The sequence below is a fragment of the Ranitomeya imitator genome, chromosome 2 (genome assembly GCF_032444005.1).
Source record: "Ranitomeya imitator isolate aRanImi1 chromosome 2, aRanImi1.pri, whole genome shotgun sequence".
Lineage (NCBI taxonomy): Eukaryota > Metazoa > Chordata > Amphibia > Anura > Dendrobatidae > Ranitomeya > Ranitomeya imitator.
This window is the reverse complement of record NC_091283.1, coordinates 6,891,716-7,035,894: the sequence shown is the minus strand read 5'-3', so window position 1 is coordinate 7,035,894 and position 144,179 is coordinate 6,891,716. Positions and strand designations below refer to the sequence as shown.

The window sequence follows — 144,179 nt, the reverse complement described above, 5'->3', positions numbered from 1 at the left end:
GGTTTATTTCAACCTACAACCACGAATGGGAGAGCATGCGCTCTATTCTTAGGAAACATTGGTCCGTTCTTCAAACGGAACCCTCACTGCGTGCCACCCTGGGCAGCCTTCCCCTCATGACCCCCAGAAGGTCCAAGAATCTGGGGGACATGTTGGTAAGGAGCCATTATGTCCCTGCTCCTACCAATGTTTTTGGTACCATTGGTCCTCGTCCTGGCTGTACACCGTGTGGGCACTGTCTTGCCTGCGCAAATGTCCTGCGCTGCTCTCAGTTCACCTCTAGTGACGGGTTAAAAGAATTTCAAATCAGGCAGTGCATAACCTGTGGGAGCACTAACGTCATCTATTATGCTACGTGCCCTTGCGCTAAGATATACGTGGGTCTCACTACCTGCGAACTTCGCGTTCGTGTGCGTGAGCATGTGCGGGACATTGGCGCGGCCAGGACGGTTTCCCCCACGGTGGAATTAAAAACCATTCCCCGTCATTTTAAGTTACATCATAACTGTGATGGGAGGTTACTCACAGTTAGGGGGATAGATGTACTTCATCTGGGTATTAGAGGCGGGGACAATAAAAACGCCTTGCCCAGATTGAAACCAAGTGGATCGTCCTCTTGGATACTTTGACCCCTCGTGGTCTTAACGAATCTTTGAGTTTCGCCCCGTACCTATGATTTGGTTATTTACTCCTTGGTCCCTTGTTTTTCTATCTCCACGTATCTCCTATTTGCTGCATACCGCCATGTCAGTCTGGATTTCTCTGTGCTTTTAATATTGTTTTTAATTTTTTGACTCTTTTCTCTCTCATCAGTAATGTCCTCTATTGGTCCTCCTCCTTCGTCCCGTTTGGACCCAGCTGATCTATCTATATGGTCCGAATTAATCGTCATTCTCACGTACCAAAGAAGCGCCGCCTGCATATTTATATTCATATATTTATATTGTCATATTCACATCTGTTTGTTGCTATATTATTTACTTCATGGCGGCATGTTGTGCTTCGTTTATGGGTCTTTTTTGTGCATGTATAATGATCCATGTGTAGGCGATATTATTTATTTGTCACATGTGTATGGTGCCCTTCTGTGTTATACTGCCCACTTTGCGGCAGTAGACTGGTCCCCCTGGAGGATATATATCCTTTCACTGCTGATTTATATGTTGGTGGGGTGGCTGCCGCTTTTTTGGGCAGTGTACTCGCGGTACTGGGCAATCATTGGTGGCAGTGCGCATCGCGCTGTGTACGTCCGGCTCTGGGGTGTGGGCGGGCGTCTCTATGGCTATGTGCGGCGGCTCCGGGATGCTTTCCCGGCGCCTGCGCGCTTGGTTTGACGCCCTGCCCCCACTCCCTGACCTGGCCGTCGCAGTGCGCATGCGCCGCACATACCATCGTCATTGGTCCATCTTGCACATGTGATCTGGGTCACGGGGGGGTTATATACAGGTCCTAGCCTGTTCATTGGAATATATATACTGTGATTTATTACTGATTTTTAATGTTTTTTATGTACTAATAAAGACTTAATATTATATATATTGTCCATGGTATGCTCCTTTTTCTCCTATTTTTGACATATGCTATGTGGAGCGGACTGTTTTGTCGGGGGGGTGTACTAATTTAGTACTCCCGTACCCTGACTATCACAATAGCTATGGGATTCTGTATATTACAATCATTGCTCGTTCATTTAGCCCCATAACTCGCCTACAATTATTCTGCGTGATGGCTGACAGTCGCTCAGTTTAAAAAGGGAGAAATCATGTGAATGATCGAGAGAGTTAAAGAGATTGTACAGACAGATAATACCAAGCACAATAAATATGTGGTAAACCCTCATTGATTGATCAGCCAAATTCAAAAGACGAGCTGCAAATGCATCCCGTAAATAATAAAGGGAGAAGTGACAAAGTATTTAGATGCGACAATGCGACACGAGATACATGCAAATGATTCGTGTAATCTGCAATAAATGGCATCAATTATGTTGTTAGGGAAAATCCTGAACTACACAATAAAACTACATGTAATCATCTCCCGGCATGCCACGGGGACACAACATAACCAGGAGCAAGGGCAACAAGAAAAGGGAAAAAAAAAGGCATCAAAATATCAGGAAGAAAAAACGTATTCTAAAGAACATACCGTAATAAGTAAAAAGAAAAATAAAGCTGAAATATAAATGGATTTATTGTGTCATGAACTAATGATGTCATAGAGTGATGTCATCTACAGGGATGAGAGAATCGGTGCTGATTTACAGGAATTCGTTTAGAATTTCCACATTTCCTAAAATGTGGGGATTTAGGAAAATTTTAACTTTTGGTGATTTGTTTCATGCAAATAAAGCAAAAAGGCAGCTTGTCGCTGATACGCTGGAAAATGAAGGCCAGGAAAGGGTTAAAAAAAATCCAAGCTTCTCAGTGACCAATTCCTTAAGATAATAATTGCGTCATGTAAAAAGTCCTAATGAGGAAGGCCGGGGTACCATGAGCATCACTAAGAGGCGCACGAGCCAGACGCATCTCTCACCGGCGTCTCCTGCAGACGTCTGCCGATGTCAAGAACTGGAGCAAGTTACTAACTGGCGTAACTTCTCCTGAACATGACGGGCGTCTTAGCCACACTTGGTGCCGGCCATTATCCGCCCTTTTTGATGTAGCCGGTCAGGACTCTACTGTACATGATGGGCGTCTTAGCCGCACTTGGTCCTCACCATTATCTGCCCTTTTTGATGTACCGGCCAGGACTCTACTGTACATGACGGGCGTCTTAGCCTCACCTGGTCCCAATCATTATCCGCCCTTATTGATGTAGCCGGTCAGGACTCTACTGTACATGACGGGCGTCTTAGCCTCACCTGTTCCTTACCATTATCTGCCCTTTTTGATGTACCGGCCAGGACTCTCCTGTACATGACGGGCGTCTTAGCCGCACTTGGTCCCGATCATTATCCGCCCTTATTGGTGTAGCCGGTCAGGACTCTACTGTACATGACGGGCGTCTTAGCCTCACCTGGTCCTTACCATTATCCGCCCTTATTGATGTACCGGTCAGGACTCTACTGTACAGGATGGGCGTCTTAGCCTCACCTGGTCCTTACCATTATCCGCCCTTATTGATGTACCGATCAGGACTCTCCTATACAGGATGGGCGTCTTAGCCTCACCTGGTCCTTACCATTATCCGCCCTTATTGATGTAGCCGGCCAGGACTCTCCTGTACATGACGGGTGTCTTAGCCTCACCTGGTCCTTACCATTATCTGCCCTTTTTGATGTACCGGCCAGGACTCTCCTGTACATGACGGGCGTCTTAGCCTCACCTGGTCCTTACCATTATCCGCCCTTTTTGATGTAGCCAGTCAGGACTCTACTGTACATGATGGGTGTCTTAGCCTCACCTGGTCCTTACCATTATCTGCCCTTTTTGATGTACCGGCCAGGACTCTCCTGTACATGATGGGCGTCTTAGCCGCACTTGGCCCCGGCCATTATCCGCCCTTTTTGATGTAGCTGGTCAGGACTCTACTGTACATGACGGGCGTCTTAGCCGCACTTGGTCCCGGCCATTATCCGCCCTTATTGATGTAGCCGGTCAGGACTCTACTGTACATGATGGGCATCTTAGTCACACTTTGTACTGGCCATTATCCACCCTTTTAGATGTACCGGCCAGGACTCTCCTGTACATGATGGGCGTCTTAGCCGCACTTGGCCCCGGCCATTATCCGCCCTTTTTGATGTAGCTGGTCAGGACTCTACTGTACATGACGGGCGTCTTAGCCGCACTTGGTCCCGGCCATTATCTGCCCTTATTGATGTAGCCGGTCAGGACTCTACTGTACATGATGGGCATCTTAGTCACACTTTGTACTGGCCATTATCCACCCTTTTTGATGTACCGGTCAGGACTCTCCTGTACATGATGGGCGTCTTAGCCGCACTTGGCCCCGGCCATTATCCGCCCTTTTTGATGTAGCTGGTCAGGACTCTACTGTACATGACGGGCGTCTTAGCCGCACTTGGTCCCGGCCATTATCCGCCCTTATTGATGTAGCCGGTCAGGACTCTACTGTACATGATGGGCATCTTAGTCACACTTTGTACTGGCCATTATCCACCCTTTTTGATGTACCGGCCAGGACTCTCCTGTACATGACGGGCGTCTTAGCCTCACCTGGTCCTTACCATTATCCGCCCTTTTTGATGTAGCCAGTCAGGACTCTACTGTACATGACGGGCGTCTTAGCCTCACCTGGTCCTTACCATTATCCGCCCTTTTTGATGTAGCCAGTCAGGACTCTCCTGTACATGATGGGCGTCTTAGCCTCACCTGGTCCTTACCATTATCTGCCCTTTTTGATGTACCGGCCAGGACTCTACTGTACATGATGGGAGTCTTAGCTGCACTTGGTCCCGGCCATTATGCGCCCTTTTTGATGTACTGGTCAGGACTCTTCTGTACATGATGGGCGTCTTAGCCACACTTAGTCCCGGCCATTATCCACCCTTTTTGATGTAGCCAGTCAGGACTCTTCTGTGCATGAAGTGCATCTTAGCCGCACTTTGTACTGGCCATTATCCGCCCTTTTTGATGTACCAATCAGGACTCTCCTGTACATGATGGGCATCTTAGCCACACTTGGTCTCGGCCATTATCCACCCTTTTTGATGTACCGGTCAGGACTCTCCTGTAAATGACGGGCGTCTTAGCCACACTTGGTCTCGGCCATCATCCGCCCTTTTAGATGTAGCCGGTCAGGACTGGTATGAAAACGCTATAAGGCACAATAATTTTTGCACAACTGCTGAGAATATTGGACTTATTTGGATATTCTACACCAGATTCTTACACCTGAAGGAGGCTATCCAGGACTCTCACTGCAGTCCTAAGAGCTGATAATTTCTATCCACCTGTCTGTTCTGGCTGCTGACGATCTCTGCCGACACAGAGGCCACAGGCAGCTCTAGATGGTGATTCTGCGTCTTCCGCTGACATCATGTTAACTGAGCAGAGGCGTCTCTTCCTTTCCACTCTTTTGATGTGAAGCAGTAAGTCGCCGGCAGGAGCGGTCTGTGACATCTCGGAGCAGCTGCTAGGTAGAACACACATGTAGTCCACAATTACCTGCATGTTAGTTCTTAGGCCTATAGCAAAAAAATAAAATAGTCCATGAAAATCCCTATAATGAATCCGCCCCTTGGATCTCCACTTCTCAGCCCTCCCCACACCGGTCCTGCAGCTCCAGCTCCCAGCATCATCCTCTGATCAGCTCCTCTTCTGCTCAAAGTCACTAAGAGAAGAACAGTTCCTACGAAGTCGCAGGAACTGTCCCTTAGAGATGCCTCTCTTTAGCGGAAAGGGGTGGTGGCTTTCCCATCTCAGTAAGCTATTAGTAGCTGTTGGTTTACGAAAAATTGTAGTACTGAGAGAGCCATCCATTGGTGGGAGGACACCTTTGTCTTTAGAGACGAGGATGAAACATGGAGCCCCAGGATTGTTTTCTGGGGACGTTTCATCTATGATATTCTTGTCCTATGGAGGGGTGATGCCTGTTCTTTTACTGGTTTCGTGAATTACCTTAATACCACCATTGAAGGTCTATTTTTCACCTACGAGATCGGGGGACAGAGCATTAATTTTTTGGATGTTCAAATCTGTAGACAAATGGATGGCTCTCTCAGTACTACAATTTTTCGTAAACCAACAGCTACTAATAGCTTACTGAGATGGGAAAGCCACCACCCCTTTCCGCTAAAGAGAGGCATCCCTAAGGGACAGTTCCTACGACTTCGTAGGAACTGTTCTTCTCTTAGTGACTTTGAGCATAAGTCACTTGAACTGCAAAACCGTTTCAGAGATAGGGGGTATCCGCAGGACGTGATTGACTCTGCTTATCTTGCAGCACGTAGGTCCAATAGAACATCGCTACTGATACCCAAGACCAGAACTGATGGATCAGCCATTACACGGTTAATTGGGACTTTTGATGACCAGTCTAGGAGGGTTTTCGAGATCTTTAAGCGACATTGGCAGATACTTAAATCGGACCCTGTTACGGGTAGTTTTGTGTCCCCACATCCGTCTATCACGTATAGGAGGGGAAGGTCTATTAAGGATAGTATTGTCCATAGTCATTTTGTCCCCCCGAAAAAACAAAGCACGTGGCTAACTAATAGAGCCACCGGTACTTTTAAATGTGGACATTGTTCCTTTTGTAAATACATTGGTGTGTCCAAAACCTTCAGTAGTCCAGCTACAGGTAGGATTTTTTCCAACAGACAGTTTGCGAATTGTAAAACTGTTGGTCTGGTGTATCTCTGTACATGTTCCTGTCCCAAGGATTATGTTGGAAAGACCAAACGTGAACTTCGGGTTCGCATTAGCGAACACCTTGGAGACATTAGACACGGAAGAGATACACCAGTAGCACGACACATCAACACTGAACATGGAGGTGACACTGGGTCTTTATCATTTAGAGTCATCGAAGTTATTACTCCCTCGGCTAGACTTGGGGATTTGGATAGGAGAATATTCCAACGTGAGTCCAGGTGGATTTACCTGCTCAAATCTATGAGTCCTGTAGGCCTGAATGAGCAGTTATCCTTTGCTAGCTTCATCAAGCTGTTTTTGGTGGTTTTCCTGCATTTGAATATGTGGCCATATATATTCATATAGTTCATAATGAGGGTCTATTAATTTGACTCTTTTTGTATTTTGCTATTTTATGACCTTGTATTTATCTCTGTTTTGTTCAAATAGCCACTTACCATTATAGTTGCTTCAGTAGTGGCTTTAATACAGTGTACCGCGTTCTAGTGTGTGCAATCTTGCTTACCGCTGTTATTTCTCGTCTGTAGTAGCACTTTAACCCCTTCATGACCCAGCCTATTTTGACCTTAAAGACCTTGCCGTTTTTTGCAATTCTGACCAGTGTCCCTTTATGAGGTAATAACTCAGGAACGCTTCAACGGATCCTAGCGGTTCTGAGATTGTTTTTTCGTGACATATTGGGCTTCATGTTAGTGGTAAATTGAGGTCAATAAATTATGTGTTTATTTGTGATAAAAACGGAAATTTGGCGAAAATTTCGCAATTTTCACATTTTGAATTTTTATTCTGTTAAACCAGAGAGTTATGTGACACAAAATAGTTAATAAATAACATTTCCCACATGTATACTTTACATCAGCACAATTTTGGAAACAAAATTTTTTTTTGCTAGGAAGTTATAAGGGTTAAAATTTGACCAGCGATTTCTCATTTTTACAACAAAATTTACAAAACCATTTTTTTTAGGGACCACCTCACATTTGAAGTCATTTTGAGGGGTCTATATGGCTGAAAATACCCAAATGTGACACCATTCTAAAAAATGCACCCCTCAAGGTGCACAAAACCACATTCAAGAAGTTTATTAACCCTTCAGGTGCTTCACAGCAGTAGAAGCAACATGGAAGGAAAAAATGAACATTTAACTTTTTAGTCACAAAAATTATCTTTTAGCAACAATTTTTTTATTTTCCCAATGGTAAAAGGAGAAACTGAACCACGAAAGTTGTTGTACAATTTGTCCTGAGTACGCTGATACCTCATATGTGGGGGTAAACCACTGTTTGGGCGCACGGCAGGGCTTGGAAGGGAAGGAGTGCCATTTGACTTTTTGAATGAAAAATTGGCTCCACTCTTTAGCGGACACCATGTCACGTTTGGAGAGCCCCCGCGTGACTAAAAATTGGAGCTCCCCCACAAGTGACCCCATTTTGGAAACTAGACGCCCCAAGGAACTTATCTAGATGCATAGTGAGCACTTTGAACCCCCAGGTGCTTCACAAATTGATCCGTGAAAATGAAAAAGTACTTTTTTTTCACAAAAAAATTCTTTTAGCCTCAATTTTTTCATTTTCACATGGGCAACAGGATAAAATGGATCTTAAAATTTGTTGGGCAATTTCTCCTGAATACACCAATACCTCACATGTGGGGGTAAACCACTGTTTGGGCACATGGTAAAGCTCGAAAGGGAAGGAGCGCCATTTGACTTTTTGAATGAAAAATTATCTCCATCGTTAGCGGACACCATGTCGCGTTTGGAGAGCCCCTGTGTGCCTAAACATTGGAGCTCCCCCACAAGTGATCCCATTTTGGAAACTAGACCCCCCAAGGAACTTATGTAGATGCCTAGTGAGCACTTTAAACCCTCAGGTGCTTCACAAATTGATCTGTAAAAATGAAAAAGTACTTTTTTTTTCACAAAAAAAATCTTTTCGCCTCAATTTTTTCATTTTCACATGGGAAACAGGATAAAATGGATCCTAAAATTTGTTGGGCAATTTCTCCCGAGTACGCCGATACCTCATATGTGGGGGTAAACCACTGTTTGGGCACACGGCAGGGCTCGGAAGGGAAGGCGCGCCATTTGACTTTTTGAATGGAAAATTAGCTCCAATTGTTAGCGGACACCATGTCGCGTTTGGAGAGCCCCTGTGTGCCTAAACATTGGAGCTCCCCCACAAGTGACCCCATTTTGGAAACTAGACCCCCCAAGGAACTTATCTAGATGCATATTGAGCACTTTAAACCCCCAGGTGCTTCACAGAAGTTTATAACGCAGAGCCATGAAAATAAAAAATAATTTTTCTTTCCTCAAAAATGATTTTTTAGCCTGGAATTTCCTATTTTGCCAAGGGTAATAGGAGATATTGGACCCCAAATGTTGTTGTTCAGTTTGTCCTGAGTACGCTGATACCCCATATGTGAGGGTAATCCACTGTTTGGGCGCACGGCAGGGCTCGGAAGGGAAGGCACGCCATTTGGCTTTTTAAATGGAACATTAGCTCCAATCATTAGCGGACACCATGTCAGGTTTGGAGAGCCCCTGTGTGCCTAAACATTGGAGATCCCCCTCAAATGACCCCATTTTGGAAACTAGACCCCCAAAGGAACTAATCTAGATGTGTGGTGAGGACTTTGAACCCCCAAGTGCTTCACAGAAGTTTATAACGCAGAGACGTGAAAATAATAAATACGTTTTCTTTCCTCAAAAATAATTATTTAGCCCAGAATTTTTTAATTTTCCCAAGGGTAACAGGAGAAATTTGACCCCAATATTTGTTGTCCAGTTTCTCGAGTACGGTGATACCCCATATGTGGGGGTAAACTACTGTTTGGGCACATGCCGGGGCTCGGAATTGAAGTAGTGGCGTTTTGAAATGCAGACTTTGATGGAATGCTCTGCGGGCGTCACGTTGCGTTTGCAGAGCCACTGATGTGGCTAAACAGTAGAAACCCCCCACAAGTGACCCCATTTTGGAAACTAGACCCCGAAAGGAACTTATCTAGATGTGTGGTGAGCACTTTGAACCCCCAAGTGCTTCATAGAAGTTTATAATGCAGAGCCGTGAAAATAATAAATACGTCTTCTTTCCTCAAAAATAATTATTTAGCCCAGAATTTTTTATTTTCCCAAGGGTTACTGGAGAAATTGGACCCCAACAGTTGTTGTCCAGTTTCTCCTGAGTACGCTGATACCCCATGTGTGGGGGTAAACCACTGTTTGGGCACAAGTCGGGGCTCAGAAGGGAAGTAGTGACTTTTGAAATGCAGACTTTGATGGAATGGTCTGCGGGCGTCACGTTGCGTTTGCAGAGCCCCTGGTGTGCCTAAACAGTAGAAACCCCCCACAAGTGACCCCATTTTAGAAACTAGACCCCCCAAGGAACTTATCTAGATATGTGGTGAGCACTTTGAACCCCCAAGTGCTTCACAGACGTTTACAATGCAGAGCCGTGAAAATAAAAAATCATTTTTCTTTCCTCAAAAATGATGTTTTAGCAAGCATTTTTTTATTTTCTCAAGGGTAACAGGAGAATTTGGACCCCAGTAATTGTTGCGCAGTTTATCCTGAGTATGCTGGTACCCCATATGTGGGGGTAAACCACTGTTTGGTCGCACGTCGGGGCTCGGAAGTGAGGGAGCACCATTTGACTTTTTGAATACAAGATTGGCTGGAATCAATGGTGGCGCCATGTTGCGTTTGGAGACCCCTGATGTGCCTAAACAGTGGAAACCCCTCAATTCTACCTCCAACATTAACGCCAACACACCCCTAACCCTAATCCCAACTGTAGCCATAACCCTAATTCCAACCCTAACCCCAACACACCCCTAACTACAACCCTAACCCCAACACACCCCTAACCCTAACCCTAAGGCTAAGTGCCCACGTTGCGGATTCGTGTGAGATTTTTCAGCATCATTTTTTAAAAATCCGCGGGTAAAAGGCACTGCGTTTTACCTGCGGATTTTCCGCGGATTTCCAGTGTTTTTTGTGCGGATTTCACCTGCGGATTCCTATAAAGGAACAGGTGTAAAATGCTGCGGAATCCGCACAAAGAATTGACATGCTGCGGAAAATACAACGCAGCGTTTCCGCGTGGTATTTTCCGCACCATGGGCACAGCGGATTTGGTTTTCCATAGGTTTACATGGAACTGTAAACCTGATGGAACACTGCTGCGAATCCGCAGCTGCCAATCCGCTGCGGATCCGCAGCCAAATCCGCACCGTGTGCACATAGCCTAATTCTAAAGGTATGTGCACACGCTGCGGAAAACGCTGCGGATCCGCAGCAGTTTCCCATGAGTTTACAGTTCAATGTAAACCTATGGGAAACAAAAATCGCTGTACACATGCAGCAGAAAAACTGCACGGAAACGCAGCGGTTTACATTCCGCAGCATGTCACTTCTTTCTGCGGATTCCGCAGCGGTTTTACAACTGCTCCAATAGAAAATCGCAGTTGTAAAACCGCAGTGAAATGCGCAGAAAAAACGCGGTAAATCCGCCATAAATCCGCAGCGGTTTAGCACTGCGGATTTATCAAATCCGCAGCGGAAAAATCCGCAGAGGACCAGAATACGTGTGCACATACCGAAACCCTAACCCTAGCCCTAACCCTAACCCTAGCCCTAACCCTAACCCTAACCCTAGCCCTAACCCTACCCCTAGCCCTAACCCTACCCCTAACCCTACCCCTAGCCCTAACCCTAGCCCTAACCCTAACCCTAACCCTACCCCTAACCCTAGCCCTACCCCTAACCCTACCCCTAACCCTACCCCTAACCCTACCCCTACCCCTAACCCTAACCCTAGCCCTAACCCTAACCCTAGCCCTAACCCTAACCCTAACCCTAGCCCTAACCCTAACCCTAACCCTACCCCTAACCCTATTCTAACATTAGTGTAAAAAAAAAATTCTTTATTTTTTTATTGTCCCTACCTATGGGGGTGACAAAGGAGGGGGGTCATTTATTTTTTTTTTTTATTTTGATCACTGTGATAGATTATATCTCAGTGATCAAAATGCACTTTGGAACGAATCTGCCGGCTGGCAGATTCGGCGGGCGTACTGCGCATGCGCCCGCCATTTTGGAAGATGGCGGCGCCCAGGGAGAAGACAGACGGACCCCGGCAGGATCGGTAAGTATGATGGGGTGGGGGGGAGCACGGGGGGGGGATCGGAGCATGGGGGGGTGGATCAGAGCGCGGGGGGGTGGAACAGAGCATGGGGGGTGGAACGGAGCACGGGGGGTTGAACGGAGCACGGGGGGGTGGAACGGAGCACGGGGGGGTGGATCGGAGTGCAGGGGGGGTGATTGGAGCACGGGGGGATGATTGGAGCATGGGGGGAGCAGACAAGAGCACGGGGGGAGCGGAGCACAGGACAGAGGGGAGCCGGAGCAGTGTACCGGACAGATCGGAGGGCTGGAGGGGGGGCGATCGGTGGGGTGGGGTGGGGGCACATTAGTGTTTCCAGCCATGGCCGATGATATTGCAGCATCGGCCATGGCTGGATTGTAATATTTCACCAGTTTTAATAGGTGAAATATTACAAATCGCTCTGATTGGCAGTTTCACTTTCAACAGCCAATCAGAGTGATCGTAGCCACGGGGGGGGTGAAGCCACACCCCCTGGGCTAAACTACCACTCCCCCTGTCCCTGCAGATCGGGTGAAATGGGAGTTAACCCTTTCACCCGATCTGCAGGGACGCGATCTTTCCATGACGCCTACGTGGCGTCATGGGTCGGGAAAGGGTTAAAAGGTATTGCTTAGCATCATCTGATGCTAGCAGTACGCATGTACGGCTGCAGCGGCCATTTTCTTGTAGCCGTATGGAGATGCGCTTCTATCCTTTATGAGCCCAGCGTTTGCTGGTGCCGTCAATGCGCATGCGCTGCTGTATCGGCCATTTCGATGTGGTCATAGTAGGCCGCTCCATCATGTAGTAGCCTTTTTTGGCTATTGTGAGACGCTATATTCGGGCGCCGCACGCTAGAACGTCATTTCCGGCTTAATCCATGTGGAGCCGGTATCGGCATTATCAGATCCGCTAGTGTATATAAAGATTGATATGGTGAGTGGCATACACCTCAACAGCTCCTTTATTTTGTGTGTGGCTGCCTACCCCTGATGAACCCCCGTCATTCCCTATGGGGGGGAAACGCGTTGGGCACTGCTTGGGGACAATATGACGACAGCTGATTTCGGCTATTTGTATGGAACCATCTGAAACTCTGGTAGCTGTGTGATCTACACCACGGGAGACTCCAGTGAATAGATAAGTACATTGGTGGCTATATATCCTGTTGCTTATCTAACTGTACTAATTGGATGATCGAGTCCTTTTTCTTTCATCAAATGTATACATTGAGGAGTCTCTCCACATATGTATTGGGTGTGATCCTTCTTTTTGCTACCTGGAATTTCCTGTTATCTAGTCCACTTTTTGTTTAATATCTAACACTGCTATATTAATATAGTGAGATAAGTGCGGACATTTGTCTGCTACTTTGATACTCCTGCTGTCCATTTTTTCATGGTTATTGACTAAGTATATTATATCTAATCTGGAGGACATGTAATAGTCCACGTTGTATTCTACATCTAACACTGACATATTAAGACAGTGAGATAAGTGTGGACGTTATTTAACAAGATATAGGAGTGTGTACAACGATATCTTATTGTTTATTATAGGCATTAATATGCTTTTTTATCCTATTTGGACAAAATATATATCTTTTCTGCCCTCCATGTACCCGTTGGTGGGTTGAATCATCTGACTGTACTCCATTAGGTGGGCATGGCTTTTTTAGTCATTGTGCTTTACAGTGCTCCTGCTCCTGTACTCAGATGAAATACATCTATCCATATTATTGTGAGGGAGGCGTTGCTTTGTAGATATTGCACTTTTCATTGCCCCCTCTGGTACATTGACAAATTACATATATATATATTTTTTGTGTGTTTTCCTTTTTTTGGGTTATTTTTTGCATTTTGTTTTGTTTTTTTCTCTCACGGGTATTGGAGTTGTATGTGGGACAAAGTCTTTTGTCTATCTCTTTATTTAGGGATTGTAAGGGACCCTAGGGTCAGCCGTCGTTGAGTGGGGGCGCCTACCGCAGTAAATTAGGGTGCCAACCTCCACTGTCAGGTAGTTGTTTATTTGCAGGTTCATATAGGGCTCACCAGCCTTTTTCCTCATTATAGGTATCTCTCAGGGCATGGTAGGGTGAGCCGTCGAGGAGTGGGGGCACCTACCGCGGTAAATTAGGGTGCCAACCTCCACTGCCAGGCAGGACTCATTGTAGTTTGACATAGGGTCTGAATAGGTACATTTAATACTATTTTATCTTATATTTTGATAAAGAATGGTCTTTTTAGATGTATTATTAAAAGTTATTTTTTAGGGATCCTTGTTTCTTTTTGGTTTATACTCTATAAAGGGAAGTCCGGCCTGTTTAGGATCTGCAAACATAAAGCCATGTGCTATGTATTCTTATGGACTGTGTGATGTAACACATTAAAGGAACGTTTTGTTTGAACTTGCTTGGGTCACTGCCATTTTCACTGCGTACGGTGATACCGCTGCATCACATATGGTGGAAAGAATTCGGGCCATGTGAACTAAGGCATACCCCAGAGAGTACTGCAGACCATTGTACAAGTCTGCTGGAGAAAGGGAGGAACTTTTGGAGCAGGTTGTGCTCAGTCAGCAAAGGATTCAGCAAGAGGTTGAGCAGCAGGAGATGCAGTTGCAGCAACAGCGGCAGCAGGACGTGCTGCAGTGGAAGCTAGCAGAGCATCAGCATGGTAAAAAGGAGACCTCTAAAGTGAGGGGCGAACAGAAGAGTCATGAAGAGACCCCTAATGTGAGGGGTGATCATTGGGTGTACCTGTGGTCCTATGTAGAGACTCGGCCCGCCAGGTCTCAGGCAAATGACTTATTGCAGTTGGTGGAGGAATGGCTCCAACCTGAGTTTTTTACCGCATTAGAGATGATGGAGAGAATCTTGGCTGACCGGATGGTGAGGGCTCTGCCGGCCGACATGCAGCATTAGGTTGGGCTGAGGGACCTAGGCACCCTGGAACTGCTGATAGAATTGACTGAGCAGTATACACCCACTCAGGATGTTGCACCAGAGCCCGGGCATAGGGCTAGTAACTGTTCGGTGACATCTAATCCCATGGACTGCGAGAACATTGGTCAGGAGTCTATGTGTGTCCAGCCAGTCTGTATCACAGCTACGGGCACAGCCGGCAGCAAACCACAATTGTCCCAGGTACTTGGGAATGGGTGCTGAACCGAGGCCCTCCTGGACAAGGGGAGTAAAGTGACTCTGGTGCATAGGTCCCTTGTTGCCGGGGACAACCCCAAAAGACCAATAATGGAGGTGATGGGTATTCACGGGGAAATCCGTGAGTACCCAACCACGGAGGTTAATTTTTCCACACCATGTGGGGACGTTAAGCTTGTAGTGGGAGTGACAAAGACCCTTCCATATGGGACTGTGTTGGGGAAAGATTTGCCCCTGCTTTGGTTCCTGTGGGAGACCAGGATCAACCCTCTCACGGACAAGGTTGTGCTGGGCGCAGAACCCCAAGATATTGAGATACCTGCCATAGGGGTTGCCAACCTAGGGACAGAGTGTAATCCCGATAAGCTTCCCCTAGAGGTAATGGCAGGAGAAATTGAAGATGTTGATTCGGTCGTAGAACCTGAAGATCGTAAGAGGTTTCAGCATAACATAGTCAGCGGGGCATGGGTAAGGGTATGGAGTAAACGGTACCAAGGGCCCAAAGGCAAGTACTTAGGTGACAGGATGACTAGTGTGGGTTAGTGAACCAAAAAAAACAAGGTCGAGACCACCTAAAACTGGCCCAAATCTATGGTTAATCAGAAAAGAAGGCTTGGCTTCTGCAATGGAGAATGGTGTGGGTGGTCCCATAATAAAATATGGAAGAGAAACGCAAAGGGGAGGGATGCATGTGCCGATTGATGGTTCCAGTCCCTACTTTGGTTTCTTAGTGTAGTGTCGAGAGGGGATGTCACAGGGGCATGCCGATGCCCTATCTCACGCCCATACAGGGTAACAACTGTTCAACCCCACAGGTATGAATGGGGGGGGATATGTCAGGCAGTGACCCCTGTTACTGCTAGGGGGCACTGTTTGTACGCTCTAGAATGTGCATGGAGGCGTAGTGAGGCCATGAGGGCGTACTGCAGACACAGGTGTAGCTGTGATTAGAATGGTGAAGCAGTGACTGATTAAAAGCACTGTAGTAAAGGGGGAGGTGTGTCAGTGTTGGTTTGGAAGCAGACAGAGCAACTGTCTGCAGAGCACTCCCTGTGTGAAGCAACACAGGGGCAAGACGAACCAAAGAGACTGACACCCCAGCCTCTCGGGCTGACTTTTATTTACCCAGCTGCGATCCGGAGGATACAGCGTGCTGTGCACTGCATGAGTAAAGCGACTTGGTCCTGGCTTGTGATCGCCCAGGAAAACTGGACAAAGGGAAGTCCAGCCTGTTTAGGGACTGCAAATATAAAGCCATGTACTATGTATTCTTATGGACTGTGTGAAGTAACGCATTAAAGGAATGTTTTGTTTGATCTTGCTTGGGTCACTGCCATTTTCACTGTGCACAGTGCTACCACTGCATCACACCGGACTAAAAAGGCCAAACTGAAGAGTCAGAAGAGGACAGACCTGGCTTGGTGCCTGCGTAAAAAGGCTGGCTTGGCATGTTATTGCTAAGAGGGAGTATGAAATTCATAGAGGGACCCACTATGGATGTTCACTATGGAGCCCACTATGGATGCCACTAAGGAGCCCACTATGGATATCGACTATGGAGCCCACTATAGAGCATACATAGTAACATAGTAACATAGTTAGTAAAGCCGAAAAAAGACATTTGTCCATCCAGTTCAGCCTATATTCCATCATAATAAATCCCCAGATCTACGTCCTTCTACAGAACCTAATAATTGTATGATACAATATTGTTCTGCTCCAGGAAGACATCCAGGCCTCTCTTGAACCCCTCGACTGAGTTCGCCATCACCACCTCCTCAGGATGGAGGAGCCCACTATGGACACCCTATGGAGCCCACTATGGACGCCCACTATGGAGCCCACAATGGATCCCATAATGGTGCCCACTATGGACGCTCACTATGGATGTCTACTACAGGGTCCACTATGGACACTCACTATGGAGCCCACAAGGGATATTGACTATAGAGCCCACTATGGAGCACACTAAGGAGCCCACTATGGATGCTCACTATGGAGCCCACTATGGATGCCACTAAGGACGTCAACTATGGATCCCACTATAGACACTCACTATGGAGCCCACTATGGATGCCACTATGGATGCCAACTATTGAACCCACTATGGATGCCACTAAGGATGTCAACTATGGAGCCCACTATGGATGCTCACTATGGAGCCCACTATGGATGCCACTAAGGATGTCAACTATGGAGCCCACTATGGATGCTCAATATGGAGCCCACTATAGATGCCACTATGGATGCCAAATATCGAGCCCACTATGGATGCTCACTATGGAGCCCATTATGGATGCCACTAAGGATGTCAACTATGGAGCCCTCTATGGACGCTTACTATGAAGCCCACTATGGATGCTACTGAGGACGTCAACTATGGAGCCTACTGTGGATGCCACTAAAGACGTCAACTATGGAGTCAACTATGGATGTCACTAAGGATGTCAACTATGGAGCCCACTATGGATGCTCACTATGGAGCCCACTATAGATGTCACTATGGATGCCAACTATGGAACCCACAATGGACGCTCACTATGGAGCCCACTATGAATGCCACTTTGAATGCCAACTACGGAGCCCACTATGGACGCTCACTATGAAGCCCACTATGGATGCCACTATGGATGCCAACTATGGAGCTTAATATGGACGCCCACTATGGACACTCACTACGGAGCCCACTATGGATGCCAACTATGGATGCCCACTATGGAGCCCAATATGGAAGCCCACGATGGAGCCCACTATGGACACCCACTATGGAACCCACAATGGAGCCCACTATGGATGCTCACTATGGAGCCCACTATAGATGCCAACTATAGAGCCCACTATAGACACCCACTATGGAGCCCACAATGGAGCCCACTATGGAGCCCACTATGGATACCTTCTCGTCACACTATTATCTCTCTTGTAGACTTGGTCTCTTCAGGCTTTACATTTTCACTCATTTAGCTGAACGGTGGCCATATAGCATGAGATTTCCTGCAGCTGAGCAGTGGGGGCTAGTGTGAGACCCCCATCATTTTGACTGATCCTGACTATATTAATCGCTGCATAAACCATCCCCTACCATGCGAACACTTCAGTATGATTCTCAATGTATCTCATCCTTAATATCAGAGCTTGCCCTTCCTCTGTGGAGGCCACGCTGGCCTGAACGCTGTTCACACTTTCTCCTTTCTGTCGTTGTCTGCTCGTCCATATCTGTTACCATTCAGATCATTTTCTTCTGGAGTTTGGCAGTGTTGGTTGTTATTGCATTTTTATTGACTCCTTCAAAGATTCCATTATAAAACATGAGTATGATAAGTGATTCCAAAGAGTAATCGAGTAGATCATCGAGCGACTGTGGGATTTTACTCTGAGTACAGTAGAACCGCATTGAATTGCATTGGATTTATTGCAGTGTTTCTCTTTTGGACATTTTATCCGATTATCTAAGCTTGTGCTATCATTTGTGTTTGGTTTTTTGATTTCCAGTCGCCTTTTCAGCTCCGGACAATGGAGTTTAATGAGACGTTCCACTGGTGTGAGACCCGACGGCACGGACACAGCTGTGCTTTTGTCAGAGCCTCTGTGCTTTCCATGTTCTTATTATTACCTTAGAATCGAATGTTGTAACTTGGAATATTTTGTTGTTGTCTTTTTGTATTTTTTTTTCCTGCAGAATGGACATTTTCACCAGGGGCCTTGTGGTCAACGACTGTGAGATGAACTTCAAGAACACATCACTTTTCGAAGCTGACATCATTTTTTGTAAATGTTTCAAAGGTTCCTTTTGTAAAGTATCTTTTTTTCTTCTCTTTTATTGTATCTTTTACCATCCTGGCTGATGTCATCCTGCAGACTTTTCACCATTTTTTTTACATTTTCCCAGCTTTCTCTTCTAACAAAGAAAGCAGCTGAGCAAATATTTACTGTCGAATTACCAGACTGTCTAATAAAACATTTATCTCTTGCAGGAGTTTTATTATGCATTGTTAACATATGCAGGATCAACATATCTTACAGCCTCCCCTGTATTGTAAAGATGCCTCCAAAGGCTTGTCGTCTGGATGTGCCTGTGATTCTCATCACTCCAGGTCTCCTTCCCACAGCGAGCTTCCTGCTAATGTACAAACTTGTGATTGTGACTTTTCATTCTGCAAATTAATTTATGTGCAGTTACCTCCAAAGATGACACCACTGAAACATTACATGGTGTCACTAACATGGGAAAGCTAGAAGAGGAGAAAGATACTGGGATGAAAAGCGCGCTGCCGAATATCCATAGATAGATGAGATAAAACGTACATCGGTGAAAGATATAAGTAGCAAAAAGCTGCAATTACCAGAATGTACAAGCCACACATTCCGGAGGTGAAATGTATCACTTTATTCGCATTGCTACGCCCAAATTAATGCAATTTCTGTAACGGCATTTTCTCCTCTTGCAAGAATTGGTGGTTGCTCTTTGACACCGTGGGGAGAATTTACCAATTCTGTGTAATTTTAGTGCAAACCTAAGCTGCGCTTACACCGAGCACCAGAAGCCACTAAACGACCACGGAGCGGCCACATGCCAGTGGTCAGAGGCCATTAGGAAGCCTATTTCTGTAGGATAAACGCACAAACCGGTGCACAGGATGATCAGTCACATGATCGTTATGTGCGTGTACAATGTAACAGTTCTCGGCAGCACACACTGGTTACACAGGACGATGTGCTGCCGAGACTGATTTATGAGCAGGTTTAAATGTCATTTCACAACAGGGACAATCGTTTTCCACATTTGTGATTGGCAGACAATACTTTGCTGAATTTGAGCAAAGAAAATTGATTAAAATTCAGATTTGCCCGAATCCAATAATCTTGGGAAATTAAAAACAAATTCCATTTGCTGAAAATTCAATTCTCTCTAAAATTAAATTTTTCCATAAATGGCTCTAAATAATACAGAGATTTATTAATGAAGGATATTAGTTTCTAATGAAAAGAAAGAGACTGGCGGCCTTATAATAGGGACTGGGGAAGTTATGGGAACTGGGAAAATAATCGGGACTGGGGAAATTATACAGACTGTGGAGATTATACGGACTGGGAAATTATGGGGACTGGGGAAAATATGGTGATGATGGAAATTATGGGGACAGGGGAAATAATGGAGGCTGGGGAAATTATGGAGACTGGGGAAATTATGGGGACTGGGGAAATTATGGGGACTGGGGAAATTATGGAGACTGGGGAAATTATGGGGACTGGGGAAATTATGGAGACTGGGGAAATTATACAGACTGTGGAGATTATACGGACTGGGAAATTATGGAGACTGGGGAAATTATGGGGACTGGGGAAATTATGGGGACTGGGGAAATTATGGAGACTGGGGAAATTATACAGACTGTGGAGATTATGGAGACTGGGGAAATTATACAGACTGTGGAGATTATACGGACTGGGAAATTATGGGGACTGGGGAAATTATGGGGACTGGGGAAATTATGGGGACTGGGGAAATTATCGGGACTGGGGAAATTATGGAGGCTGGGGAAATTATGGGGACTGGGGAAATTATGGGGACTGGGGAAATTATGGGGACAGGGGAAATAATGGAGGCTGGGGAAATTATGGGGACTGGGGAAATTATACAGACTGTGGAGATTATACAGACTGGGAAATTATGGGGACTGGGGAAATAATGGAGGCTGGGGAAATTATGGAGACTGGGGAAATTATGGGGACTGGGGAAATTATGGGCACTGGGGAAATTATGGGGACTGGGGAAATTATGGGGACTGGGGAAATTATGGAGGCTGGGGAAATTATGGAGGCTGGGGAAATTATGGGGACTGGGGAAATTATACAGACTGTGGAGATTATACAGACTGGGAAATTATGGGGATGGGGAAATAATGGAGGCTGGGGAAATTATGGGGACTGGGGAAATAATGGAGGCTGGGGAAATTATGGAGACTGGGGAAATTATGGGGACTGGGGAAATTATGGGGACTGGGGAAATTATGGAGGCTGGGGAAATTATGGAGACTGGGGAAATTATGGGGACTGGGGAAATTATGGGGACTGGGGAAATTATGGGGACTGGGGAAATTATGGAGACTGGGGAAATTATGGGGACTGGGGAAATTATGGGGACTGGGGAAATTATCGGGACTGGGGAAATTATGGAGGCTGGGGAAATTATGGTGATGATGGAAATTATGGGGACGGGGAAATAATGGAGACTCAGGACTTTATGGGGACTGGGGAAATTATGGGGATGGGGAAATTATGGGGATGGGGAAATTATGGGGACTGGGGAAATTATGGGGACTGGGGAAATTATGGGGACTGGGGAAATTATGGAGACTGGGGAAATTATACAGACTGTGGAGATTATACGGACTGGGAAATTATGGGGACTGGGGAAATTATGGGGACTGGGGAAATTATCGGGACTGGGGAAATTATGGAGGCTGGGGAAATTATGGGGACTGGGGAAATTATGGGGACTGGGGAAATTATGGGGACAGGGGAAATAATGGAGGCTGGGGAAATTATGGAGACTGGGGAAATTATGGGGACTGGGGAAATTATGGGGACTGGGGAAATTATGGGGACTGGGGAAATTATGGGGATGGGGAAATTATGGAGACTGGGGAAATTATGGGGACTGGGGAAATTATGGGGATGGGGAAATTATGGAGACTGGGGAAATTATCGGGACTGGGGAAATTATGGAGGCTGGGGAAATTATGGGGACTGGGGAAATTATGGGGACTGGGGAAATTATGGGGACTGGGGAAATTATGGAGACTGGGGAAATTATGGGGACTGGGGAAATTATCGGGACTGGGGAAATTATGGAGGCTGGGGAAATTATGGTGATGATGGAAATTATGGGGACGGGGAAATAATGGAGACTCGGGACTTTATGGGGACTGGGGAAATTATGGGGATGGGGAAATTATGGAGGCTGGGGAAATTATGGAGGCTGGGGAAATTATGGGGACTGGGGAAATTATGGGGATGGGGAAATAATGGAGACTGGGGAAATTATACAGACTGTGGAGATTATACGGACTGGGAAATTATGGGGACTGGGGAAATAATGGAGGCTGGGGAAATTATGGGGACTGGGGAAATTATGGGGACTGGGGAAATTATGGAGACTGGGGAAATTATGGGGACTGGGGAGATTATGGGGACTGGGGAAATTATGGGGACTGGGGAAATTATGGGGACTGGGGAGATTATGGTGATGATGGAAATTATGGTGACGGGAAAATAATGGAGACTGGGGACTTTATGGGGGCTGGGGAAAGTATGGAGACTGGGGAAATTATAGGGATTGGGAGAATTATAGGGACTGTAATTTTTATGGGGGCTCTGAAAATTACATGGACTATGGGAATTATAGAGACTGGAGAAATGATAGGGATGGTAGAAATTATGGGATAAGTGGAAATTATAGGGACTGTGGAAATTATGGGAGCTGGGAAAATGATGGGAACATGGGAAATGTTGGGGACAGTGGAAATTATGCGGAATGTGGAAATCATAGGGACGGTGAATATTATAAGGACTGGGCACACTTAGTGGAATACAGTATTTATTGGATTGGTGGAAATTATGAGAACTGTGGACCTTATAGGGAGTGGGGAATTTACAGTGGAATGTGAAAGTTGAGCAAAATGAAGATTAAATGATCTCTAAAAGTCCTAAAGTTAAATATGACACATTTCCTTTGTATTTTAGGCACACACACACTTTATCTAGTTAAAAGCCGTGGGTGGATTGCGATTCCACCTGCGGCTGTTGTGGGCACATGTCAGCTGCATAGATCAGTTGTTATGTGCCTGGAAAAGTGCGGGCTCAGCACCGGAGCCTGCACCAAACAGGAGGAGTCCGACATGTGCGTACTATTACGCCCAACGTCGGAAAGGGGTTCAAATATTCATGCATGGGAAAGTGTGGAGAATAGTAAGAAACCAACATAAAGGAGAAGATCAAAGAGAAGTATAAAGGAAAAAAAGGAAAGAAGGAAATTAAGTGAAAGGAAGAAGAAAGGAATTAATGAAAATAAAAAGTGCTAAGGAAGAAGTCAAATAAAAGAAGCATAGTAAAGGAGAAGAAATAAAGGAAGGAAATGGAGGCAAAGTGGAAAAGAAATGGAAATGAATACATTGGAAGAAAAAGAAAATAAAAAAAGTTAATGGGAGAAGAGATAAAAAGGAAAAAATACAGAGCGCGACTTCCACGCTGCGAATTCATTAAGATATGAAGATTATTTTTTGTCGAGTTTCCAGCTCCTCAGATTTCTTCTTCATTCCCTTTATTTGTCTAAGTATAAATGGAAAATTGAGCCCTGGGATAAGTTAAGTGTTAAATTAACGAAGATCAAAAGCTTGTGTGAAGGAAAGGGAAACCTTGAGCAATATTTGCCATCGCATGTCATTTTGTTGTTAAAGCAGCCTTTAAATCTACAAACACGAAAAGTCTGTAATTATCAGTGCAATTAATGGAAGCAAAAGGCAAAACGCGTCATGTCTAACAAATTAGCTCATTATGCAACCAGAAAAGTATATATGATTAACATCAACGCTTCTAAGTTAGAGAAAGAAAAGAAAACTGTAAAGAAGCTGCCGAGAAAAACAAAGTGACATGAAGTGGACTTAATAAGAAATATAGAAGGGCTGAACTGAAATAACCTCCAGTCAAGGCTCCTGCAAACCTAAAAAGGAGAAAGTGGCACTGACTTGAAGAAAAATGAATTTGTTTTATCTCTTCCATCTGTCAATCGACTAAGTCAGGGAAGCACAAAAAAGAATACATTATTTAAGAGACCAATTGTCCTCCTTAGCACTGGAGTAATCGCTCCAAAAATGTAACCTGTAGTCATGGTCAAGAATAATATAGTCTGGGTGAAATGCCATGTGCCCACACAAAAAGCAAAAAGTCTGTATAAAATGCTCAATGCACCCAGAAAAAGTTCAAAGTCTGCAAGAAATGCCCTGGGCAACCACAGAAAGTCCAAACTCTGCATAAAATGCCCTGTGCACCCACAACAAGTCCAAACTCTGCATAAAATGCCCTGTGCACCCACAACAAGTCCAAACTCTGCATAAAATGCCCTGTGCACCCACAACAAGTCCAAACTCTGCATAAAATGCCCTGTGCACCCACAACAAGTCCAAACTCTGCATGAAATGCCTTATGCATCCACAAAAAGTCTTCTTTACCAACCATAAACCCCCCAGTTCCACGTATACTCCCCATTCATCAGTTCAGCATGGTGTCTCAGTGCTTTGTTAGCACATTGAAGTGTCCGGGTCCTGGCATGAAATCCAGCATCTGCAGGGAGCTCATATGTCCTACACGTCCCTACACGTCCCTAGGGTTCTCCAGTCCACCGAGTTCCAATGAAATAGACCCTATTTGAAATAGGGAAGAGTAGACCACCTCTGTGCATGCCAGCAGAATATGATGGTCCTATACACGTAGGGGGTAATATGTATGGTCGCTTGTTGTTCCAGCATTTATCCACCAAGCTGGGCCAATAAAAAACAATAAAACCTAACATAGTGGGTAACATAAAAAAAACAAAATGAGCAAATACCCTGCAGTAAATAAATTAATAGCAACAGTGTATGGAAATAACACAGGGAACTTAGTGAACATAATATTGATAAAAAAACACGTAAAAGCCGTATCAAGGCGACCCTATTTGTGACGGCCCTATCCCTTAGAAATATAACCTTACCATGCGTCTAATTATATAAATGTGAATAGGGGTGAGCTGGACCAAGACCCCGACTAACAGACACCCAGCCATGGGGAGCCATACAGCTCTGGCAAAAATGAAGAAACCACTGCAGAGTTTTCTACAAATCCGCCTCTCTCCATGTCTGGCAGCCATTCCATTCCAGTGTCAGGTGAATTCCAACCAGAGTAATCCTCATTCTACTTAATGTGCTTCTGATTAGGTGATCACCTGAACCAAATCTTATTTAACGATGGAAAGTATAAAAACCCTGCTGTGGTGTTCACAATCCTCTTGCAATAGGACAAGCTGGATGGCAAAACAAGCCCAAAAGTAATAGGAATGAAAAAATATATTTTAACCATGCCAAAGGAGTGGAAAAGAAAAGTCTTGAGTGAGGAAAAGAAGGGCTCAATTCTGGCTTTTCTATCAGAGGGACACAGAGAGCGTCATGATGCCTCCATCCTTAAAATTTCTAAGACGGCAGTCCATTACAACAAGGTCAAGCAGCAGATATTGGGGACAACAAAGCTACAGACCGGCAGAGGGCAAAAACGACTCTCCACTGACCGGGATGACCGTCATCTTATGCGAATGTCATTTAGGATTACATCAAGTGACCTACAAAAGGAATGGCAAATGGCAGCTGGGGTGAAGTGCATGGCAAGAACATTTCGAAACAGGCTCCAAGAGGCAGGAGTCAAGTCATATAAAGCTAGAAAAAAAGCCTTTCCTCAATAAGAAGCAAAGGAGAGCCAGGCTGAAGATTGCCAAAGATCATAAGGATTGGACCATAGAGGACTGGAGTAAGGTAATCTTCTCTGATGAGTCTAATTTTCAGCTTTGCCCAACACCTGATCGTTTAATGATTAGACGGAGACCTGGAGAGGTGTACAAGCCACAGTGTCTTGCACCCATTGTGAAATTTGGTGGAGGATCTGTGATAATCTGGGGAGGCTTCAGCAAGGCTGGAATTGAGCAGATTGTTCTTTGTGAAGGACGTATGAATCAAGCCGCATACAAGGTTATCCTGGAAAAACAGCCGATTCCTTCTGCTCAGGTAATGTTCCCCAACTCTGAGAACTGCTTTTTCCAGCAGGACAATGCGCCATGCCACACAGCTAGGTCAATCAAGGTGTGGATGAACGACCACCACATCAAATCCCTGTCATGGCCGCCCAATCTCCAGACCTGAACCCCAGTGAAAACCTCTGGAATGTAATCAAGAGGAAGATGGATAGTCACAAGCCATCAAAGAAGAACTGCTGACATTATTTACCAGGAGTGGCATAAGGTCCTCCAAAAGCAGTGTGAAAGACTTGTGGAAAGCTGCCAAGACACAGGAAAGCTGTGATTAAAAATCATGGTTATTCCACAAAAAATTGATTTCTGAACGCGTCCTGAGTTAAAACATTAGTGTTGTTGTTTCTAAATGATTCTGAACTTATTTTTCTTGCATTATTTGAGGTCTGCAAGCAATGCATTTTTTTGTTATTTTGAGCCATTTCTCATCTTCAAAAAATAAATGCAAAATGTATTGCTTGGAACTTCGGAGACATGTTGTCAGAAGTTTATAGAATAAAAGAACAATTTACATTTTACTCAAAAACATAAAGAGAAAAATCAGACAAACTGAACATTTTGCAGCGGTCTCTTCATTTTTGACAAAGCTGTATATATGTAAAGTCCAGTTCTAAGAAAGGCAGGCCACGGCCTTGTGTGCAAAAACCTGAAACAAAAACCTAAAGAGATGACCGGGAACACACGTTGGTCTTAGCTTAGCCCATGACTGTGACGCATCTTCCACACCAGCTTCTGATTTTTCCCCGCTAGAATCATTTTATTGCTTTCAGTCAAAGACACTTTATAATCACAAAAAAAGAGAATCTCTAACATTTGATTGACAGGTGTAGACCAGGGGACATTAGAGAAGAAGGAGCAGTAGAAAGAAAAGTCACTACAATAATTTCACATGTCGGCTGGCATCCATTACAACGGTCACCGCGCTTATTACTTGCTGTCTCCTTTAAGAACTATTGCTGTAGGGTGGAAGTTGCTGATTTCCTCTGGTCGTTTGGCCCCAGGTTGGATACAATGCAGGCACTATGTTTGCTGTTAATCCTTCCTACAAGTTGCTCTCTGCACTTTTTCTTAAAAGGGTTATTCTCAACATTGTTGCTAAAATGGCAAAGTGTCTGATAAAAGAAATAACTCTGCACTCGATCTCCATTCCCAAGAAAGGAGAGATTTATCATTTTTTTGGACACTGCGCCTCTTGGAATAGGTTATTGCCCATCGCAGTCCAGCTTTAGTCTCCCAAGAAAGGAGTGCAGCGCATGCCAACTCTGCTGGAAAGCCTAAGTTCCAAGCTGAGTCCAGGCCACCGGGAAGCTACAGAGGCAACGTTACCTCTGCTGTTGGCATCAGACAGGGCACAGTTCAGACTAACTAATCAACCCTGCCCTAGTGTGAACTGTCAATCATCCCGAGCAAAACCTGACGATGAAACCATAAAGGACTACGAAGACCAATGTGATACAATATGGTAACATGTCCACAAAACCCGGGCCAGGCGGCAATCCACATCACAACCGCGGAGTGGCCACGTGGAGACACATACAGCACAAACGTCTCCCGGAAAAGGTTACACAAAGGGTTGTTTTCAGTGTTGTCATCTGACGCTTCTCATGTCAGGATATGTAAGTAACATAGTAACATAGTTAGTAAGAGTTAGTATGTGGAGTCTAGAAGAAAGGAATGAAGAATTGACAGTGTTGGGTGTAATATCCAGTGGAGATGTCCTTCCGTCCAGGGCAGTAGTAGGTGTCTGTCCACACCAGCTCTCTCCGACCAGTTACCGGACGCCCAGTAGTCGCTCCCATCCTCCTAACTGTAGTTCCCAGATTCTCATGCACAATTTCCCCGCCGCGTCCTACCAGGAGAATCTGGGCGACTTTCCTCCAACAAATCAGCGTAATTAACCTCCCTCGTATGTCGCCGGTAAATCCCTCACAGCTGAGCCATCTACCACTCATTTCTGAGCACAGTCCCGCTAATACAAGGAATATTACCCATTTCCCTTCCCTACAAAGCCCCTATGCAGCCCCCCGGGATGCACACGGTCCGTCTACTTTATCCAACGTGACCGCGCTGTGTGAATACATTCTTACTACAGAAGAGCAAACATGTTTGAGGAGAATAGAATTCCACTTGAACTTTAATAAATCTGCATTCATAACCGAGGAAAACAAATGTGTCAGAAATGATAAACATTATGGAGAAACAAAGCCTAAACTTCACATAGTCCCAGCAGTACGGACACCAATATTTATTACTTTCTAGGATTACCATTTTCAGTTTCTTAAATTTGCATTTACCAAACTGCAGATCTTTGGTCATTTGCTTCCAATTGGATTTAACATCACAGCTGCAATTTATCTGAACCGTTAAGGGCCATGAAAAGGTGAAAAACCACAAATTCTCTTAGACACCTTACAGCTCGCGACTCCGACCCATCCGCATCACCCGTCCAGTCATCTAATTACCGCCCCTAACACTGAGACCCCCGGACCTCCCACACTGACCTGGGGCTTCTGGGTCTGCACATGCGAGCTTAAGGTGGTTACATCGTGACATTGTGACCTTCAGTGCACTGGAGATGAACCCTCGCATGTCGTGACATCATGACATTGTGACCTTCAGTGCACTGGAGCTGAACCCTCAAATGTCGTGACATCATGACTTTGTGACTTTCAGTGCGCTGGAGATGAATCCTCGCATGTCGTGACATCGTGACATTGTGACCTTCAGTGCACTGGAGCTGAACCCTCGCATGTCGTGACATTGTGACCTTCAGTGCACTGGAGATGAACCCTCGCATGTCGTGACATCATGACATTGTGACCTTCAGTGCACTGGAGCTGAACCCTCAAATGTCGTGACATCATGACATTGTGACCTTCAGTGCGCTGGAGATGAATCCTCGCATGTCGTGACATCGTGACATTGTGACCTTCAGTGCACTGGAGCTGAACCCTCGCATGTCGTGACATCATGACATTGTGACCTTCAGTGCACTGGAGCTGAACCCTCGCATGTCGTGACATTGTGACCTTCAGTGCACTGGAGATGAACCCTTGCATGTCGTGACATCATGACATTGTGACCTTCAGTGCACTGGAGCTGAACCCTCAAATGTCGTGACATCATGACTTTGTGACTTTCAGTGCGCAGGAGCTGAATCCTCGCATGTCGTGACACTGTGACATTGTGACCTTCAGTGCGCAGGAGCTGAACCCTCGCATGTCGTGACATCATGACATTGTGACCTTCAGTGCACTGGAGCTGAACCCTCGCATGTCGTGACATCATGACATTGTGACCTTCAGTGCACTGGAGCTGAACCCTCAAATGTCGTGACATCATGACTTTGTGACTTTCAGTGCGCAGGAGCTGAATCCTCGCATGTCGTGACATCGTGACATTGTGACCTTCAGTGCGCAGGAGCTGAACCCTCAAATGTCGTGACACTGTGACATTGTGACCTTCAGTGCGCAGGAGCGGAATCCTCGCATGTCGTGACATCGTGACATTGTGACCTTCAGTGCACTGGAGCTGAACCCTCAAATGTCGTGACATCATGACATTGTGACCTTCAGTGCGCTGGAGATGAACCCTCGCATATTGTGACATCATGACTTTGTGACTTTCAGTGCGCAGGAGCTGAATCCTCGCATGTCGTGACATCGTGACATTGTGACCTTCAGTGCGCTGGAGATGAACCCTCGCATGTCGTGACATTGTGACCTTCAGTGCACTGGAGATGAACCCTCGCATGTTGTGACATCATGACTTTGTGACTTTCAGTGCACTGGAGATGAACCCTCGCATGTTGTGACATCGTGACATTGTGACCTTCAGTGCGCTGGAGATGAACCCTCGCATGTCGTGACATTGTGACCTTCAGTGCGCTGGAGCTGAACCCTCGCATGTTGTGGCATCATGATTTTGTGACTTTCAGTGCGCAGGAGCTGAACCCTCGCATATCGTGACATCATAACATTGTGACCTTCAGTGCGCTGGAGCTGCAACCTCGCATGTCGTGACATCATGACGTTGTGACCTTCAGTGCACTGGAGATGAACCCTTGCATGTCGTGACATCATAACATTGTGACCCTCAGTGCTCTGGAGCTGAACCCTCGCATGTCGTGACATCATGATATTGTGACCTTTAGTGTGCTGGAGCTGAACCCTCGCATATCGTGATATCATAACGTGTCTATCAGTGCACTGGAGCTGAAACCTAACATGTCGTGACATCATGACATTGTGTCCATCAGTCCACTGGAGATGAACCTTTGTATGTCATGACGCTGAAACCTTCAGTGCGCTGGAGATGAACCTTCGTATGTCGTAACATCATAACATTGAGTCCTTTAGTGCACTGGAGATGAACCCTTGGATGTCGTGACATCATGACATTGTGACCTTCAGTGCACTGGAGCTGAACCCTCGCATGTCGTGACATCATGACATTGTGACCTTCAGTGCACTGGAGCTGAACCCTCGCATGTCGTGACATTGTGACCTTCAGTGCACTGGAGATGAACCCTTGCATGTCGTGACATCATGACATTGTGACCTTCAGTGCACTGGAGCTGAACCCTCAAATGTCGTGACATCATGACTTTGTGACTTTCAGTGCGCAGGAGCTGAATCCTCGCATGTCGTGACACTGTGACATTGTGACCTTCAGTGCGCAGGAGCTGAACCCTCGCATGTCGTGACATCATGACATTGTGACCTTCAGTGCACTGGAGCTGAACCCTCGCATGTCGTGACATCATGACATTGTGACCTTCAGTGCACTGGAGCTGAACCCTCAAATGTCGTGACATCATGACTTTGTGACTTTCAGTGCGCAGGAGCTGAATCCTCGCATGTCGTGACATCGTGACATTGTGACCTTCAGTGCGCAGGAGCTGAACCCTCAAATGTCGTGACACTGTGACATTGTGACCTTCAGTGCGCAGGAGCGGAATCCTCGCATGTCGTGACATCGTGACATTGTGACCTTCAGTGCACTGGAGCTGAACCCTCAAATGTCGTGACATCATGACATTGTGACCTTCAGTGCGCTGGAGATGAACCCTCGCATATTGTGACATCATGACTTTGTGACTTTCAGTGCGCAGGAGCTGAATCCTCGCATGTCGTGACATCGTGACATTGTGACCTTCAGTGCGCTGGAGATGAACCCTCGCATGTCGTGACATTGTGACCTTCAGTGCACTGGAGATGAACCCTCGCATGTTGTGACATCATGACTTTGTGACTTTCAGTGCACTGGAGATGAACCCTCGCATGTTGTGACATCGTGACATTGTGACCTTCAGTGCGCTGGAGATGAACCCTCGCATGTCGTGACATTGTGACCTTCAGTGCGCTGGAGCTGAACCCTCGCATGTTGTGGCATCATGATTTTGTGACTTTCAGTGCGCAGGAGCTGAACCCTCGCATATCGTGACATCATAACATTGTGACCTTCAGTGCGCTGGAGCTGCAACCTCGCATGTCGTGACATCATGACGTTGTGACCTTAAGTGCACTGGAGATGAACCCTTGCATGTCGTGACATCATAACATTGTGACCCTCAGTGCTCTGGAGCTGAACCCTCGCATGTCGTGACATCATGATATTGTGACCTTTAGTGTGCTGGAGCTGAACCCTCGCATATCGTGATATCATAACGTGTCTATCAGTGCACTGGAGCTGAAACCTAACATGTCGTGACATCATGACATTGTGTCCATCAGTCCACTGGAGATGAACCTTTGTATGTCATGACGCTGAAACCTTCAGTGCGCTGGAGATGAACCTTCGTATGTCGTAACATCATAACATTGTGTCCTTCAGTGCACTGGAGATGAACCCTTGGATGTCGTGACATCACAACATTGTGACCTCCTGGGCCTCTCACACTGGGCAGGGGATTTCAGCACGAGCAGTGGAGATGAGAAGATGCGTTGAGGAGTGGTCAGGAGATGCAGATGGGCCGGAGAGGTGAGCGGTGATAATAATGTTACTGTTTTTAGTTTTATTTAGTTTATTAAGCTCGAGGGTCTGGAGAGACTCCACCCCATAATAAGGGGCATTAGAAATAACTTCTCTGCAAATCCCATTTCCCACCAAAATCTGCCCAAGCAGATGAAGACGAATCATGCCGGATCCGCTCATCTCTAATTGTTACTTTTCATTCTTTTTATTCGCTTCTAATTTAATAGGAAACCAGAACGCTGTTTATTGTAGAACAATCACGAGGAATATCGACAAGTGTGAGGTCCGCGGGTCTATTGGAAATGCATCTGTCATATGAATCTATAACGAGATAGAAAGATATTTTATGTTTCAGACGCTCAATTTGATTTTAGATTTCATTAAATGCTGCAATCTGATGTAATGTATCCAATGTATGCGAGAAAGAAACCACAAATGTCAATAAAAAGCATCTTCTTCTATCATCACAATTGATGGTTACCGTGGTTGGTTGATTGATCAGTTATGGCCGTAAACCAGACTCCAGTATATATTATATATTAACCTCCAAGAAGAAAGCATTATAAATATTAACAGAGGATGCTGAGAAAAGGGAAAGACACAGGCCGGGTCAGCGAGGGAATCCCCAGACTTCAGCCTGAACTATCGTCCTCCGTTACTGGATGAAAAAGATAATGGCGACTTTCATCCTCACCTTACACGGGAATGAATACGGCTTAATCTTTCCTTGTAAGAAGTTGCCCTCATTGTTACACAGAAGCTAGGAGTATACAGTATTTTTCCGTTGGCTGGCACCATACAGGGGACGTGCTGGAAGGAGGCAAAGGGTAATAGATGGAGACAGATGGACAGTGCTGCTGATTTCTCATAAGTTTTACCAAAATGTACTGCTGTATAAAAACTTCCAGGCTGCTGCTGCTTCTGGGGAGTGTTTCTCACTTACTGTAAGAGCTGTACTCCCCACTACACTGCTCAATACTTTTCTATAATAGCCTTCATGCTGAAGCTTTCTTGTAAATATTTTATCACACCCCAGAGCTGGATTCCTGGCAAAACTGATCTAAAACTGTTCTATAATGGCCTCCATGCAGAAGCTTTCTTATAAATGTTTTATCTCACTCCAGTGTAGGGTTCACAGTTACACTGCTCAATGCTACTCTATAATGGCCTCCATGCAGAAGCTATGTTATAAATGTTTTATCTCACTCCAGTCTAGGGTTAACAGTTACACTCCTCAATACTGTTCTATAATGGCCTCCATGCAGAAGCTATCTTATAAATGTTTTATCTCACTCCAGTGTAGGGTTCATAGTTGCACTGCTCAATACTGTTCTATAATGGCCTCCATGTAGAAGCTTTCTTATAAATGTTTTTTGTTTTATCTTGCTCCAGTGTAGGGTTCACAGTTACACTGCTCAATACTGTTCTATAATGGCCTCCATGCAGAAGCTATCTTATAAATCTTTTATCTCACTCCAGTCTAGGGTTAACAGTTACACTCCTCAATACTGTTCTATAATGGCCTCCATGCAGAAGCTTTCTTATAAATGTTTTTTGTTTTATCTTGCTCCAGTGTAGGGTTCACAGTTACACTGCTCAATGCTACTCTATAATGGCCTCCATGCAGAAGCTTTCTTATAAATGTTTTTTGTTTTATCTTGCTCCAGTGCAGGGTTCACAGTTACACTGATCAATACTGTTCTATAATGGCCTCCATGCAGAAGCTTTCTTATAAATGTTTTATCTTGCTCCAGTGTAGGGTTCACAGTTACACTGCTCAATGCTACTCTGTAATGGTCTCCATGCAGAAGCTTTCTTGTAAATGTTTTAACCTACCCAGTGTAAGATTTACAGCTACATTGCTCAATGCTTCTCTATAATGGCCTCCATGCAGAAGCTATCTTATAAATGTTTTATCTCACTCCAGTCTAGGGTTAACAGTTACACTCCTCAATACTGTTCTATAATGGCCTCCATGCAGAAGCTTTCTTATAAATGTTTTTTGTTTTATCTTGCTCCAGTGTAGGGTTCACAGTTACACTGCTCAATGCTACTCTATAATGGCCTCCATGCAGAAGCTTTCTTATAAATGTTTTTTGTTTTATCTTGCTCCAGTACAGGGTTCACAGTTACACTGATCAATACTGTTCTATAATGGCCTCCATGCAGAAGCGTTCTTATAAATGTTTTATCTTGCTCCAGTGTAGGGTTCACAGTTACACTGCTCAATGCTACTCTGTAATGGTCTCCATGCAGAAGCTTTCTTGTAAATGTTTTAACCTACCCAGTGTAAGATTTACAGCTACATTGCTCAATGCTTCTCTATAATGGCCTCCATGCAGAAGCTATCTTATAAATGTTTTATCTTACCCCAGTATAAGATTCACAGCTACATTGCTCAATATTACTCTACAATAGCCTCCATGCAGAAGCTTTCTTATAATTCTTTTTAATTTTTACCACTGCTGGAGTCACGATTACACTGCTCAGTATTGCAGTAATAAAGGCCTCCATGCTGAAGCTTTCTTATAAATGTTTTATCGTAAGAGCTGGAATCACAGCTACACTGCTTAATAATAATATATTATGGCCTCCATGTAGAAGAGTTCTTATAAATGTTTTATCTCACCCCAGCGTACTATTCATAGCTACACTGCCAGTACTACTGCATTATGTCCTTCATGCTGCTGCTGCTGCTTCTGCCTTTATGCCAAATAGAGACAAGAGAGTAGAAAATCCTGTCTACGCTCAGCTTATATTGAGCAGTCAGCTGACACCACGGCTATGCTGCACATGAATTCTAGACACCATTCACATACATACAGCAGAAGCCGGTAGTTTCCCTGATCCTCTAAATTATTCATCTGCAGTTACCGTAATAAATCCAGGTGATGGATCACAGGTAACAAACTCTAATGGCGATTATTACATCAATCAGAGTGGATCTCCCCCAGTTGTTTCCTGATCACCTCTATTTATAATGGTCACAAATTAATTAGACTTCAGTGTAAACTGCTCCCTGCAATTACTATCCTGAAATAAGTAGTCAGTCACGCCCTAACTAGATACATTGTAGCATTTTGAGTTCTTAAAGTGATTGTGCCATCAGCTTAACATGAACCTAGAAATAAAAGCAGACCGCAGACAACCTCGCCCCGTTATTTGTCAGTCTGTGCGTTTTCTGCTGAGAACACGGTAGATAATCTCCAGCTGATCTGTTATATGTTCCTCTGGGGAACAGCCGATAGAATTGGCTTCGCTAATGCTTGAGTCTTAATTATCTTTTTATATTATTACAGCGCAGAGGGGAGAGGCTCCTGCTGCAGAAAGCTGTATCATAGCCAGGTCCAGGACAGTGGGGAAGATCGGGGGTCTCCTGGGAGAACGTTCCTTCATATTTCTCTGCTCTAATTTCAATATAAAAACAAATAAGATCACATGAAATGAGGAGGTAAGTAATGATGTGATGCGCTTCATTTCATATTTTGCTTGCATTTCCTTTGTTGAGAAGAGACAAATTGAATGCAACCCAAATTTATCCCCCAAAATTCTGATTCACCAGATTTTGAAAGTTTAATGATTAAATTCACGCAAGCCCCAGAAAATGGTGACTGGCTGTCATTTTGCTGTTTTCAATTAGGACTAGAAGGGGTTAAAAATAATAAAACTCACATTTTCTTGGGTCACAAGGGTGATCTTTACTGGCGGCTTGCTCTGCCTTTGATATCTTTGGGGACTCCTGTCTGTGCTGATTATTTGTGACCTTATCTGCATGGAGGACACTGAAGATGGCCCAATGCCGACCACATCGGAGCCGAAACAGTTACCCAGGCCGAAGCAGAGCTGGGCGCCAGGAAAGTAACACTTTGGAATTATTTAATTGTTTTGCACATGTTTGCTACTATTTCAGCAATCTGCCAAATTCATATTTGATCACTATTGTTTAGTGTCCAGCCTGTATAATACACCGCTCGCTGTTTCCCCATTCACACATCCCCTCTTGCCGCATTATATTACATTGTGACTTTTTTCCTTCATTCCCTGCGTTACATTGTTTCGTCTTTTGGTGCCAGTCCCCTCACTTAACTTTCAGAAGAAGGTTATCCAATATGTGCTATAGTTTCTCGCTGGTGAGTGTCCTTCCTCCGCTACCTTTATATTGGAGGACACATTAAATATTTACAGCAAATTAAATAAATCTACTTTGTAAGGTGCAAAGCTGTTAACTACCCAATAAGAGAACACAATTCTGAAATTAGTAACTTAAACATTAATCACATTCAGAGTCAAATGAATATTTAAATAAGTATGCTGTCAGCAAAAGCTATTATTATATTCATAATATATTCATTATTGCCTCTCCCAGGATTTAGATAGGCTTCTGCTGTAAACAGTTTAACAGTGATGCAGGAGAATAATTTATATGTATTACACTTTAGGAACGAGCGGAGACTGATAGTTCTTATGTATTCTCTCTGATTGCAGATAACTTATTCAGTCGTTTTCACAAAAAAATGCAGCACACCAAGAGAAAAGGAGTAAAATAAACGTTACGAAAAGCTCCAAAAATTATGAAATATTGTAACAATAATTAAAAACTTCAAGAATGTTAGATTTCTTTTAATTGTTGGTAGTTGTGGGTGATGACATCCCAGAGACAGACCATTTCACTTTAATTTTTTGTGCGATTTATTGTGGACAAATCTGGTGAAATGTCTCCAGGTGAATTCTGGATTATAAAGGAACTAGCTATTGAACCCGTTCTACGCCCGGGTGGCGAGCATTGATATTGGTATATGGTCCCCATCCTGTCATGTGCTGCTCCATCCTGCGTCCCCACCCTGTCATGTGCTGCACCCATATTGCGCCCCCATTCTGTCATGTGCTGCTCCATCCTGCGTCCCCATCCTGTCATGAGCTGCTCCATCCTGCGCCCCCATTCTGTCATGTGCTGCTCCATCCTGCGTCCCCATCCTGTCTTGTGCTGCTCCCATCCTGCGCCCCATCCTGCCATGTGCTGCTCCATCCTACGCCCCCATTCTGTCATGTGCTGCTCCATCCTGCGTCCCCATCCTGTCATGAGCTGCTCCATCCTGCGTCCCCATCCTGTCATGTGCTGCTCCCATCCTGCGTCCCCATCCTGTCATGTGCTGCTCCCATCCTGCGACCCCATCCTGCCATGTGCTGCTCCATCCTGCGCCCCCATTCTGTCATGTGCTGCTCCATCCTGCGCCCCCATTCTGTCATGTGCTGCTCCCATCCTGCGTCCCCATCCTGTCATGTGCTGCTCCCATCCTGCGCCCCCATCCTGTCATGTGCTGCTCCATCCTGCGCCCCCATCCTGTCATGTGCTGCTCCATCCTGCGCCCCCATTCTGTCATGTGCTGCTCCCATCCTGCGTCCCCATCCTGTCATGTGCTGCTCCCATCCTGCGCCCCCATCCTGCCATGTGTTGCACCCATCTTGTGCCCCCATTCTGTCATGTGTTGCACCCATCCTGCACCTCCATTCTGTCATTTGCTGCTCCCATCCTGCGTCCCCATCCTGCCATGTGTTGCACCCATCTTGTGCCCCCATTCTGTCATATGTTGCACCCATCCTGCACCTCCATTCTGTAATTTGCTGCTTTCATCCTGCACCCCCGTTCTGTCATGTGCGGATCCTGTGCACACGCTACCTGATTCCTTTCCGCCACCATTTTCTTGATCCTCCTGCTGCCGGAATCGGCACCTGCGCAGTCCTCGCTTTCCAGCACCATTTTCTTGAAGACACACTGCAGTGTGTCTTCAAGAAAATGGCGCCGGAAAGCACGGACTGCGCAGGCGCCGATTCCGGCAGCAGGAGGACCAAGAAAATGGTGGCGGAAAGGAATCAGGTGGCGTAAGTAACAAATTGCTGTGGCATGAACTGCCACAGCATCATCAGGGCGCAATCATGTCCACGGTGTCCCCATGTCCGGGTTACGGATCATAAATGTCCCCCTGCTCCCGGCAGTCTGCGCTTTCCGGTGCCATTTTTTTTCTGACACTGGCTATAATGTAACGCTAGGAGCGTCGCGCCTGCGCAGTCCATAAAGGCTTTGGACAGAGTGACGCTCCCAGCGTTATATTATAGATGAGAAGGGGTGAAAAAAAATATTAACGTTGAGTCTTCTCATCCCTCCGTATAACTGTCCCTCCATTATTGTCTTCGGTTTTCCATCTTCTTCTGGACAAGTCTTCTGCTCAGTAGATCCCATAGCTTTACGTGGGGCACACATGACTGATGAAGATCTCACACCGCGTGACGTCCTGGGGCCTCGAAAAGAAAAGACCAACCACCTGGAATGAAGACCAAAGACAGAAGGCAGGAGAGCTGACCGGAGGAGCGGCAGCGGCGGGACAAGGCCAGAGAGGGCTGAGAAGAGGCGAGTACAACACATTGTTCAACCCTTTCCTGGCAGACATAATTGTTATTGATTTTAGTCAATTTCCTTCCCTAAATTGAACAATTCCGCCAGAATCACATTTTGAGACATTTTCATAACTCCTGGTGCCCAGCTCTTGTTGGTCATCCGTACGGCTGTTCCGGGAGGTTGGCCTTCGTACATGTAATTACCCTGTTAAATACTGTAGTTTGCAACTTTATCCCAAAAATACATTGACATGCAGATAAAAATGCTTCTTTTTACTTCATTTCTTCATAAATGAAAATCGCTCGTGATCTCCATGGTTCTCAATATGAAAAAAAAAAAGGGAAAATAAGATTTTTATCCTCATGCTGCATGCAGTATACTGGATTTTGCGGATTATAAGACTCATCAGATTATAAGACGCACCCCAGATTTTGGGGAGAAAAATAGGAAAAAAAAACGTTTTTAATAAAATGGTGGTGGTTTTTATAATCCATTGCTGACTGGGGGGTGACGGCTGCGGTGAAGCGGGGTCCCAGGGTCGCTGCTGGAGGAGGCAGGAGGGGAGCGTTGCTGCAGGCCGCAGGCTGGGGTGAGGGGGTGTTCGGATGTGCGCCTCTGCGGGTGTTCACTGAGATCTCATCTCCTGAGATCTTGGGGCCGAGATCTTCACTCCAGCAGTCATTTTCCACCGCGTAGAAAATCAAGTAAGTGTGGGGGCTCTGGGCTTTCACAAAATGTCAGCAGAGCCCCTGCACCACCAAACACCTGCAGCGGCCCCTCATCCCAGCCTGCGGCCTGCAGCAACGCTCCACTCTTGCCTCCTCCAGCAGCGACCCTGGGACCCTGCTCCACCACGGCCGGTAAAGTATATCCGCATATATGGGGAGAAAAAGTGCGTCTTATAATCCGAAAAATACAGTATATTTTTTTTTGTATTTGGTTGATTGCATCTTTGCCTCCTACCAACCAGGAGACCGATTGAGAGAGTGCGGATTGACCGAAATGATCATGGAAATACAAGAAGAGGCAGAGAAGAACCCACCAATATCTTCTGCCTGGGATTTGTAATCTTGTGCGCTAGTTGTAAGTTCAGAGCTTTGTCAAAGATGTGTTGATCGAAACGCGTCGCTCCTTCTGACTGTCTGTCACTTTGTATCCTGGAATCTTCCATGAAGTTTAAAGGGAACCTGTCACCCCGTTTTTTGAGATTGAGCTATAAATACTGTTAAATAGGGCCTGCGCTGTGTGTTCCTATAGTGTATGTAGTGTACCCCGATTCCCCATGTATGCTGAGAAATAACTTACCAAAGTCGCCGTTTTCGCCTGTCAATCAGGCTGGTCAGGTCGGGAGGGCGTGGTGACATCGCTGGTTCTTCCTCAGCTTTACGTTGGTGGCGTAGTGGCGTAGTGGTGAAGACACAGCGCGCGATCTGCGCTGTCATCCCTTTCGTCGGTGGGGGCGGCCATCTTCCTGGGGCCGCGCGTGCGCAGATCGAGTGCTCTGCTGCACGGGGCTTCAGGAAAATGGCCGCGGGATGCCGCGCGTGCGCATTAGAGATCGCGGCGGCCATTTTCCCAAAGCCGAGTTTGCATCTCGGCCTTGGGAAAATGGCCGCCGCAATCTCTAATGCGCACGCGCGGCATCCCGCGGCCATTTTCCTGAAGCCCCGTGCAGCAGAGCACTCGATCTGCGCACGCGCAGCCCCAGGAAGATGGCCGCCCCCACCGATGCAAGGGATTACAGCGCAGATCGCGCGCTGCTTGTTCACCACTACGCCACTACGCCACCAACGTAAAGCTGAGGAAGAACCACCGATGTCACCACGCCCTCCCGACCTGACCAGCCTGATTGACAGGCGAAAACGGCGACTTTGGTAAGTTATTTCTCAGCATACATGGGGAATCGGGGTACACTACATACACTATAGGAACACACAGCGCAGGCCCTATTTAACAGTATTTATAGCTCAATCTCAAAAAACGGGGTGACAGGTTCCCTTTAATGATTTTCAAATGAAAGAAAGTTTACATTTTTTACAAGGAGCTGGAAGATCTCTACATATTTTTTTTTAGCTTGAAGTTCAGTTTTATCCTTGTCCTCTGCCTCCTTTTCTCTACGGGTGCCATTTTTTGGGTCATGTTACTATGTTCTAGCTTTGCTGACTGTAATCGTTCAGATAAAACTTTTGCGTCCAAATATCCAACGTCATCCAGTTGTTGTGAGGCCAGCACTCTAAAAGACATCCCAATTTCTCCAGATGACGTCGCGGAGAGACGAATCGGCACGTTCAGTTTTGATACTTCATCCCTTTGTCCTCTTAGAAGATTTACCCTCTCTAGGAGTTCGGCACTGGTTTACTCCTCTCCCCCCACTGGAAACAAAAGCTAAAGTGAGAATCAGGAGAGAAAGCTGCCAGGGGAACAATGGTCTCTGACATGTATGAACACGAAGGGATAATATGAAGGAGAACAGAAAGCCATAACAGGACCACAATCCACATGTTCCTTCACTTTCTCTCAACTCAAGATGCAACAAGATGAGACATTCCGCTTCTCAGAAGTTACACCACATCCAATCTGGGGCTTTTAGATACATTTAAGGCACAAACACAAAGTAAAGATCCGGCTTTCTGCAGATCTCATGACTTAGTCTAGTCTCTAGTTTCTGCAGATCTCATGACTTAGTCTAGTCTCTAGTTTCTGCAGATCTCATGACTTAGTCTAGTCTCTAGTTTCTGCAGATCTCATGACTTAGTCTAGTCTCTAGTTTCTGCAGATCTCATGACTTAGTCTAGTCTCTAGTTTCTGCAGATCTCATGACTTAGTCTAGTCTCTAGTTTCTGCGGATCTCATGACTTAGTCTAGTCTCTAGTTTCTGCAGATCTCATGACTTAGTCTAGTCTCTAGTTTCTGCAGATCTCATGACTTAGTCTAGTCTCTAGTTTCTGCAGATCTCATGACTTAGTCTAGTCTCTAGTTTCTGCGGATCTCATGACTTAGTCTAGTCTCTAGTTTCTGCAGATCTCATGACTTAGTCTAGTCTCTAGTTTCTGCAGATCTCATGACTTAGTCTAGTCTCTAGTTTCTGCAGATCTCATGACTTAGTCTAGTCTCTAGTTTCTGCAGATCTCATGACTTTAGTCTAGTCTCTACTTTCTGCGGATCTCATGACTTTAGTCTAGTCTCTAGTTTCTGCGGATCTCATGACTTTAGTCTAGTCTCTAGTTTCTGCGGATCTCATGACTTAGTCTAGTCTCTAGTTTCTGCAGATCTCATGACTTTAGTCTAGTCTCTAGTTTCTGCGGATCTCATGACTTAGTCTAGTCTCTAGTTTCTGCGGATCTCATGACTTTAGTCTAGTCTCTAGTTTCTGCGGATCTCATGACTTTAGTCTAGTCTCTAGTTTCTGCAGATCTCATGACTTAGTCTAGTCTCTAGTTTCTGCAGATCTCATGACTTTAGTCTAGTCTCTAGTTTCTGCAGATCTCATTACTTAGTCTAGTCTCTAGTTTCTGCAGATCTCATGACTTAGTCTAGTCTCTAGTTTCTGCAGATCTCATGACTTAGTCTAGTCTCTAGTTTCTGCAGATCTCATGACTTTAGTCTAGTCTCTAGTTTCTGCGGATCTCATGACTTAGTCTAGTCTCTAGTTTCTGCGGATCTCATGACTTAGTCTAGTCTCTAGTTTCTGCAGATCTCATGACTTTAGTCTAGTCTCTAGTTTCTGCAGATCTCATTACTTAGTCTAGTCTCTAGTTTCTGCAGATCTCATTACTTAGTCTAGTCTCTAGTTTCTGCAGATCTCATGACTTAGTCTAGTCTCTAGTTTCTGCAGATCTCATGACTTAGTCTAGTCTCTAGTTTCTGCAGATCTCATGACTTAGTCTAGTCTCTAGTTTCTGCAGATCTCATGACTTAGTCTAGTCTCTAGTTTCTGCAGATCTCATGACTTAGTCTAGTCTCTAGTTTCTGCAGATCTCATGACTTAGTCTAGTCTCTAGTTTCTGCAGATCTCATGACTTAGTCTAGTCTCTAGTTTCTGCAGATCTCATGACTTAGTCTAGTCTCTAGTTTCTGCAGATCTCATGACTTAGTCTAGTCTCTAGTTTCTGCAGATCTCATGACTTAGTCTAGTCTCTAGTTTCTGCAGATCTCATGACTTAGTCTAGTCTCTAGTTTCTGCAGATCTCATGACTTAGTCTAGTCTCTAGTTTCTGCAGATCTCATGACTTAGTCTAGTCTCTAGTTTCTGCAGATCTCATGACTTTAGTCTAGTCTCTAGTTTCTGCAGATCTCATTACTTAGTCTAGTCTCTAGTTTCTGCAGATCTCATGACTTAGTCTAGTCTCTAGTTTCTGCAGATCTCATGACTTTAGTCTAGTCTCTAGTTTCTGCAGATCTCATGACTTAGTCTAGTCTCTAGTTTCTGCAGATCTCATTACTTAGTCTAGTCTCTAGTTTCTGCAGATCTCATGACTTAGTCTAGTCTCTAGTTTCTGCAGATCTCATGACTTAGTCTAGTCTCTAGTTTCTGCAGATCTCATGACTTTAGTCTAGTCTCTAGTTTCTGCAGATCTCATTACTTAGTCTAGTCTCTAGTTTCTGCAGATCTCATGACTTAGTCTAGTCTCTAGTTTCTGCAGATCTCATGACTTAGTCTAGTCTCTAGTTTCTGCAGATCTCATGACTTTAGTCTAGTCTCTAGTTTCTGCGGATCTCATGACTTAGTCTAGTCTCTAGTTTCTGCGGATCTCATGACTTAGTCTAGTCTCTAGTTTCTGCAGATCTCATGACTTTAGTCTAGTCTCTAGTTTCTGCAGATCTCATTACTTAGTCTAGTCTCTAGTTTCTGCAGATCTCATTACTTAGTCTAGTCTCTAGTTTCTGCAGATCTCATGACTTAGTCTAGTCTCTAGTTTCTGCAGATCTCATGACTTAGTCTAGTCTCTAGTTTCTGCAGATCTCATGACTTAGTCTAGTCTCTAGTTTCTGCAGATCTCATGACTTAGTCTAGTCTCTAGTTTCTGCAGATCTCATGACTTAGTCTAGTCTCTAGTTTCTGCAGATCTCATGACTTAGTCTAGTCTCTAGTTTCTGCAGATCTCATGACTTAGTCTAGTCTCTAGTTTCTGCAGATCTCATGACTTAGTCTAGTCTCTAGTTTCTGCAGATCTCATGACTTAGTCTAGTCTCTAGTTTCTGCAGATCTCATGACTTAGTCTAGTCTCTAGTTTCTGCAGATCTCATGACTTAGTCTAGTCTCTAGTTTCTGCAGATCTCATGACTTAGTCTAGTCTCTAGTTTCTGCAGATCTCATGACTTAGTCTAGTCTCTAGTTTCTGCAGATCTCATGACTTTAGTCTAGTCTCTAGTTTCTGCAGATCTCATTACTTAGTCTAGTCTCTAGTTTCTGCAGATCTCATGACTTAGTCTAGTCTCTAGTTTCTGCAGATCTCATGACTTTAGTCTAGTCTCTAGTTTCCGCAGATCTCATGACTTAGTCTTGGCTTATCGTTAAACAGGGAGTAGACGTAGATGCTCAGATTGCGATGGAGTAACCCAGGTAATGAAAAAGTCAACATGACATTGCATGGATATAGTCAAGGAAAGCGTAGGCTTGGGGTAATGTTATGTATCTCCATCCAGCTTTAGGTTACATGTTTTCATCAAGTCTTATCCGAGGAAACTAATACTTGTGCCCGCTCTTAGCCTCGGTCTTAAGATTCATTTCGAGCTCCAGTCCTGAAGGATAAATATAAAATTCCTGCGAATCTCTTGTTCTTCTTCTCAGGAATCGTAATTAGAGATTTTTTTTTTTCTAAAAGTGATAGAATCTCTGTAGGTTACAAAAAACAAAGAATGTGATATAAAGAGTTTAATGGCCTCCTGTAAATAGTACACGACTATAAATCTTGCTCCGAAGACGTCAATAAAGTACTAACAGTAAGTGCACAACTCAGAGGAGAATGGGAACGGTAAACCTTGTAAACATTAATGGATCTTGAGTCAGGAGCCGTGAACGCGGTTGTTACCCCCGCTGTATAGGAAGGAAGCCTCGTATTAGCCGGCCCGGCGGGGCCACGAATCCCTCACACTCTGCTGCCCCCCTAACTTCTCCTAGTACAAGGCTCCGTAGGATCCGGTGACCGCCATCTGATACTCCTGGCTATAACCAGGTGTTGGGCAGGGACAGGAGTAAAGGTACCTTCACACTAGACGATATCGCTAGCGATCTGTGACGTTGCAGCGTCCTGGCTAGCGATATCATTCAGTTTGACAGGTAGCAGCGATCTGGATCCTGCTGTGATGTCGTTGGTCGGAGCTAGAAGGCCAGCACTTTTTTTCGTCGCTGGATCACCCGCTGACATCGCTGAATCGGCGTGTGTGACGCCGATTCAGCGATGTGTTCACTGGTAACCAGGGTAAATATCGGGTTACTAAGCGCAGGGCCGCGCTTAGTAACCCGATGTTTACCCTGGTTACCAGCGTAAAAGTAAAAAAAAAAAAAACACTTCATACCTACCTTCCGCTGTCTGTCCCTCGGCGCTCTGCTTCTCTGCCCTGTGTAAGCACAGCGGCCGGAAAGCAGAGCGGTGACGTCACCGCTTACACAGGGCAGAGAAGCAGAGCGAAGAGGGACAGACAGCGGAAGGTAGGTATGAAGTGTTTTTTTTTGTTTTACTTTTACGCTGGTAACCAGGGTAAACATCGGGTTACTAAGCGCGGCCCTGCGCTTAGTAACCCGATGTTTACCCTGGTTACCGGCATCGTTGGTCGCTGGAGAGCGGTATGTGTGACAGCTCTCCAGCGACCAAACAGCGACGCTGCAGCGATCCGGATCGTTGTCGGTATCGCTGCAGCGTCGCTCAGTGTGAAGGTACATTAAGGTAAGTTTATCATGGAGGTAGTGAGCATTTCTGGACAGAGGACGGGCAGTGGTGGGCGACTAGTTCTCCATGAAGAAGCTGATCTTTATTAATTGTACACATCAGCCATCAGCACTGACAGTCATCTTCAAAAACAGTATGTGTATGTATGTGTGCAAGTGTGTATGTGTATGTATGTGTCTATGTGTGTGTATACGTTTATGTGTGTATATGTGCGCATGTGTATGTATGACTGTGTGTGTACGTGTGTGTCTATGTGTGTGTATACGTTTATGTGTGTATGTGTGTGTGTGCGCATGTGTATGTATGACTGTGTGTGTATGTGTGTGTCTATGTGTGTATACGTTTATGTGTGTATATGTGTATGTGTGCGCATGTGTATGTATGACTGTGTGTGTATGTATGTGTCTATGTGTGTGTATACGTTTATGTGTGTGTATGTGTGTGTGTGCGCATGTGTGTGCGCATGTGTATGTATGACTGTGTGTGTGTATGCGTGTGTCTATGTGTGTGTATACGTTTATGTGTGTATATGTGTATGTGTGCGCATGTGTATGTATGACTGTGTGTGTATGTATGTGTCTATGTGTGTGTACACATTCCAAAGACATACTGATAGGGAATCTAGATTGTGAGCCCCATCGGGGACAGTGATGATAATGTGTGCAAAACTGTAAAGCGCTGCGGAATATGTTAGCGCTATATAAAAATAAAGATTATTATTATTATTATTTATTATACGTTTATGTGTGTATGTGTGTGTGTCTATGTGTGTGGATACCTTTATGTGTGTATGTGTGTGTGTGTGCGCATGTGTATGTATGACTGTGTGTGTGTATGTGTGTGTTTATGTGTGTGTATACGTTTATGTGTGTATGTGTGTGTGTGCGCATGTGTATGTATGACTGTGTGTGTGTATGCGTGTGTCTATGTGTGTGTATACGTTTATGTGTGTGTATGTGTGTGTGTGTGCGCATGTGTATGTATGACTGTGTGTGTATGTGTGTGTCTATGTGTGTGTATACGTTTATGTGTATATGTTTATGTGTGTGTATGTGTATGTATGACTGTGTGTGTGTATATGTTTATGTGTGTGTATGTGTATGTATGACTGTGTGTGTGTATGTGTGTGTATATGCGTGTATGTGTGTGTGTATGCGCGTGTGTGTATATATGACTATGTGTGTGTATGCGTGTATGTGCATGTATGTACGCATGTGTATGTTATGTATGTGTCTATGTGTGTGGATACGTGTATGTGTGTATGTGTGTGTGTATATGCGTGTATGTGTATGTATGTGCGCATATGTATGTTATGTGTGTATGTGTGTGTGTATATGCGTGTATGTGTATGTATGTGCGCATATGTATGTATGTTATGTATGTGTGTATATGTGTGTATGAGTGTGTATGTGCGCATATGTATGTATGTTATGTGTGTATGTGTGTGTGCGTGTATATGCGTGTATGTGTATGTATGTGCGCATATGTATGTATGTTATGTATGTGTGTATATGTGTGTATGAGTGTGTATGTGTGAATGTGTGTGTATAAGTTTATGCGTGTATGTGTATGCATGTGCGCATGTGTATGTATGTTATGTGTGTATGTGTATGCATGTATGTGTGCATGCGTGTATATGTGTGTATGGTGTATGTGTGAATGTGTGTATATATGTATGTGCATATGTATATGAGTGTATGCGTATACGTTCGTATGTATGTATGTATACGTGTATGTGCGTATGTACTGTATGTAGGCACGTGTGTGTGTACTTCTATGACAATATACTTTTGAAGGTTATTTGCAACATAACAGAACCTCCTGTTTTGAAGCAGCGTTTTCATTGACAGTATTAATACTACAGTTACATCCCTGGTGAGCCATTGAGCACTGTATAGCAGTATTAATGTGAGACTGAATGTATCCACTGTGTAGCTCAGTTATTTGGTGCCATTATTATATATAGGGGCACAGGATTATTTTGCTTTTTGTGCGCCTGGTGGTAGATATTTTGGGGGAGCACAATAAAGACAATATTAGATTGGAGATGAGTCAACTCACAGCCCCCAAGGATGAATTCCAGCTGCAGCCTGTTCAGTATTTAGGCAGCTATATGTGTCTGCACGCTGTCTTATCTGTACTGAGCCTTGTAGTGTCCAGCTATGCAGAGTTATTTAGTACAGCTGTGAGTAGAAGGAATGCAGGTGTATAGCAGCGGAAATATGAAAGCGGATTTCTTGCTTCCATGAAAACCATGGCTCCTCCAAACAGCTGATTATCAATAGAACCGAGACCCCACTTATCAGATATTGATGCTGCGGACTCAAATCTAACTGGTTGTACACTCAAACCTGACTGGACGTAGACTCAAACCTGACTGATCGTAGACTCAAACCTGACTCGTCATAGACTCAAACCTGACTGGACATAGACTCAAACCTGACTGATCGTAGACTCAAACCTGACTGGTCATAGACTCAAACCTGACTGGACGTAGACTGAAACCTGACTGGTCATAGACTCAAACCTGACTGGACGTAGACTGAAACCTGACTGGTCATAGACTAAAACCTGACTGGACGTAGACTGAAACCTGACTGGTCATAGACTAAAACCTGACTGGACGTAGACTCAAACCTGACTGGTCGTAGACTCAAACCTGACTGGACGTAGACTGAAACCTGACTGGTCATAGACTAAAACCTGACTGGACGTAGACTGAAACCTGACTGGTCATAGACTAAAACCTGACTGGACGTAGACTCAAACCTGACTGGTCGTAGACTCAAACCTGACTGGACGTAGACTCAAACCTGACTGGTCGTAGACTCAAACCTGACTGGACGTAGACTGAAACCTGACTGGACATAGACTGAAACCTGACTGGTCATAGACTCAAACCTGACTGGACGTAGACCGAAACCTGACTGGACGTAGACTGAAACCTGAACAGGAACACATGGGCTACTTGCACAGTGAACAAGTCTGTATGATCATGTTCACACACCACCAAGAAACCTGAAGACACAAAAGAGAATAGTAAAACCAAAAACACTCAGTTTGAAAAAATGTTGCAGTAATCCGCAAGTGCTAGTAAAAGATGTAAAAAACAGGGTATTTGGTTGATACGTTTTTTGCAAAAAATGTATACTAAGCTGCTCTACCAATCTTCACGGTATACCCTTATCAGAGCAGACGTAGACTGAAACCTGACTGGTCATAGACTCAAACCTGACTGGTCGTAGACTCAAACCTGACTGAAAGTAGACTGAAACCTGACTGGTCATAGACTCAAACCTGACTGGACGTAGACTGAAACCTGACTGGTCGTAGACTGAAACCTGACTATATGTAGACTCAAACCTGACTGGACGTAGACTGAAACCTGACTGGGCGTAGACTCAAACCTGACTGGTCGTAGACTGAAACCTGACTGGATGTAGACTCAAACCTGACTGGACGTAGACTGAAACCTGACTGGGCGTAGACTCAAACCTGACTGGTCGTAGACTCAAACCTGACTGATCGTAGACTCAAACCTGACTGGACGAAGACTGAAACCTGACTGGACGTAGACTGAAACCTGACTGGTCATAGACTCAAACCTGACTGGACGTAGACTCAAACCTGACTGGTCGTAGACTCAAACCTGACTGGACGTAGACCGAAACCTGACTGGACGTAGACTGAAACCTGACTGGACGTAGGCTGAAACCTGACTGGACGTAGACTGAAACCTGACTGGACGTAGACTGAAACCTGACTGGTCATAGACTCAAACCTGACTGGTCGTAGACTCAAACCTGACTGGAAGTAGACTGAAACCTGACTGGTCATAGACTCAAACCTGACTGGACGTAGACTGAAACCTGACTGGTCGTAGACTGAAACCTGACTGGATGTAGACTCAAACCTGACTGGACGTAGACTGAAACCTGACTGGTCGTAGACTCAAACCTGACTGGATGTAGACTCAAACCTGACTGGACATAGACTGAAACCTGATTGGGCGTAGACTGAAACCTGACTGGACGTAGACTCAAACCTGACTGGATGTAGACTCAAACCTGACTGATTGTAGACTCAAACCTGACTGGGCGTAGACTCAAACCTGACTGGATGTAGACTCAAACCTGACTGATTGTAGACTTAAACCTGACTGGACTTAGACTCAAACCTGACTGGTCGTAGACTCAAACCTGACTGGACGTAGACTGAAACCTGACTGGTCTTAAATTCATACCTGACTGGTCGTAGGCTCAAACCTGGAAGACTAAGAACACAGCAGTTGTTCGAAACGCGTTCAGTTGTACATGGCTGCTCCCTAACTATTTTGCTGGTCATATGTAAGCCCTTGTTCTAATTTTTAAATGTTTGAATAAAGTATTTTTTGATATTTTACATCCTGGAGCTGGATTCCTATATTTTTCTTCTTCCGTAGACTCAAACCTGACTGGTCATAGATTCAAACCTGACTGGTCGTAGACTCAAACCTGACTGGTCGTAGACTCAAACCTGACTGGTCGTAGACTCAAACCTGACTGGTCATAGACTCAAACCTGACTGGTCGTAGATTGAAACCTGACTGGTCATAGACTCAAACCTAGCTAGTTTTAGACTCAAACCTGACTGGATGTAGAATCAAACTAGACTGGTCATAGACTCTAACTCGGCTGGATGTAGACTCAAACCTGACTGGTCGCAGAATCAAACCTGACTGGTCGTAGATTGAAACCTGACTGGATGTAGAATCAAACTAGACTGGTCATAGACTCTAACCCGGCTGGACGTAGACTCAAACCTGACTGGTCGCAGAATCAAACCTGACTAGATGTAGACTCAAATCTGACTGGTTGTAGACTCATAGCTGGATGGTTGTTAACTCAAACCTGGCTAGGCTTTGAAAGCACATCTTCTTCTCAGAGATCCCTGTTACTAAAGATGTAAACACGAAAACCTTTGAATAAATGTGCACAGAGTTATGCTCCCTTAAAATGTCCAGCCAAGTGTGAGTCTACTGTGCAGTCCTGCAGCAGCCGAACCCCCCAATTACCGTAGGCTGATTTACTTCTTAAGTCTGACCTGTATGATTGTGGCTATCAAAAACACCCCGTCCCCCAAGCGCCACTCCGTGAGTATTAAAATCACCGCTATAAGGAGCAGGAAATTGCTATATAACTTCCATGAAAGTGGATTGAGATTAAAATTGACTTTTGGCTTCTAGAAGAGCTCATTTGCACGCATTTACATTGCCCACATGTGTTTCTGCTCTGCTTTCATGAAATTTTGCTGGCCTGGCTGCAGATTATGGGATTAGAACAGAATGCGCATGAAAACATTCAACATTTTGTGCTGAATGTCGAAGCGCAGGGTAATTGCCAGTTTTTCTGTGTTTTTATCTTTTTTTGTGTGATTTTTCTCTCCTGGATGAGATGTCTGCAGATCCACAGAAGACTTCACAGCGCACAATTATGTTGATTGCATCATTGGATTATCAAATGATTGAATCCATTAGCATCTCCCCCATGTCTCCTGAAAAGCCACAATAACAATGCGCAGTGCCTCGCAGTAACAATTAGAAGGTAAGGCAATCAATGGAAATAACATATCAAACAGCACAAAAGTCGCTGACATAAAGGAAATTAAAAAGGAAGAAAACGCTCGGGGCAAAGTAAAATGGATGTAGCATATCTGCAGCGAGGATCATAAATAGTTATGTTGTGTGGCATAATTTATAAGGCTATTTACATCTGCTGATCAGTCAAATCAGCCGACGAGCCGCGTCCCATCTCCTCGCCCAACTTCAGCCCATACAAGGCTGGGAAGGGTTCTCATCGGTTCTGAGCCTCCTGGATTTATGTGGAATTATTAATGGAAAATTAGCAACAAAGGCTTGAAAACATTTGTCTTGTACTTACCGCCCTGGGCATTAATGGCTCCGTTCAATGAGCGGACCACCGAGAACAGTCTGTGGGGTAATACGGCTCCTCCGAGCGCTCACTGAGCCGCACTCAGATCTTATGGAAATCAGACGCAGTGCTGCAACACTATACTCTGCAGAGAGCACAATATGGCGGCACTACCGCACACAAGTACCGCACAGCCTCCATGAAAAGAAAAATAAACAAGAACAATATATTGAAAAGTTCAGAAATTAACCTTCAGTTTTTCATTAATCTGTAAGTCAGGCTTCTAGCGTAAAACTGTTGCAAACTTTTGTGCAAGTGACTTGGCAAAAATGTTGCAATTTGTTTCACTTTGGCAACAGCCTTGATCATTTTTTTAACTAGTGGTTGGGGCTTAGAGAATGAAGGCGCGGCCATCGATGGCAGGAGAAATTCACTCTAATTTCGGTAATAATGAAGGTACATGATCTTGTTATTCTCCATTTGCTCCTCGCGGGCCTAAATCTCATTTTCAGGTGCTCTGAAGAACTAAGGGTGCGAGTCTATGAAGAAACGGGCGCCTCTTTAGAAATTTTGCGCATCTTATTACCAAAATATAGAAAATACTAGTTTTTCCTCACAGCCCCACTGTCACGGGGCTACCGCGACAGAGAGGTTCCAGAGAACCGCAGCGCTCTGAGCCTCGTTCACACACGATGAACAGAAGCTCTTCTCCTGAATCCTGACCTGGCTGTCTTGTGCCAGCAGGGCAGGAGTTAAACCTAGTTACTGAAGTTACTGAGAGCTTGGTCTCTCAGCAGATTTGGTTTTGGTAGTCTGTGCTCCTGTATAGACTCAGCTTTGTCTACAATTGTTGTCAGTGATCAGTTCTGCTGCCTGGCTTGGAATGTGAAGGAGCGTGGTGTTTGGAGCTTGGAAGTTTATTACAGAGATTGGTGTCTGCTGTTTTGGTTGCATGTTAAACCTGTTTTCCTTCCTAGTTTTTTCCTTCTCTTCCCTTCTCTGTGTTTCCTCTGTGGTTGTGTGAGCATTTGGTGAGTTTGAGACTTTTAGTTAGCTTGTCTGCATACCCTGTTTAATTGTCATATTTATACACTGTTGCAGTCCACCTCCCTTGGGGGGAGAGGGGACCACTGATAGGGCCTGCACAGGAGACAAGGATACGCTGGCGGCTCAGGCCTCCTAACCATTATAGGTACCCCTGAGATAAGGGAAAGCCAGGGCCCCATTATAGTGGCAGGGACAGGTGCGGGCCCCAGTACGCCGTCCTGCCCCTTTATCGCTGTTAACAGCGTGACACCCACTGTCTTGTGCTGCGATTTGGTTCTCTGATTAGTGTCCGTGTTTTTCTTACTTTCATAGATTCAGCTTTCTCCGGGTGTGAGACTTTTTTTTTTCACTTTCTTATAGTCCATTAGAATGGTATAAAAACTGCAGGTTATAGATGTCGCTAAACAAAAATTAATTGGAGATAAATCCATAAAAATCACAATTCAAACAGCCTTCGGCTACGTCCACATCCTGGGAGGGCACATCGCGTACATGTTTATATCTCCTGACGGGGCCGATCACTATAATGCGGCAGATGGAGTCAGGTTAGGCTCCGCTAGGACACATAATAGCACTGTAGATTGTCCCTTTGTCCTACCTACAAATATGGAGCCAGGTGGAGCATATCGTGTCTCCATCCCATCAGGAGATTCCTGGGAATCAGCAGGAGTGCAGCCCAAGTGTGATGTACACTTACCCTGGCGTTATCCGACAGGTTTCTGCACGGGCGTGAGCTATTATTTATCTATTATTTTTGTTATTAAATATCATTACAATGAATTTGGCTGTTTTTCTTGCAAACTGAATGTCCACATCATCCTCAGCATTGTGAAAAAAAAAGGAGACATGTTCTACTGTGATCCGTGTTTTCAGATTCTTTGTGAAAAGAAAAAACAATAACAGGTGGACGTCATCCATGTAATGTCCATGTTTTACTATTTATGGGTGGGAGAAACTAAGATTTATTTTTTCATAGAGATGCAGGATTGTAAAAACTGACACATGAGGCAAAAATGGATCCAGCGCAGTGAAAATTATCCAGAGAAAAGACTGAGGTGTGAACGCGTCCCTAGTGCGATGTCAGCCCATGTATCCCCCCAGTATGGCCAATGATCGGCGCACACAGTAACATCTGGTGGCGCGTTGTCACATTTACTGCACAGATATTACACTTGACGTATACTTATGTGAATTTGAGTCGCCCCGCCTGGGCCGTGGGGTACTCGGTATCGGGTCCGGTGTTTCACAGGGGGATGTCACGGTGGTGACCCGGTCCGTGGCCCTGGGCGCCCATGTAAAAGGGAAAGGTCTTTAAAGGGAATAAAGTTTATGTTCGTGATGCCACCTGTGGTATTCGGTCAGTGGGGACCGATGCTGCTTTAAGGGGTCTACAGGGGTGATGTTATGGCAGCTAGATGGTATACCTTTCCGCAGGTGAAGTATATCCCCAGGGCTCCCAGTGTGTAGATGGAAGATGGTGAGAGGTGCAGTGAAGAACGAGGACACAGGATTCCAGTATCTTTACCTTGTTTACTGGTCTTCAGGCAGCCACAGTCCAGGGCACCAGATCACAGGGCAGCTAGGATCCGGCCGGCTTGGAGGCAAGTTAGGAGTCCCCTTACCCAGGTGGAAATCAACTGCTTAGGGCTTCAAGTAAGGTCCTCACAGGTGTTCTGTTCTTCTCTCTGTCCCCCATATAGGATAGCACACGACCTGTATGACTAGTGACTTGAGGCGGTTTATAGGGGCTCTAGCATGCCCCAGCCTCTAAGGGTGTCACCGTGGCTCCTGGGTACTAAGGCGGACAGGTAACGTGGAGTTCAGCTGTCCTGCCGGTCTCTGATGTAAGTTGTGGAGGGCCTTACAATCCTCGGTGTTCTGGCTACCGGTATCTGCGCCTCAGAAGGAGGCAGCCTGCTCGAGGTTGGTCTCCCCCTGGTATCCTCTCCTGTGCTTTGCTCTCCTGCACGTTCACTGCAATGTATTCAGCTTTCTGAATGTCTCTTTCTGGGAATTGCTGCACTGCGGCTGCACAGCTCCATAATCCCTCTTCTGCCTCAGACTGATCCAGTCTGTGTCCTGGCAAGAACTCACTCTCCTTTTCCTCTGTGTCTCTGTCAGGAACTAACTAACTTTCCCTTCAGACTACCATATATATATGGGGGAGTCACCTAGTAAATAGGATCAAAAGCTACCCCTGGTGCCCTGGAGTGTGAATATGTTGCATGCTTGTGTTACCAGGTTACAGTTATCCCTTCTTGCCTTCAAGCGTAACATCACTCTCCCCATGAGGAAAGCAATGCTACTGTAATGACCAGGACCCTGGGGCACCCCACTCCTCCCCCGTTAAATCCAGTACTCCTGGACAGGGAAAAGAATAGTAACAATATTTTAGCAAAAAGACATACAATTTTTAAAATGCTATGAACTTATAAAACAAGTTAATATTATAAAAAACTAGAGCTTCCCTTTATGGGAGGTGAGAACACTTGACAGTTACAAGAACTTATTTACATAGTATGCATACTTTTAGGAATAGAACAATTTAATAAAACAGTGTAACAATTAACTAACTATGAAAAGCTATTACCCGCTATGGGTATTCTATCTTAAGGCTTCAAGTGCAAAACAGACATTTTCTTTATTCAATGTGCAGAACTTTTCTAGCAACGGAGACTACCCCTACGGGCACACTACATCAAGTCCATTTGGTTCAAAAGTGTAACTTCACACATTTTCACTATTTTCTGCACACAACACTAACTACAAGTTTCAATTTTATATTTACTCAATATATATTAACTTACTAATATACTACTAGCTGGCATATGAAGTACAATTCTTACTATCTTTGGATATTGGTTCATCAAAGTGCAACAAATCAACATTCCCTTTAAGGGTACAAACAATATTCAAGCCTTTCAATACTGAGGTAGCGCAATTTAATACTCAAGTCAATCAATAACTTTATAACAGCAGCAACGAAGCGATGGACCCGTCATTAACCCCCAACGTTGGTCTTCGGCGGGCTGCAAGGTGTGTATCCAGACCTGGAATCCTGCCACGCCAAACGGGTTTTTCTTCAGGTCTCTGTAAAACAAAGCAACTTTCACAGCAAGATTAGAAGCAGTCGCTTTTTAAAGCTTCTTTGTAAAACCAGTAGGAAACACATTTAAAAAGGTGCAAACTATTTACAATGGAAAGTTTGTGAACCATTCACTGTCCATGATTCAAATGTCCTTGAAACAAAACAAAATAAATTAACTTTGTAAACAGAGGATCCCTTTAAACAAGGGACCCCTTTAATTGGAAACCTGTTCAGGTTTATTTAACTTTTAAACGGTAGCAGCAATGAGTAGTGTTGAGCGATACCTTCCGATATTTGAAAGTATCGGTATCGGATGGTATCGGCCGATACCGGCAAAATATCGGATCTCGCCGATACCGATACCCAATACCAATACAAGTCAATGGGACACAAATATCAGAATGTATCCTCGATGGTTCCCAGGGTCTGAAGGAGAGGAAACTCTCCTTCAGGCCCTGGGATCCATATTAATGTAAAAAATAAAGAATAAAAATAAAAAATATGGCTATACTCACCCCTCCGAAGGACCCTGGCTGTCACCGCTGCAAGCGTCGGCCTCCGTTCCTGAGAATTGCAGAGAGTGAAGGACCTTCGATGACGTCGAGGTTACCTGACCGCTCACATGACCGCTCACCTGACCGCGACGTCATCGAAGGTCCTTCACTCACTACATTCTCAGGAACGGAGGAGGACGCTTGCAGCGGTGACAGCCAGGGTTCTTCGGAGGGGTGAGTATAGCCATATTTTTTTTTTTATTCTTTATTTTTTACATTAATATGGATCCCAGGGCCTGAAGGAGAGGTTCCTCTCCTCCAGACCCTTGGAACCATACGCACCGCACACTCCGATACCGATTGCCGATATCACAAAAATATCGGAACTCGGTATCGGAATTCCGATACAACAAGTAACATAGTAACATAGTAACATAGTTAGTAAGGCCGAAAAAAGACATTTGTCCATCCAGTTCAGCCTATATTCCATCATAATAAATCCCCAGATCTACGTCCTTCTACAGAACCTAATTGTATGATACAATATTGTTCTGCTCCAGGAAGACATCCAGGCCTCTCTTGAACCCCCCGACTGAGTTCGCCATCACCACCTCCTCAGGCAAGCAATTCCAGATTCTCACTGCCCTAACAGTAAAGAATCCTCTTCTATGTTGGTGGAAAAACCTTCTCTCCTCCAGACGCAAAGAATGCCCCCTTGTGCCCGTCACCTTCCTTGGTATAAACAGATCCTCAGCGAGATATTTGTATTGTCCCCTTATATACTTATACATGGTTATTAGATCGCCCCTCAGTCGTCTTTTTTCTAGACTAAATAATCCTAATTTCGCTAATCTATCTGGGTATTGCAGTTCTCCCATCCCCTTTATTAATTTTGTTGCCCTCCTTTGTACTCTCTCTAGTTCCATTATATCCTTCCTGAGCACCGGTGCCCAAAACTGGACACAGTACTCCATGTGCGGTCTAACTAGGGATTTGTACAGAGGCAGTATAATGCTCTCATCATGTGTATCCAGACCTCTTTTAATGCACCCCATGATCCTGTTTGCCTTGGCAGCTGCTGCCTGGCACTGGCTGCTCCAGGTAAGTTTATCATTAACTAGGATCCCCTAGTATTGACCGATACCTGATACTTGCAGTATCGGAATGCTCAACACTAGCAATGAGGTAACTTTTAACTATTTACAGTTATTTTCAAATCTTTACTTATTTTAGTTGTGGCATTGTCTAAGGTAGCCCAGTGGATGTGGGCGGCTACCGAGTACCACATAAAGTGCATCCACGCCCCGGATTGGAGTCTGAGTGCCCACTGATTTTTGTTTGATGACAGTTTGCGTACATTTTGAGCACATGATGACGGGTGCTCTGTGGGAAGTAGATGCTGATGTCACCTTGCCAGGTGAGGGTGTTGGTAGGCAACGTGGGGCTCATGGTAGGCATGAGCTGGGGATTCCTTAATCTTTAGTACACACCGGGGTAGAGGTCCCTGTTTGGGTGTCCCTCTATTAGGTGAGCCTCCACATCCCGTCGGGTGACAAATACCTCTGGGTACAGGTCGGGTTTTTTAATAAACCCCCATCCAGATTAAAGGTGGAATGTCACCACAGTCCCACATCTCCGGAGGCCCTTGTCCTCGTGTCCCACTTTCCAGGCCCGAGCCTTGGCCTGTAAGTCTTTTTCCTTTGCGGCCTGGCATTGGCAATCCTGCTCCCTTTCATCCTGCTCTTGTTGGAGCGCCTGCTGTTGACGGTACTCCGTCTGACTGATGATCTCCACGTGCTCGCCTTCAGCTTTGGCTTCCCCAGGAAACCCGATCAGATCAGTACTGGAATGCATCCACCGGAAGGTCACCCACTCCCCTTGTACGGCTATGGCCTTCTTTGTCAGCTGCAGCAGGGCATCGGTGGTCGTTAAGGTTTCCCAGGGCCGTTCCCACTCTAGGCGGCTACACACCCGGCCTTGTGGTAGCGGTGGCGGGGAGTCTATAGGCACTAGCAGGGTGTCCTCAGCGACCGGGGCAGGTTTGGTTTGCTTACCTGCCGCCGTGGCATCTCCGGTGCCGGTCTCCTCTGCTGCAGACTTGGGTCTCAGGGATTGGCTGCGCTGCTGCTCCCGGACGTTTGCGGTTCCGCGGTACCAAGAGCACCGGAGCTGATGGCACAGCTCCTCCACCTCTGCGCCAAGAACCTCCAGGTGACGGTGGGGCCCTTTCTTCCTCCGATTGGTTGGAATAGCTGCGGGCTTCCTCCCCCTCCTCCGGGTGACCTCCGCTTGCCATCTTGCCAACCAGGTCCTCCTCGGCGTCTTCCTGTTCTGGGCGGTCTCTTCTCCTTCCCCCTTCATCCATGTGTTGCATGCTTGTTTTACCTGGTTACAGTTATCCCTTTTTGCCTTCAAGCATAACATCACTCTCCCCGTGAGGAAAGCAATGCTATTGTGACGACCAGGACCCTGGGGCGCCACAAATTGCACCAAGGACCAGGACGCCAGGAAGAGACGTCAGCAGAAACAAGAAGCAATCACTTCTATTAGATGCACAAATCGAAGGTGAATATTGCGTGCACAAACCCCACTCCTGCTCCAGCTGAATGTCACCCGGCATCGGCGTCTCTCTTGGACATGGACGTGGAACATGGCAGCGATGGGAAAGATTAGATAGGAGATGTCAGTCATGTCACAATAATGAGCATTCTTCAGGCCGTCGACACGCAATTGTGCAAATGGATCAACTCAGAGTCAATTTATCTTCACTTTGTGAGATTTGTGCACATGTGACACTCAAATATTCCCCCTATTCATTCACATCTCGAATCAGAAGGTCAGGATGGGCACGACGCGGATCAGCCTCTCAATGGCAAGGAAACCTCAGAAGGAATGAAATGTCCATGGTGCTGAGATACAAAACCCATCTGTGAATGTTACATCCTGCCGGACATTGCCAGGAATCTGCCAGCATCGCATCCAGTTACTGGGAAGCCTCTGATAATGCAGCATGGGAACTAAAATGCAAGTGTATGACGCCGCCATTTCTAATGCTACATTATGTCCCATGGTGCTATAGAGTGTCGGAGAGCAGTAGCTGTGGTCGAGCTGCTTCTCCATGTCGTCCTGGCGCTTCACAGAAATATCACATCCCAGTCCCCGTGTACTGTCAGCTGTGGGGTGCATCACAATCACTGGTCGGCCGCAGACCTCTGCTGTCTCCAGGCCTCTGCTGTCTCCAGGACTCTGCTGTCTCCTGGCCTCCTCGGTCTCCAGGCCTCCTCTGTCTCCAGGGCTCCACTGTCTCCAGGCCTCCTCTGTCTCTAGGACTCCGCTGTCTCCAGGCCTCCTCTGTCTCCAGGCCTCCGCTGTCTCTAGGACTCCGCTGTCTCCAGGCCTCTGCTGTCTCCAGGCCTCCTCTGTCTCCAGGCCTCCTCTGTCTCCAGGGCTCCACTGTCTCCAGGCCTCCTCTGTCTCTAGGACTCCGCTGTCTCCTGGCCTCCGCTGTCTCCAGGTCTCCGCTGTCTCCAGGCCTCCTCTGTCTCTAGGACTCCGCTGTCTCCAGGCCTCCTCTGTCTCCAGGCCTCCTCTGTTCCAAGGCCTCCTCTGTCTCCAGGCCTCCTGCCACAGATACCATGTCTCTTTGGCACACATTAACTCCTGACCACCACTGAAGCCCGTGGAGGACAGACATATTTATAGGTCGACTGTGCCCTAACCTGATTTCCACAGCAGGGACCCTTTACATGGAGCACATTAAGCCCCATGTGGCATCAGGACTGTGATCATATTATAGGAACATTCTATTCCAGTACTAAGACAGCAACCCAATAAGGTCTACCATATGCTATCTTGCTACAGTTATACCTCTTCTCTACACGTAAATTCTGAGAGGAGTGTCTCCTTTACCTTCATAAACATTTTGAGGAGCTCATTACGCCATTTCTGTGTATACAATTTTACACCATATTCTTTCTGTGGCAAGCAGTTGGACTGATGAAGGTCTAGATAAGACCGAAACGTTTACAGACTGCAAAAATGATAAAAAATTATTTTGCAATGACATACTAAGTTGAGTGCTAAGTTCTTTACTTTACTCCAGGCCTACACTGTCTCCAGGCCTCCACTATCTCCAGACCTCCACTGTCTCCAGGCCTATGCTGTCTCCAGACCTGTGCTGTGTCCAGGTCTCCTCTGTCTCCAGGACTCCTCTGTCTCCTGGCTTTCTCTGTCTCCAGGCCTCCTCTGTTTCCAGGCCTCCTCTGTTTCCAGGCCTCAGCTGTCTCCAGGCCTCCGCAGCCTCCTCTGTCTCCAGACCTATGCTGTCTCCAGGCCTGTGCTGTGTCCAGGTCTCCTCTGTCTCCAGGACTCCTCTGTCTCCTGGCTTTCTCTGTCTCCAGGCCTCCTCTGTTTCCAGGCCTCCTCTGTTTCCAGGCCTCAGCTGTCTCCAGGCCTCCGCAGCCTCCTCTGTCTCCAGACCTATGCTGTCTCCAGGCATGTGCTGTGTCCAGGTCTCCTCTGACTCCAGGCCTCCTCTGTCTCCACGCTTTCTCTGTCTCCAGGCCTCCTCTGTTTCCAGGCCTCCTCTGTTTCCAGGCCTCAGCTGTCTCCAGGCCTCCGCAGCCTCCTCTGTCTCCAGACCTATGCTGTCACCAGGTCTATGCTGTCTCCAGGCCTCCTCTGTCTCCAGGCCTCATCTGTCTCCAGGCATCCTTTGACTCCAGGCCTCCTCTAGCTAAAGGCCTCTGCTGCCTACAGGCCTCCTCTGTCACCGGGCCTCTTTTGTCTCCAGGCTTCCGCTGCCTCCTTTGTCTCCAGGTCTCCTCTGTCTCCAGGCCTCCACTGGCGTCAGGTCTCCTTTATCTCCAGGCCTGTGCTGTCTCCAGGCCTCCTCTGTCTCAAGGCCTCCTCTGTCTCCAGGCATCCTCTGACTCCAGGCCTCCTCTATCTCCAGGCCTGTGCTGTCTCCAGGCCTCCTCTGTCTCAAGGCCTCCTCTGTCTCCAGGCATCCTCTGACTCCAGGCCTCCTCTATCTCCAGGCCTCTGCTGTCTCCAGGCCTCCTCTGTCTCCAGGCCTTAGCTGTCTTCAGGCCTCCTCTGTCTCCAGGCCTCCTCTGTTTCCAGGCCTCAGCTGTCTCCAGGCCTCCGTGGCCTCCTCTGTCTCCAGGCCTATGCTGTCTCCAGGCCTATGCTGTCTCTAGGCCTCCTCTGTTTCCCGGCCTCCTCTGTCTCCAGGCATCCTTTGACTCCAGGCATCCTCTGACTCCAAGCCTCCTCTATCTCCAGGCCTGTGCTGTCTTCATGCCTCCTCTATCTCCAGGCCTCCTCTGTCTCCAGGCATCCTCTGACTCCAGGCCTCCTCTATCTTCAGGCCTCTGCTGTCTATAGGCCTCCTCTGTCTCCAGGCATCCTTTGACTCCAGGCATCCTCTGACTTCAAGCCTCCTCTATCTCCAGGCCTGTGCTGTCTTCATGCCTCCTCTATCTCCAGGCCTCCTCTGTCTCCAGGCATCCTCTGACTCCAGGCCTCCTCTATCTTCAGGCCTCTGCTGTCTATAGGCCTCCTCTGTCTCCAGGCCTTACCTGTCTCCAGGCCTCCTCTGTTACCGGGCCTCCTCTGTCTCCAGGCCTCCTCTGTCTCCATGCCTTAGCTGTCTCCAGGCCTCCACTGCCTTCAGGCCTCCTCTGTCTCCAGGCCTCTGTCTCCAGGCCTCCTCTGTTTCCAGGCCTCCTCTGTTTCCAGGCCTCAGCTGTCTCCAGGCCTCCGCAGCCTCCTCTGTCTCCAGACCTATGCTGTCACCAGGTCTATGCTGTCTCAAGGCCTCCTCTGTCTCCAGGCCTCATCTGTCTCCAGGCATCCTTTGACTCCAGGCCTCCTCTAGCTAAAGGCCTCTGCTGCCTACAGGCCTCCTCTGTCACCGGGCCTCTTTTGTCTCCAGGCCTCAGCTGTCTCCAGGCTTCCGCTGCCTCCTTTGTCTCCAGGTCTCCTCTGTCTCCAGGCCTCCACTGGCGTCAGGTATCCTTTATCTCCAGGCCTGTGCTGTCTCCAGGCCTCCTCTGTCTCAAGGCCTCCTCTGTCTCCAGGCATCCTCTGACTCCAGGCCTCCTCTATCTCCAGGCCTGTGCTGTCTCCAGGCCTCCTCTCTCTCAAGGCCTCCTCTGTCTCCAGGCATCCTCTGACTCCAGGCCTCCTCTATCTCCAGGCCTCTGCTGTCTCCAGGCCTCCTCTGTCTCCAGGCCTTAGCTGTCTTCAGGCCTCCTCTGTCTCCAGGCCTCCTCTGTTTCCAGGCCTCAGCTGTCTCCAGGCCTCCGTGGCCTCCTCTGTCTCCAGGCCTATGCTGTCTCCAGGCCTATGCTGTCTCTAGGCCTCCTCTGTTTCCCGGCCTCCTCTGTCTCCAGGCATCCTTTGACTCCAGGCCTCCTCTATCTTCAGGCCTCTGCTGTCTATAGGCCTCCTCTGTCTCCAGGCCTTACCTGTCTCCAGGCCTCCTCTGTTACCGGGCCTCCTCTGTCTCCAGGCCTCCTCTGTCTCCATGCCTTAGCTGTCTCCAGGCCTCCACTGCCTTCAGGCCTCCTCTGTCTCCAGGCCTCTGTCTCCAGGCCTCCTCTGTTTCCAGGCCTCCTCTGTTTCCAGGCCTCAGCTGTCTCCAGGCCTCCGCAGCCTCCTCTGTCTCCAGACCTATGCTGTCACCAGGTCTATGCTGTCTCAAGGCCTCCTCTGTCTCCAGGCCTCATCTGTCTCCAGGCATCCTTTGACTCCAGGCCTCCTCTAGCTAAAGGCCTCTGCTGCCTACAGGCCTCCTCTGTCACCGGGCCTCTTTTGTCTCCAGGCCTCAGCTGTCTCCAGGCTTCCGCTGCCTCCTTTGTCTCCAGGTCTCCTCTGTCTCCAGGCCTCCACTGGCGTCAGGTCTCCTTTATCTCCAGGCCTGTGCTGTCTCCAGGCCTCCTCTGTCTCAAGGCCTCCTCTGTCTCCAGGCATCCTCTGACTCCAGGCCTCCTCTATCTCCAGGCCTGTGCTGTCTCCAGGCCTCCTCTGTCTCAAGGCCTCCTCTGTCTCCAGGCATCCTCTGACTCCAGGCCTCCTCTATCTCCAGGCCTCTGCTGTCTCCAGGCCTCCTCTGTCTCCAGGCCTTAGCTGTCTTCAGGCCTCCTCTGTCTCCAGGCCTCCTCTGTTTCCAGGCCTCAGCTGTCTCCAGGCCTCCGTGGCCTCCTCTGTCTCCAGGCCTATGCTGTCTCCAGGCCTATGCTGTCTCTAGGCCTCCTCTGTTTCCCGGCCTCCTCTGTCTCCAGGCATCCTTTGACTCCAGGCATCCTCTGACTCCAAGCCTCCTCTATCTCCAGGCCTGTGCTGTCTTCATGCCTCCTCTATCTCCAGGCCTCCTCTGTCTCCAGGCATCCTCTGACTCCAGGCCTCCTCTATCTTCAGGCCTCTGCTGTCTATAGGCCTCCTCTGTCTCCAGGCCTTACCTGTCTCCAGGCCTCCTCTGTTACCGGGCCTCCTCTGTCTCCAGGCCTCCTCTGTCTCCATGCTTTAGCTGTCTCCAGGCCTCCACTGCCTTCAGGCCTCCTCTGTCTCCAGGCCTCTGTCTCCAGGCCTCCTCTGTCTCCAGGCTTCCACTGCCATCAGGCTTCCTCTGTGTCCAGGCCTCTTCTATCTCCAGGCCTTCTCTATCTCCAGGCCTCTGCTGTCTCCAGGCCTCCTCTGTTACTGGGCCTCCTCTGTCTCCAGGCCTCCTCTGTCTCTAGGACTCCGCTGTCTCCAGGACTCTGCTGTCTCCTGGCCTCCGCTGTCTCCAGGTCTCCGCTGTCTCCAGGCCTCCTCTGTCTCCAGGCCTCCCATGTCTCCAGGCCTTAGCTGTCTTCAGGTCTCCTCTGTCTCCAGGCCTCCTCTGTTTCCAGGCCTCAGCTGTCTCCAGGCCTCCGTGGCCTCCTCTGTCTCCAGGCCTATGCTGTGTCTAGGCCTCCTCTGTTTCCCGGCCTCCTTTGTCTCCAGGCATCCTCTGACTCCAAGCCTCCTCTATCTCCAGGCCTGTGATGTCTCCATGCCTCCTCTGTCTCCAGGCATCCTCTGTCTCCAGGCATCCTCTGACTCCAAGCCTCTGTCTCCAGGCCTCCTCTGTCTCCATGCCTTAGCTGTCTCCAGGCCTCCACTGCCTTCAGGCCTCCTCTGTCTCCAGGCCTCTGTCTCCAGGCTTCCACTGCCATCAGGCTTCCTCTGTCTCCAAGCCTCTTATGTCTCCAGGCCTCCGCTGTCTACAGGCCTCCTCTGTCTCCAGGTCTACATTGTCTCCAAGCCTCCACTGTCTCCAGGCCTCAGCTGTCTCCAGGCCTACTCTGTCTCCAGGTATCCTCTGACACAGGCCTCCTCTACCTCCAGGCCTCTGCTGTCTCCAGGCCTCCTCTGTTTCCAGGCCTCCGCTATCTCCAGGCCTCCACTGTCTCCAGGCATCAGCTGTCTCCAGGCCTACGCTGTCTCCAGGCCTCCTCTGTCTCCAGGCCTCCTCTGTTTCCAGGCCTCCACTATCTCCAGGCCTCCACTGTCTCCAGGCATCAGCTGTCTCCAGGCCTACGCTGTCTCCAGGCCTCCTCTGTCTCCAGGCATCCTCTGACTCCAGGCCTCCTCTGTCTCCAGACCTCTGCTGTCTCCAGGACTCCGCTGTCTCCAGGCCTCCGCTGTCTTCGGGCCTCCTCTATCTCCAGGCTTCTGCTGTCTCCGGGCCTCCTCTGTTTTCAAGTCTCCGCTGTCTCCAGGCCTCCCCAGCCTCCAGGCCTCCCCAGCCTCCAGGCCTCTGCTGTCTCTGGGCCTCCTCTGTTTCCAAGTCTCCGCTGTCTCCAGGCCTCCCCAGTCTCCAGGCCTCTGCTGTCTCCAGGCCTCCTTTGTTTCCAGACCTACTCTGTCTGGCTCTGTGTGCCCTAGAGATTTCCTGTCCAGTTCCACAGGATCCGGTACCTTCTCTTAACGCGGTTCCTTCTTCTGTACGTCAGGGGATAAGGCAATCTACGCAGTAATTAACCTTGAGCTCTGGATGTTGCAGGAATATCCACAAGAGTTTCCAGTAAGGCCTTTCACTGCCCCAAACGATAGATTCTCATCCATTGCAACTTGATCTTGACCTTGGTTATTGAGCTTCCCTATCTGCCTCCTTTCAGGAAGCAGCCACTTTTAACTGCAGCTTTTCCCTTCCACTGTGGGCTAGTCCCAAATTTTTAACTATGTCTTATCTTATTATCACTACCTTATGTGTTATTTCCTAGTCTGTGTTTATCCCAAGCATTAAACTATATCTTATCCTGCACTATACACTAAGCACTCTTGATACATTACTTATTATCAAACCGCAATACTATGAAAAGTATATACCTAAAACTTCACGACACTATGCACAATATAATACACATTCTTCTGTTACTGAGAAATCAGCATTTGAATTGATATGCAGTTGAGTCTGAAATGCTATGAAGCCTCTGTCACTCCAGCTCTATTCCCTACCCCGTGTCGCCTCCTCCTGCTTGACTGATGGGCTCTATACTGTATGACTTCAGGCAGGGCCGGTGTTAGGGGCAGACAGACCAGGCAGCTGCCTAGGACCCCGCTCCTACAGGGGCCCCCAGCTGAGCCAGTGGCGTTCCACTAACAGCGGCACTCCACATGGCCATTGAGGGACCTGGCACCGCCCCCCATTGCTGATTCAACTTATCAGCATCATAGACGCCGATACAGTTGAAAACAGTGATGGAGACCATGGAGTAGCAGAGCCTGGATCAGTGTGGGAAACGAGGAGGGGTGAGTATTGTCTGAGTGTGTTTGTATATATTATTGTGTGTGTATGAGAGTGCGGGGGCTGCATTGTAGTGTGTGTGTGTGCGTGTGTCTGCACTATACTGTGTGTTGGGATGGAGCTGCACTGTACTGTGTGTTGAGAGGAGCTGCACTGTATTGAGTGTTGTAGTGCAGCTGCACTATACTGTGTGTGGAGGAGCTGCACTACACTGTGTGGAGGGGGGCTGCATTGTACTGTGTGTGTGTAGCTGCAGTATAATCAGAGGTGGGCTGCAGTATGCTATGAGGGAGGCTGCAGTATACTCTATGAGGGGGCTACAGTATACTCTATGAGGGGGGCTGCAGTGTACTCTATAAGGGGGGCTGCAGTATACTCTATGAGGGGGGCTGCAGCGTACTCTATAAGGGGGCTGCAGTATACTCTGAGGGGAGACTGCATTATACTGTATGTGTGGGGCTGCAGTGTATTTTGTGTGTGAGGCTGTAGTGTACTTTGTGTTTGAGGCTGCAGTATGCTATGAGGGGGGCTGCAGCGCACTCTATAAGGGGGGCTGCAGTATACTCTATGAGGGGAGACTGCATTATACTGTGTGTGTAGCTGCAGTATAATCAGAGGTGGGCTGCTGTATGCTATGAGGGGGGCTGCAGTATACTCTATGAGGGGGCTGCAGTATACTCTATGAGGGGGCTGCAGTATACTTTATGAGGGGGCTGCAGTATTCTCTATGAGGGGGGCTGCAGTGTACTCTATAAAGGGGCTGCGGTATACTCTATGAAGGGGGCTGCAGCGTACTCTATAAGAGGGGCTGCGGTATACTCTATGAGGGGAGACTGCATTATACTGTGTGTGTGGGGCTGCAGTGTACTTTGTGTGTGAGGCTGCAGTATTCTCTATGATGGGGGTTGCATCGCAATTTAATCGGTTTTCTCAGTAACGGAAGAACGGACTGGGCATTAACAGGAATTGCTGGGTTTGTCTTTGAAAGGTTTACATGTGCAAATAAACATTTTGGGATGTTATATTTTACTGATAGATTTCCTTTAAAATTTGTTTAACATTTCACAAAATTCTGGTATTCAGGCAAATCTGAATATTTGACTGCTCAAAGTGCAGGAATCTAGCAAAATGGGGGTTGTCCTAAAAATCAGTTAACTCTTATACCGCAGCCGATCCCTGCCCAATCCTACGCTGTCTTTGTAAGGCGCCCAACCCACTCCAGCACAGGTCTCATCTTTACATTCGGCTCTGTCTCTGATACTAACATAGTAACATAGTTAGTAAGGCCGAAAAAAGACATTTGTCCATCCAGTTCAGCCTATATTCCATCATAATAAATCTCCAGATCTACGTCCTTCTACAGAACCTAATAATTGTATGATACAATATTGTTCTGCTCCAGGAAGACATCCAGGTCTCTCTTGAACCCCTCGACTGAGTTCGCCATCACCACCTCCTCAGGCAAGCAATTCCAGATTCTCACTGCCCTAACAGTAAAGAATCCTCTTCTATGTTGGTGGAAAAACCTTCTCTCCTCCAGACGCAAAGAATGCCCCCTTGTGCCCGTCACCTTCCTTGGTATAAACAGATCCTCAGCGAGATATTTGTATTGTCCCCTTATATACTTATACATGGTTATTAGATCGCCCCTCAGTCGTCTTTTTTCTAGACTAAATAATCCTAATTTCGCTAATCTATCTGGGTATTGTAGTTCTCCCATCCCCTTTATTAATTTTGTTGCCCTCCTTTGTACTCTCTCTAGTTCCATTATATCCTTCCTGAGCACCGGCGCCCAAAACTGGACACAGTACTCCATGTGCGGTCTAACTAGGGATTTGTACAGAGGCAGTATAATGCTCTCATCATGTGTATCCAGACCTCTTTTAACCCCTTCATGACCCAGCCTATTTTGACCTTAAAGACCTTGCCATTTTTTACAATTCTGACCAGTGTCCCTTTATGAGGTAATAACTCAGGAACGCTTCAACGGATCCTAGCGATTCTGAGATTGTTTTCTCGTGACATATTGGGCTTCGTGTTAGTGGTAAATTTAGGTCAATAAATTCTGTGTTTATTTGTGATAAAACCGGAAATTTGGCGAAAATTTTGAAAATTTTGCAATTTTCACATTTTGAATTTTTATTCTGTTAAACCAGAGAGTTATGTGACACAAAATAGTTAATAAATAACATTTCCCACACGTCTACTTTACATCAGCACAATTTTGGAAACAAAATTTTTTTTTGCTAGGAAGTTATAAGGTTTAAAATTTGACCAGCGATTTCTCATTTTTACAACGAAATTTACAAATCCATTTTTTTTAGGAACCACCTCACATTTGAAGTCAGTTTGAGGGGTCTATATGGCTGAAAATACCCAAAAGTGACACCATTCTAAAAACTGCACCCCTCAAGGTGCAAAAAACCACATTCCAGAAGTTTATTAACCCTTCAGGTGCTTCACAGCAGCAGAAGCAGCATGGAAAGAAAAAATGAACATTTAACTTTTAAGTCACAAAAATGATCTTTCAGCAACAATTTTTTTATTTTCCCAATGGTAAAAGGAGAAACTGAACCACGAAAGTTGTTGTCCAATTTGTCCTGAGTACGCTGATACCTCATATGTGGGGGTAAACTCCTGTTTGGGTGCACGGCAGGGCTTGGAAGGGAAGGAGCGCCATTTGACTTTTTGAATCAAAAATTGGCTGCACTCTTTAGCGGACACCATGTCACATTTGGAGAGCCCCCGTGTGCCTAAAAATTGGAGCTCCCCCACAAGTGACCCAATTTTGGAAATAGACACCCCAAGGAACTTATCTAGATGCATAGTGAGCACTTTAAACCCTCAGGTGCTTCACAAATTGATCCTTAAAAATGAAAAAGTACTTTTTTTTCACAAAAAAATTCTTTTAGCCTCAATTTTTTCATTTTCACATGGGCAACAAGATAAAATGGATCCAAAAATTTGTTGGCAATTTCTCCTGAGTACACTGATACCTCACATGTGGGGGTAAACCACTGTTTTGGCACATGGTAAGGCTCGGGAGGGAAGGAGCGCCATTTGACTTTTTGAATGAAAAATTATCTCCATCATTAGCGGACACCATGTCGCGTTTGGAGAGACCCTGTGTGCCTAAACATTGGAGCTCCCCCACAATTGACCCCATTTTGGAAACTGGACCCCCCAAGGAACTTATCTAGATGCCTAGTGAGCACTTTAAACCCTCAGGTGCTTCACAAATTGATCAGTAAAAATGAAAAAGTACTTTTTTCACAAAAAATTTCTTTTTGCATCAATTTTTTCATTTTCACATGGGCAATAGGATTAAATAGATCCTAAAATTTGTTGGGCAATTTCTCCCGAGTACGGTGATACCTCATATGTGGGGCTAAACCACTGTTTGGGCACACGGCAGGGCTCGGAAGGGAAGGCGCGCCTTTTGACTTTTTGAATGGAAAATTAGCTCCAATTGTTAGCGGACACCATGTCGCGTTTGGAGAGCCCCTGTGTGCCTATGCATTGGAGCTCCCCCACAAGTGACCCCATTTTGGAAACTAGACCCCCCAGGGAACTTATCTAGATGCATACTGAGCACTTTAAACCCCCAGGTGCTTCACAGAAGTTTATAACGCAGAGCCATGAAAATAAAAAATAATTTTTCTTTCCTCAAAAATGATTTTTTAGCCTGGAATTTCCTATTTTGCCAAGGGTAATAGGAGAAATTGGACCACAAATTTTGTTGTCCAGTTTGTCCTGAGTACGCAGATACCCCATATGTGGGGGTAAACCACTGTTTGGGCGCACGGCAGGGCTCAGAAGGGAAGGCACGCCATTTGGCTTTTTAAATGGAAAATTAGTTCCAATCATTAGCGGACACCATGTCGCGTTTGGAGAGCCCCTGTGTGCCTAAACATTGGAGATCCCCCACAAATGACCCCATTTTGGAAACTAGACCCCCAAAGGAACTAATCTAGATGTGTGGTGAGCACTTTGAACCCTCAAGTGCTTCACAGAAGTTTATAACGCAGAGCCATGAAAATAAAAAAAAAATTTTCATTTCTCAAAAATGATTTTTTAGCCCGCAATTTTTTATTTTCCCAAGGGTAACAGGAGAAATTTGACCCCAAAACTTGTTGTCCAGTTTCTCCTGAGTACGCTGATACCCCATATGTGGGGGTAAACCACTGTTTGGGCACATGCTGGGGCTCGGAAGTGAAGTAGTGACGTTTTGAAATGCAGACTTTGATGGAATGTTCTGCGGGCGTCACGTTGCGTTTGCAGAGCCCCTGATGTGGCTGAACAGTAGAAATCCCCCACAAGTGACCCCATTTTGGAAACTAGACCCCGAAAGTAACTTATCTAGATGTGAGGTGAGCACTTTGAACCCCCAAGTGTTTCACAGAAGTTTATAACACAGAGCAGTGAAAATAATAAATACGTTTTCTTTCCTCAAAAATAATTTTTTAGCCCAGAATTTTTTAATTTTCCCAAGGGTAACAGGAGAAATTTGACCACAATATTTGTTGTCCAGTTTCTCCTGAGTACGGTGATACCCCAAATGTGGGGGTAAACTACTGTTTGGGCACATGCCGGGGCTCGGAAGTGAAGTAGTGACGTTTTGAAATGCAGACTTTGATGGAATGCTCTACGGGCGTCACGTTGCGTTTGCAGAGCCCCTGATGTGGCTAAACAGTAGAAACCCCCCACAAGTGACCCCATTTTGGAAACTAGACCCCGAAAGGAACTTATCTAGATATGTGGTGAGCACTTTCAACCCCCAAGTGCTTCACAGAACTTTATAACGCAGAGCCGTGAAAATAATAAATACGTTTTCTTTCCTCAAAAATAATTTTTTAGCCAAGAATTTTTTATTTTCCCAAGGGTTACAGGAGAAATTGGACCCCACAAGTTGTTGTCCAGTTTCTCCTGAGTACGCTGATACCCCATGTGTGGGGGTAAACCACTGTTTGGGCACACGTCGGGGCTCAGAAGGGAAGTAGTGACTTTTGAAATGCAGACTTTGATGGAATGGTCTGCGGACATCACGTTGCGTTTGCAGAGCCCCTGGTGTGCCTAAACAGTAGAAACCCCCCACAAGTGACCCCATTTTGTAAACTAGACCCCCCAAGGAACTTATCTAGATATGTGGTGAGCACTTTGAACCCCCAAGTGCTTCACAGACGTTTACAACGCAGAGCCGTGAAAATAAAAAATCATTTTTCTTTCCTCAAAAATTATGTTTTAGCAAGCAATTTTTTATTTTCTCAAGGGTAACAGGAGAAATTGGACCCCAGTAATTGTTGCGCAGTTTGTCCTGAGTATGCTGGTACCCCATATGTGGGGGTAAACCACTGTTTGGGCACACGTCGGGGCTCGGAAGTTAGGGAGCACCATTTGACTTTTTGAATACAAGATTGGCTGGAATCAATGGTGGCGCCATGTTGCGTTTGGAGACCCCCTGATGTGCCTAAACAGTGGAAACCCCTCAATTCTAACTCCAACACACCCCTAACCCTTATCCCAACTGTAGCCGTAACCCTAATCACAACCCTAACCCCAACACACCCCTAACCACAACCCTAACCCCAACAAACCCCTAACCCTAACCACAACCCTAATTCCAACCCAACCCTAACGCTAAGGCTATGTGCCCACGTTGCGGATTCGTGTGAGATTTTTCAGCACCATTTTTGAAAAATCCGCGGGTAAAAGGCACTGCGTTTTACCTGCGGATTTACCGCGGATTGCCAGTGTTTTTTGTGCGGATTTCACCTGCGGATTCCTATTGAGGAACAGGTGTAAAACGCTGCGGAATCCGCACAAAGAATTGACATGCTGCGGAAAATACAACGCAGCGTTTCTGCGTGGTATTTTCCGCACCATGGGCACAGCGGATTTGGTTTTCCATATGTTTACATGGTACTGTAAACCTGATGGAACACTGCTGCGGATCCGCAGCCAAATCCGCACCGTGTGCACATAGCCTAATTCTAAAGGTATGTGAACACGATGCGGAAAATGCTGCGGATCCGCAGCGGTTTCCCATGAGTTTACAGTTCAATGTAAACCTATGGGAAACAAAAATCGCTGTACACATGCTGCGGAAAAACTGCACGGAAACGCAGTGGTTTACATTCCGCAGCATGTCACTTCTTTCTGCGGATTCCACAGCGGTTTTACAACCGCTCCAATAGAAAATCGCAGTTGTAAAACCGCAGTGAAATGCGCAGAAAAACCGCGGTAAATCCGCGCTAAATCCACAGCGGTTTAGCACTGCGGATTTATGAAATCCGCTAATGAAAAATCCGCAGAGGACCAGAATACGTGTGCACATTCCTAACCCTAACCCTAACCCTACCCCTAACCCTAACCCTAACCCTACCCCTACCCCTAACCCTAACCCTACCCCTAACCCTAACCCTAGTTCTAACTCCAACCTTAGTGGGGAAAAAAAAAAAATTCTTTATTTTATTATTGTCCCTACCTATGGGGGTGACAAAGGGGGGGGGGTCATTTACTGTTTTTTTTAATTTTGATCACTGTGAAGTTTTATCACAGTGATCAAAATTCACTCTGGAACGAATCTGCCGGCCGGCAGATTCAGCGGGCGCACTGCGCATGCGCCCGCCATTTTGGAAGATGGCGGCGCCCAGGAAAGAAGACGGACGGACCCCGGGAGGCTAGGTAAGTATAAGGGGGGGAGATCAGGGCACGGGGGGGCGTCGGAGCACGGGGGGTGGATCGGAGCATGGGGGGGATCGTAACACGGGGGGGTGGATCGGAGAACGGGGGGTGGATCGGAGTGCGGGGGGGTGGATCGCAGTGCGGGGGGGTGGATCGGAGTGCAGGGGGGTGGGATTGGAGCACGGAGGGTGGGATTGGAGCACGGGGGGAGCGGACAGGAGGACGGGGGAGCGGAGCACAGGACGGAGGGGAGCGGACCACAGATCGGAGGGCTGGGGGGGCGATCGGTGGGGTGGGGTGGGGGCACATTAGTGTTTCCAGCCATGGCCGATGATATTGCAGCATCGGCCATGGCTGGATTGTAATATTTCACCAGTTTTTTAGGTGAAATATTACAAATCGCTCTGATTGGCAGTTTCACTTTCAACAGCCAATCAGAGCGATCGTAGCCACGGGGGGGTGAACCCCCCCCTGGGCTAAAGTACAACTCCTCCTGTCCCTGCAGGCCGGGTGAAATTGGAGTTAACCCTTTCACCCGGCCTGCAGGAACGCGATTCCGCCATGACGCATACGCTGCGTAATGGGTCGGAATGGCACGGGTTTTCATGACGCAGCGTATGCGTCAAAGGTCGGGAAGGGTTAATGAACCCCATGATCCTGTTTGCCTTGGCAGCTGCTGCCTGGCACTGGCTGCTCCAGGTAAGTTTATCATTAACTAGGATCCCCAAGTCCTTCTCCCTGTCAGATTTACCCAGTGGTTTCCCGTTCAGTGTGTAATGGTGATATTGATTCCTTCTTCCCATGTGTATAACCTTACATTTATCATTGTTAAACCTCATCTGCCACCTTTCAGCCCAAGTTTCCAACTTATCCAGATCCATCTGTAGCAGAATACTATCTTCTCTTGTATTAACTGCTTTACATAGTTTTGTATCATCTGCAAATATCGATATTTTACTGTGTAAACCTTCTACCAGATCATTAATGAATATGTTGAAGAGAACAGGTCCCAATACTGACCCCTGCGGTACCCCACTGGTCACAGCGACCCAGTTAGAGACTATACCATTTATAACCACCCTCTGCTTTCTATCACTAAGCCAGTTACTAACCCATTTACACACATTTTCCCCCAGACCAAGCATTCTCATTTTGTGTACCAACCTCTTGTGCGGCACGGTATCAAACGCTTTGGAAAAATCGAGATATACCACGTCCAATGACTCACCGTGGTCCAGCCTATAGCTTACCTCTTCATAAAAACTGATTAGATTGGTTTGACAGGAGCGATTTCTCATAAACCCATGCTGATATGGAGTTAAACAGTTATTCTCATTGAGATAATCCAGAATAACATCCCTCAGAAACCCTTCAAATATTTTACCAACAATAGAGGTTAGACTTACTGGCCTATAATTTCCAGGTTCACTTTTAGAGCCCTTTTTGAATATTGGCACCACATTTGCTATGAGCCAGTCCTGCGGAACAGACCCTGTCGCTATAGAGTCCCTAAAAATAAGAAATAATGGTTTATCTATTACATTACTTAGTTCTCTTAGTACTCGTGGGTGTATGCCATCCGGACCCGGAGATTTATCTATTTTAATCTTATTTAGCCGGTTTCGCACCTCTTCTTGGGTTAGATTGGTGACCCTTAATATAGGGTTTTCATTGTTTCTTGGGATTTCACCTAGCATTTCATTTTCCACCGTGAATACCGTGGAGAAGAAGGTGTTTAATATGTTAGCTTTTTCCTCGTCATCTACAACCATTCTTTCCTCACTATTTTTTAAGGGGCCTACATTTTCAGTTTTTATTCTTTTACTATTGATATAGTTGAAGAACAGTTTGGGATTAGTTTTACTCTCCTTAGCAATGTGCTTCTCTGTTTCCTTTTTGGCAGCTTTAATTAGTTTTTTACATAAAGTATTTTTCTCCCTATAGTTTTTTAGAGCTTCAATGGTGCCATCCTGCTTTAGTAGTGCAAATGCTTTCTTTTTACTGTTAATTGCCTGTCTTACTTCTTTGTTTAGCCACATTGGGTTTTTCCTATTTCTAGTCCTTTTATTCCCACAAGGTATAAACCGCTTACACTGCCTATTTAGGATGTTCTTAAACATTTCCCATTTATTATCTGTATTCTTATTTCTGAGGATATTGTCCCAGTCTACCAGATTAAGGGCATCTCTAAGCTGGTCAAACTTTGCCTTCCTAAAGTTCAGTGTTTTTGTGACTCCCTGACAAGTCCCCCTAGTGAAAGACAGGTGAAACTGTACAATATTGTGGTCGCTATTTCCTAGATGCCCGACCACCTGCAGATTTGTTATCCTGTCAGGTGGTCGGCACCTGGACACTCATTCTGCATAGTGTTTAATGCTTAAAGGGGTTGTCCATAACACATACAGCCTCGTCTAGGTCCCTATGTAAAATATTAACCCTTTTCCTCACCTCCGGTGCTGGCGTCATTCCAGCGATGTGGGCACTGGTCTCCCAGGGATTGCGTAACATTATTATGTCACATGATCTCTATGGCCAATCACTCCATCTGTGAAATAACGGGGGCTGACGTAATCGGCCCTGACAGCAGGGGACAGGGGCACGTTGGCTTCTTGTAGATGCTGCGCTTTATCGGCATTGGTCATCACCAAAGACAAAAAGATGAGGTCACCGCAAACTTACAGGTCGTCTAATGTTCATTTTTACAAGTGTTTTTCTTGTCGGGCATTGAATACATTACACATAGGATATGAGGAGCCAATGTTTGTTTCCTGCGTCCTTATCTTTGTATTCGTGGCACTTCGCCATAATGCCAGTATGTCGTGTCTCCTGCCGCCACTGGTTATACGGGACAGTTAAGAACAAGTTTGGGTGAGGACAACCACCATTAATGGTAAATTTGTACGGCTTTGAGGAGGTGATTTTATTTATTTATTCATTCATCTATCAGAAATTGGATAGCCCATTTAATGACCCCTTTAAAGGCTATCAATGTCATAGTAACATAGTAACATAGTTAGTAAGGCCGAAAAAAGACATTTGTCCATCCAGTTCAGCCTATATTCCATCATAATAAATCCCCAGATCTACGTCCTTCTACAGAACCTAATAATTGTATGATACAATATTGTTCTGCTCCAGGAAGACATCCAGGCCTCTCTTGAACCCCTCGACTGAGTTCGCCATCACCACCTCCTCAGGCAAGCAATTCCAGATTCTCACTGCCCGAACAGTAAAGAATCCTCTTCTATGTTGGTGGAAAAACCTTCTCTCCTCCAGACGCAAAGAATGCCCCCTTGTGCCCGTCACCTTCCTTGGTATAAACAGATCCTCAGCGAGATATTTGTATTGTCCCCTTATATACTTATACATGGTTATTATGGTTATGTCCACATTATTATATAGTTTATTGTGGGTTTAAACGGAGTCTAAAAGTTTCCATTACCACCCCTCGCCCCAGTGATAGAGCCTCATTGAGAAAGTTGGATATAAATAGGAAATGACTTGGGGCATCTCAGTCGTGTCCTTAACTTAATTAATCTTAACGATGATTTTTTTTAAGCAAGTATTAACGATCAATCTTTCATAAAATGCAGCATCATAAATTACCACAAATATTAATTAGCTTTTCTGTATTAAGGAAAAGTTAATAGTCTGTTACAAATCCAAATGTACAACAAGTGCCGGAGCCGATGGGACGCCGAGCACAGATTGATGTCAGAAAATGCGAAAACATCGAGACAAACAACGGGGAGCAAACATTAAATAACAAGAGGAGGAGAAGTCATGTCAATCATGTATCTGCCGAGGTCTGAAGTCTGACCGTGTCCGGCTGCATGTATTTAGGTGGTCAGTGGAAGCTCTAGATGCCATACAGTAGACTGCCCCTCCATTCTGCACAGATCTGCTTTAAAACTTTTAAGGTGGCTTTAGGACACCTAGTGGATGGGAATTAAACCTGGAGAAATGCTTTAGCATATACAGGACTAAAAGGGGTTAATCGGCCATGACAGTTTGATTGTGAGCAGCTGAAGAGTTGGGGGAGACGGCTGCTCACCATATCACCACCACTGGTGTAGTTCAGTGTGTAACATGAGACCTGTTAGTCTCACACATGGCTGTGTGTCAGGAGGTGTGCAGATCTCCTGGACTGAGTGCCTTTGCTAAAGGACTAAGAAGCTGGACCCTAAGTCAGGCGGGATAACCAGCACTACAGTATTGTATGGAGGTTTTGCTTTATGTTTCACTTTGTGCCGGACAGGGGCTGTATTTGAGTTTCATGTGATGTGATTTTTGAGAACTGCAATAAACCAACCAGACTGTTAAACGGAAACGGTCCCTGTTATACCTCATATCGCTCCCAAGTGAGTAGCATTGTTACCGGCGTTATTAACACAATAGGAATATCCGCGACTCACCTCCGTCCAGGAGCTGATCTGGCACCAGTAGTGCTATACAACTGGCTCCCAAGAGTAACTGGGATGGGGACACTTCCAATGCCTATACCTCCTTCCCAGTATGGGCCAATGGATTGTGATAGCAGCTGGGCACCATGTTGCCACAGCCATGAAGCCCAGCATGCACCTGGAGATTGGTAGCTATGCAGTATTGTAATACATTATAGTGGTGGTCTAGGGATCTCATGTGCAAATACAGAAGTAATAGAAAATGTAAAAAAGTTAAAAATATATGAAAAAAGTTTCAATAAATCACCTTTTCTTGAGTGTACACATCGAAATCTAAAATATATAAAAAAAACCTTTATGTTTGGTGTTACAGAGTGTACAAAATGTAATATATCAGAGTAAGTAAGAAATACAGTCATGACCTGAAGTGTTCCAGAAAATGAAGTATTTTCCTCACAAAATGATTGCAGTTACATATGTATTGGAACAACACAAAAAAACAGAAAAAAAGGCAAATTGGACATAATTTTCAAGCAGAACTGCAAAAATGAGCAAGGCAAAATTGGTTGTACCTTTCCAAAATGATGATTTTAAGTGTGTGATGCTTGTACAATCTCACCTGTGGCAAGTAACAGGTGCGGGAAATAGGAAAATCACACCTGAAACCAGATAAAAAAGAGAAGCTGACTCCATCTTTGCATTGTATGTCTGTGTGTGCCACATCAAGTATGGAGAACAGAAAGAGGAAAAGAGAACAGTCTGAGGACCTGAGAATCAAAATGACTGAACAATATAAACAATCTGAAGGTTACAAGTCCATCTCCAGAGATCTTGACGTTCCTTTGTCCGTGGTGCGCAATATAATCAAGAAGTTTACAACCCATGGGACTGTAGCTAATCTCCCTGGACGTGGACGGCACAGAAAAATTGACGCAGGATAGTCCGGATGGTGGATAGGCACCTGTCAAGTTCCAAAGAAATCCAAGCTGTCCTGCATTCTCAGGGGGCATCAGTGTCAGCAACATTTCTCGTCCACATGTGAATGACATGAAACGTAATGATAGGAGACACATCTCTGTATCATGGCTCTGACAATAGGGCGACTGTAGACAACTCTTTTTGCAAGTTTATATTTTTTTTCTTAAATGGTGAAAAAAAAAATATTTACAAAATGTTGGTGTCACCATGGCCGTCCGACCTCTGGAACAAAATTATTTTTTAATCACAAAATGAAGGTTGTTACAAAAATAATGACAGAATAGAGATTTTTTTTAATCGTATTATATAAAGAAATGAATGTCTCAAAGGAGAAAGTAATGAATAAATAGCTGTCGCAAAAGAAAAAAATGTCCGCATCTCCAAAGAGTTATGTCAGGAATTATAGAAAAATATTTAGAATTGAGAGTCCTCAGTGGTTGATACCTTTTAATGGCGAACTGAAAAGATGGTAACAAATTGCAGCTTTCGAGACTACTCAGGTCTCTTCATCAGGCAAAGACTTTGCCTGACGAAGAGACCAGTAACATAGTAACATAGTAACATAGTTAGTAAGGCCGAAAAAAGACATTTATCCATCCAGTTCAGCCTATATTCCATCATAATAAATCCCCAGATCTACGTCCTTCTACAGAACCTAATAATTGTATGATACAATATTGTTCTGCTCCAGGAAGACATCCAGGCCTCTCTTGAACTCCTCGACTGAGTTCGCCATCACCACCTCCTCAGGCAAGCAATTCCAGATTCTCACTGCCCTAACAGTAAAGAATCCCCTTATATATTGGGGATTGTCCCCTTATATACTTATACATGGTTATTAGATCGCCGTCTTTTTTCTAGACTAAATAATCCTAATTTCACTAATCTATCTGGGTATTGTAGTTCTCCCATCCCCTTTATTAATTTTGTTGCCCTCCTTTGTACTCGCTCTAGTTCCATTATATCCTTCCTGAGCACCGGTGCCCAAAACTGGACACAGTACTCCATGTGCGGTCTAACTAGGGATTTGTACAGAGGCAGTATAATGCTCTCATCATGTGTATCCAGACCTCTTTTAATGCACCCCATGATCCTGTTTGCCTTGGCAGCTGCTGCCTGGCACTGGCTGCTCCAGGTAAGTTTATCATTAACTAGGATCCCCAAGTCCTTCTCCCTGTCAGATTTACCCAGTGGTTTCCTGTTCAGTGTAGTCTCGAAAGCTGCAATTTGTTACCATCTCTTCAGTTAGCCATTAAAAGGTATCAACCACTGAGGACTCTCAATTCTAAATATTTTTCTATCTACTGGCTAACACGGTACCAAGATATATATCTTTCCTGTATCAGGAATTATACAGCTTTAAGATCAAAGCAAATGAAACAAGGAGAAACCTGGGGAAACGGGAAACAATGGAAAGGAAGTTTTCTGTGCACTGGGGGAGGATGGAAGAAATACTCTGTAGCCAACGCAGGCTGCAAATTAATTGAATGGCAAAAAAATAGGAACCCTACCTACAAATAACATGTCACATATAATATAATAATAATAATAATTTTTATTTATATAGCGCCAACATCTTCCGCAGCGCTTTACGAATTATAGAGGGGACTTGTACAGACAATAGACATTACAGCATAACAGAAATACAGTTCAAAACAGATACCAGGAGGAGTGAGGGCCCTGCTCGCAAGCTACAAACTATGAGGAAAAGGGGAGACACGAGAGGTGGATGGTAACAATTGCTTTAGTTATTCGGACCAGCTATAGTGTAAGGCTCAGGTGTTCATGTAAAGCTGCATGAACCAGTATGTAGCAGTACAGACACAGAGGGCTAATACTGCATAAAGTGTATGAGAACATGATGCGAGGAACCTTTTTTTTTTTTTTTTATTATAAATAGGCCACACAGGGATCGTTAGGTTAATGCATTGAGGCGGTAGGCCAGTCTGAACAAATGAGTTTTTAGGGTACGCTTAAAACTGTGGGGATTGGGGATTAATCGTATTAACCTAGGTAGTGCATTCCAAAGAATCGGCGCAGCACGTGTAAAGTCTTGGAGACGGGAGTGGGAGGTTCTGATTATTGAGGATGCTAACCTGAGGTCATTAGCGGAGCGGAGGGCACGGGTAGGGTGGTACACTGATACCAGGGAGGAGATGTAGGGTGGTGTAGAGCCATGGAGTGCTTTGTGGATGAGGGTAGTAGTTTTGTACTGGATTCTGGAGTGGATGGGTAGCCAGTGTAATGACTGGCACAGGGTAGAGGCATCGGTGTAACGGTTGGTGAGGAATATGATCCTGGCTGCAGCATTCAGGACAGATTGGAGCGGGGAGAGTTTGGTAAGAGGGAGGCCGATTAGTAGAGAGTTACAATAGTCCAGACGAGAATGAATAAGTGAAACAGTCAGAGTTTTTGCAGAGTCGAAAGTAAGAAAAGGGCGAATTCTAGAAATGTTTTTGAGATGCAGGTAAGAAGAGCGAGCCAGTGATCGGATGTGGGGGGTGAATGAAAGGTCAGAATCAAGGATGACCCCAAGGCAGCGGGCATGTTGCTTTGGAGTAATGGTGGAACCGCACGCGGAGATGGCAATGTCAGGCAAAGGTAGGTTAGTAGAGGGAGAGAACACGAGGAGTTCAGTTTTTGACAGGTTTAGTTTCAGATAGAGGGAGGACATGATGTTAGAGACAGCGGTAAGACAATCACTGGTGTTTTCTAAAAAGGTCGGTGTGATATCAGGAGCAGAAGTGTATAATTGGGTGTCGTCAGCATAGAGATGGTACTGGAAACCAAATCTACTGATTGTTTGTCCAATAGGGGCAGTATACAACTGCAGTATACAAGTGGCAGATGAGGTTTAACAATGATAAATGTAAGGTTATACACATGGGAAGAAGGAATCAATATCACCATTACACACTGAATGGGAAACCACTGGGTAAATCTGACAGGGAGAAGGACTTGGGGATCCTAGTTAATGATAAACTTACCTGGAGCAGCCAGTGCCAGGCAGCAGCTGCCAAGGCAAACAGGATCATGGGGTGCATTAAAAGAGGTCTGGATACACATGATGAGAGCATTATACTGCCTCTGTACAAATCCCTAGTTAGACCGCACATGGAGTACTGTGTCCAGTTTTGGGCACCGGTGCTCAGGAAGGATATAATGGAACTAGAGAGAGTACAAAGGAGGGCAACAAAATTAATAAAGGGGATGGGAGAACTACAATACCCAGATAGATTAGCGAAATTAGGATTATTTAGTCTAGAAAAAAGACGACTGAGGGGCGATCTAATAACCATGTATAAGTATATAAGGGGACAATACAAATATCTCGCTGAGGATCTGTTTATACCAAGGAAGGTGACGGGCACAAGGGGGCATTCTTTGCGTCTGGAGGAGAGAAGGTTTTTCCACCAACATAGAAGAGGATTCTTTACTGTTAGGGCAGTGAGAATCTGGAATTGCTTGCCTGAGGAGGTGGTGATGGCGAACTCAGTCGAGGGGTTCAAGAGAGGCCTGGATGTCTTCCTGGAGCAGAACAATATTGTATCATACAATTATTAGGTTCTGTAGAAGGACGTAGATCTGGGTATTTATTATGATGGAATATAGGCTGAACTGGATGGACAAATGTCTTTTTTCGGCCTTACTAACTATGTTACTATGTTACAACGAGAAGAGGAGGGGGCCTAGGACTGATCCTTGAGGAACCCCAACAGTAAGGGGAAGGTGAGAGGAGGAGGAACCAGCAAAACATACAGTGAAGGATCGGTCAGAGAGATAGGAGGAGAACCAGGAGAGAACGGTGTCCTTGAGGCCGATGGAGCGGAGCATAGTGAGGAGGAGCTGATGATCCACAGTATCGAATGCTGCAGAAGCCAATCCCTGCTTACTCCATAGTGACATCACAGTGTCAGGCCCCAATTGCAAGAACCGCCAGAGCGGTGGCGCTGGAACACGGCTTGCATTGGCTCCCCCCACCGATCAGCTGCTATCGGGTGTGGATATTGTATATATATCAAAAGTAAAACGACAACTACACTGTAAGGCGATCTCAAGCGCTGCAGCCATAAAACAGACGCACAAAAGCCTCAAACTGCAGAGTTGAAGGACAGGAGATTGGAAACCCGGGGAACCTCCCTTGTATGAACAGCAGCCATGGCGGACGCCACCAGCTTCACCAGAGCCGATAAATAAGGACCCGTTAAGTAGATTATTAACGTCTTGACAGATGAGGACGACTCAAGGATATTTACGGGTGAAAATCTCTTTATGTGAATGTTATTGTAGGGCAATAAATCTGAGATGACCGAGTAAAGAAAGGCCGATACCATGACATAAGTCACCACCGTCACATCCCCGGGAGCAGCAGCCGCCTGGAATCATTCACAATGCTGTGAGAGTTTGACTAATATTTGCGGAGCCAATCACTATTAACATCATTATTCCAGTGCGCCGTTATCGTGGATGATGCATGCACCATGCTGTATGATGCTGGGAATTGCACATTGTGTACACATTCAGCAGGTGACGCCACTTTAATCGCTCCTCAAATTGCAAAGTTTAGAGCACAAATGTTTAGGCAGATGCTTGTAGGGAACCTGGCAGCCAAAGCTTGCAATATAAAATCTGCATCAAAGAGGCCGTTCATAGACGAGGACTAACACGGGTCAGGGGAGGCAAATGTCCCTGAGAGGCAGGACTGACACATCGGTGATGACTCACGAAGAATGGACTCTGTGGTCACATCAGAATCACCTCTCCAGCTTGATCAGAAAGTAATCTACAGCCGGATCAGAAAGGAATCTACAGCCGGATCAGAATGGAATTAACAGCTGGATCAGAAAGGAATCTACAGGTGGATCAGAAAGGAATCAACAGCCAGATCAGAATGGATCTACAGACGGATCAGAATGGAATCAACAGCCCGATCAGAAAGGAATCAACAGCCAGATCAGAATGGAATCTACAGACGGATCAGAAAGGAATCTACAGGAGGATCAGAAAGGAATCTACAGCCGGATCAGAATGGAATCAACAGCTGGATCAGAAAGGAATCTACAGGTGGATCAGAAAGGAATCTACAGCCAGATCAGAATGGAATCAACAGCTGGATCAGAAAGGAATCAACAGCCAGATCAGAATGGAATCTACAGCCGGATCAGAAAGGAATCTACAGCCAGATCAGAATGGAATCTACAGCAGGATCAGAAAGGAATCTACAGCCGGATCAGAATGGAATCTACAGCTGGATCAGAAAGGAATCAACAGCCGGATCAGAATGGAATCTACAGCTGGATCAGAAAGGAATCTACAGGTGGATCAGAAAGGAATCTACAGCCGGATCAGAATGGAATCAACAGCCCGATCAGAAAGGAATCAACAGCCAGACCAGAATGGAATCTACAGCCGGATCAGAAAGGAATCTACAGCCAGATCAGAATGGAATCTACAGCCGGATCAGAAAGGAATCTACAGCCAGATCAGAATGGAATCTACAGCAGGATCAGAAAGGAATCTACAGCCGGATCAGAATGGAATCAACAGCTGGATCAGAATGGAATCAACAGCCCGATCAGAAAGGAATCAACAGCCAGACCAGAATGGAATCTACAGCCGGATCAGAAAGGAATCTACAGCCAGATCAGAATGGAATCTACAGCAGGATCAGAAAGGAATCTACAGCCGGATCAGAATGGACTCTACAGCAGGATCAGAACGGAATCTACAGCAGGGTCAGAATGGAATCTACAGCAGGATCAGAATGGAATCTACAGCCAGATCAGAATGGAATCTACAGCCAGATCAGAATGGAATCTATAACAGGATCAGACTGGAATCTACAGCCGGATCAGAAAGGAATCTACAGCAGGATCAGAATGGACTCTACAGCAGGATCAGAAAGGAGTCTACAGCCGGATCAGAATGGACTCTACAGCAGGATCAGAACGGAATCTACAGCAGGATCAGAATGGAATCTACAGCAGGATCAGAATGGAATCTACAGCTGGATCAGAATGGAATCTACAACAGGATCAGACTGGAATCTACAGCCGGATCAGAAAGGAATCTACAGCAGGATCAGAATGGACTCTACAGCCGGATCAGAATGGACTCTACAGCAGGATCAGAACGGAATCTACAGCAGGATGAGAATGTAATCTACAGCAGGATCAGAATGGAATCTACAACAGGATCAGACTGGAATCTACAGCCGGATCAGAAAGGAATCTACAGCAGGATCAGAATGGACTCTACAGCAGGATCAGAAAGGTGTCTACAGCCGGATCAGAATGGACTCTACAGCAGGATCAGAACGGAATCTACAGCAGGATCAGAATGGAATCTACAGCAGGATCAGAATGGAATCTACAGCCGGATCAGAATGGAATCTACAACAGGATCAGACTGGAATCTACAGCCGGATCAGAAAGGAATCTACAGCAGGATCAGAAAGGAGTCTACAGCCGGATCAGAATGGACTCTACAGCAGGATCAGAACGGAATCTACAGCAGGATCAGAATGGAATCTACAGCAGGATCAGAATGGAATCTACTGCCGGATCAGAATGGAATCTACAACAGGATCAGACTGGAATCTACAGCCGGATAAGAAAGGAATCTACAGCCGGATCAGAATGGACTCTACAGCAGGATCAGAACGGAATCTACAGCAGGATCAGAATGGAATCTACAGCAGGATCAGAATGGAATCTACAGCCGGATCAGAATGGAATCTACAACAGGATCAGACTGGAATCTACAGCCGGATAAGAAAGGAATCTACAGCAGGATCAGAATGAACCCTACAGCAGGATCAGAAAGGAATCTACAGCAGGATCAGAATGGACTCTACAGCAGAATCAGAACGGAATCTACAGCAGGATCAGAAAGGAATCTACAGCAGGATCAGAATGGAATCTACAGCCGGATCAGAATGGAATCTACAACAGGATCAGAAAGGAATCTACAGCAGGATCAGAATGGAATCTACAGCACGATCAGAATGGAATCTACAACAGGATCAGAAAGGAATCTACAGCAGGATCAGAATGGAATCTACAGCAGGATCAGATTGGAATCTACAGCCGGATCAGAATGGAATCTACAACAGGATCAGACTGGAATCTACAGCCGGATCAGAAAGGAATCTACAGCAGGATCAGAAAGGAGTCTACAGCCGGATCAGAATGGACTCTACAGCAGGATCAGAATGGAATCTACAGCAGGATCAGAATGGAATCTACAGCAGGATCAGAATGGAATCTACTGCCGGATCAGAATGGATTCTACAACAGGATCAGACTGGAATCTACAGCCGGATAAGAAAGGAATCTACAGCCGGATCAGAATGGACTCTACAGCAGGATCAGAACGGAATCTACAGCAGGATCAGAATGGAATCTACAGCAGGATCAGAATGGAATCTACAGCCGGATCAGAATGGAATCTACAACAGGATCAGACTGGAATCTACAGCCGGATAAGAAAGGAATCTACAGCAGGATCAGAATGAACCCTACAGCAGGATCAGAAAGGAATCTACAGCAGGATCAGAACGGACTCTACAGCAGGATCAGAACGGAATCTACAGCAGGATCAGAAAGGAATCTACAGCAGGATCAGAATGGAATCTACAGCCGGATCAGAATGGAATCTACAACAGGATCAGAAAGGAATCTACAGCAGGATCAGAATGGAATCTACAGCACGATCAGAATGGAATCTACAACAGGATCAGAAAGGAATCTACAGCAGGATCAGAATGGAATCTACAGCAGGATCAGAATGGAATCTACAGCCGGATCAGAATGGAATCTACAGCAGGATCAGAAAGGAATCTACAGCAGGATCAGAATGGAATCTACAGCAGGATCAGAAAGGAATCTACAGCAGGATCAGAATGGATTCTACAGCCAGATCAGAAAGGAATCTACAGCCGGATCAGAATGGAATCTAGAGCCGGATCAGAATGGAATCTACAGCCGGATCAAAATGGAATCTACAGCCGGATCAGAATGGAATCTACAGCTGGATCAGAATGGATTCTACAGCCAGATCAGAATGGAGTCTGCAGCAGGATCAGAAAGGAATCTACAGCCGGATAAGAATGGAATCTACAGCCGGATCAGAATGGAATCTACAGCTGGATCAGAATGGAATCTACAGCCGGATCAGAATGGAATCTACAGCTGGATCAGAATGGAGTGTACAGCAGGATCAGAAAGGAATCTACAGCTGGATCAGAATGGAATCTACAGCCGGATCAAAATGGAATCTACAGCCGGATCAGAAAGGAATCTACAGCTGGATCAGAATGTATTCCACAGCCAGATCAGAATGGAGTCTACAGCCGGATCAGAAAGGAATCTACAGCCGGATCAGAATGGAATCTACAGCCGGATCAGAATGGAATCTACAGCCAGATCAGAATGGAGTCTATAGCAGGATCAGAATGGAATCTACAGCAGGATCAGAAAGGAATCTACAGCCGGATCAGAATGGACTCTACAGCAGGATCAGAACGGAATCTATAACAGGATCAGACTGGAATCTATAGCAGGATCAGAATGGAATCTACAGCAGGATCAGAAAGGAATCTACAGCAGGATCAGAATGGAATCTACAGCAGGATCAGAATGGAATCTATAACAGGATCAGACTGGAATCTACAGCCGGATCAGAAAGGAATCTACAGCAGGATCAGAATGGACTCTACAGCAGGATCAGAAAGGAGTCTACAGCCGGATCAGAATGGACTCTACAGCAGGATCAGAACGAAATCTACAGCAGGATCAGAATGGAATCTACAGCAGGATCAGAATGGAATCTACAGCTGGATCAGAATGGAATCTACAACAGGATCAGACTGGAATCTACAGCCGGATCAGAAAGGAATCTACAGCAGGATCAGAATGGACTCTACAGCCGGATCAGAATGGACTCTACAGCAGGATCAGAACGGAATCTACAGCCGGATCAGAAAGGAATCTTCAGCAGGATCAGAATGGACTCTACAGCAGGATCAGAAAGGAGTCTACAGCCGGATCAGAATGGACTCTACAGCAGGATCAGAACGGAATCTACAGCCGGAAAAGAAAGGAATCTACAGCCGGATCAGAATGGACTCTACAGCAGGATCAGAAAGGAGTCTACAGCCGGATCAGAATGGACTCTACAGCAGGATCAGAAAGGAGTCTACAGCCGGATCAGAATGGACTCTACAGCAGGATCAGACTGGAATTTACAGCCGGAAAAGAAAGGAATCTACAGCCGGATCAGAATGGACTCTACAGCAGGATCAGAACGGAATCTACAGCAGAATCAGAATGGAATCTACAGCAGGATCAGAATGGAATCTACAGCCGGATCAGAATGGAATCTACAACAGGATCAGACTGGAATCTACAGCCGGATAAGAATGGAATCTACAACAGGATCAGAAAGGAATCTACAGCAGGATCAGAATGGAATCTACAGCCGGATCAGAATGGAATCTACAACAGGATCAGACTGGAATCTACAGCCGGATAAGAATGGAATCTACAACAGGATCAGAAAGGAATCTACAGCAGGATCAGAATGAAATCTACAGCACGATCAGAATGGAATCTACAACAGGATCAGAAAGGAATCTACAGCAGGATCAGAAAGGAATCTACAGCAGGATCAGAATGGAATCTACAGCACGATCAGAATGGAATCTACAACAGGATCAGAAAGGAATCTACAGCAGGATCAGAATGGAATCTACAGCAGGATCAGAATGGAATCTACAGCCGGATCAGAATGGAATCTACAACAGGATCAGAAAGGAATCTACAGCAGGATCAGAATGGAATCTACAGCACGATCAGAATGGACTCTGCAGCCGGATCAGAAAAAACACCACAGAAAAACAGGCAAAGGTGCTTACCTGTCTAGGCCTCAAATCAAATGCACTCTCATGGTGCAGTGGGCCCAAGTAAAGATGGCGACTACACAGGTGTGATAATACCAGATAAGACAGACAGCCTACAATCAGGGAATGGCTGCTTGGCACACCAGTGCAAATAAATAATCTGCAGCAGTGTTCACACAGAGTATGCACAGCAACTGGATCCTAGCCTATTAGTAAGGCCATGTGGCGGGCTGACCAGCGCTAACTGTAATGCGTCTGTGCGAACAGAGGCCACAACTTACAAAGCCATCAGAGCCCAACTGCACCTCAAAAAGTAAAAGTAAATAAATTGCACAAGAACATATCAAAATACTAGAATAGTGGAGGTTTTTTCCTCCTTTTTTTCCTCCTGTTGTAGTTTTTGCTGTTAGACTAGGACTGGCAAGCGTGAGGACCCTTGACGTGGGTTGCCAGCTTATGTATTGTGGCCATAATATTAACTAATACCTTACATATTTTGATATGTTCTTGGGCACTTTTTTTACTTTTACTTTTTGAGGTGCAGTTGGGCTCTGATGGCTTTGTAAGTTGTGGCCTCTGTTCACACGGGACGCATTACAGTTAGCGCTGGTCAGCCCGCCACATGGCGTTACTAATAGGCTAGGATCCAGTTGCTGTGCATACTCTGTGTGAACACTGCTGCAGATTATTTATTTTCACTGGTGTGCCAAGCAGCCATTCCCTGATTGTAGGCTGGCTGTCTTAGGTAACGTTCACACTAGCGTTATGCTCGTTTGCGTCGGGCGACGCAGCGGCGACGCATGCGTCATGCGCCCCTATATTTAACATGGGGGACGCATGCGTTTTTTTTGTTGCGTTGTGCGACGCATGCGTCTTTTTTGCCGCTAGCGTCGGACCAAGAAAACACAACAAGTTGCATTTTTCTTGCGTCCAAATTTCGGCAAAAACCGACGCATGCGTCGCAAAACGCAGCGTTTTTGCTTGCGTTTTGCCGCGTTCTTGCGTGCGTTGTGCGTTGCGTCGCCGACGCAGCGGCACACAACGCTAGTGTGAACGTAGCCTTATCTGGTATTATCACACCTGTGTAGTCGCCATCTTTACTTGGGCCCACTGCACCATGAGAGTGCATTTGATTTGAGGCCTAGACAGGTAAGCACCTTTGCCTGTTTTTCTGTGGTGTTTTTTCTAGAATAGTGGAGGTTTTTTCTTCCTTTTTTTCCTCCTGTTGTAGTTTTTGCTGATAGACCAGATCAGAAAGGGATCTACAGCCGGATCAGAAAGGAATCTACAGCAGGATCAGAATGGATTCTACAGCCAGATCAGAAAGGAGTCTACAGCCGGATCAGAATGGAATCTAGAGCCGGATCAGAATGGAATCTACAGCCGGATCAAAATGGAATCTACAGCCGGATCAGAATGGAATCTACAGCCGGATCAGAATGGACTCTACAGCAGGATCAGAACGGAATCTACAGCAGGATGAGAATGTAATCTACAGCAGGATCAGAATGGAATCTACAACAGGATCAGACTGGAATCTACAGCCGGATCAGAAAGGAATCTACAGCAGGATCAGAATGGACTCTACAGCAGGATCAGAAAGGTGTCTACAGCCGGATCAGAATGGACTCTACAGCAGGATCAGAACGGAATCTACAGCAGGATCAGAATGGAATCTACAGCAGGATCAGAATGGAATCTACAGCCGGATCAGAATGGAATCTACAACAGGATCAGACTGGAATCTACAGCCGGATCAGAAAGGAATCTACAGCAGGATCAGAAAGGAGTCTACAGCCGGATCAGAATGGACTCTACAGCAGGATCAGAACGGAATCTACAGCAGGATCAGAATGGAATCTACAGCAGGATCAGAATGGAATCTACTGCCGGATCAGAATGGAATCTACAACAGGATCAGACTGGAATCTACAGCCGGATAAGAAAGGAATCTACAGCCGGATCAGAATGGACTCTACAGCAGGATCAGAACGGAATCTACAGCAGGATCAGAATGGAATCTACAGCAGGATCAGAATGGAATCTACAGCCGGATCAGAATGGAATCTACAACAGGATCAGACTGGAATCTACAGCCGGATAAGAAAGGAATCTACAGCAGGATCAGAATGAACCCTACAGCAGGATCAGAAAGGAATCTACAGCAGGATCAGAATGGACTCTACAGCAGAATCAGAACGGAATCTACAGCAGGATCAGAAAGGAATCTACAGCAGGATCAGAATGGAATCTACAGCCGGATCAGAATGGAATCTACAACAGGATCAGAAAGGAATCTACAGCAGGATCAGAATGGAATCTACAGCACGATCAGAATGGAATCTACAACAGGATCAGAAAGGAATCTACAGCAGGATCAGAATGGAATCTACAGCAGGATCAGATTGGAATCTACAGCCGGATCAGAATGGAATCTACAACAGGATCAGACTGGAATCTACAGCCGGATCAGAAAGGAATCTACAGCAGGATCAGAAAGGAGTCTACAGCCGGATCAGAATGGACTCTACAGCAGGATCAGAATGGAATCTACAGCAGGATCAGAATGGAATCTACAGCAGGATCAGAATGGAATCTACTGCCGGATCAGAATGGATTCTACAACAGGATCAGACTGGAATCTACAGCCGGATAAGAAAGGAATCTACAGCCGGATCAGAATGGACTCTACAGCAGGATCAGAACGGAATCTACAGCAGGATCAGAATGGAATCTACAGCAGGATCAGAATGGAATCTACAGCCGGATCAGAATGGAATCTACAACAGGATCAGACTGGAATCTACAGCCGGATAAGAAAGGAATCTACAGCAGGATCAGAATGAACCCTACAGCAGGATCAGAAAGGAATCTACAGCAGGATCAGAACGGACTCTACAGCAGGATCAGAACGGAATCTACAGCAGGATCAGAAAGGAATCTACAGCAGGATCAGAATGGAATCTACAGCCGGATCAGAATGGAATCTACAACAGGATCAGAAAGGAATCTACAGCAGGATCAGAATGGAATCTACAGCACGATCAGAATGGAATCTACAACAGGATCAGAAAGGAATCTACAGCAGGATCAGAATGGAATCTACAGCAGGATCAGAATGGAATCTACAGCCGGATCAGAATGGAATCTACAGCAGGATCAGAAAGGAATCTACAGCAGGATCAGAATGGAATCTACAGCAGGATCAGAAAGGAATCTACAGCAGGATCAGAATGGATTCTACAGCCAGATCAGAAAGGAATCTACAGCCGGATCAGAATGGAATCTAGAGCCGGATCAGAATGGAATCTACAGCCGGATCAAAATGGAATCTACAGCCGGATCAGAATGGAATCTACAGCTGGATCAGAATGGATTCTACAGCCAGATCAGAATGGAGTCTGCAGCAGGATCAGAAAGGAATCTACAGCCGGATAAGAATGGAATCTACAGCCGGATCAGAATGGAATCTACAGCTGGATCAGAATGGAATCTACAGCCGGATCAGAATGGAATCTACAGCTGGATCAGAATGGAGTGTACAGCAGGATCAGAAAGGAATCTACAGCTGGATCAGAATGGAATCTACAGCCGGATCAAAATGGAATCTACAGCCGGATCAGAAAGGAATCTACAGCTGGATCAGAATGTATTCCACAGCCAGATCAGAATGGAGTCTACAGCCGGATCAGAAAGGAATCTACAGCCGGATCAGAATGGAATCTACAGCCGGATCAGAATGGAATCTACAGCCAGATCAGAATGGAGTCTATAGCAGGATCAGAATGGAATCTACAGCAGGATCAGAAAGGAATCTACAGCCGGATCAGAATGGACTCTACAGCAGGATCAGAACGGAATCTATAACAGGATCAGACTGGAATCTATAGCAGGATCAGAATGGAATCTACAGCAGGATCAGAAAGGAATCTACAGCAGGATCAGAATGGAATCTACAGCAGGATCAGAATGGAATCTATAACAGGATCAGACTGGAATCTACAGCCGGATCAGAAAGGAATCTACAGCAGGATCAGAATGGACTCTACAGCAGGATCAGAAAGGAGTCTACAGCCGGATCAGAATGGACTCTACAGCAGGATCAGAACGAAATCTACAGCAGGATCAGAATGGAATCTACAGCAGGATCAGAATGGAATCTACAGCTGGATCAGAATGGAATCTACAACAGGATCAGACTGGAATCTACAGCCGGATCAGAAAGGAATCTACAGCAGGATCAGAATGGACTCTACAGCCGGATCAGAATGGACTCTACAGCAGGATCAGAACGGAATCTACAGCCGGATCAGAAAGGAATCTTCAGCAGGATCAGAATGGACTCTACAGCAGGATCAGAAAGGAGTCTACAGCCGGATCAGAATGGACTCTACAGCAGGATCAGAACGGAATCTACAGCCGGAAAAGAAAGGAATCTACAGCCGGATCAGAATGGACTCTACAGCAGGATCAGAAAGGAGTCTACAGCCGGATCAGAATGGACTCTACAGCAGGATCAGAAAGGAGTCTACAGCCGGATCAGAATGGACTCTACAGCAGGATCAGACTGGAATTTACAGCCGGAAAAGAAAGGAATCTACAGCCGGATCAGAATGGACTCTACAGCAGGATCAGAACGGAATCTACAGCAGAATCAGAATGGAATCTACAGCAGGATCAGAATGGAATCTACAGCCGGATCAGAATGGAATCTACAACAGGATCAGACTGGAATCTACAGCCGGATAAGAATGGAATCTACAACAGGATCAGAAAGGAATCTACAGCAGGATCAGAATGGAATCTACAGCCGGATCAGAATGGAATCTACAACAGGATCAGACTGGAATCTACAGCCGGATAAGAATGGAATCTACAACAGGATCAGAAAGGAATCTACAGCAGGATCAGAATGAAATCTACAGCACGATCAGAATGGAATCTACAACAGGATCAGAAAGGAATCTACAGCAGGATCAGAAAGGAATCTACAGCAGGATCAGAATGGAATCTACAGCACGATCAGAATGGAATCTACAACAGGATCAGAAAGGAATCTACAGCAGGATCAGAATGGAATCTACAGCAGGATCAGAATGGAATCTACAGCCGGATCAGAATGGAATCTACAACAGGATCAGAAAGGAATCTACAGCAGGATCAGAATGGAATCTACAGCACGATCAGAATGGACTCTGCAGCCGGATCAGAAAAAACACCACAGAAAAACAGGCAAAGGTGCTTACCTGTCTAGGCCTCAAATCAAATGCACTCTCATGGTGCAGTGGGCCCAAGTAAAGATGGCGACTACACAGGTGTGATAATACCAGATAAGACAGACAGCCTACAATCAGGGAATGGCTGCTTGGCACACCAGTGCAAATAAATAATCTGCAGCAGTGTTCACACAGAGTATGCACAGCAACTGGATCCTAGCCTATTAGTAAGGCCATGTGGCGGGCTGACCAGCGCTAACTGTAATGCGTCTGTGCGAACAGAGGCCACAACTTACAAAGCCATCAGAGCCCAACTGCACCTCAAAAAGTAAAAGTAAATAAATTGCACAAGAACATATCAAAATACTAGAATAGTGGAGGTTTTTTCCTCCTTTTTTTCCTCCTGTTGTAGTTTTTGCTGTTAGACTAGGACTGGCAAGCGTGAGGACCCTTGACGTGGGTTGCCAGCTTATGTATTGTGGCCATAATATTAACTAATACCTTACATATTTTGATATGTTCTTGGGCACTTTTTTTACTTTTACTTTTTGAGGTGCAGTTGGGCTCTGATGGCTTTGTAAGTTGTGGCCTCTGTTCACACGGGACGCATTACAGTTAGCGCTGGTCAGCCCGCCACATGGCGTTACTAATAGGCTAGGATCCAGTTGCTGTGCATACTCTGTGTGAACACTGCTGCAGATTATTTATTTTCACTGGTGTGCCAAGCAGCCATTCCCTGATTGTAGGCTGGCTGTCTTAGGTAACGTTCACACTAGCGTTATGCTCGTTTGCGTCGGGCGACGCAGCGGCGACGCATGCGTCATGCGCCCCTATATTTAACATGGGGGACGCATGCGTTTTTTTTGTTGCGTTGTGCGACGCATGCGTCTTTTTTGCCGCTAGCGTCGGACCAAGAAAACACAACAAGTTGCATTTTTCTTGCGTCCAAATTTCGGCAAAAACCGACGCATGCGTCGCAAAACGCAGCGTTTTTGCTTGCGTTTTGCCGCGTTCTTGCGTGCGTTGTGCGTTGCGTCGCCGACGCAGCGGCACACAACGCTAGTGTGAACGTAGCCTTATCTGGTATTATCACACCTGTGTAGTCGCCATCTTTACTTGGGCCCACTGCACCATGAGAGTGCATTTGATTTGAGGCCTAGACAGGTAAGCACCTTTGCCTGTTTTTCTGTGGTGTTTTTTCTAGAATAGTGGAGGTTTTTTCTTCCTTTTTTTCCTCCTGTTGTAGTTTTTGCTGATAGACCAGATCAGAAAGGGATCTACAGCCGGATCAGAAAGGAATCTACAGCAGGATCAGAATGGATTCTACAGCCAGATCAGAAAGGAGTCTACAGCCGGATCAGAATGGAATCTAGAGCCGGATCAGAATGGAATCTACAGCCGGATCAAAATGGAATCTACAGCCGGATCAGAATGGAATCTACAGCTGGATCAGAATGGATTCTACAGCCAGATCAGAATGGAGTCTACAGCAGGATCAGGAAGGAATCTACAGCCGGATCAGAATGGAATCTACAGCCAGATCAGAATGGAGTCTATAGCAGGATCAGAAAGGAATCTACAGCCGGATAAGAATGGAATCTACAGCCGGATCAGAATGGAATCTACAGCTGGATCAGAATGGAATCTACAGCCGGATCAGAATGGAATCTACAGCTGGATCAGAATGGAGTCTACAGCAGGATCAGAATGGAATCTACAGCCGGATCAGAATGGAATCTACAGCCGGATCAAAATGGAATCTACAGCCAGATCAGAAAGGAATCTACAGCTGCATCAGAATGTATTCCACAGCCAGATCAGAATGGAGTCTACAGCCGGATCAGAATGGAATCTACAGCCGGATCAAAATGGAATCTACAGCCGGATCAGAAAGGAATCTACAGCTGGATCAGAATGGATTCTACAGCCAGATCAGAATGGAGTCTACAGCAGGATCAGGAAGGAATCTACAGCTGGATCAGAATGGATTCTACAGCCAGATCAGAATGGAGTCTACAGCAGGATCAGGAAGGAATCTACAGCCGGATCAGAATGGAATCTACAGCCAGATCAGAATGGAGTCTATAGCAGGATCAGAAAGGAATCTACAGCTTGATCAGAATGGAATCTACAGCCGGATCAGAATGGAATCTACAGCTGAATCAAAGTGGACTCTACAGCCAGATCAGAATGAATCTATTGATGATTTAGAATGGACTCTGCAGCCGGTTCAGAATGGACTATATTGCTGGTACTTTACACCAATGCCAGCTTGTAGCGCTATGAAATTGTGAGATTTGATAAAGTAGCAGTGATCCTCTGAGCTCAGTGATCGGCTGCTGCAGCCAATCAGCACACAGAGAAGGGCTGTGCAGGTGACAATGTGCCGGATCCGGGGAGCTATAGATTGGTTTGTTTACCCTCTGTCTACATTCTAGATGCAGATAGATAAGGTTACAGCTTATGTGTTGCAGTAATGCACATACTGAGATGACGTTACTCTGTCATTACAATAAAAATCATATAATTTCTATAAAAATCTCTGCAAATCTTGCAACATAACAAGTGAGAAACTATAGATAAAGCAACAAACTTATACTAATGTTGATTTTGCATCACATTCCTTTATCATCTGTATTTGCATATGCAAAAATATAGAGATAAAGCCTTTGCTATTGCATCTTATGCCCATTTGGCTATCAAAGTATCTTCTGCACATTCTTCTTTTGATTGACGATGTGTGATCTCGTCTCCAGATTTGGACCCTCACCAGATACCAGCATTTGAAATCCTCTTCAATGTCACCGTGTCTGCTGTGAACAGTAACAGATCCAGAAGAGAAAGGTTCATCCACAGTGGGCAAAGCAAAGAGATGAGAGGAGCTTTCTGCCCGTGCCAGACCCAGCACGCCGAATATTGTATTCACTGTTTGGCTCATAGGCGCAAGGAAAAACACAAGAACAAAAAACATATGTTCAGCCCTGACCAGTAAAATATCTGAGGATGCGATGACTTACTGACAGACGTTCTCGGAAACTCGCAGCCTGAAATATTAAAAGGCTGTAAATTATTTAACGGAATTAAAAATAAATATCAAGAACCAAAGAAAAAAACAAAATGCTCAAGTTCTATTAAAATCGCTCATTGCTGTTACATTGTAGTTCTCAGTACTTCCTTTTACTATTTTTTAGTTCTATGTAGGTAAAATATTTGTAATTGTTTTATCCTTTATGTTTCATTTTTATTGATTGTATTATATTGTTACAGGGGCAGAGATCATCCTTTTTACACACTTGGGGTCATCAAAGAATGGAGCACCATGAAAGATGTGTAGTCGGCACTGTAAGCAGCGCGTACGCATGGGGGTCCGGCTCTTCAGCATGCAGAACATGGACATTACAGATGCTCCTTTCCTCTGTCCTGTCCTCTGTCATGTCCTCAGTCCAGTCATCTGTCCTGCCCTCTGCCAGTCCTCAGTTCAGTCCTCAGTCCAGTCCTCTGCCAGTCCTCAGTTCAGTCCTCAGTCCAGTCCTCTGCCAGTCCTCTGTCCAGTCATCAATCCAGTCCCCTGCTAGTGCTCTTTCCAGTCCTCTGCCAGTGCTCAATCCAGTACTCTGTCTAGTCCTCTGCCAGTCCTCAGTTCAGTCCTCAGCCCAGTCCTCAGTCCAGTCCTCAGCCCAGTCCTCTGCCAGTGCTCTGTCCAGTCCTCAGTTCAGTCCTCAATCCAGTCCTCAGTCCAGTCCTCAGCCCAGTCCTCTGCCAGTGCTCTGTCCAGTCCTCTGTCCAGTCCTCAGTTCAGTCCTCAATCCAGTCTTCAGTCCAGTCCTCAGCCCAGTCCTCTGCCAGTGCTCTGTCCAGTCATCAGTTCAGCCTTCAATCCAGTCCTCTTCCAGTGCCCTGTCCAGTTCTCAATCCAGTTCTCTGCCAGTCCTCTGTCCTCTGTCCAAACCTCTGCCAGTCCTCTGTCCAATCCTCTGTCCAGTCCTCTGTCCAGTCCTCTCCCAGTCCTCTGTCCAGCCCTTTTCCAGTCCTCTGTCCAGTCCTCTCCCAGTCCTCTGTCCAGCCCTTTTCCAGTCCTGTGTCCAGTCCTCTCCCAGTCCTCTGTCCAGCCCTTTTCCAGTGCTCTGTCCAGTCCTCTGTCCTCTGTCCAAACCTCTGCCAGTCCTCTGTCCAATCCTCTGTCCAGTCCTCTGTCCAGTCCTCTCCCAGTCCTCTGTCCAGCCCTTTTCCAGTGCTCTGTCCAGTCCTCTGCCAGTCTTCTGTTTAGTCCTCTGTCCAGTCCTCTGTCCTGTCTTCAGTCTACTTCTCTGCCAGTCTTCTGTTTAGTCCTCAGTCCAGTCCTCTGTCCAGTCCTCTGTCCGGACCTCAGTCCTTGTCTTTCCTGGGTCTGTTCTTGATTCAGTTCTGGCTGTCACCGAGAGCCCACCACTAGTGTTGAGCGATACCTTCCGATATCGGAAAGTATCGGTATCGGATTGGATCGGCCGATATTCAAAAAATATCGGATATCGCCGATACCGATACCCGATCCCAATGCAAGTCAATGGGACCAAAATATCGGAATTAAAATAAACCCTTTCATGCCTTGTAGGTTCATTCTACATGAAGGAAAACAACTAAGAATAATGCCGGATGTATTTGGGGAGGTGGCGGAGACATTAAAGTCATAGAGGTTTATCCCAAACAAATAGAATAGCATGTTTTTTGTTTTTTTTTAAGACGTTCGGAGTGACAAAGATATTGACTATGTAAATTTTTTTTTTTATTTTGTCAGATATTGATGTTTCACTATTCCACACCCTTCCCCTTCTTTTTTTTCTTTTTTTTTTTCTTTTCCCACACTTTCATCTTCATCATCATCAGCATCTTTGACATCAACTTCTTCTTCACCTTATTCATCTTCTTCTTCATCCTTTACCTTTTTTTTTTTTTTTGATTACATTCTTCATATTCATTTTATTCAACTATTATTATTCTTCCTATTCTACATATTCTTTTTATTCCACTGTTATTATTCTTCCTATTCTACTTCTTCATCATATTCTCATTTGTGACAGGCATTCCCGTAGTTGTTATCTATAAAAGTTGGAAGATTACACCTTCCGTTCTGCCAGTCACAAAAGTTACATTTGTCCGCGTTCAGTTTGGCCTGCAGCATCAGGCTTTATCCAGGGACACCACGAGGAGGAACGGACTCACCCCCATACACTGCTTAGTCTTCTTCTGCATATAATTTAGATAATATCTTTTGCTCTGATATTAAGTCTTATGCTTAATGTTCTTCTGCTCTTTGTTCTGCAGCCTCTTGTTCTTCTGCTTCTCGGTCTTCCATGTCGTCGTCTCCAGGGTCGTCGTCTCCAGTGTCGTCATCTCCGCCGTCGTCGTCTCAGCCGTCGTCGTCTCCGCCGTCGTCGTCTCCGCCGTCGTCGTCTCCGCCGTCGTCGTCGTCGTCATCGGGGTGGTCTTCCGGGTTGTCGTCATCGGCATCGGGGTGGTCTTCCGGGTCGTCGACTTTTGGGTCTTCAACTTGGAAATGTAGCAGAAGGTACAAGAAGGCTGAGAAAATGCCAAGAACCAGCTGATGGAACTGGAACTCGGATGGCTACCCAAAGGTTCAAGAGCCTATGGAACTACCGAGGACCAGCTGACGTTACTGGAACCCGGTTACTAAGCAGGAGGTACCCGTGCTAAAAAGCACTACCAAGGACCGCCTGACGTTGGCGGAACTCGGATACCCAGAAGGAGGCACCTAAGCCAAAGGCTCTGCCCGGAACCAGCTGACGGTACTGGAACCAGGATGGGGAGCAGAAGGTACAAGAGCAAAAGACACTGCCGAGAACCAGCTGACGGTGCTGGAACCAGGTGGTGGACCTGAAGGCCCACAGGAGAGGAGAGAACAGCTAGGCCGCGAGGCAGCCGCAGTTACCGAACCCCAACAGTCCTACAGGGGGAGCTGGGCCTACTGGCACTACAGAACCAGCCTTGACTACCAGTTCACGCAGCCCACATAGGAAGCTCCTAAACTGGAGGCACCCTGGAGTTGGCTAACCCGACCGCACCACGACGGGGCAAGCATAGGCGTCTCAGTGAGCTTGACACAACCCGGAAACAGCTGACGGTGCTGAAACCAGGCTTGGCACGAGGGAGTACCTGTGTCAAAAACACTGCCGAGAACCAGCTGGCGTTGCTGGAACCCAGATGCGTTGCCCCAGTGTGCAACAGCCAATGGCACGACCGAGGACCAGCTGACGGTGCTGGAACCCGGTTACTAAGCTGAAGGTGCCCGCGCTTAAAAGCACTACCAAGGACCGCCTGACGTTGGCGGAACTCGGATACCCAGGAGGAGGCACCTAAGCCAAAGGCTCGGCCTGGAACCAGCTGATGGTGCTGGAACCAGGAGGTGGACCCGAAGGCCCACAGGAGAGGAGAGAACAGCTAGGCCGCGAGGCAGCCGCAGTTACCGAACCCAAAAGTCCTACAGGGGGAGCTGGGCCTACTGGCACTAGAGAACCAGCCTTGACAACCAGTTCACGCAGCCCACATAGGAAGCTCCTAAACTGGAGGCACCCTGGAGTTGGCTAACCCGACCGCACCACGACGGGGCAAGCATAGGCGTCTCAGTGAACTTGACACAACCCGGAAACAGCTGACGGTGCTGAAACCAGGCTTGGCACGAGGGAGTACCTGTGTCAAAAACACTGCCGAGAACCAGCTGGCGTTGCTGGAACCCAGATGCGTTGCCCCAGTGTGCAAGAGCCAATGGCACGACCGAGGACCAGCTGACGGTGCTGGAACCCGGTTACTAAGCTGTAGGTGCCCGCGCTTAAAAGCACTACCAAGGACCGCCTGACGTTGGCGGAACTCGGATACCGAGGAGGAGGCACCTAAGCTAAAGGCTCGGCCTGGAACCAGCTGACGGTGCTGGAACCAGGTGGTGGACCCGAAGGCCCACAGGAGAGGAGAGAACAGCTAGGCCGCGAGGCAGCCGCAGTTACCGAACCCCAACAGTCCTACAGGGGGAGCTGGGCCTACTGGCACTACAGAACCAGCCTTGACTACCAGTTCACGCAGCCCACATAGGAAGCTCCTAAACTGGAGGCACACTGGAGTTGGCTAACCCGACCGCACCACGACGGGGCAAGCATAGGCGTCTCAGTGAGCTTGACACAACCCGGAAACAGCTGACGGTGCTGAAACCAGGCTTGGCACGAGGGTGTACCTGTGTCAAGAACACTGCCGAGAACCAGCTGGCGGTGCTGGAACCCAGATGCGTTGCCCCAGTGTGCAAGAGCCAATGGCACGACCGAGGACCAGCTGGCGGTGCTGGAACCCGGTTACTAAGCTGTAGGTGCCCGCGCTTAAAAGCACTACCAAGGACCGCCTGACGTTGGCGGAACTCGGATACCCAGGAGGAGGCACCTAAGCCAAAGGCTCGGCCTGGAACCAGCTGACGGTGCTGGAACCAGGTGGTGGACCCGAAGGCCCACAGGAGAGGAGAGAACAGCTAGGCCGCGAGGCAGCCGCAGTTACCGAACCCCAACAGTCCTACAGGGGGAGCTGGGCCTACTGGCACTACAGAACCAGCCTTGACTACCAGTTCACGCAGCCCACATAGGAAGCTCCTAAACTGGAGGCACCCTGGAGTTGGCTAACCCGACCGCACCACGACGGGGCAAGCATAGGCGTCTCAGTGAGCTTGACACAACCCGGAAACAGCTGACAGTGCTGAAACCAGGCTTGGCACGAGGGAGTACCTGTGACAAGAACACTGCCGAGAACCAGCTGGCGGTGCTGGAACCCAGATGCGTTGCCCCAGTGTGCAAGAGCCAATGGCACGACCGAGGACCAGCTGGCGGTGCTGGAACCCGGTTACTAAGCTGTAGGTGCCCGCGCTTAAAAGCACTACCAAGGACCGCCTGACGTTGGCGGAACTCGGATGCCCAGGAGGAGGCACCTAAGCCAAAGGCTCGGCCCGGAACCAGCTGACGGTGCTGGAACCAGGTGGTGGACCCGAAGGCCCACAGGAGAGGAGAGAACAGCTAGGCCGCGAGGCAGCCGCAGTTACCGAACCCCAACAGTCCTACAGGGGGAGCTGGGCCTACTGGCACTACAGAACCAGCCTTGACTACCAGTTCACGCAGCCCACATAGGAAGCTCCTAAACTGGAGGCACCCTGGAGTTGGCTAACCCGACCGCACCACGACGGGGCAAGCATAGGCGTCTCAGTGAGCTTGACACAACCCGGAAACAGCTGACGGTGCTGAAACCAGGCTTGGCACGAGGGAGTACCTGTGTCAAGAACACTGCCGAGAACCAGCTGGCGGTGCTGGAACCCAGATGCGTTGCCCCAGTGTGCAAGAGCCAATGGCACGACCGAGGACCAGCTGGCGGTGCTGGAACCCGGTTACTAAGCTGTAGGTGCCCGCGCTTAAAAGCACTACCAAGGACCGCCTGACATTGGCGGAACTCGGATACCCAGGAGGAGGCACCTAAGCCAAAGGCTCGGCCTGGAACCAGCTGACGGTGCTGGAACCAGGTGGTGGACCCGAAGGCCCACAGGAGAGGAGAGAACAGCTAGGCCGCGAGGCAGCCGCAGTTACCGAACCCCAACAGTCCTACAGGGGGAGCTGGGCCTACTGGCACTACAGAACCAGCCTTGACTACCAGTTCACGCAGCCCACATAGGAAGCTCCTAAACTGGAGGCACCCTGGAGTTGGCTAACCCGACCGCACCACGACGGGGCAAGCATAGGCGTCTCAGTGAGCTTGACACAACCCGGAAACAGCTGACGGTGCTGAAACCAGGCTTGGCACGAGGGAGTACCTGTGACAAGAACACTGCCGAGAACCAGCTGGCGGTGCTGGAACCCAGATGCGTTGCCCCAGTGTGCAAGAGCCAATGGCACGACCGAGGACCAGCTGGCGGTGCTGGAACCCGGTTACTAAGCTGTAGGTGCCCGCGCTTAAAAGCACTACCAAGGACCGCCTGACGTTGGCGGAACTCGGATACCCAGGAGGAGGCACCTAAGTCAAAGGCTCGGCCCGGAACCAGCTGACGGTGCTGGAACCAGGTGGTGGACCCGAAGGCCCACAGGAGAGGAGAGAACAGCTAGGCCGCGAGGCAGCCGCAGTTACCGAACCCCAACAGTCCTACAGGGGGAGCTGGGCCTACTGGCACTACAGAACCAGCCTTGACTACCAGTTCACGCAGCCCACATAGGAAGCTCCTAAACTGGAGGCACCATGGAGTTGGCTAACCCGACCGCACCATGACGGGGCAAGCATAGGCGTCTCAGTGAGCTTGACACAACCCGGAAACAGCTGACGGTGCTGAAACCAGGCTTGGCACGAGGGAGTACCTGTGTCAAGAACACTGCCAAGAACCAGCTGGCGGTGCTGGAACCCAGATGCGTTGCCTATTAAAGATTGTCTTCCTAGAGCCCCAACTAGCGGTGCTGGAGCAAAGGGTAAGCAGGGGGAGCAGAGTGTAGGCCGAAGCCTGCACTGGAGGCTGCTTTGTGTCAGCGTTGCGTTTGCAGGACACTTTGCCGGCTACACAGTGTGGGAACAGCTGGCGTTGCTGAACCCCACTAACACAATGGCGGGTGTTTTTCTCTGTGCAGCTAGCACTTGCGGGCAAAAACTAGCGATGTTAGAGCCCGTGGTGAAGCAGGAGGAGGAGGAGGAGAGGAGCAGAGTGTAGGCCGAAGCCTAGTTGAACCAATTTCAAAGGAATCCTTTAACCCCCCCCCTCAGGTGTTACAAAGTACAAGAGACACACCTTGTGCAGTATTAATGCTGCACAAGTGAAAGGTTGCTCTATTAATTTGTCTACTTGCACACGCTGAATGAAAGACGTACACAATTTTGCCCATTCTACAGTCAAACTGTAGTGGATGCGTGACTTAGCTTTTTAAGGAGACGCAGCACAGGTGTCCCAAATAACGCCTTGGTGCTTGGCGCAGCTTCCTGAGCGTTGTTATTTGCTGTACAGGAGTCAGCACTCTTGTGTTATCCCTTGGCAATGCCCTGTTAGAGCTGCCCGTCTTATGACCTCATTTCATGTTGGCCGGTGCGGTTAACGATGGCCATAAATCCCAGACCCACAGTGCCTTTTCCTAAAGTCACACTGCGGTGCTGGGATTCGTGGCCTTGTGCAGTAAATATGTTCGCCGCTCACACATGTCCTTACACCTGCTTCAGACTGGGCGGCCTCAGCTGATCCCTTATCGCATGCCGCGGCCATGAGGCCGCACAGTCAGAAGAAGGCGGAAGGAGGGGAGTGAAGACAGGGGAACATATGCACTGCTCGTGCCCATCAATCACACCCTCGCAGTCAAAACATATGAGACAACGAGGGGCGTTGTGTCGGGCAGGGCGGACGCACAGGCACAGCCAGCCAACCAATGATGTCAGAAGACGGGCAGCGCTAACAATGGGGGTGCTGCGTGTCATTAGAAAGGAAAGTCACACCTCAGGGACAGTGGAATGGTCTCTAATGAGACACATTTTGTACGTGTTGAGTTCCACGTGGGCAAGGAGAAAAAAGTCAGCCACCTTGTACAAATGCAGCAGTACTGCTGTACAAGGTGGCTGTTATAAATAGAAACACCTGGGGGTGGGGGGCAGGCTCCCTTCAATTTCAGTTCATGTGCCTGCGTGGCGTTTGCAGGACACGTTGCCAGCTGCACAGCAGGGGAACAGCTGGCGGTGCTGAACCCCACTAACACATTGGCTGGTGTTTTTCTCTGTGCAGCTAGCACTTCCGGGCAGAAACTGGAGGTGTTTGAGCCCAGGGTCAGCAGGAGGAGGAGAGGAGCAGAGTGTAGGCCGAAGCCTGCACTGGTGGCAGCTTTTGGTCAGTTGTGCCAGCGTGGCTTGTGCTGGACACGATGCCGACTACACAGCAGGGGAACAGCTGGCGGTGCTGAACCCCACTAACACATTGGCTGGTGTTTTTCTCTGTGCAGCTAGCACTTCCAGGCTACAACTGGCGGTGTTATAGCCCAGGGTCAGCAGGAGGAGGATAGGAGCAGAGTGTAGGCCGAAGCCTAGTTGAACCAATTTCAAAGGTAACCTTTAACCCCCCCTCAGGTATTGCAAGGTACAAGAGCCACACCTTGAACTGCATTAATGATGCACAAGTCAAAGGTTGCTCTCTTAATTTTGCTCCTTGCACACGCTGAATAAAACACGTACACTATTTAGCCCATTATACTGTCAAACAGTAGTGGAGGCGTGACTTGTCTTTTTAAGGAGATGCAGCACAGGTGTACAAATTTACACCTAGGTGCTGGGCGCAGATTCCTTACCGTTGTTATTTGCAGTACAGGAGTCTGCGCTCTTGTGTTATCCCTTGGCAATACCCTGTTAGTGCAGGCCGTCTCATGACCTCATTTCATGTTGGCCGGTGCGGTTAACGATGGCCATAAATCCCAGACCCACAGTGCCTTTTCCTAAAGTCACACTGCGGTGCTGGGATTCGTGGCCTTGTGCAGTAAATATGTTCGCCGCTCACACATGTCCTTACACCTGCTTCAGACTGGGCGGCCTCAGCTGATCCCTTATCGCATGCCGCGGCCATGAGGCCGCACAGTCAGAAGAAGGCGGAAGGAGAGGAGTGAAGACAGGGGAACATATGCACTGCTCGTGCCCATCAATCACACCCTCGCAGTCAAAATATATGAGACAACGAGGGGCGTTGTGTCGGGCAGGGCGGATGCACAGGCACAGCCAGCCAACCAATGATGTCAGAAGACGGGCAGCGCTAACAATGGGGGTGCTGCGTGTCATTAGAAAGGAAAGTCACACCTCAGGGACAGTGTAATGGTCTCTAATGAGACACATTTTGTACGTGTTGAGTTCCACGTGGGCAAGGAGAAAAAAGTCAGCCACCTTGTACAAATGCAGCAGTACTGCTGTACAAGGTGGCTGTTATACATAGAAACACCTGGGGGTGGGGGGCAGGCTCCCTTCAATTTCAGTTCATGTGCCTGCGTGGCGTTTGCAGGACACGTTGCCGGCTACACAGCAGGGGAACAGCTGGCGGTGCTGAACCCCACTAACACATTGGCTGGTGTTTTTCTCTGTGCAGCTAGCACTTCCGGGCAGAAACTGGAGGTGTTTGAGCCCAGGGTCAGCAGGAGGAGGAGAGGAGCAGAGTGTAGGCCGAAGCCTGCACTGGTGGCAGCTTTTGGTCGGTTGTGCCAGCGTGGCTTCTGCTGGACACGATGCCGGCTACACAGCAGGGGAACAGCTGGCGGTGCTGAACCCCACTAACACATTGGCTGGTGTTTTTCTCTGTGCAGCTAGCAGTTCCGGGCAAAAACTAGCGGTGTTTGAGCCCAGGGTCAGCAGGAGAGGAGAAGAGTGTAGGCCGAAGCCTAGTTGAACCAATTTCAAAGGTTACCTTTAACCCCCCCTCAGGTGTTGCAAGGTACAAGAGCCACACCTTGTGCAGCATTAATGCTGCACAAGTAAAAGGTTGCTCTATTTAATTTGCTCCTTGCACACGCTGAATAAAACACGTACACTATTTAGCCCACTATACTGTCAAACAGTAGTGGAGGCGTGACTTGTCTTTTTAAGGAGATGCAGCACAGGTGTCAAAATTTACACCTAGCTGCTGGGCGCAGATTCCTGAGCGTTGTTATTTGCTGTACAGGAGTCTGCGCTATTGTGATCCCTTGGCCATGCGCTGTGACTGAGCGCTTCCTGTCTTCTGACCTCATTTCATGTCGGCCATTGCGGTTAGCGATGGACATGAATCCCAGACCCACAGTGTGTTTTCAAAAAATCACACTGCGTGGCTGGGATTCGTGGCCTTGTGCAGTAAATAGGTTTGCCGCTCACACATGTCCTTACACCTGCTTCAGACTGGGCGGCCTCATCTGATCCCTTATCGCCTGCTGCGGCCATGAGGACACCCAGTCTGAAGAAGGCGGAAGGAGATGAGTGAACACAGGCAAACATATGCACTGCACATGCCCATCAATCACACCCTCGCTGTCCAAAAAAATAAGACACCGAGGGGCGTTGTTTCGAGCAGGGCAGACGCACAGGCGCAGCCAGCTAACCAATGATGTCAAAAGACGGGCAGCGCTATCAAGGGTGGTGCTGCGTATCATTAGAAAGGAAAGTCACACCTCAGGGACAGTGGAATGGTCTCAATGAGACACATTTTGTACGTGTTGAGTTCCACGTGGGCAAGGAGAAAAAGTCAGCCACCTTGTACAAATGCAGCAGTACTGCTGTACAAGGTGGCTGTTATACATAGAAACACCTGGGGGTGGGGGGCAGGCTCCCCTCAATTTCAGTTCATGTGCCTGCGTGGCGTTTGCAGGTCACGTTGCAAGCTACACAGCAGGGGAACAGCTGGCGTTGCTGAACCCCACTGACACATTGACTGGTGTTTTTCTCTGTGCAGCTCGCATGTCCGGGCAAAAACTGGCGGTGTTAGAGCCCAGGGTCAGCAGGAGGAGGAGAGGAGCAGAGTGTAGGCCGAAGCCTGCACTGGTGGCAGCTTTTGGTCGGTTGTGCCAGCGTGGCTTGTGCTGGACACGATGCAAGCTACACAGCAGGGGAACAGCTGGCGGTGCTGAACCCCACTGACACATTGGCTGGTGTTTTTCTCTGTGCAGCTAGCACTTCCGGGCAGAAACTGGAGGTGTTTGAGCCCAGGGTCAGCAGGAGGAGGAGAGGAGCAGAGTGTAGGCCGAAGCCTGCACTGGTGGCAGCTTTTGGTCAGTTGTGCCAGCGTGGCTTGTGCTGGACACGATGCCGGCTACACAGCGGGGGAACAGCTGGCGGTGCTGAACCCCACTGACACAATGGTGGGTGTTTTTCTCTGTGCAGCTAGCATGTCCGGGCAGAAACTGGCGGTGTTTGAGCCCAGGGTCAGCAGGAGGAGGAGAGGAGCAGAGTGTAGGCCGAAGCCTGCACTGGTGGCAGCTTTTGGTCAGTTGTGCCAGCGTGGCTTGTGCTGGACACGATGCCGACTACACAGCAGGGGAACAGCTGGCGGTGCTGAACCCCACTACCACATTGACTGGTATTTTTCTCTGTGCAGCTAGCAGTTCCGGGCAAAAACTAGCGGTGTTTGAGCCCAGGGTCAGCAGGAGAGGAGCAGAGTGTAGGCCGAAGCCTAGTTGAACCAATTTCAAAGGTTACCTTTAACCCCCCCTCAGGTGTTGCAAGGTACAAGAGCCACACCTTGTGCAGCATTAATGCTGCACAAGTAAAAGGTTGCTCTACTTAATTTGCTCCTTGAACACGCTGAATAAAACACGTACACTATTTAGCCCACTATACTGTCAAACAGTAGTGGAGGCGTGACTTGTCTTTTTAAGGAGATGCAGCACAGGTGTCAAAATTTACACCTAGCTGCTGGGCGCAGATTCCTGAGCGTTGTTATTTGCTGTACAGGAGTCTGCGCTATTGTGATCCCTTGGCCATGCGCTGTGAGCGCTTCCTGTCTTCTGACCTCATTTCATGTCGGCCGTTGCGGTTAGCGATGGACATGAATCCCAGATCCACAGTGTGTTTTCAAAAAATCACACTGCGTGGCTGGGATTCGTGGCCTTGTGCAGTAAATAGGTTTGCCGCTCACACATGTCCTTACACCTGCTTCAGACTGGGCGGCCTCAGCTGATCCCTTATCGCCTACCACGGCCAGGAGGCCGCACAGTCTGAAGAAGGCGGAAGGAGATGAGTTAAGACAGGCGAACATATGCACTGCTCGTGCCCATAAACCACACCCTCGCTGACAAAATAAATATGACAATGAGGGGCGTTGTTTATAACAGGGCGGATGCACAGGCGCAGCCAGCTAACCATGATGACAAAAGACAGGAAATGCTACCAAGGGGGGTGCTGCGTATCATTAGAAAGGAAAGTCACACCTCAGGGACAGTGGAATGGTCTCAATGAGACACATTTTGTACGTGTTGAGTTCAACGTGGGCAAGGAGAAAAAGTCAGCCACCTTGTACAAATGCAGCAGTACTGCTGTACTAGGTGGCTGTTATACATAGAAACACCTGGGGGGGGTGGGGCCAGGTTCCCTTTAATTTCAGTTCATGTGCCTGCGTGGCGTTTGCAGGTCACGTTGCCGGCTACACAGCAGGGGAACAGCTGGCGGTGCTGAACCCCACTAACACATTGGCTGGTGTTTTTCTCTGTGCAGCTAGCACTTCCGGGCAGAAACTGGAGGTGTTTGAGCCCAGGGTCAGCAGGAGGAGGAGAGGAGCAGAGTGTAGGCCGAAGCCTGCACTGGTGGCAGCTTTTGGTCGGTTGTGCCAGCGTGGCTTCTGCTGGACACGATGCCGGCTACACAGCAGGGGAACAGCTGGCGGTGCTGAACCCCACTAACACATTGGCTGGTGTTTTTCTCTGTGCAGCTAGCAGTTCCGGGCAAAAACTAGCGGTGTTTGAGCCCAGGGTCAGCAGGAGAGGAGAAGAGTGTAGGCCGAAGCCTAGTTGAACCAATTTCAAAGGTTACCTTTAACCCCCCCTCAGGTGTTGCAAGGTACAAGAGCCACACCTTGTGCAGCATTAATGCTGCACAAGTAAAAGGTTGCTCTATTTAATTTGCTCCTTGCACACGCTGAATAAAACACGTACACTATTTAGCCCACTATACTGTCAAACAGTAGTGGAGGCGTGACTTGTCTTTTTAAGGAGATGCAGCACAGGTGTCAAAATTTACACCTAGCTGCTGGGCGCAGATTCCTGAGCGTTGTTATTTGCTGTACAGGAGTCTGCGCTATTGTGATCCCTTGGCCATGCGCTGTGACTGAGCGCTTCCTGTCTTCTGACCTCATTTCATGTCGGCCATTGCGGTTAGCGATGGACATGAATCCCAGACCCACAGTGTGTTTTCAAAAAATCACACTGCGTGGCTGGGATTCGTGGCCTTGTGCAGTAAATAGGTTTGCCGCTCACACATGTCCTTACACCTGCTTCAGACTGGGCGGCCTCATCTGATCCCTTATCGCCTGCTGCGGCCATGAGGACACCCAGTCTGAAGAAGGCGGAAGGAGATGAGTGAACACAGGCAAACATATGCACTGCACATGCCCATCAATCACACCCTCGCTGTCCAAAAAAATAAGACACCGAGGGGCGTTGTTTCGAGCAGGGCAGACGCACAGGCGCAGCCAGCTAACCAATGATGTCAAAAGACGGGCAGCGCTATCAAGGGTGGTGCTGCGTATCATTAGAAAGGAAAGTCACACCTCAGGGACAGTGGAATGGTCTCAATGAGACACATTTTGTACGTGTTGAGTTCCACGTGGGCAAGGAGAAAAAGTCAGCCACCTTGTACAAATGCAGCAGTACTGCTGTACAAGGTGGCTGTTATACATAGAAACACCTGGGGGTGGGGGGCAGGCTCCCCTCAATTTCAGTTCATGTGCCTGCGTGGCGTTTGCAGGTCACGTTGCAAGCTACACAGCAGGGGAACAGCTGGCGTTGCTGAACCCCACTGACACATTGACTGGTGTTTTTCTCTGTGCAGCTCGCATGTCCGGGCAAAAACTGGCGGTGTTAGAGCCCAGGGTCAGCAGGAGGAGGAGAGGAGCAGAGTGTAGGCCGAAGCCTGCACTGGTGGCAGCTTTTGGTCGGTTGTGCCAGCGTGGCTTGTGCTGGACACGATGCAAGCTACACAGCAGGGGAACAGCTGGCGGTGCTGAACCCCACTGACACATTGGCTGGTGTTTTTCTCTGTGCAGCTAGCACTTCCGGGCAGAAACTGGAGGTGTTTGAGCCCAGGGTCAGCAGGAGGAGGAGAGGAGCAGAGTGTAGGCCGAAGCCTGCACTGGTGGCAGCTTTTGGTCAGTTGTGCCAGCGTGGCTTGTGCTGGACACGATGCCGGCTACACAGCGGGGGAACAGCTGGCGGTGCTGAACCCCACTGACACAATGGTGGGTGTTTTTCTCTGTGCAGCTAGCATGTCCGGGCAGAAACTGGCGGTGTTTGAGCCCAGGGTCAGCAGGAGGAGGAGAGGAGCAGAGTGTAGGCCGAAGCCTGCACTGGTGGCAGCTTTTGGTCAGTTGTGCCAGCGTGGCTTGTGCTGGACACGATGCCGACTACACAGCAGGGGAACAGCTGGCGGTGCTGAACCCCACTACCACATTGACTGGTATTTTTCTCTGTGCAGCTAGCAGTTCCGGGCAAAAACTAGCGGTGTTTGAGCCCAGGGTCAGCAGGAGAGGAGCAGAGTGTAGGCCGAAGCCTAGTTGAACCAATTTCAAAGGTTACCTTTAACCCCCCCTCAGGTGTTGCAAGGTACAAGAGCCACACCTTGTGCAGCATTAATGCTGCACAAGTAAAAGGTTGCTCTACTTAATTTGCTCCTTGAACACGCTGAATAAAACACGTACACTATTTAGCCCACTATACTGTCAAACAGTAGTGGAGGCGTGACTTGTCTTTTTAAGGAGATGCAGCACAGGTGTCAAAATTTACACCTAGCTGCTGGGCGCAGATTCCTGAGCGTTGTTATTTGCTGTACAGGAGTCTGCGCTATTGTGATCCCTTGGCCATGCGCTGTGAGCGCTTCCTGTCTTCTGACCTCATTTCATGTCGGCCGTTGCGGTTAGCGATGGACATGAATCCCAGATCCACAGTGTGTTTTCAAAAAATCACACTGCGTGGCTGGGATTCGTGGCCTTGTGCAGTAAATAGGTTTGCCGCTCACACATGTCCTTACACCTGCTTCAGACTGGGCGGCCTCAGCTGATCCCTTATCGCCTACCACGGCCAGGAGGCCGCACAGTCTGAAGAAGGCGGAAGGAGATGAGTTAAGACAGGCGAACATATGCACTGCTCGTGCCCATAAACCACACCCTCGCTGACAAAATAAATATGACAACGAGGGGCGTTGTTTATAACAGGGCGGATGCACAGGCGCAGCCAGCTAACCATGATGACAAAAGACAGGAAATGCTACCAAGGGGGGTGCTGCGTATCATTAGAAAGGAAAGTCACACCTCAGGGACAGTGGAATGGTCTCAATGAGACACATTTTGTACGTGTTGAGTTCAACGTGGGCAAGGAGAAAAAGTCAGCCACCTTGTACAAATGCAGCAGTACTGCTGTACTAGGTGGCTGTTATACATAGAAACACCTGGGGGGGGTGGGGCCAGGTTCCCTTTAATTTCAGTTCATGTGCCTGCGTGGCGTTTGCAGGTCACGTTGCCGGCTACACAGCAGGGGAACAGCTGGCGTTGCTGAACCCCACTAACACATTGGCTGGTGTTTTTCTCTGTGCAGCTAGCACTTCCGGGCAAAAACTAGCGGTGTTTGAGCCCAGGGTCAGCAGGAGGAGGAGAGGAGCAGAGTGTAGGCCGAAGCCTGCACTGGTGGCAGCTTTTGTTCTATTGTGCCAGCGTGGCTTGTGCTGGACACGTTGCCGACTACACAGCAGGGGAACAGCTGGCGGTGCTGAACCCCACTGACACATCACCTAGTGTTTTTTCTGTGTAGACAACACTTCCAGGTGGCAACTGACAGTGTTGAAACCCAGGGAATCAAAGAGGAGCAGAGTGTAGGCCGAAGCCTGCAGTGGAGCAAGTTGAAAGGGAACCTTTAACCCCCCCCCCCCAGGCATTTGTTGCTGAAAGAGCCATCTTGTACAGCAGTAATACTGCACATGGAAAATGGTGGCTCCGAAAATTATGCTCCTTGCAAACGCTGAAGTACACACTCATATAATGTGTCCACCCACACCGTCAAACCATCCCGGAAGTATGACTTTCCTTTGTAATGTGACACAGCACAGCCGTCATTCCAACCCCCTTGGTGCCGTGCGCTACCTCCTCAACGTTGTTTGGTTCTGTCACGGAGCCCGCGCTGTAATGTTATCCCTTGGCCATGCACAGTTAGCGGTGGCCGTCTTCTGACATCATGTAGGTGTCAGGCTGGCAGTGCCTGTGCGTCCAAGCTGCCCGAGATCAAACCTTGCAGTGTCATCTAATGTAGTCCCACTGCGGGCCAGGGATCCATGGGCATGCGCAGTGCATATCATCGCCTCTCACTCACCTCCTTCCTGCTTCTTCAGACTGTGCGGCGTCACGGCCGTGGCATGCTATTAGGGATCAGCTGACGCCGCCTAGTCTGAAGAAGCGTGAAGAAGGGGAGTGAGAGGCTAGTAGATGCACTGCGCATGGCCATGGATACCAGGCCCACTGTGGGATCACATTAGACGACACTGCGAGGTGTGATTTCGGGCAGCGTGGACGCACAGGCGCAGCCAGGACGACAACAAATGATGTCAGAGGACGGGCAGCGCAAACTGTGCATGGCCAAGGGATAACATAACAGCGCAGGGTCCATGACGGAATCAAACAACGCTAAGGAGGCAGCGCACGGTGCCAAGGGGGTAGCAATGACGGCTGTGCTGCGTCACATTACAAAGGAAAGTCCCACCTCCGGGACGGTTGGACGGTGTGAGGGGACACATTACATGAGTGTGTAGTTCAGCGTTTGCAAGGAGCATAATTTCAAGAGCGACCTTTCCCTTGTGCAGTATTAGTGCTGCACATGGTGGCTCTTTCAGTAACAAACGCCTAGGGGGGGGGGGACAGGTCCCCTTACATTTTAGTTGTGCCAGCGTGGCGGTCGCATGACACGTTGCCAGATACACAGCTGGGGATCAGCTGACGTTACTGAACCCCAAAAACAGAGGAGCGACTGTTGACTGTGCACACAGCACTTCCAGGCACCAACTGGCGGTGTTAGAGCCCAGGGACAGTAGGAGGAGCAGAGGAACAGAGTGTAGGCCGAAGCCTGATTGTAGCAAGTTGAAAGGGAACCTTTACCCCCCTCCCCAAGACGTTTGTAGCTGAAAGAGCCATCTTGTGCATCACTAACGATGCAAAAGGAAAAGGTGGTTCTTTTAATTATGCTCCTTGCAAACACCGAAGTAAACACTAAAAATGTGTCCCCTTATACCGTTAAACTGTCCCGGAGGTGCGAATTTCCTTCGTAATGGGACACAGCACAGCTGACATTCCTATCCCCTTGGTGCCGTGCGCTGCCTCCTCAGCGTTGTTTAAAGCTGTCACGGAGCCTGCGCTGTTCTGTTAGCCCTTGGCCATGCCCAATTAGCGCTGCCTGTCTTCTGACATAATTTGGTGTCAGGCTGTTACTGCCTGTGCGTCCACGCTGCTCCAGATCCCACCTCGCAGTCTCGTCCAACGTAATCCCACTGCGGGCCTTGGAACCATGGACATACACAGTGCATATCCTCGACTCTCACTCCCCTCCTTCCCTCTTCTTCAGACTGTGCGGTGTCACGGCCGTGGCATGCTATTAGGGATCAGCTGACGGCGCACAGTCTAAAGAAGGCGGAGGGAAATGAGCGAGAGCCCGAGGGGAAGATATGCACTGCGCATGCCCATGGATCCCAGGCCCGCAGTGTGACTCAATCAGAAGACACAGCGAGGCGGGATCTCGGGCAGCGCGGCCGCACAGGCGCAGCCAGCCTGACACCAAATTATGTCAGAAGACAGGCAGTGCAAATAGGGCATGCCCAAGGGATAACAGAACAGCGCAGGCTCCGTGACAGCTTAAAACAACGCTGAGGAGGCAGCGCATGGCACCAAGGGGGTAGGAATGACGGCTGTGCTGCGTCACATTGCGAAGGAAAGTCCCAGCTCCGGGACAGTATAACGGTATCAGTGAATACATTTTATAAGTGTTAAGTTCTGCGTGTGCAAGGAGCTAAAAAAAAGAGCTACCTTTTCCTTGTGCAGCATTACTGCTGCACAAGATGGCTCTTTCAGTAACAAACGACGGGGGGGGGGGGACAGGTTCCCTTACATTTAGGTTGTTGTGCCAGCGTGGCGGTCGCAGGACACATTGCCGGCTACACAGCTGGGGATCAGCTGACGTTACTGAAACCCAATAACACTGGGTCGTATGTTTTTACTGTGCAGCCTGCACTTCTGAGCCGCAACTGGCGGTGTTGGAGCCCAGGAATAGCAGTTCAGGTGGTAGAAAGATGAACACAGCAGGAGACCTGGATGACACCCAATTACTTAATCAGGCAGAGGAGTGGCAAATTCCTGCGAGATCCAGGCCTGGTTCATTTTCAGGAAAGTAAGCCGGTCAACGTTATCGGAGGATAGTCGCATGCGACGGTCTGTTAGTACACCACCTGCGGCACTAAAGACACGTTCCGATAAGACACTAGCCGCAGGGCAAGCCAGCACCTCCAATGCATACTGGCTTAGCTCTGGCCATTAGGGTTGAGCGAAACGGGTCGAACATTTTCAAAAGTCGCCAACTTTTGGCGAAGTCGAGTTTCATGAAACCCGATCCGACCCCTGTGCGTGGTCGGCCATGCGGTACGCGACTTTCGCGCCAAAGTCGCGTTTCAATGACGCGAAAAGCGCCATTTCTCAGCCAATGAAGGTAAACGCAGAGTGTGGGCAGCGTGATGACATAGGTCCTGGTCCCCACCATCTTAGAGAAGGGCATTGCAGTGATTGGCTTGCTGTCTGCGGCGTCACAGGGGCTATAAAGGGGAGTTCCCGCCGACCGCCATGTTACTGCTGCTGATCTGAGCTTAGGGAGAGGTTGCTGCCGCTTCGTCAGAAGCAGGGATAGCGTTAGGCAGGGTCCATTAACCACAAAACCGCTTGTGCTGTAGCGATTTCCACTGCCCAACACCACCTTCGGTGTGCAGGGACAGTGGAAGCTCCTTTTTTTTTTTTTTCTCAGCGCTGTAGCTCATTGGGCTGCCCTAGAAGGCTCCCTGATAGCTGCATTGCTGTGTGTACGCCGCTGTGCAAACCAACTGCTTTTTTCAAAGCACAAATCCTCTTGTTCCTTCCTTTCTGCACAGCTATCTTGTTTGTTTGTCCACACTTTTTATTTAATTTGTGCATCAGTCCACTCCTTATTGCTGCCTGCCATACCTGGCTGAGATTACTGCAGGGAGATAGTAATTGAAGGACAGTTCCTTTTTTTTTTTTTTTTTTTTTTGGTGGGAGATTAAGATTGACATTTCTGCTAGAGTGCCATCTCTGTCTGTGTCATCTCTCACTCAGTGGGCCATAGAAAGCCTATTTATTATTATTTTTTTTATTGGGTTTATAAATTTTCCCTGGAAAAAAAAAAAAGTGGGAGATTAATATTGGCCTCTGGGCTTGTGTGCCAGTCCTGAGCGTGCCATCTCTCTCACAAATAGTGGGCCATAGAAAGCCTATTTATTTTTTGGGTTGATTTGGGTTCCTAATTCTACCTGAAAAAATCAATCAATCAATCAGTGGGAGAAAAATATTGGCCTCAGGGCTTGTGTGCCACTCCTTACTCCTGTGTGTGCCATCTCTCACTCAGTGGGCCATAGAAAGCCTATTAATTTTTTTGCTTGATTTGGGTTCTAAATTCTACCTGAAAAAATCATTAAATCAATCAGTGGGAGATTAATATTGGGCTTTGGGCTTGTGTGCCAGTCCTAAGCGTGCCATCTCTCTCTCTCAGATAGTGGGCCATAGAAAGCCTATTTATTATTATTTATTTTATTGGGTTTATAAATTTTCCCTGGAAAAAAAAAAAATGGGAGATTAATATTGGCCTCTGGGCTTGTGTGCCAGTCCTGAGCGTGCCATCTCTCTCACAAATAGTGGGCCATAGAAAGCCTATTAATTTTTTTGCTTGATTTGGGTTCCAAAATCTACCTGAAAAAAATCACTAAATCAATCAGTGGGAGATTAATATTGGCCTCTGGGCTTGTGTGCCACTCCTGACTCCTGTGTGCGTCATCTGTCACTCAGTGGGCCCTAGAAAGCCTATTTTTTGTTTTATTTGTTTTCTAAATTCTCCCTGAAACAATCATTTTATTTTCTTTGGTTTCCAAATTATTCCTGAAAAAAATCATTTTTTTGGTATTTTTTTTTCTCTCAAGTCTCCCTGAAAAAAAAAAAAAAAAAAAAAATCTGTGGGAGATTCATATTGCCCCTTCTGCTTGTGTGCCAGTCTTGACTCCTGGGTGTGCCATCTCTCTCTCTCTCCCCAATTGTGGGCCATAGAAAGCCTATTAATTTTTTTGCTTGATTTGGGTTCCAAAATCTACCAAAAAAAATAACTAAATCAATCGGTGGGAGATTAATATTGGCCTCTGGGCTTGTGTGCCACTCCTGACTCCTGTGTGCGTCCTCTCTCACTCAGTGGGCCCTACAAAGCCTTTTTTTTTTTTTTTCCTAAATTCTCCCTGAAACAATCATTTCATTTTATTTGTTTTATAAATTCTTCTGTAAAAAATAATTTTTTTTAAATTTTTTTTTTTCTGAAGTCTCCCTTTTAAAAAAAACAAACACAAATCAGTGGGAGATAAATATTTACATTTGCGCTTCAGTGACAGTCCTGCGTGTGTGCCATCTCATTTGTTGCCAACAACAACAGAGTGTGTAACATTGTGGCTGATTTTCGTTGTGGTCTCACTCACCTGTAAAGGGGTAGCTAAATCATACTGAAGTTATAGCTCACCGTGTAAGTTGTGTGACAGCAACAAATACCGTTCGTTTGTTAACGTTTTTAAAACAATGAGGAAATCTGGTGGAAGAGGTCGTGGCCGGGGGCGTTCATTGTCAGCTGGTAATGAGGGTAGTGGTAGTGGTGGAGCATCAGGTGGTCGTGGGAAAAAAAATATTGCACCTAAGTCTGGAGCTGTGGAGCCAGGTTCGTCGTCTGGCTACACAAGGCCTCGAACGCTCCCTTTTCTGGGAGTAGGAAAACCGCTTTTAAAGCCGGAGCAGCAAGAGCAAGTTTTGGCTTATCTTGCTGACTCAGCCTCTAGCTCTTTTGCCTCCTCTCGTGAAACTGGTAAATGTCAAAGCAGCACGTCGTTAGTGGATGTTCACGGTCAGGGACAAGTCGCTTCCTTGTCCTCTTCAGCAAAAACAACAACAGAGAAGAATGCAGCAGGCGACACAACGGGTTAGGCTGGTTTCACACTAGCGTTTTTGAACGCATGCGTTTTTACAAAAAAAAACGCATGCGTTTTTTTCCCTATATTTAACATTAAAAACGCGTGCGTTTTTTGATGTCCGCGTTTGTCCGCGTTTTTGAACGCATGCGTTTTTTAACTGCATGCGTTCACTTTCTAAAATGCAACATGTAGTATTTTGCAAAGCGTTTTTTTTTTCCAAAAAAACGCATGCGTTCACATGCGTTTTTTTTTGGAAAAAAATTGCATTGGAGTCAATGGAGACGCATGCGTTTTTTTGGACATGCGTTTGCATGCGTTTTTTTTGACGCATGCGTTTTTTTGAAGCATGCGTTTTTTTTGGCACCATAGTTAAGATAAGGTTGTCTAGACACTGATAAGGCTCCCCCATAGCTGAAGGGTTATAAAAGGAAGGCTGGGGGAAGTTTCTGGTCACTTCTCATCAGACTCCAAGGAAGACAGCACCCTGCCCGGACGCATTGTTGGACAAGACACAGAGCAATGTGAGTATATCCTTGCCAATGCATTATTCTTCAATTTTTTGGATCTACATGTCCTAATTTTTTCAATGTTTTTCTTTCAACACGCATCAGAATGTCTTCTCCGGTTTCTTCGTCTGATGATGAATTCCAGCCACGGCAATCAGAAGTGGATCACGTGAGCGAGGTAATTTTTTGTTCCGTCAGCTTGGTAAGTATTGACTGTCACATCGACACGAGGCAATTATATTTTTTTTATTCTATAGAGCACTTCAACTGAGGGACAGAGAGGTACGGAAAAGCGGAGTCAAGGTCCAGGTGGAAGACGGCAGCGGGTATGTATACCAGGCAGACTGTCCTTATTTAAGTTGTCTTTCATATTTCTGCCCTTTCTCATTTTTTTTTTTTTTTTTTTTAAATGTGGTTGAGCAAACTTAATTTTTTTTAATTAAATTTTAGGTTTCACAACGGGACGATGACCACATCGATAATGACCTGCTAATCACTCTGGTACAGGAGCGAGTCCCGTTGTGGGACAGCCGGGATCAACAGCACTCCGTCAATAGTGTTATCCGTCGTTTGTGGAGTGAGGTGGCCCAAGCGTTGTGGGATGGCTGGGAGAATTCAACGCCACGGGTCCGTAATGCATTTGGTAAGTATTGCACGATAGTGTGAAGAAACAGACCTTGGCCATGCTCTCTTGACTGTGTGTGATGACAGAAACTTTTCGTAGTTTCTGTCATCACACACAGTCACGAGAGCATGGCCAAAAGTCCTGATTCTGACCATTATATTTTATTGTTATTTCACAGTGGACAAAGTAAGAACACGTTGGCGTTCCATGAAGGACCGCTTCAACAAGGACCTGCGTGCAGAGAAGAGTGCAGCTAGTGGTTCCGGAGCAAGGCACCGGCTGTACAAGTACCACCGTGTGCTGGCCTTCCTGAGACCGGTCCTTCTCTTGAGAACGTAAGTATTTGTCACATGCCTCCGGTTGTATTGGATTGACATAATCTGTCATTTTTAATTCCATAGGATGTACCGTCTTGTTATCGTTTGGTATTAATTTTCTGTTTTATTTTTTCACAGCACACACTGCACGACTGTCGCCACAGGTTCTGGAGCGGTCCTTCAGCCGACAGCCACGGACCCGTCCCAGCCATCCAGCAGCGCAGCACCAGGTGGGTCTTCCACAGTCACTGGAGACCAGGGAGCTGGCCCATCAGGTCTTCCCCTTTCGCAGTCCTCTTTCACTGCACCCATTTTTGCGGGCTCATCCCGGCAGCGACAGAGGGCTTCAGATAGGTCCCTCATGCCCGAGTTTTTGCACTTGAGCTCGGTTTTACACGAAGCTATCAAGGCTTTAAGTGACAAAATGGATGTGTCCCATAACCTGTTACAGTGCCGCATCCAGGATGTCGCTAAAAGCCTTGATCAAGTTAAAGCCGACCTCCAGAAGCCAGCTCATCATTTTTTTAATAAAATCCACCAGAGCATGTCGGAACACCTTAGCCCTGATCTCCAGCTGAGTGTGATGCAGGCCTGCAATGTTGCTTTGGGGCAGGCTATGCAGCAGAGTCAGAGTCGTAATGTGGCGGCATATCCAACTGTGCCGTCACTGTCCGAAGTAAACACCATTCCTACCTCTGCTGCATACCACTGCACGGCCACCTCTATTCCCTCAACAGGTGTTCTCCAGTACAGCGCCAACACGATGACGAGTGCTGTTGGACATCCCACCGCCACCACCGTGACGACCGCTGCTCCGGCTTGGACCTCCTCCGCTGACACCTCTATGACGCAGGACCCTGGCGTGGCTTATCGGCCCGGCAACCTCCCGATGCAGCAGGACCAATCCATGCAATATCGGACCGGCCCACCCCCGATGCAGCAGGACCCATCCATGCAATATCGGACCGGCCCACCCCCGATGCAGCAGGACAGAGGCCTGGCATATCTGACCGGACCCACCCCGATGCAGGAGGACCGAGGCCTGGCATATCGGACCGGACCAACCCCGATGCAGCAGGACCGAGGCGTTGCTTTCCGGGCAGGAAACCCCCCGATGCAGCAGGACACATCCATGGCGTATCGCACCGGGCACCCCATGATGCATGACCAAGCCATACGTTTCCGGGCAGGACCCACCCCGATGCACCAAGAACCATCCATGGCTTTATGTTCCCCCCCACCAGCAATGCAGCAGGACGCTGGTATGGGATTTGTTTCCCCCACCCCAACGATGCCCCAGGACCCTGGGAGGGTGTTAATTTCCCCCCCCCCCCAACGAGGCACCAGGATCCTGGGAGGGTTTTTGTTTCCCCCCCCCCCCCCCAACGAGGCACCAGGACCCAGGCGGGACTTTATCTTTCCCCCCATTGGACTCAGAGATTGCCGAGCGCTCCACAATGGAGACTGACTGTGAAATTGTGGAGCCGGGTCCTGACGTGTCTCCCACCCAAAGTTTACACCCTAGCCCCAAAAGACTTCCCCCAACCCGGAAAACACAGAAAACTGGCAAAACCCATAAGAAACAGAAAACTTTGTTTATTCCTCCCCCATCACCTTCCGATGTGTCTCAACCGTGCAGTTTGTCTCAAGCCCCTCATGTTTTAAGCCCCATCCCCGAACTTCCAGACCCTTCAAGTTTTGTTGCCCATTCTCCTGCAACCTCTGCCTCCTCCACGGTGAGCCAGGCTTCAGTTCTAAATACCCCCCAGTTACGGCACTCAACCCCAAGCCGGCGTGGTTCAACCCGGCGCGGTAAAAAAAAATAAATTTGTGTTTTTCCCCAATAAAAAAAAGTTTATTTTCAACAATTATGTTTGGTTTATTGTGTCTTTCACCGCTCTAAATACACACCAATAAACTGCGTTTACACACTTTTATTCTTTTGGCCTACACATATCTCCAGTAGTATAAAATACCAGACAACATCTATATGTGTTTCTTTAGTATACAGATATGAGTTGGCCAAAAAAATAGTAGTTATTTCCATACTCTTATTTTTAATTTTTAACTGGTGTAGTGTCACTGTACAAAGAGAAAATGGTGTAAATCAAGTTCAGAACTCAACTGAACCGGTCAGATGTCAAAATAGACACCTGACCTGTTTAGTTGATTACTGACTTGTATATTCACCATATTCTATATAGCACATTATGTGACAATGTTTGTCAAACTGATGGGACAATGGTTGGCACACGCTAACTATCTATCCTCACCTGGGCAGGTGTAAGAAATTTTGAATTCATGATCATGTTTATGTTCATCATGAATTCATTATTTCTTACACTTGACTTGACGGGAATAGAGAGCGTGCCAGTCGTGACGCAATGACGTCAAGAAGATTACCAATAAAGAAATTTAAATCTGGTTACATTATAAGTATGCGTGTTTATATCATTGTTTGTAAACCAAAATAGGGAGTGCAACAGAGGTCAATTATGATTAAAAAAATCAAATTATTACCTCATCAACTATCACCCACTCCTTGTTTTGGATTACAAATTATGATATACTACTACTGCCCATCTTTGTTCAACCTTTAGAGAGGAAAAAGACAGGAGACCTGGTGAACACAAAAAAGTTTATTAATTTGAAAAATTGGTATCAGTATTTAATATTTGGTAAACATTAACATACAACAGGACATTTAAACAACATTGTCCTGCCATGAAACCCGTCCAATATCGGACACAAAATAGGCCGCAAATTGGTCACGCATAAGACCAACGGCTGCAGTTGACCTCATCGGGTGATGATGAAAATCGGGCAATGGGTGTGAAATTGGTTCATCAAGTTCAATGTGGGGTCGCTCCTTAGCCATTATATAATTGTGTAGAACCACACAGGCTTTGACCACCTCGTCCACTGTTTCCACTTTTAGATTGATGGCTGTTGCGAGAATGCGCCATTTTGCAACCAGAATGCCAAAGCTGCACTCTACGGTTCTTCTTGCCCTTGTCAGTCTGTAGTTGAATATTCTGCGAGTATGGTCCAAGTCCCTACTAGAATATGGCTTCAGGAGATTTTCACACATCTGGAAGGCCTCATCCCCAACCATAACAAATGGCAGCGGTGACCCTTGAGTGTTGGGGAGAGGCTGTGGAGGTGGGAAATTAAAATTGTTGCCATACACACGGCGGCCCATATCAGAGCTCTTGAAGGTCTGGGAATCATTGCCACGGCCAAAAGCTCCAACGTCCACGGCGATGAAGCGACACTCCGCATCCGCTATTGCCATGAGCACTATCGAAAAATATTTTTTATAATTAAAAAACTCAGATCCGGTTCTTGCAGGTTTAACAATGCGGATGTGCTTCCCATCCACCGCCCCTAAACAGTTTGGAAAATCACACACGTTCAAAAATGTTTTTGATATTTCCCGCCACATGTCCACGGTGGGTACGGGTATAAACTCCTCACGGAGTACATTCCATAACGCACGACAGGTGTCCACAACAATTCCGGACAGGGTTGAGATTCCAAGGCGGTATTGGAAGTGCAGGGAAGATAAACTCTCTCCTGTGGCCAGAAATCTAGAAGGAAAAGAAACCAAAAAAAACATTATAAAACGGCTCTTATTTTATGTTGTTTTTCAATAAGAAAAATTTTAAAAAAACAACCCAAAATACATGTCATAACCCCAAAATTTGACTATCATTGGTTTATTTTTGGAACGTACCGTAATGTCACCAACAGACGTTCCTCGGGTGGAATTGCTCTACGGAGCCGTGTGTCCTGTCGCCGTATGGAACCTTCGACACGAGACAGTAATTCACGAAAAGAATCTTGCGACATTCTGGTGTAATCCTGGAATTTCTCCGGGTTGGCATTCAGCTCCGCATACAGGGTGTGATATGCTCCGCGGGTCTCACGCACTTCAATGATGGGGTGCCTCCAAAAACGCCGACGCTGTCTCCTTCTCCATCTTTGGCGGTTTCGGTCTTGCTCCCAAGCAAAAACACAGGCAAGGAAAATCTTGAAGCTGAACTCCAGTTGGAAATTAAAGTTCGCTATTGAAAGATCCATCGTGACACCGGAAACAGTAGCAAGCTCTGAAACTTTATGTACCCCTAGGGTCTATATATTGAGTCCCAATCATGTACGCCCTCTCTAGCCCACTCTATTCTCATTGGTTGGTTATTGTAACCTTTTTTTTTTTTTTTCCCAAAAATGCACAAAAAACGCAAACGCATGCAAAAACGCATGTAAACGCGTGTAAACGCTGCGTTTTTTTGACGCACGCGTTTAACGCGTGCGTCAAAAAAACGCAGCGTTTACACGCGTTTACATGCGTTTTTGTACCATGCGTTTTTTTAAAAAAACGCATGCGTTCAAAAACGCTAGTGTGAAACCAGCCTAACTCCATGGAGCTCTTTACACATACCGTCCCTGGCTTAGAAAGTGAAGCAGTTAACAGTCCATGCCCATTACAAGTTGAATCTGACATGGAGTGCACTGATGCACAGCCACAGCCAGACTACTATCCTGGTCCTTTGACTCAGACCACAACATTGCCATCGCAGGGTGCTGATCAAGAATCAGACCCTGATGAGACTATGTTGCCCCATCACGAACGCTATACCACCGACCGCCACGGTGACACAGACGAAGTTGCACACGAGCTACAAGAAGAGGTAATAGATGACCCAGTTCTTGACCCCGATTGGCAGCCATTGGGGGAACAGGGTGCAGGCGGCAGCAGTTCTGAAGCGGAGGAGGAGGGGCCGCAGCAGGCATCAACATCGCAACAGGTTCCATCTGCCGGGCCCGTATCTTGCCCAAAACGGGTGGCAAAGCTAAAACCTGTTGGAAGACAGCGTGGCCATCCGGTTAAAGCTCAGTCTGCAATGCCTGAAAAGGTATCCGATGCTAGAAAGAGTGCAGTCTGGCATTTTTTTAAACAACATCCAATTGATCAGCGCAAAGTCATCTGTCAAAAATGTTCAACTACCTTAAGCAGAGGACAGAATCTGAAAAGTCTCAATACAAGTTGCATGCATAGACATTTAACCACCATGCATTTGCAAGCCTGGACTAACTACCAAACGTCCCTTAAGGTTGTAGCACCCTCGGCCAATGAAGCTAGTCAGCAACGCAACATCCCTTCCGGCAGTGTAGGGCCACCATTTTCCGCACCACCTGCAGTATCTGTGCAGGTTTCTTTGCCAGGCCAAAGCCGTCAGGGTCAGGGAATCACCAGTTTCGTAGTAGGAAACACTGCATCTAGGGCACCGGTGGCAACAATACCATCTCCCACCGTCTCTCAGTCTGCCATGTCCACCGGCACCCCCGCTAGTTCCACAATCTCCAGCTCTCCAGTCCAGCTCACCCTACATGAGACTATGGTTAGAAAAAGGAAGTACTTAGCCTCGCATCCGCGTACACAGGGTTTGAACGCACACATAGCTAGACTAATCTCGTTAGAGATGATGCCCTACCGGTTAGTTGAAAGCGAAGCTTTCAAAGCCCTGATGGACTACGCTGTACCACGCTACGAGCTACCCAGTCGACACTTTTTTTCCAGAAAAGCCATCCCAGCCCTCCACCAGCATGTTAAAGAGCGCATCGTCCATGTACTCAGGCAATCTGTGAGCACAAAGGTGCACCTGACAACAGATGCATGGACCAGTAGGCATGGCCAGGGACGTTACGTGTCCATCACGGCACACTGGTTAAATGTGGTGGATGCAGGGTCCACAGGGGACAGCAAGTTTGGGACAGTTCTGCCTAGCCCACGGTCTAGGAAACAATTGGCTGTAGCCGTTCGCACCCCCTCCTCCTCCTCTTCGTCCTCCTGCAGAAGCGAGAGCTCGTCCACAGACCGCAGTCGCACAACCACTCCATCCGCAGCTGCCACTGTTGCACACCAGGTCTCCTATTATGGGGCAGCTACTGGCAAACATCAGCAGGCTGTATTGGCTATGAAGTGTTTGGGCGACAACAGACACACCGCGGAAGTTCTGTCCGAGTTCTTGCAGAAAGAAACGCAGTCGTGGCTGGGCACTGTAGATCTTGAGGCAGGCAAGGTAGTGAGTGATAACGGAAGGAATTTCATGGCTGCCATCTCCCTTTCCCAACTGAAACACATTCCTTGCCTGGCTCACACCTTAAACCTGGTGGTGCAGTGCTTCCTGAAAAGTTATCCGGGGTTATCCGACCTGCTCCTCAAAGTGCGTGGACTTTGCGCACATATCCGCCGTTCGCCTGTACACTCCAGCCGTATGCAGACCTATCAGCGTTCTTTGAACCTTCCCCAGCATCGCCTAATCATAGACGTTGTTACAAGGTGGAACTCAACACTGCACATGCTTCAGAGACTGTGCGAACAGAGGCGGGCTGTTATGTTTTTGTGGGAGGATACACATACACGGACAGGCAGTAGGATGGCAGACATGGAGTTGTCAGGTGTGCAGTGGTCGAAGATTCAAGACATGTGTCAAGTCCTTCAGTGTTTTGAGGAATGCACACGGCTGGTTAGTGCAGACAACGCCATAATAAGCATGAGCATCCCCCTAATGCGTCTGCTGATGCAAAGTTTGACGCACATAAAGGATCAGGCGTCTGCAGCTGAGGAAGAGGAAAGCCTTGATGACAGTCAGCCATTGTCTGGCCAGGGCAGTGTACAGGACGAGGTAGCGGGCGAAGAGGAGGAGGAGGACGAGGAGGATGATGGGGATGATTATATTTTTAATGAGGAAGCTTTTCCGGGGCCACTGGAAATTGTTGGCGCGGCAAGGCCGGGTTCTGGTTTTTTGAGGGACACAAGTGACGTGGATTTGCCTGAAACTGCCCCTCAACCAAGCACAACCGCAGATTTGAGAACTGGAACTTTGGCCCACATGGCGGATTATGCCTTACGTATCCTCAAAAGGGACACACGCATTACTAAAATGATGAATGATGACGATTACTGGTTGGCCTGCCTCCTTGATCCTCGCTATAAAGGCAAATTGCAAAATATAATGCCACATGAGAACTTGGAACTAATATTAGCAACCAAACAATCAACTCTTGTTGACCGTTTGCTTCTGGCATTCCCTGCACACAGCGCCCGTGATCGTTCTCACACGAGCTGCAGGGGCCAGCAGACCAGAGGAGTTAGAGGGGCAGAAATCAGAAGTGGCGTTGGCCAGAGGGGTTTTCTGACCAGGTTGTGGAGTGATTTTGCTATGACCGCAGACAGGACAGGTACTGCAGCATCAATTCAAAGTGACAGGAGACAACATTTGTCCAGTATGGTTACTAACTATTTTTCATCCCTTATCGACGTTCTCCCTCAACCGTCATTCCCATTTGATTACTGGGCATCCAAATTAGACACCTGGCCAGAATTGGCAGAATATGCATTGCAGGAGCTTGCTTGCCCGGCAGCTAGTGTCCTATCAGAAAGAGTATTCAGTGCTGCAGGTTCAATACTAACAGAAAAAAGGACTCGTCTGGCTACCCAAAATGTAGATGATCTAACCTTCATTAAAATGAACCACAACTGGATTTCGAAATCTTTTGCCACACCTTGCCCGGCTGACACCTAGCTTTCCTATGAAAAGGTCTTGCCTGTGGACTATTCTGAATGCCTTTTCCAATCTCGTAATTTTCAGCACCTGATTGTCCAGCATACGACATGTTTACACCTCACTAAATGGCCAAACTCCCCACACGGGGCCGTGGTATCGACACTTGGCGACAGCACCCGTGAGAGTGCTGTTTGTCTGAAGAGGTGGGTGAGCCCGCTTTTGGTCGACGGCACTGCCACTGGGTCCCTCCTAGTACAATAAAGTGTCTCTGGCGGTGGTGGTGCGCACCCAACGTCAGACACACCGTTGTAATATGAGGGGCCCTGGGCCTGTACCGCCGGCCACAAGACAGTTTCCCCCCACCCCAGCTCAAACAGTGCTCTACCACTTGCAAAATTATCTCACAGCTCCACCAATGTTTAGTCTATGTGCTGACATCCTTCAATGCCTGCCACTGACAATACCATTGTATTGACATTTTTGTTATGTTAGGCCTTCGATGCCTGTCTGTGGTCACTCCTTCCACTAGGCCTCCACTGACCACACCACTGCTGCCCGTGTACCCCTGGAACCAATTTAAAATTGCCTACAGCCAGCCCAATTTTTTTATTTTAGGCCTTCGATGCCTGTCTGCGGTCCATTCTTTCAACTACTACTACACTGACCAGGTCACTGCTGCCCGTGTACCCCTGGAACCAATTTAAAATTGCCTACAGCCATGTGTTATTATTTTAGGCCTTCGATGCCTGTCTGCGGTCACTCCTTCCACTAGGCCTCCACTGACCACACCACTGCTGCCCGTGTACCCCTGGAACCAATTTAAAATTGCCTACAGCCAGCCCAATTTTTTTATTTTAGGCCTTCGATGCCTGTCTGCGGTCCATTCTTTCAACTACTACTACACTGACCAGGGCACTGCTGCCCGTGTACCCCTGGAACCAACATCAGAAAATATAAAAATAAGTATTTTGCTTACAAAAAAGAAAATACTGGAGAGATATCAAATGCAGACATTTTAACATTAAAAACAAACACACAACTAAAATCTGGTACAGTACTAAAAATGGCCACCAGCTACAATTACTTTCTCCTGCAAGTAGTTAACTGAAAGGTTTTTTCAATTGAAAACACACATATGGCATCCACCGAGTGTTGTCCTGTCGCGTCTTCTTTATATTATTGCCGAGAAGATGCAAAACAATGAAAATAATAAAATCATTAATTACCAAAATAATAGAGAAAGTCAACACCACATTGCAAATAAACATTCATTCCAAATAAAGAAGCAGGGCGCGTCCGAGGGTGAGTATATACCTAATAAGAATATAATCACCCTCGGACGCGCAATGCTTATTTCCAACAGCCTTCCTTCCTAAGAATCAGCCCTTCCATGGTGTAGAGAGACGTTGTGTTACACTCCAAGGTGTTCCCCAGGTTGTCTTTCCTGAGCTTCGATCTTCCGGCTCTCGTTTAGTAGTTCTTGGAAACTACACTGCATTAGGCCTTCAAATTGGGTATGGGGTGTAGAGAGATGGTTTGTTACACTCCAAGGTGTTCCCCAGGTTGCCTTTCCTGAGCTTCGATCTTCCGGCTCTCGTTTAGTAGTTCTTGGAAACTACACTGCATTAGGCCTACAAATTGGGTATGGGGTGGAGAGAGATGGTGTGTTACACTCCAAGGTGTTCCCCAGGTTTCCTTGCCATTGCTTCGGTCTTCCGACTCTCGTTTAGTAGTTGTAGAAAAGTACACTGCATTAGGCCTACAAAATGGGTATGGGGTGGAGAGAGAGGGTGTGTTACACTCCAAGGTGTTCCCCAGGTTGCCTTTCCTGAGCTTCTATCTTCAGGCTCTCATTAAATTGTGGTTAAATGGAACAACTGCATTTGGCGTACTAGTTGGTTTGGGGCCTACTATCGGTGTCTGCCACTCCTTGCTGTTCTCCTGGTTTCCTGTCCTGAAATTCCATTTTCAGGCTCTCGTTAAGTAGTTGTTAATGTTAGACTGCATTTGGCCTACTAGTTGGGTTGGGGCCTACTATCGGTGTCTGCCACTCCTTGCTGTTCTCCTCCACTGAACAAAGCTGTGCCGCCTGTTTACTACGGTTGCCAATTTTGAACTGCATTTCGACTACTTACTGATTTGGCCCTACTCTCTGTGTCAGCCTCTCATTCCAGTTGTCCTCCACTGCAATGCCCCCTGGTTATTCCTGTGTTACCAATTTTGAACTGCATTTAGCCCACTTTATTCTTTGGGCCTATATCTGTGTTTCCACTTCATCGTGCCCATTGCCCAGCCAGTGATAGATGAGTCTGCTGGTACATTGACCCATAACGCAACATTCCCCGTGCATGCTACACAACAACATTGTGACCCTGCTGAAAGTCAGGTTGCTCTTCCCGCATACCATACCACCTTACACGGGGACAAAGAGGAAGGTGCAGATGAAAGTGCAGGTTCCTTCATCAGGTGGGGGGAGGAATACTAGTTGGCGACGTCACTGGCACAGGGCCTCTCATAGTATGCAAAAGTGTTGCTGCCGGTGGGAGGCGCCCCCGCCGTGCAAACACACCGCTGTACTTTGAGGGGCCCTGTGCCAGTGCCAATGCCAACAAGTGGGCCCCCCCTGCTTGCTCAGGATCACAGCACTTGCAAAGTTGAAATACTTACCTCTCCCTGCTCCACTGCCGTGACGTGGTCCAGATTTCCTGGGCCCACTAATTACTTGAACCAGCCCTACCCCACACAACTTTAGCCAAATGACCCCCAATTTCAAATGCCTTCCAATTATTATAAGGTAAATTACGCTTGACAAGCTTCATTAAGAAGAATGGATGGTTTTGACATTAAAATGGGCACTCTAGGTGTTTTCCTGGCCCCCACTCACTGCCGACTATGCTGCCCCATTGACTTGCATTGGGTTTCGTGTTTCGGTCGATCCCGACTTTACGTCATAATCGGCCGATTTCACTCGACCCGACTTTTGAGATAGTCGGGTTTCGCGAGGATAGTCGGGTTTCTCGCTGAGGATCTGTTTATACCAAGGAAGGTGACGGGCACAAGGGGGCATTCTTTGCGTCTGGAGGGGAGAAGGTTTTTCCACCAACATAGAAGAGGATTCTTTACTGTTAGGGCAGTGAGAATCTGGAATTGCTTGCCTGAGGAGGTGGTGATGGCGAACTCAGTCGAGGGGTTCAAGAGAGGCCTGGATGTCTTCCTGGAGCAGAACAATATTGTATCATACAATTATTAGGTTCTGTAGAAGGACGTAGATCTGGGGATTTATTATGATGGAATATAGGCTGAACTGGATGGACAAATGTCGTTTTTCGGCCTTACTAACTATGTTACTATGTTACTATGACTCTAAAAAGGTCAAGGTCGCTCAACTCTACTGGCCATGTATCCAGCTTAGAGACCCAAAACTTGAACGGGGAAGAGCCGTCTGGGAGTACAGTAAGAGGGCAAGCCATGTAGTCTGTCACCATCTGACGGAACCGTTGCCTCCTGCTGACTGGAGCCGCCGGTGATGGTGTAGACATTTGGGGCGGGCACACAAAAGTGTGCCAGAGTTGTGCCATACTGGGCTTGCCTTGGGCAGAGGCACTGCTTCTGCTCCCTCTTTGGGCAGAGCCTCCCCCACTGCCTCGACGCACTGAGCTGCTTTGTAAAGCACTAGCAGCACTCCTCTCAGTTGGACAGGAGAAGATGATGGAATTCACCAGTGTGTCGTGGTACTCCCGCAATTTACGCTCCCGGGTCAACGCAGGGATGAGGTTTTGGACGTTGTCCCGGTAGCGAGGATCGAGGAGGGTGAACACCCAATAATCAGGCATGTTGAGAATGTGGTCGATGCGGCGGTCGTTTCTCAGGCACTGCAGCATGAAATCCACCATGTGCTGCAGAGTGCCAACTGGCCCAGAAACGCTGTCCCCTGCTTGAGACATGATCTCTGCCCGCTCGTCATCACCCCACCCTCGCTGTACACACTGACCACTGGACAATTGTGTCGCTCCCTCCTCTGGACGGAGCTCTTCCTCCTCCATTGACTCCTCCTCAACCTCCTCACAAATTGGCCCCTGCTTACCCCTTTGTGAGGAACCACGTGGCGCTGACTCTCCAGAAGCTGATGGAAAAGGTGACTCCTCATCCTCCACCTCTTCCACAACATCATCCCTTAACCCTTGCAAAGTTTGCTGAAGCAGGCAGATAAGGGGGACAGTCATGCTGACTAGTGCATCATCTGCACTTGCCATCCGCGTGGAATAATCAAAAGGACGCAAAACCTGGCAGACGTCCTTCATAGTGGCCCACTCTGTGGTTGTGAAGTCTGATCGGCGCTGACTGCGACTTCTTTGCGCCTGATGCAGCTGGTACTCCATAACTGCTTGCTGCTGCTCACACAACCGCTCCAACATATGTAACGTGGAATTCCACCGGGTAGGTAGGTCACATATGATGCGGTGTTCCGGAAGGCGGAATCTGCGCTGCAGAGCAGCAATGCGGGATCTGGCCAAGCTGGAACGCCGCAAGTGAGCACACTCTAGGCGGACCTTGTGCAGCAGTGCATCAAGATCCGGATAGTCCCTCAGAAAACTCTGCACAACCAAATTGAGCACATGTGCCAGACATGGGATGTGAGTGAGGTTGCCAAGGGCCAAAGCTGCCACCAGATTTCGGCCATTGTCACACACTACCATGCCTGGCTGGAGATTCGCTGGCAGTATCCACACATCGCTCTCCTGCTTGATGGCATTCCAGAGCTCCTGCGCTGTGTGGCTTCGATGCGCCAATGAAACTAGCTTCAAGACGGCCTGCTGACGTTTGGCCATGGCTGTGCTCATGTCGGTCATAGGTAAACGTTCACGGGTCCATGTGGAGGTGGACTGTGACGGATCCTGCAGAGAGGAATCTGAGGAACTGGTGTAAGAGGAGGAGTCGATGCGTACAGACTGGATTCCTGCAATCCTTGGAGTGGGCAGGACACGTCCTGCGCCACTCGCACGATCTGTACCTGGCTCAACAACATTAACCCAATGTGCAGTGAGGGAAACATATCGCCCCTGTCCATGCTGACTGGTCCACGCATCGGTGGTGAGGTGGACCTTGCTACTGACGGCGTTCAGTAGCGCATGTTTCATTTGTCCCTCCACATGCTTGTGCAGGGCAGTGACAGCTTGCCTGCTGAAGTAAAAGCGGCTGGGCACCTTGTACTGTGGGACTGCCAATGCCATCAAGTCACGGAATCTGTCAGTCTCCACCAGCCTGAACGAGAGCATTTCCAGGGACAACAGTTTGGCAATGCCTGCATTCAGAGCCTGTGCTCGGGGGTGGTTGGCCGAGAATGCCCGCCTTTTCTCCCATGCCTGTACTACCGATGGCTGTAGAGTAGACTGGGAGTGTGAGGATGACTGGGAAGGTGGTGCTGTGGGTGGAATTACACAAGGTCTCTGGACAACAGTGCCAGAGGTTCTTCCATGGCGATCCTGGGAGGAAGCCAAACCAGCTGTGCGTGAGCTGGAGGAAGAGGCAACACGAGCTGAAGAGGTGCTAGCTGCCGCTGTTGGTTGGCCTACATCTTCAGTCTGTTTCTGTAACTCCACCGCGTGCCTGGTCCGCACATGTTTACACATATTTGTGGTATTGAGGTTGCTGACATTTTACCCTCTTTTTACCTTCTGATGACACAGCTTGCATTTGACAAAACAAATGTCATCGGCAACTGTGTCAAAAAAGGACCAGGCACTGCAAGTCTTGGGAGCGCCCTTTTTGGCTTTGGAAAGAGACAGGCTCCTAACGTGTGCCAAAGTGGAGGCTACAGGCTCCGCAGTCTTCCCCCTCCCTCTCCCTCTTTGGCCCGTAAGGGGAAGCTCTTCCTCAGAGCTGCTCCCACCACCTTCCTGTTCCTCACGCCACGATGGGTCAAGGACCTCATCATCTCCACTACCCTCTGCCACCAACTGCTCCTCCTGGGTAGTCTCGGCAGCACAGTACGCACCAGAAAGCGGCACCTGAGTTTCATCATCAGATGCGTACTGCGCTGTGGTCACCGGAGGCACTGGCCCACCCGCCTCTTCAGAGTCAGAGAGACAAAGCTGTTGGGCATCACTGCACACTGCCTCTTCTTCCATTTCTCCAATGCTGCTTGGCTGGCCCCCTGTTTCCAAGCCAAGAGATTCAGAGAACAGAAGTAGAGACGGCTCCTGTCCTGGGCTCTCTGACTGCCTGGCCAATTTGGCAGGTGGTGAAGAGACAGATGGCTGCTCTCCAGTGGTCTGTGCCTGAGAGGATGTGGCACTAACTGAAGTCGATGCCGAGGCGTTAGCTGCCATCCACCCGACAACGGCTTCAATTTGGTCTTCACGCAGCAGCGGTGCACGGCGCTCTCCGACAAAGCTGCGCATGAAGGACTGTTCCCTGCTGAAACTGAGTGACGACGAGTCACCGGCGCCCGCAGCAGGCACAGAATCACCACGTCCTCTCCCTGCTCCTCTCCCTGCTCCGCGCCCACGCCCACGTGCCTTACTCCCTGCCCTCTTCATCTTGGTTGACAGATAAAGATAAGCAGAAAAGTACTAAGGCCTTAGTGTGCTTATTCCTGTAATGCTCCTCCTAACAGGTGTAAGAAACACTAATGTTGTAAATTGTGGACTAAACTTTATTATTTTTCAAATGTGGCCTACACAAGTGTTAAGTTGTGTTTGGTGAACTTTACTTTTTTTTTTGTGCAGATCGGGCTACAGAGCTAGTTTAAATCACACGGAGACCGTGCAGACAGCCGTAAACGGCGCTGCAAGGCCAAAAAACCCTCCTCTAGGTTATCCTATGTAGTGTTTTTCCACTATTTAGCTGGAGACGGGTGGAAAGACACTAATAGGAATTTTTTTTTTTTAATTTTAAACAGGCTGCACTATTTGAAAAAAAGGAAATTGTTTTTCAAGGTATGAGGCAGTAACGCACCCTGAGCTGAATCCAACCGGCTATGGCTGCACACAGACTACAGGGCGAGCTGCGCTCACACAGAGACCGTGCAGACAGCCGTAAACGGCGCTGCAAGGCCAAAAAACCCTCCTCTAGGTTATCCTATGTAGTGTTTTTCCACTATTTAGCTGGAGACGGGTGGAAAGACACTAATAGGATTTTTTTTTAAAAAATTTTAAACAGGCTGCACTATTTGAAAAAAAAGGAAATTGTTTTTCAAGGTATGAGGCAGTAACGCACCCTGAGCTGAATCCAACCGGCTAGAGCTGCACACAGACTACAGGGCGAGCTGCGCTCACACAGAGACCGTGCAGACAGCCGTAAACGGCGCTGCAAGGCCCAATAAACCCCCTCTAGGTTATCCTATGTAGTGTTTTTCCACTATTTAGCTGGAGACGGGTGGAAAAACACTAATAGGGAATTTTTTTAAAATTTTTAAACAGGCTGCACTATTTGAAAAAAAGGAAAATTTTTCTCAAGGTATGAGCCAGTAACGAACCCTGAGCTGAATCCAACCGGCTATGGCTGCACACAGACTACAGGGCGAGCTGGGCTCACACGGAGACCGTGCAGACAGCCGTAAACGGCGCTGCAAGGCCCAAAAACCCCCCTCTAGGTTATCCTATGTAGTGTTTTTCCACAATTTAGCTGGAGACGGGTGGAAAAACACTAATAGGAAATTTGAGAAAAAATGTGCAGCAGGCTGCACTATGAGCAAAAAAGGACAATGGATAGAACTGTGTGAGGCAGTGTGAACCCCCCCTGAGCTGAATACAACCGGGTATATGGCTGCACACAGACTACAGAGTGAGCTGCACACACACACACACACAGAGACCTTGCAGAACGCTGTTAAAACAGCGCTGCAAGGCAAGAGCAAGGTGAACAGTGAAGAACACACAGCGTTTTGCTAAATTAGCCTTTGGAAAGGAAAATAAAGCAATTAGCTAGCTCAACTGGCCCTCAGTTAGAACACAGCGTCCTGTCCCTAACTGAAATCACAGCAGAGTGAGCGCAAAATGGCGGCAGCGTTTTTTATAGTGCAGAGTGACATCATTTCAGCAGCCAATCCAAGCCTTGCCAGTACTTACATGCCCACCATGCTAAACAGGATGTGCCCACACTTCCATTCATTCCTCATTGGCTGCTGCGTGCAGTTTGAATTCTGGGAACTTCCGATTCCGGTATCCGATACGCGGGAAGTATCGGAATTCGGTATCGGAATTCCGATACCGCAAATATCGGCCGATACCCGATACTTGCGGTATCGGAATGCTCAACACTACCCACCACATTGGCTTCCCCTCGGCTGCGGCTCCTGTTATTATCTTGCTACTTTTCAGACTTTGTGTTTTTAGTAGGAGGTTTACTATAAGCCAGTCTTGAGGCTGGTGGCAGATTTGTGGTTTTCTTATTTCATGTATCTAATCCAGGCAATCACATTCAGATGGATAGATATCAGCTGCTGCACCAGATCTGCGGTGTGTGAATGTTTCCTTATAAGACACACTTATAGTAACCTGCGTAAAAACAAGGGTTGCCTCTAGTGACTTGTCACGTTCTGAGCTATCGACTCGTCACTTATTGCATGATTCTACTTTCTCTACTTTTCATTTCAGATTTCAATATTACCAAAGCATAAGAAGATATTTAGGGGAATCTTTACTAAAAACTCAGAATGAAGGAGTAAAGACACATTATGCTGAATCTGCCTCTTCGGAGAACGCTGAAGAAAGCCTCAAAGCTGATTCCTTTCATTTGTACCAATCTGGCCGAGATTCTAGTGAATTCAACAAGGGGCCGAATTTCCATGCAGGAATGGATCCTACAAAAATATGTGACTTTACCACACTAGAGAAATGGCGCATGGCCTTTTTATAAATGTCCCCATAGGCCTTACACATGTTCAGCCTCGTTTTCTTTTACAGTATATGTAAAACAGCATAACAGGGATTTACAGGAAGTGACTAAATATAAGAGGAAAGTAGAAAACAAATCATTGACTTGCATTGGAGAGAGTTGTGGGCATGCTCAGTCACAGGTGCAGAGGTGATGAGGCAGAGAGCGAGGGCAGAGAGAGAGCGAGGGCAAAGAGAGAGAGCGAGGTCAGAGAGAGAGCGAGGTCAGAGATAGAGCGAGGGCAGAGAGAGAGCGAGAGCAGAGAGAGAGCAGAGAGCGAGGGCAGAGAGCGAGCGAGAGCAGAGAGAGAGCACAGAGCGAGGGCAGAGAGCGAGGGCAAAGAAAGAGAGCGAGGTCAGAGAGAGAGCGAGGTCAGAGAGAGAGCAAGAGCAGAGAGATAGCACAGAGCAAGGGCAGAGAGCGAGGGCAAAGAGAGAGAGCGAGGTCAGAGAGAGCGAGGGCAGAGAGAGCAGAGAGTGAGGGCAGAGAGAGAGCAAGGGCAGAGAGCGAGGGCAAAGAGAGAGCGAGGTCAGAGAGAGAGCGAGGTCAGAGAGAGAGCGATGTCAGAGAGAGAGCAGAGAGTGAGGGCAGAGAGAGAGCAAGGGCAGAGAGCGAGGGCAGGGAGAGAGAGCGAGGGCAGAGAGAGACCGAGGGCTGAGAGTGAGGGCAGAGAGCGAGTGCAGAGAGTGAGGGCAGAGAAAGTGAGGACAGAGAGCAGAGAGAGAGCAAATCAAGCAAAAAGGAATTTTCTGCTCATCTGTCAGATTTGTCCTCAGATTTGTTCGTGGATCCCCCCTCTTCATCACAGATCAGGTTACAGTGTCTACAACTGGCACCAACTTGGGACCTACCTTGGGCACCTACCATGGGTAACATATCATGGGAGCCAACCACAAGGGTCTACCATGGGTGCCTAACACGGTCACCTATCACAGTGTCTAGCACAGGCACCTACCATGGGGCCTAACACGGTTGCTTACCATGGCGCCTACCATGGGTGCATACCACAGGGCCTATCACGGGTGCCTACCACGGGGCCTACCACAGTCGCCTAGCATGGGCGTCTACCACGGAGCCTACTATGGTAACCAAACACGGGTGCCTTCCACGGGGCCTACCACAGTCGCCTAGCATGGGGCCAACCACGGGCACCTAACATGGGGCCAACCACAGTCGCCTACCATGGGCACTGTTATGACCTGGTGGTTAGGAGCACCCGGACTGACCTGATAGTTAAACCTCATACAGGACGAGCTCTGGGATGTGGGAGCTCTGCTGACCGCAAGCCCTAATCCTATCACACACACTAGAAATAGCCGTGGAGCGCTCCTGACCAGACCTAGGCACCTCGTCACAGCCTAAGAACTATTTAGCCCTAGAGAAAGAAAATAAAGCCTACCTTGCCTCAGAGAAATTCCCCAAATGGTAAAGGAAGCCCCCCACATATATTGACTGTGAGTAAAGATGAAAGTCACAAACGCAGAAATGAAACAGGTTTCAGCAAAGGGAGGCCAGACTTACTAAATAGACAGAGGATAGGAAAGGTAACTTTGCGATCAGCACAAAAACCTACAAAAGACCACACAGAGTGTGCAAAAAAGACCTCCGCACCGACTCACGGTGCGGAGGGGCCACTCTGCATCCCAGAGCTTCCAGCTAGCAAGACAAAATCATGAAAACCAGCTGGACAAGAAAAACAGTGAACAAATAATGACTATCAGGAACTTAGCTTCTGCAGGAGAAGGCAGGTCACCAGGGAGATCCAGGAGCGAACTGAACAAATGCAAAAACATTGACAGCTGGCATGGAGTAACGATCTGAGAGGAGTTAAATAGAGCAGCCAACCAAAGGATAAACCACGTCACCTGTGTAAGGAACCTCAGAAGCAGCAGCTTCACTCATAGCCACCAGAGGGAGTCCATAGACAGAACTCGCCGAAGTACCATTCACGACCACAGGAGGGAGTTCGACAACAGAATTCACAACAGGGAACTTACCATGGGCACCTACCATGGGGCCTAGCACGAGTGCCTAGCATGGGTGCCTACCATGAGGCCTACCACTGTCGCCTGCCAAGAGCCTACCATGCTTGCCTACCATGGGGCCTACCACGGTCACCAAGCACAGGCGTCTATCACGGGGCTTACCACAGTCACCTAACTCAGGCGCCTACCACTGGGTCTACCATTGTTGCCTATCACAGACATCTACCATGAGGCCTACCATTATCGCCTAGCACTGTTGCCTATCTACAGCCAACCACAGGTGCCTATCACAGGCCTGTGAAGAAAGAGAATGGTCTGCACTCTGTCCTAAGTTGAGGTGCTGGTGTAATGGGCCAGATGACCCTGAGTCTATAAAGTAGAAAGTAGAAATTCACCGCACACTCTGAAGATTTTCAAGTGATGCAAGAAAAAAATGTTTATTGGTGAGAGCAAAAAAATAGTAGAAAGTGGCAGAGCGCAGAAAAAAGGTCTTATTCAATATGTCATCAATGTTGTCTTGAGGGTGGATGTACACTGTATAGGGAAGCCTCCCTGGTTGTGGTGATGTGTACAATGGGCTGTATAGTCCTCAGAGAGAAAGCGATATGCTTTAAGGTTGTGGTAGCAGCACTCCTGCGCCTTGCCTCGTGCCTGCTGCTGGTGTGATCACGGGCCTATCACAGTCGCCTAGCATGGGCATCTAGCATGGGGATTACCACAGTTGCCTAGCACAGGCACCCACCACGGGACCTACCACAGTCACTTAGCACATGCCATGAGTAATACCTGAAACGCGTTGGCTTCAGACCACTAGGGACCCCATTGTCATCATGTCTTTCCAATTTTGATGTTGGATTTTTTAATTTGTTATCAATAAAACCTTGAACTTTTTACTGAAATGGAGTTTCATGCTGGAGATTTCTTTTCCTGCATTTGCTACAGATAACGCCCCTGATCAGGGTCTCTCCGTGCGAGACTGGTGATCTGACTTTGTTCCCCCTTTTACCTTTTTCCTCCATATACAGTCACTTAGCAAAGGCGCCTACCATGGAGTCTAACACGTGCGCCTACCATGAGGCCTACTACTGTTGCCTAGCCCTGTAGCCCAGGGTCTACCATGGTTATCTATCACAGGTGCCTACCACAGGCGCCTACCAAGAGCCTACCATGAGGCCTACCTTGGGCGCCTACGACGAGGCCTACCACAGTCGCCTAGCACAGGCACCTTCCATGGGTGCCTATCATGAGGCCTATCAAGGTCATCTACCAAGAGCCTACCATAGGGCCTACCAGTCGCCGAGCACGGGCATCTACCATGGGGCCTACCATGGTAAACTAACATGGGCTCCGACCATGGGCGCTTATCACGAGCACCTACCATGAAGCCTACCATGGTCGCCTAGCACTGGCGCCTACCTAGAGCCTACAACGGGGGCCTACCGTGGGGCCTACCACAGTCGCCTAGGAAAGGCATCTACCACAGGGCCTATAACGGTCACCTAACACAGCGCCTACCATGGGCCCTACCATGGTCGCCTAGCACTGGCCCTTACCAAGAGCCTACCATGGATGCCTACCACAGGGCTTACCACAGTCACCTAGCATGGGTGTCTACCATGGGCCCAGTATGAGCGCCTACCAAGAGCCTACCACGAGGTCTACCACAGGGCCTACCATGGTTATCTATCACGGGTGCCTACCACGGGCGCTTACCAAGAGCCTACAATGAGGCCTACCATGGGCGCCTGCGACGGGGCCTACCACAGTCACCTAGCACAGGAACCTTCCATGGGTGCCTATCATGAGGCCTACCATGGACATCTACCACAAGTGCCTACCATGGAGCCCACCACCACACCTACCACGGGCGCCTACCACTGGGTATATCACTGGGCCTACCACTGGGCATAAGCCCATGGGGCCTACCACAGTCACCTACCATGGGATCTACCACCGCGCCTACCACGGAGCCTACTGTGGGCGCCTACCAGGGGTGCACAGAGATTATCTAACACCATTGTTCTTGACTTGCTGTAAAGCAGGCAAGGAGCCCAATGAGGGGAAAGATTGATGGAGCGCATGAGAGGCATAACCTCCGAGTGTGAATCCCCCGCACCTTGTACTTGTGGCTTTGGATGCTCGGGGTTATTACTTTCTGCACTTAGTGAGCAGAGTTTGGGAAATAACGATGTGGAGGTCGTTTGCATTCATTAACCTTTCCAGCTCCACATGGTAGAATAGAAACACTGGGCGAGTTGCTGCTTTCCAGAGCGCGGCTTCATATTGTAATGCGGAGTATAACCCTCACACTCCGTCCCTTCCTGTTAATATTGCTCATGATGCATTTTCTTAACAAGAACATCAATAGCTGCCTGTTACAGCAGAGATTAACAAGATGCATGCTTGTGCTAAAAGGTCACGCAAAATGGGCTCCTTCTGCAGACGGATGGGAGCAACCTTGCAGAAAAAGAGATGAGGCTGCAATAGTTACACAACAAGGAGCCTGAAGAAATATGCAGAAATTCATTAATTTTTTTTCACTTATAGTAATGCATTCTCACTTTTAATGTATATTTTTCAATAAATTAACACTTATGTCTCCATATTATGTAATTAAAACTATGCTGCTGTTTGGAAACCATCAACAAGTAGGTTAGATGCTACTGATGGGTTTCATTATGGCGTCAGCTTTAATTATGGCCCATAATGAAATAATGAAATGCTCAGTATTTAGCCATAGAGAGTTTTTTGGGGGGAAACATATATTTTTTAGGCCAATTACAATTTTTACACTTGGGTTACATGGAAGGTTTGCATTATTTGCATTTTACGGGCTTTTTGTTTCCCTGCACATTGCTGGCTGCAGAATGAGTTAACTGAGAAGCCATCAGTGAGATTGTTTCCACAAGACAAGTTGTAACTCTTTCGTCTGTCTTGTTTCACATTCTGACTGCATCAAATTTGAACTGAACTTTCACGTGGTCATAAATCATCGGAAAGGAGCTCAGAAAAAGACAAATAAAAAAAGTGACAACCTGTCCAATGAAAATGAGCTCACTGATGGCTTCTCAGGTAACTCATTCTGCAGCCGGCAATGTGCGGGGAAACCAAAAATCTGCAGAAGAGAAACGGTGCAATGTTTTTAATGAAACACAATTGCAAATATTACTTTTAGACCCCAAAACATGCAGATCAGGTAAAGTAAATCACATACTTTCAGGTGTTCTTGCCTCCTTGATCCTCCCGAAGTCGCAGCCATCAGATTGGGCCATATGGGTGTCACGATGGAACACAACCTTTAGTTCAGTCCCAGCCCACAGGACGGACCCACATGTCACCCACAGAGACAAATGAAGGAGAATTAAGACCCAAATATCTGCAAGTGATTGGAATTCATAGAAAATACCCAAAGAGCAACAAAAGCTGCTAATCATAAAATCAGGACAAAACATTGACAGCAATACAAACACAGAGCGCAGCAGTGGCTCTGATGCAGATACATGCCTTGGGGGAGGTAGTGTATACACTGCAAAGTGTTCAGTTTGTCTGATTTTTCTCTTTATATTTTTGAGTAAAATGTAAATTGTTATTTTATTCTATAAACTTCTGACAACATGTCTCCGAAATTCCAAGCAATAAATTTTGTATTTATTTTCTGAAAATGAGAAATGGTCAAAATAACAAAAAAAAACCCCAGTAATTGCAGACCTCAAATATTGCAGAAAAATAAGTTCATAATCATTTACAAACAACAATGCTAATGTTTTACCTCAGGAAGAGTTCAGGAATCAATATTGTGTGGAATAACCATGATTGTTACTCCCAGCTTTCCTGCGTCTTGGCAGCTTTCCTCCAGTCTCTCACACGGCTCCTGGGTGACCTAATACAACTCCTGGTACAATAATGTCAGAAGTTCTTCTTTCTTTGATGGCTTGTGACTATCCATCATCCTCCTGATTACATTCCAGAGGTTTTCACTGGGGTTCAGGTCTGGAGATTGGGCGGCCATGACAGGGATTTGATGTGGTGGTCGTTCATCCACACCTTGATTGACCTAGCTGTGTGGCACGGCGCATTGTCCTGCCGGAAACACCAGTCCTCAGAGTTGGGGAACATTACCTGAGCAGAAGGAATCAGCTGTTTTTCCAGGATAACCTTGTATGCGGCTTGATTCATACGTCCTTCACAAAGATCAATCTGCCCAATTTCAGCCTTGCTGAAGCCTCCCCAGATCATCACCGATCCTCCACCAAAATATCACAGTGGGTGTGAGACATTGTGGCTTGTACGCCTCTCCAGGTCTCCGTCTAACCATTAGACGACCAGGTGTTGGGCAAAGCTGAAAATTAGACTCCTCAGAGAAGATTACCTTACTCCAGTCCTCTATGGTCCAATCCTTATGGTCTTTGGCAATCTTCAGCCTGGCTCTCCTTTACTTCTCATGGATGAAAGGCTTTTTTCTAGCTTTACATGACTTGAGTCCTGCCTCTAGGAGCCTGTTACGAAAAGTTCTTGCTGGGCACTTCACCCCAGCTTCCATTTGCCATTCCTTTTGTAGGTCACCTGATGTCATCCTGCGGTTGATGAGTGACATTCAAATAAAATGACGGTCATCCCGGTCAGTGGAGAGACGTTTTCACCCTCTGCCGGTCTGTAGCTTTGTTGTCCCCAATATCTGCTGCTTAACCTTGTTGTAATGGACTGCCTTCTTAGAAATTTTAAGGATGGAGGCATCATGACGCTCTCTGTGTCCCTCTGATAGAAAAGCCAGAATTGAACTTCTTTTCCTCACTCAAGACTTTTCAACTCCTTTTCAATGGTTAAAAGTTATTTTTTCATTCCTATTACTTTTGGGATATTCCTAGCACTTGTTTTGCCATCCAGCTTGTCCTATTGCAGGAGGATTGTGAACACCACAGCAGGGTTTTTATACTTTCCTTCATTAAATAAGATTTGGTTCAGGTGATCACCTAATCAGAAGCACATTAAGTAGAATGAGGTTTGCTCTGGTTGGAATTCACCTGACACTGGAATGGAATGGCTCAGACATGGAGAGAGGCGGATTTTTCTACAACTGTGCAGTGGGCTCTTCATTTTGCCAGAGCTGTATGTATAGGGTCATGAATCATTTATCAATTTATAGCAAATTTTCACAAATATGAACCAGCAAGCAGGAAATATTTATAACGATCGCTATGATAGCCACAAAGCTGTCTATAGACCTCATACCACAGTAGGACCACATGGATCATTTCATAATGAAAAAGTCTCTGCAGATGCTGATAATTATTTATCCGGAAATAAGTAATTACTTGTGGCCATTGTGGAGAAGAACTGACCAGTTACACAACACCTCGACGCGCGTTTCACCGCCGCCCGCAGTTTACTCAGGACGTACCTGTCACCTATATCTCATGACGAGCTTTGATTCTGGTAGGCATGGCCATCAGCTCTGGGACCATCTAGAAGTTGAGCGGGTGACTTACATATTTGGTTGCAATAACAATTTCTGCTGTTTGTAATAAACCAACAAAATAAGAGCAAGATAAATAGCTGGATTAAACTAATATAACAAGTGATTTAGCCAAGCTCACCACAAAAAAGTAAATTTTACTGATTGTTGCAGTCTCAGGATTATTCCCCCTTCATGACCAGCGTCTTTAGTACCAAGTAGAGTCTTTCTGGCTGTTATAACCTGCTGCAGACATGATGCTTGCGGCCTCTGGCAGTGATCCAGAGCAATCTTAGCCCAATTCTCATCTAGCTTTCCATTCTCAGGCTATAACATCTCACATACAGACAGCGTACAAATCATTTGATACATGAAAAACATATATCTTTGTACTGTATTAACTAGCAAACAGAAACATATTATATGTAAGAGTCCTCAGAGGTTGATGCTTTTAATGGCGAACTGAAAAGATAGTAACAAATTGCAGATTTCAAGACTCCTCAGGTCTCTTCTATGCCTGATGAAGAGACATGAGTAGTAACTAAAGCTTGCAATTTGTCACCATCTTTTCACTAAAGGTATCAACTAGTGATGAGCAAATACATTCGGCACTATTCGTTACTCGCACTAATAACGATATTCGGGCTATTCTTATGAAGGGAGTAATTTGGCATTCACCTCGGTATATTCGAGTGACCCGCCCATCATGTTTGGCGCTTTATTTGCAACCAATGAACATGCCGGACTGGCTTGTCAATCACAGTAATGCCGGCGCTATCTTTGGTGGGATATTACTGTGATTGGCTGGTCTTACAGCGTCATAGGGGATATTTCATGGCTGCCGGCGCCATCTTGTGCACATTGCAGCTGGAAATAGCGTAGTGTGAGTGTACGGAGAGTGATAGGAGTGTATAGGGAACATTTGTGATTACAAAAAGCTCTTTTAAGAGCTCATAAGGGTGAAGCTTAGTCCTCTGTTGGGTGGAGAGAGTATAGGGAGAGATTTAATAAAAGTGAGAGTGAAAGGCGGCAGCTGGGTGTTATCAATCATCATTGCAAGTACATGCTGCAGATCTCTGCTAGTTTACATTGTGTTGTATAGTTTAGGATTATAAACAGACTGTGGGATTATGGAGAGATAGGCAGGGTTTCATCCACTATCATAATATACAACGCAGTTCTTTTTAGAGCCAAATAATATTCCTCGTTACCAGCCAGGGCCGGACTGGGACAAAAATTCAGCCCTGGCATTTGAAGGCACACAGGCCCACTTGTCGTATGGTGGTTACACACTAAGGCTAAGTGCGCACGTTCAAGATTTTTTACATTTTTTTTTTCATTTTTTTTCGCTATAAAAACGCAAAAAAACGCTTACGTTAAGCATCCTATTAATTAGAATGCATACCGCAATTCTTGTGCACATGCTGCGTTTTTTCCGGAGCGGAAAAGTATTGTGGAAAAGTATGCAGCATCTTCATTATTTTACAGGAATCTAGGGGATTCCGCACACCTAGGAGTACATTGATCTGCTTACTTTCTGCATGGGGCTATGTCCACCATGTGGGAAGTAAGCGGATCATGTGCTGTTGGTACCTAGGGTGGAGGAGAGGAGACTCTCCTCCACGGACTGGGCACCATATCCCTGTAAAAAAAAAAGAATTAAAATAAAAAATATTGATATACTTACCTTCCGATGGCCACCGGAGTCCTCCCGCCTCTCAATGGTGCACGCGGCGCCTTCCGTTCCCAGGGATGCTGTGTGCGAAGGACCTGGGATGACGTCGCGGAGGTGTCAGTGCACGCTTAGTGGAGATGGGATTTCATAAAATCCCATCCACTATGCTGTAACATCTGGCCGCTGCGGATAGGACACTGCATTAAATCCACAGCAAATCCGCCGAGTGGAAACATACCCTCAGCCATCACATTTCCTTTAACCCCTTCATGACCCAGCCTATTTTGACCTTAATGACCTGGCCGTTTTTTGCAATTCTGACCAGTGTCCCTTTATGAGGTAATAACTCAGGAACGCTTCAATGGATCCTAGCGGTTCTGAGATTGTTTTTTCGTGACATATTGGGCTTCATGTTAGTGGTAAATTTAGGTCAATAAATTCTGTGTTTATTTGTGATAAAAACGGAAATTTGGCGAAAATTTTGAAAATTTCGCAATTTTCACATTTTGAATTTTCATTCTGTTAAACCAGAGAGTTATGTGACACAAAATAGTTAATAAATAACATTTCCCACATGTCTACTTTACATCAGCACAATTTTGGAAACAATTTTTTTTTTTGCTAGGAAGTTATAAGGGTTAAAATTTGACCAGCGATTTCTCATTATTACAACGAAATTTACAAAACCATTTTTTTTAGGGACCACCTCACATTTGAAGTCAGTTTGAGGGGTCTATATGGCTGAAAATACCCAAAAGTGACACCATTCTAAAAACTGCACCCCTCAAGGTGCACAAAACCACATTCAAGAAGTTTATTAACCCTTCAGGTGCTTCACAGCAGCAGAAGCAAAATGGAAGGAAAAAATGAACATTTAACTTTTTAGTCACAAAAATGATTTTTCAGCAACAATTTTTTTATTTTCCCAATGGTAAAAGGAGAAACTGAACCACGAAAGTTGTTGTCCAATTTCTCCTGAGTACGCTGATACCTCATATGT

At 47.1% G+C, this 144,179-nt stretch overlaps 1 protein-coding gene across 1 annotated transcript; it reads left to right on the top strand.

Annotated features, from left to right (window-relative positions):
* Window positions 1-19,743: 19,743 nt before the first annotated feature.
* Window positions 19,744-21,924, top strand: LOC138661405 (uncharacterized PE-PGRS family protein PE_PGRS20-like). The gene has a single exon (XM_069746065.1). It carries the CDS (start codon window positions 19,744-19,746, stop codon window positions 21,922-21,924), a length of 2,181 nt encoding a protein of 726 aa, XP_069602166.1.
* Window positions 21,925-144,179: the final 122,255 nt, after the last annotated feature.

Coding starts and splice junctions, on each gene's coding strand:
- LOC138661405 (XM_069746065.1), top strand. CDS start 19,744: ATGGGGACTGGGGAAAATATGGTGATGATGGAAATTATGGGGACAGGG.